Source organism: Coloeus monedula (genome assembly GCF_965178545.1).
Source record: "Coloeus monedula genome assembly, chromosome: 6".
Lineage (NCBI taxonomy): Eukaryota > Metazoa > Chordata > Aves > Passeriformes > Corvidae > Coloeus > Coloeus monedula.
The window spans coordinates 50367404-50511582 of NC_138786.1; the positions used below are offsets into that span (position 1 = coordinate 50367404).

The 144179-nt window shown below is 41.7% G+C and overlaps 2 protein-coding genes and 1 long non-coding RNA gene across 4 annotated transcripts; 1 reads left to right on the forward strand and 2 right to left on the reverse strand.

The window, feature by feature from the left end:
• Positions 1-862: 862 nt before the first annotated feature.
• SYNE3 (spectrin repeat containing nuclear envelope family member 3) lies at positions 863-66308 on the reverse strand. 2 transcript variants are annotated; one of them, XM_082284257.1, is made up of 18 exons: positions 66218-66308; positions 44524-44681; positions 41359-41531; positions 40621-40930; positions 35433-35594; positions 34379-34723; positions 33069-33205; positions 31014-31161; positions 30083-30265; positions 29686-29829; positions 28579-28713; positions 27476-27637; positions 26592-26755; positions 25569-25695; positions 25241-25396; positions 24461-24610; positions 23191-23229; positions 863-11819 (listed from the first exon to the last, which is right to left on the reverse strand). In XM_082284257.1, the coding sequence occupies exons 2-18, from the start codon at positions 44665-44667 to the stop codon at positions 11622-11624; spliced, it is 2877 nt and encodes a 958-aa protein (XP_082140383.1). In that variant the 5' UTR covers positions 44668-44681; positions 66218-66308; the 3' UTR covers positions 863-11621. The 2 variants fall into 2 exon arrangements, with proteins under 2 accessions (XP_082140383.1, XP_082140382.1); XM_082284256.1 differs by lacking the exon at positions 66218-66308 and adding an exon at positions 64732-64841.
• Positions 66309-73784: 7476 nt separating this feature from the next.
• LOC309573733 lies at positions 73785-78748 on the reverse strand. Its single transcript, XR_014226461.1, has 2 exons — positions 77845-78748; positions 73785-76163 (listed from the first exon to the last, which is right to left on the reverse strand). It is a non-coding gene; the product is annotated as an uncharacterized lncRNA (long non-coding RNA).
• Positions 78749-79131: 383 nt separating this feature from the next.
• Positions 79132-85990, forward strand: GLRX5 (glutaredoxin 5). The gene is made up of 2 exons (XM_082283413.1): positions 79132-79476; positions 84592-85990. The coding sequence occupies exons 1-2, from the start codon at positions 79170-79172 to the stop codon at positions 84768-84770; spliced, it is 486 nt and encodes a 161-aa protein (XP_082139539.1). The 5' UTR covers positions 79132-79169; the 3' UTR covers positions 84771-85990.
• The last annotated feature ends 58189 nt before the right edge of the window (positions 85991-144179 follow it).

Consider the following 144179-nt stretch of genomic DNA (forward strand, 5'->3'; position numbering starts at 1 on the left):
GCCCTGGGCTTGTTTTACCCCGTTCCCTCCTGGCAGGGATTCAGGCTGCTGCTCTGACCTTGACACAGCTATGATCAGCTGAACTGTCTGCATTTGTACTTTTGGGGGCTTAGCAGGAGACAGCTCATAGGAAGGCACAAGATCACATGGTCCAAATACCTGGGAGAAGTCGAAGATCTGCATAAAGCCCAGTGTGTTCATAAAGCAACAGGGAACCTAACCCATGCCTTCACCAAAAAGTTGTAGTGGTTTTCTACTTGTCCAGAAATAACTGCCTGTGGAACCCTTTGATATGAGGGATACCGGCAGACTTTGTCTCATAAAGACTCAGGAAAGAAATCAGCAATTACCTGGATGCTAATGAGAGTTGTGCATCCAAACACACGCTGCAGTGATTGCTCTTCAGAGAGATCAGCACTGGTTACACCAACAAACTGCTTGCTCACTACATGTGATTGGTGTTAACTTCCAACCCGAGGTTCTCAAAAAAACTCCCCTTTGTCTTACCAGCTTTGGGATTGAGGAGAACCTCACAAAGAGTGTCAGGGGCCAGTGCCATAAGAAATCATACTGAATCATAATATCATTTAGCAAATTCACATTTTCTTCAGGTCCAGTAGAATTCTATTTAAACAACTTACAGAAAAGCTGACATTTTCTGTTAAATCTCAAAGGACTAGCATGAAGTAGCTACATTTAGCACAGCCATCTTCCAGTGATACCTGAGCAGAGAGGCAGGCAGCAGCAGATTTTATTCTTGCTTCACTTGTTCTGTTTTTTTCTAGGTCAGCCCAAATACTCTGATGGTAAGAAACAAGCACAGCAAAAATGTGCAACCACCACAAAAATAATCTAAAAGTCCTTAAAAAGAAATGCACGTGTTTATTTATTGCATTATAACTGCAACATCAAATACAACTATATTTTCATTTCAAGAAAGGACACATGCAATAAAATATTCTGATTTCGTGATCTGATTCAACACAGTTCATTGGTAACAGTGGAGCATCACAGAACAGTCACAAGGCAAGGGCTTGGGGTGATGAATTTCCAGTTTCTTGATCCTACTTGCAAACAGCAAAGTCACATCATATTTTATTTGTCATCGAGGGATAAACTTTTGGAATAACATGGCTGGATCACAGAAGGTTCCAGCTGCCCCTTAACTTCCGGACAAGTCTTGAAGAATCAGATTTTTTTACTTGAGAAAATATTATGCTTTGACAAGAATGAGGAATAGACAGTATTTTCCAAGCAGAGAGCAGAAATCCTTCCATGTTACACCACAGCTGAGGTACAAAACAGGGGCCTCTGCTTCACAGGTGCAAAGAAGCCAAGGCTGTGAGTTACTTTAACTATTGCTCTGAGGAATGAAATCAGGCCATTTTCTGCAATATTTCACTGCAGCTTTCTATTATGTTCATCTGCTCATTGGGCTTCAATCAATTTAATCTGGCATTTCAGCTATGGAATAAATCCACAACACACAGGAGGAGTCCACAGCTCAGAAAAGAACACAAAAAGTTGTCCTGAAGTACTCAAAACATAGCTTCTTAACTACTTAAAAGGCCCTGTTCTTCATTAGAAAAGGTCCTTATTCTATCATAGCTATTCACACACCACAGGTTCTTATCTTTCATATTTCCCACGAAGTTTCATGGGACTAACTTTGAAATAAGGTTCTAAACAGTGTGGAAAAACTACAGACTCAGGGCCCAAAATGGTACCATTTCTAGCACAAACTCTCCTGACTTTCAGTTGGGACTTTTTAGGAAGTGTGACATAACGCTGTCCAGCCTTTCAAAACAACGACCTGGTTTCTTTCTGTACATCTTGCGTGGCATAACACTAAGGATGACTTACTCTAACAATTTACATAAAAAACAAAGTCAGTCTTCTTATGCAGTTGCATTTTTATAGAATTTCACAGAGTCAGTATACAGAAGCTTACAGCTTTTTGAGCTAATTCTAGCAAATAGGAGGATTTATCTATGAAAACAAAGCATTCCAAAAGTACATGGAAATCTGTAGAGCAAAATATATATTTCTATATAATTTCCCAACACAAGCAATAGGCAGTTTAGAAAAATATGATTGTTACAGTCTTTCTGAACCAGAAAAGAAAGGATTTAAAAAATAAGTTCAGCTTTTCACAAAGCCATATCTTTAATAAGAAAATAGAGAGGTCTGCATTTCCCTGAATAAGCCTGAAAGGTTAAAGAAAGGTCCAAGCAAGACAAGGAGTCTGACTTGGACTTGATATCAGCTATGATAACATGCACATGTACAGAGACAGCTGCTTGGCTCCAGTATTGTTTACCTTACAAACGAGCCTAATTTATCACAATTGTATTTAAAAATCATAAATAACATGACAAAAGTGGAACTGGTCCCCGCAAGGCAAATAATTATATTCATACAAGCAAAAAATGACATCAATCCAGTTATTTTCTTGTGACAGTTAAAAGGCATTTTGTACCCAACTGTTACATTGAACAGCACATGTATAAACACAGATTATTATTGCAGACTTTGCTATCAGCTACTATACATAAACAAGAAGAGATGTTCATGCTGTAATTGCCTCTAAGGTTTTTGTTCTACTTGAATATTAACATTTACAAGAAGCTGAGGTGGAGACCTGAATTCAAGCCAGGATTTCAACATGCAAAATGACAGGGTTCACAGGAAGGTTTCTGATCCTCCCCATTACTGACATTTAGAAGTGGATAAGAGCTCTGAAGAACTTAAAAACCATCCATAACATGAGTTTCTCTTGTGAACAGCCTTTGGTTTTCCCTGTGCCCAGAGGCGGGTGATCTAACATGGGACATGCTGATGAAATTTAGATTTACATCAATAAACCTCCTGTTCAGGAGAATACACAGTTTAGTTTCAGGTCACTTCTAAAAGAAGGTGGCAAAATGTACCTCAGTATTTGCTGATTTTTAAATTAAAAGCATGAACACAGTTTGATTGTAGAAACTTTGCTCCAGGCTGTTCTTAATAACTATTTAATTTATCAGTTAGAACTTCTTATTAATTCTGTTCAATGTGAGAGCAAATCCCTTCATTTTGTTGCAATGTTTGTGAAATATATGGGATATTTATTCACCCTATATGGGAGTCTTAGCACATTTCTTTAAACTTTCTTCTAGCTTGAAACTAAACAAAAGCACAAAAACTAATGGAAGCAAGATTGATGGAGTGTTGGTGAAGGGATCCAAAACTATTTAAAATCCATGCTTGTGAATTAAATTGGGCTCGAGACAGCCCACTGCTCTGAGGAGTGAGGACAGGTCCTCTGTAGGAACACTGGACATGGGTTATATTGCCAGTAAACAACAGTGCAGCTTCTGGGCCTCCTACCACTTTTCAGTGTCAATGGAGAGTTATGTCTTACGAAAGGCAGTGACAGAAAAATGCAACACCCACATTATTGCTTGTGTAATTGCTTCACAGTGGTCCAGTACAGTCGAGTAAACAAATGAGAAGAAGGTATGGTGCTGGAAGGGAAGCTCTGAGGCTGGGCAGATGCAGTGTGCCCTCCTGGAATCACCCAATAAACTCAGTTAACACAAATCAAAACAGAAAAAAAATGGAAAGAGTCACACTGATTAAAAGGAAAACATCTACTGAGGCAAAAATTACCATCAGGGTCTTGGAGCAAGACAAAGGTGTGTCTTTTGCCTTCCAGCCAAGCCCACGTACAAAATGGAGGCTGGTGTTTGAGGACAGACACACACTTAGGATATGCAACATCCACATACCTTCAGGAACAGCCAGTGCTCAAGCAATGCCTCCTAGGTTAAATTCTTACAGGGTTTGATCTCGGAATGTGATGGAAAGATCATCTTGGGTGCTTTTTGCCCTAAAGACTGAAACCCAAACTCAAAGCTTATTAAATCTCATTAAAGCTCATTAAAACATGTACCTCTTAACTCTTCCAGCTTCCCTGTAAGACATGGTTTCTCTTAAAAGCTGCACTTGAAAGTTACATTGAAGTGGAATGCCACCTTTCTTTAAGTAGAACAATAATTATGCTCCCCATTACATATATATACACACACACACACACATATATATACATATACATATATTTCATGGCAACGGAAAGTACCATACAGAGGCATTCATTCATATCTGAAGTGAAACAAAGTCTGTGGTGTTCAATGCTTATTAGACTTGACAATAGAACTAATTTGATTTTGAAGGTGGGAGTCACTTCAGGAGAAATAACAGCTCCTACCCCTGAGTTCCAGCAGAAGGCCTCCCAGCAAAGAGCTGCTCAGGGCAGTGGCACTGCTCTCCAAACTCAACTCTCCCTTTTAACACACAGCTTTTCATGGAGCAAAAAGGAGCTAAAATAAATGGCTTGCTATAGGGCTTGATAAATGAGTTGTGAAATCAGTTTGTTAAAAGCAATCATTTTAGTTTTCTTTCTTTCTTTTTTTTTTATTTTTCCCCAGGTCAGAAAAAAGGTTCTGGCTTATTTAGGGTGTATAACAATGACAGTGGAACACTCCTGGCAGCTCAAGGGCACAGACCCTGGCTGAGCAGCACCTGGGAGCTCTTACCCCAGCGGTGACAATGCGAGGATAACAGAGCTGCAGCTGAACCACCAGCCCTCTGCACTGACTGAGGGGCAATTTTCTGCACACGGTAATTGGATTACACATCAAAATCTGCTTAGAGAGGAGAAAAGAAAAAGGCTCTGGGCAGGCTATGAACAATGCTAATGGCGAGGCTTTCATTATTAATAATTGTTTGTTAAGTGACACCCTCATATTCCTGTCTGCGGATGTGAATATTAAGGGCAGTCTCTGAGCCAAAACTGAAGGCAGATGAGGGCAGGACATGGCCAGGAGATGGAAGAAATGGCTGGCCAGGACTGGAGTCCCCCCAGATAGTGATGAAGGTTGGTTTGACACACAGGACAGCAGAAACAGACAGAGCATCTGCAGGAGGAACTGCAAAAGGGGAAGAAATTACTGAATTTTAAACTTACTGAAACTGGACCAGATTTTTTGCTCTAGGTATTGATGAAGAACTGACACTGGAAACACTTAAGGTGATAGGAATCACCTAGGCTGTGGAAGAACTGCAACAGGAAAATAAGAATAAAAGACTGGGATAATTTACTTTGGAAAGGAAATAAAGCCAAATCTCCTCTGCTCTCGTAAAAGAAGGAAAGACAAAACGTGGCCTGGAAAGAGTAGTGCTGGTCTTTCTGCTTCCTTAGATTTAACACGAAGTGGCCAAAAGAAGGAAAATCAAACCATCCCCACTCCCCAAACAAAAAATTTCTAATCCAAAATCAGTTCAGGGGAATACCTTTTTCACACAACTTGAATATTGTGGAACTTGCTGGTGGCTCTGAAGCCATAAAGCCACTAGCCTTCAGTAAGGCCCTGAATAGGCTCACCCTCAAAATCCAGAAGACTAAAGACAACACCTGACATTTACTTGAAAAGGAACAGAAAAACTCCCACTTCAGTTCTACATTGCATTTCTGCCTCTTGAGGATTGAACAGAGACCATCATAACTGGCTTTCTATCTATAATAGCATTTCCTGTATCTTTTCCTGGAGCATCAGCACCCACCACCTACCATTAACCTGTCACTGAGCAGTTTTAATTTAGCAGTTTCTTCTGTATTTAATTAAAAGAAAAAAAAACCCAAACCACTTCCAGGGTTCAAATCCCAGCTTGAGTGAATCACCCCGAGGGGAGCCTCCTTCCACAGTCAGGGACATGAAACTGAACAGTGCTGATGGCCGCTATCAAAATTTTGTCTGGCAGAGCAGGATGGCAAGCCCTTGTTCCTGTGTCATTAGTCCTGGACTGCTCTCATAATGCCAGACCTACATGTTCCCCTCTTGCACTGAGATATCAGGCTGCCTTTTGAGGCCCTAATGTCTCCTGCTGCTTCCGCTGGGATGCTGCACCTTAAGCTGTGCAGTTTCACCTTACCCACACTTGACTAGGAGAAGGGTTGTTATCTCACAGGTGCAATGAGGTAAAATCTGGCAGTTGCTGAAGCAGGTTAGGGAACAGGAGTGCCAGTTTGAACTGGCATATTCCTGATATATATTCCTTGTTTGCCAGATCTAACGATACCTCTCTAGAAGACACATACTCATATTTTAAGTTGGATAGAAAAGAGAGAATAAAAAATCCAACTGTATGACAGATTATTCCATCCTGCTTTGTTGTTTTGTTTTGGTTTTTTCTTTAATTCAAGAATCTTTGTTTTGTTTGTTTTGCCATTTAACAAGTGCAACATGATCCCATAACTCTTAGAAAGACATGTACAAGTCAAAATGCCTTGTGTCTAAAACATGCTGCAGTTACCCAACACGTACAACTAACCTGTTTATATTCCAGTATAACCAATAGATATCTTTTTTAAATATGGCAAAAGTAATAAGACTGGTTTCTCAATGAATCATGTTGTCTGCACCAGAAATATTATCTTCAGTATTTTAATAAACTGGTTTCTGAGAGTTGTCAACAGCTGACAGATAAATTAATGCAATAAACTTGTAATGGCTCAGAGCAGGTCAATGATCTGGGAACTGCTAAGAATATTCTCAACAGCCCCCAGCAATTCTGGAAGAAGCTGATATAGGTTCTCTGGGCAAACGTGTTTTCAGCAGCAGACTAGCAAATGATACTGTCCAAGGGGTAGTAAAGTCTCCAAAAGCAGCTCTTACAGCCAGCTGGGTACACAACCTATGACTTGAAAGACATCTATGATGCCTGGCAAAGACATGTTTATTGGGGGTTTTATACCAGCCTTTCTTGAAAGGCTAAACTATTTTTCCAGTTTCCTATGGTGGATATTTCATTTCAGTCTGTAATCTTTAGTTATTCCAAAAGGCTTTGTTTGCTCTGGGAATCCCTGTTGCACAGCAGTTTTGGGTTTTTTTTCCTGAAAAAAAGAGGACAATGTACTCTCTTGTCAACACAAGTTAAAAAAATTATTGTACATGAACTCACTCTTCAAATTTCTTTAGTGCTAATGAGATGTGTATGCACACACATCAAAGTAAAACATTCTCTATTTAATATTGAAGACGAGATCAGATGTAGCAAACTCCTGAGGTCTAGAGCAAGTAAAGGGAAAATACTATTTCTTCTGATGTGCAGAGATCACCACCTGTCTTATCTAGCAATGGCCATTTTTTGGAGACATTTCTTCTCTCCGAGGTCTACAACTACTCCAAGAAAAGGGATTAAGGAGAAGCATAAAGCCATTCTAAAAGCTCTCCAAATTATTCAGTGATCACTAGGTGGTTTTATTAGTTAGCCTAGTAGCTTTACTTACAGCCTCAAATATTTCAGTTTTTAGGCATCTCGGTCAGTACAAATAAAGTAGCACTTGGTAGAAATCATGACTGCTCTGGAGATCCAGTGCTAGCAGAGGAATACAACATTTTTAATGTATGTACTTAGAACTGAACATGTTTTTCATAACAGATTTCTGGAGAGGGCACATATAAGTAATATTTAATACCATTTACATTGCTGACTGGAATCAGAGAAGGGCTGTTAATAGACACGGGGCACAACAGCCATTTTCTCCCTCAATGTATTGCTGTCATGGAAAATTCTCTGGAAAGCATCAGGCTTCAAAATCAATTACAGTTTACAAATGAGGCTTGCTTTCATGCCAAAGGTTGGGTTTGAAGTGTGCCTTTGGGCAATGTCTTACTGTAATGTGTGGGCAATGGAGTGCAGGATTTTGCCTTCAGCACTGCAGGGTCATTATTGTGGTCAACCAACTCCTGGTCCAAGAGAGCAGGCAAGAGCTCGGACAGAGAGCTGTGAACAGCCTGGGTGTCTGCATGGAGCACAGGCCAGGTGCACAAACAATTCACAGCCTCAAACATATTCAATATATTTTAGAGGGTTTCAGCACGCTTTGACAGTGGCTGCATCTGGACTGGGGCAAAATGGTGCAAGTCCTCAGCTGCAGACACATCCTAGGTTCTGTGCATCCCAGATTTTGGCAAGGGAAGGCTTAAGGCAGTGGCCCCAGTCTGAACCTGAGCTGTAACACATCTCAGTTACATCTGGATGTCAGAGATGTATGAGCTGGGGACTTTATAGGCACAAAAGTGAGCATATAACCACCAAATCATCTGTGAGCAAAGATGAGGAACCATGCTCAAGATTTTAAGGACTGATTTGGAAACAGTATGATTTAGTTTGTGTTTTGAGGAATCTGAGCTTCGTACAGTTTCCTGGAAAGCTGGACTGGGCAGTTTGTTTTCATTATTCCAATTACTGACTTGATTAATATTTACACACACTTCCAGGAATCAGTATCACAAGCTTTTCAGAAAAAAAACCCACAAGAGAATAAAAAAGAAAGTTAATTTTGCATTTACATCTCAAGTTCTTTTGTGGTTTTTTTTTTTACTTCTTTGCCAGGAAAATGCCACACCTGCCTTGGACAGGTGAGGTAAATGACATTATGGAAGACTTAAATTGTTTTCACTGATAGGAACATTGAAGTCCAGTGCTTTGGATAGTTTTCATTGCAAAGAAGTAGAAATATTCATCACTTCTATGAGATATTCAGATTATTTAAGTTAATGAGAATGGATTGACTGAGATTTAAAGCAAAACTTTCCAATATTACAGACAGGGGACTTACAGAATAAATTGATTGCAAACCCAGCAGCAAAAGTGTGTTTCTAATTTAGTTGTTTGTTTTGGTTTTTTTTAAACCTGCCACAACACTGAAACATCAAGGTGATGATGCAGTTGTTCTCCTAAGAACCTCTGTGCAGAAATTTTTTCTCCCAGAAACTTCTTTTACACACTCCCGTGGTGTCAAATGCATTTGTGAACCCATACAAACCACCCAGATCAGAAAGGCTCAGCAGAAAGAAATCTGATGTGAGATTTTGTGCTTTCATAGAAAAGCTTTTTTATCTCCCTATTGACTTCCATTTGCAGCTTTATTATTCCTCATTATTTTTACTTTCTCACTGGTATTTTGCATTCATCACCTGGAACAGCTCAGCAAAACCCAGAGAACTGCAATGTAGCTATGTCACAGAAAGGTGTGTGCACACCTACACACATCCACAACCACACAGAGCAGGTTTTGTTAGTGCCCCTCTTCTCCCACACTTCTTTTTTAAAGGAAGATTTAATTTGAGATGGAGATGTGTGTGATGATTAACTCCTTGCTGGGCAGCCACAGGGGTTTCTTTCCCCAGGGCTGGCAGCAATTTTTAGGGGAATGTGCATGGCACTTACACAGCTAATCAGGAGAAGAGAAGGTATGTCCTCTGCCCCCAGAAAGAATGTTGCAAAGAAGGAATTAATTTGTCCCATTCTCTGCCAAATTCTAGCCCCTCTCACCCTCTCCATCTAGCTCCCTCATGAAAGAAATCACAGGCCTTCCTTCACTTCCCCCACTGGAATGTCTTACTGCTCAGCACACATGGACTCTGCTCACCTTTCTGCTTCCAGTCCCTTCTGCCTGCTCCGAGAGCTCTTCTACTGCCTCCTGACAGTCAGGTTTTTAACCCACACCAGCTCAGCTCCTGCTCGTGCTCCCCTTGCACTTCGACAGATTCCTTCATCATCCCTGCTGTCTCCCCTTTAACTTCCACTCTTCTTTACACCTTACAGAATTTTGACATTTTAATCCAACGCTAGCAAACCCAGTGTAGTCAGAAGGATTATTAGGAACACAGTGACAGAATCCTGGTGGTGGAAGTGTCTCCTCAGAACACTGGTAGAAGCCCTGTTTCTCAACCCATTTTAAACCTTGAAAACTGAAGAAAAGCTGTTTAATATGCAATAGAACCAATACTGTAGCAGGGAGGGGGAACCAAAAAGATTCTGAGATTTTTTCCTCTGTAGAGCCTGTACTCCTGTCCTCTGTGTTAATTGTGACTCCCTTTGTAAGGTTTTACAAATTGATGGACACCTCTCCTCTCTATGTTGAGCTGCTCCTCTTTCACACTGCCTGTTTTCCTAATCCTGTGCCTAAATTGAGCTCTGTGCTGTTATGCCTCCCAATTCTACACAAGTTTGCTTCTTTAACAGAACTTCAATGATTTTGTTAAATAAGTGACTTCCTCCTTCAGTCTCTCAGCTACTTTATTATTTTAGACCTTATTAGGAAGAAAACACCAAATACCTCATACTGATATGCAGAAGAGAAGTTCCTCCTGCAACATAGCCTGGAGAGGGAAAGTAACTGTTCCTTCTGTTAAATTTTTTTCATGATTACTACTGTAGCCAAAAACATAAGACAATAAGGGATAGCTCTCAGAAATGGCACAAATTTTTTAGAAATTACCTTTTGTCTCAGGAATCAATTATGTAAAACACCACTAAGAATGGCTTCATCACTCTGAAGTGAGAATTGATTTTATATTAAAAGGCAATGTTTAAATGTACATTCAAAAATTTGGTAACTCAGGCATAGGGTTAGGTAAATAAATGACAAGTTGCCATAATTTTAGAGTTTATACTACATGCTTGACTGTCTTTGATACAATCAGTGTACATAATTTCAATAAACCATTAATATAAAAGCATCCTAGATAGGAATCTTGTTTCCAGGGTGGTATTATTAAAGTACTTCCAACTTTTGCTGTACTGACACTGAACCAGGCTGCATCCCAGTGTTCAGGCTTTATGATCTGTTGCCAAATGCCCCTTTATAAAGTAAAAAAACCCAACAAACCAAATCACAAAACCCCACAAACACAAAAAACCTAACAAAAAACCCACTCTTTTTTATAGACAAGATTGATGATACAAGGTTTTGTTCAGTGCTCACAATTTTGTTCAGAAAATTATGAACTGATTTTAAAAGTTCTCCTGCTAGAGAGATGCTAAAAAAATATATTCTTTTTTTTTCTAGCTTTCTTCCTACTGTATTCCACCTCTCCTGATTCAGGTGGGCTGGAGAATACAGTAATTGGAAAAGAAATCTGGTAAAAAATAAGAACAAGAGGAGGTCCACCCCCACTCCTACTGAAGTCAGTAGAAATATTTCTATTAGCTTCTGCAATCCCTGTATCCAGATACTGAAAAAGCAGCTCAAGATTTCAAAGAGAATGGTCCAAATCTTCCTTGAGTGGAATGTCAACCACTCTACTCAAACATGATTCTGCTGTGCCTGCTCTCCAGTTTACACTCTGGTGCATGACCATATGTTGTCATACTTGCTCTGACTTCGGTTCAAACATGAATCTGATAAAAATCACCCAGAAAATCCCACAACAACGCCATCCTTCAGTACTGCTTGCTGAAAGATAGCAGAAACATTGCAGAATTATCCTTAAACAGTGGATGAGTGGATGGTGGTTGTTAGTTTGACCACAGATATGCATATTTATATATATATATATGTACATACATACACAATCTCTATATACATATTACAAATACAATAGTAAAAAAATTGTAAAAATATTAATTTTGCTCAAATACCTGATTAAAGTGGATTAATGTCATGTTGCAATTATGTGATCTATCCAGTTGATAGGATGGCTGTGTTAGAAGCCCTACAATCTACAATAGCTGCAATTAAAAACAAAGAGTCTGCACTTCCGCCAGTCACCTCGTGCCATGCCAAGAAGTTACGTTGGAGGTGGGCCCTCGTATCTCAGCATCAGCTTGAAGGAGCGAGCGAAGTTGTTGGCCAGTGTGCAGCTGTGGGTCTCTTCTGCCAGGGGCAGGAGGAAGGCCAGGAGCAGCAGGAGCAAGAGGAGCAGTTGCAGTGGCAGTGCTGCCCGGCACACGCGGTGCAGGTATGAGCACACGCCCCCAGAGCGCTTCTGAAACACACAAACCAAAGAGCAACTCAGCAAAATAAATTACTGGGGACATCTATTTCAAACACATCCAACTGCAGGGAGAGGGCCAGAACAGCCCCTGTGGTCCTTTGCCTAGGGTCCAGCCTGGGTGCTGGGCACACTGAAACTGACTGAAGTTAAATTATGTCTTTTAGGAGAATTCTCTAGTTTCAAGAATTCACTGCTGCAAACTGTTGTCTTCTAGAAGGAAAACACTGCTGACTTTCTAGAAGGAAATGACTGCCTCCAAGTCCATTTCCAGTTACAAAGTGTGGTTACAAATGCTCACGCCCAACTGGTCCCCTCACAGCCACCTTGTGGCACAGAAGGTCTGTGTTTGCTACTCTCCAGTCAGTAAAATGAGAGTGCTGGTGCCTGGAAGAGAGGAACAGCTTCTGCTCTCCATCAGCAGAAAGGAGCTTTGTTTGCCACTCATCCAGCTTCTAGTCATCTGCCCTGCAGCACCATGCTTTGGCTTTGGGGTCTACAAGACTAGGGGTCAGAAAAAAGGTCCCACAGTACAGCCTGCCTCAGTGTACCTTATACCTTATCAGGCCCAGCTTAGAACTTTATGTGATGCAAAAGAGCGAGAGAAACACAACACTGATAGTTAAGGAGACATTAAAGTATCATCTATTTCTGCGCAGGTGGGGGACACACAAAGGAGTCCCATTACACCTTTCTTTATGCTGGTGCAAACCTAGAGTAGCTCAGTTACCCTCATAAATTTAATCTGGTTTAGCATGACCAGCAGAGAATATATTTAGGGCTACAGAATTCAGAAAAGATTAATTAAGAAGGGAGATTTCCACTGGCAAGAGTCCTGGGTAACTCCTGCCAATGAGCTGAACTGTGTGAGTTTCCAAAAAAAAAAAAAAAATCAACTCTCTTGAAAAGAATTCTGATAAAAAGGGCTCAATTACCCACTTATTTCATCAAACAAGGATTTATACAACGAGCATAAATGCAGTGCTTAATGCACCAGCCTACATCACAAATGTCAGCATAGAACCTCCACTGAAGTGGGATCCACGTTTTCCACAAAAGGAAATTAATTTATTCAAGTCACAGGCAATGTCAGTCCTGCAGCAAAATTAGGGCTTCTGCCCACTACAGGGTGCTTAACAGGCAATGCCTTTGTCCCACTATAGCACCACCATGAATAGTCCATGGGGAACATCAGCAGAGAAGACAAGGAGGAGATTGATGGTAGAAGAAAGTGATTATGCCTTTTGCTATTTTTAATGGTCTCTTCCACTGCTTTCTAAATTACTCAGTCCCTTGTAACTCCATATAAATGCTTACAGAATTAATTACAAAGGTAAATATACAGCTGCAGTTATACACAGCAAGACAGTTGTGCTGCAAAATCCTTCTGTTGTAGTTGGTTTGCTTCCATTATATTGTATGGCTGATGAGATGTAATTATTGTGTCAGGCAGATGTAGAGGCAGCAGAGCAACAGCTGCTTGCTCTATCATTTCTGGCCCACAGTATCTGGGTTGTAATTTGCTTGCTGTGGCCAAGGAAAACTCAGATCTCTGGACCCTGGAACTGTCAGTGGATAAAGTGTACATGCCAGGGTGTGAGTGGGACTGACTCTGGGCAAGTTCCTCAGGTACAGCAATGTCATTTACCCACAAAATCAAAGCTTCACCAACCTGGCTGCCTTGCAGAAGACATCTCCTACTGTGACCTGTTCTCAAAGTACAAGGCATAAGTAGCTGTACTAATGAGACTTTCCCTTCTCCAGTCCAGACCTGAAATCCTTCTTCCCCCCCCCTGAATTTAATCTGCTTATGGGCTGAACAAAACCTGGAGGGTCTTCTATGTTAACAGTCAATGCTAAATCCATCATGCACAAGAGCAGCAGCCACAACTCTTGGTGTGAGCTCTCTGGGCTTGTCTCTGTAATGCCACAAAACAGCCACTTCTTGGTGCGTTCAGCATAAATTAATGCACTGTCATTCACAGCTCTGTTTTCATTGAAAAGGATTTCTCAGTCTTAATTCTTCATTGCATCCAAAATATACAGCAATATGACAAATACATTTATCAGAGTGCCCTATCTATAAGGAAAAAGACCCTTGCCAGGTTCCAGAAGCCATGAGCAAGTTTGTATGTATTAACAGGTGTAGTTCTGTCAGTGGAAGATCCGATTCGAATTAACTCTGCATTGGGACAATTCAAACCACGCTCTTTGTCCTACCACTAAGGCACAGTAAGTCTTAATGCTGATGTTGTTAAGGGGTAGGAACCTTTGAGTGACTGTTCAATAGTGCACTATAACTGGAATCCTCAAAAATACTCTCACAAACTCAAACGGGGACTTAGAAACCCACCTCTCACTGACACAGTTGTGAGGACCACCAGTCTTCCTACCAACACCTAAAACTTTTGGTTTTACTGCTGTCAATCATTTAGAATTGGTTTTGAAAGCTACTTCAATCTGAAACTATTGTTTCGTTGCCAGGCCAGCTGCAACACATCTCTTCCCTATGTGTTTCTGCCTATGAACTGGTGGAAAACGTGGGCTTCTCCAGTTGTGCCTTGTCTCTGTTCCTGCCACAGCCCACGGAGCAGATGTCTGATGGTCACTCAAGCCTGTCGCTGGTTTTCTATGATGACCACACTGCCCATTAACCACTAATGTTTTTCCTACCCTAATTCTTTTACCAATCCAGCATTTGAGTCAGAGCAGTTCACTGACTCTGCCTTGATTTCTGTAGCAAAGACTATTAATGCAACTCAAATAACATTTCAATCTCATCCCATTTCTCAAAGTGCCTTGCTTTTAGATACACTGGAAGAAGCTGTAAAATAGTATTGCTTTTCACAGCTCATCCTCCAGAAAGAATTAATGCAAAATGGATTTATTAACAAGGTCTCATTTGATCTCCTTGGAGCTTTCTGCAGAGAAAGATACTCAGGCTAATCACAGCAGATCCTAGCATTAGAAATATCTGTGAAGGGACATTTACCTTGGGGCAGAACTTCAGAGAATGAGAAATATTTTGTCTTTATCTGCTGCTTCTCCCCTACCTGCTTGCTGGGTTTATAGGTATTTGTGTTTGATGAACTTTTGTCTTTGATGCCCAGCTTCTCTGTCTTGTTTGATCACACAGCAAGGTCAGAATCTTGTATTTCTGACTCCATTTGTTGTCATGGGAATGACTCAGCTATTGCAAACATGGTATTATGGTGTCTCTGCAGGACTGAAAATGAGGCCCACAGGAGCTCTAAAGGTTTGGTGTTTTCAGCAAATTTGCAATGATAAACCCTTAATAAATGAGGGCCTCAACCTGCACACACTGAAATCCATAGGAGATTCATCATTAATTTCAGTGTCTGCAGCGGGATTATGCACAGGCACAACTAAATAAAGTCATGATCAGGAACTACTTGTCTTTGGAAGGCAGCAGGTATCTTACAAATAGATTCATTACTTATATGCCCAAGTTGTTGTGACATGAAACCTACATTAGTTCCATTGCTTTGTGCTTGCTGGAAGAATTGGTGATTTCTTCTTTTATTTATTTATTTTTTTTTTGGTGCTAGTACTTTGAGAGGTGTTAAAGGCTAAAAAAATTTGAAGGAGACACAGTAACTTTTAACAAGAAAGATGATACATCTGCTAAAAGCATGGAAAGTTTGAGGCACTGACTCCCTTTCTGAGTATGAAAAAACAGCACTTTGATTTTACTAAGTCAAGATATTTTTTAGATCTGTGATGTGAAAAAGAGATGCTTTCAGGATGTGGTGACCTGAGATTATGGCACCAACAGGAAATTCAGGAGGCCAAGGTTCAAACCTCTGTTCTACTGGACTCAAAGTGATCAGGGTCCTGGAGTCAGCACCATACTTCCAACCCTTTAGCACATCATTCTGGGCTAGAAAACGACAGTCTAACATAGTTCCACCTTTGCAAGAGACAGTTTGAGTATATCAGTTCATGAGATGGAAGGTTGATGATGAGAAAGATGAGAAGGTCAGAACCACAACCCTTGCTACACAGTGGAATTTCCCTTCCCCAGTCACTCCAGCTACTGGCATCAGTACAGCTACTACCCAGCACCCACAGTGCCTGCAGTGCATGTGTCAGATCTAAGCTCCACTAAATATTCTGAAATCAAATCTTCCTCTGAGAAAAACTGGCAAAGCTCCAGTGAAGTCAACAGAATTTTAATTTCCACCATCTTAGAATAACAGCTGGAATACCTAGGTATTGAGCCAAAGTGTCAGAGACATTTTTGAAACACACATGGAAAAGGAATAGGTTGGCATTTAAAAAGAAAATATACTTTTAAAGTTCACCATCAAGAATAAATGTCCTCCCCCTTCTCCCTCAAAATACCAGGACAAGCAAGGACTGTCAAGGGGTGGACCGCTGTGTTTTGTGTAATGCTAAATGCATGCTTGTTCCAAATGAACTGCACTGGCTGTGAACATTCACATTTGTACTTGATTCATGTTGGGGCGTTTGAATGACAAGCATCGGTTCAGATCTAGGGAGTCCTCAGAACTTAAATCTGTTTGCAGTTAATAACTCCTTACCAAACGCACCATGAAAAATCACTTGGATGGGAAACAGCAGAAAAGCACTTTAGAACTTGCTGCATAATATTCCTGTGTAAGTTGCTGAAGTGTTTTACCAAAAATCAGTGCCCCCCCGGTTTGCTATTGACCGCATTCCAGGATATAAGAAAACACACAGTTAATCTAGCTATTTGAGAGAGCAGAGCAATATAGCATCTTAGACCAGACTCATTAGTGGGGTTTTGCTGCTGCTTGTATGTCACCAGAGTGCCTGACAAAAATCATACCTGCACCACTGAATCAGTGATCCAGCAGAGAAAAAATATTTAGTCTGGATTTATTCCTCTTACCTCAGAGTATTTCCTGAGAAATGCACTGCTGCCTGAAAACTCCTGCTCTCCCCAGAGGTAAAGCAACCAAAGACTTAGTGTCCTACAGACACTACACACAGACACCAGCAGCCATTCCACTTCGTGCCAGGACTGTACCCAGCCCAAGTTTCCTCTATTCTACAGCAGTTGGCACAGATGCACAGGTATTAAGGCAAGTATAAGTAATTTCTCCTTAATATTCTCACCCTTCAGCTACTTTCAGTTCAGGCAGTTTTCTGAGTCTGATAGAGCTTGTTCATCTGTTTAACATTCAGTATCTTTCTTCCAGATACTTGTCCAGTTTCCCCTCGAACCTACACAAGCTATACTGAGTCCTCAATACTCTTCAGCAAGGAGTTCCAGCTGGCATGAAGAACACGTCCCTTGTGTTAGCTTTGAACCTGGCTCCTAGTTCATTCTACAAGAAGAGATGGAGAGTCAACCATTATCTACACTCTCTGCAAAATTCATGATGATGTGAAACCCTAAGTTACAAGCCCAGGCAGGATGAATCCAGGCCTACCTCCACAGTGGGTAAGTCACAACATATTGGGCTTAAACTATAGCAATAGGGACAGAGGAAGAACTTCCTAACAAGAAGAACAGATAAGCCTGGGAAAGGACCACCTACATAGGTATGGATTCTAGCACTTCCTTATTCCTCTGAGAATAAACAGAGCTGCCAGGAAGGCTGAAACAACAGCTTGCCATACATTCCTTTCATCTTGCATAGGAGTATGCCCAGATAGGAGTATTAAGCACCACCACTTGTTTTGGTGAAGCAGCTGCCTTATCAGTGGTATTTTGCCTCTGAGAGGCCCCATGTTTCTGCCACTTCAGATCTCACTGTGTACTTATTCAGCTGTCACTCACAGAGGCAGGTTATTGACAAGAAGAAGAATTCAGTTCCAGGGGGATCATGGGCTGCTCTCTCAAACCAAAGCAAATTGGTTTTTTACCTCAATGTGAGGTAGTTTGGAGCTGGGCTTCTCATCAGTTCTCATCAGGAGCCATGAGTGTCCCTCTCTAAGATAAACAACACATTGCAAATCACAGCTGGTCTTTTCAAGAGGGAAATAATTTAGGGGAGTTGGATACTACTGTCACCACAGAACTGAGTATCCAACAAGCTCTTGGGCAACACACAATCCCATAAACTACAGCAGGAACTAAGATCAGCCTCTGTTGATCAGAGGTTATGTGGCCTCCGCAAAAGGACAGTGAGACACTGGGCTCAGAACTGTATTTTCCTAAAAGCAAACACTGCCCAGGGTAGGCAACCAGCAGTGAGGAACGAGTAAGGAGGGCCTTGGACCCCATTGAGTCCTGTGCTTATCATTCTCCTTTGCATAAAGAACTACCAGAATGAACCACAATGCTGAAGAGAGGTTAACTGCAGTCATACAAGCAATTTTAGCTCTGACATTTTCCATCTTCAGATTGCTTGACTTTGCAACCTTAATGTTCCTTTCAATTCTGAAGTGCATAAACATATGCATGTAAATAGGTAAGTACACAGGCAAATTAAATACTGTTTTCTTCCTTAGGGAAGATTCTGGAGTACCTCAAGATGGCTGGGGGATAATCTAGAATCTTTGATGGAGGTTTCACTTACAAGAAACAGAAAACAAGGAAGAGCCAGCAGTTTGTATCTGAGGTTTCAGCAGCCACATACGATGGATATTTCAGAATTTCTGCTGCAAAGTCACTTAGAACTAAGCACTGTGCCGTATGCTACTGGGACACAAATGGATTTATAAAGGTTAGCTTCTGTGTGCATATACAGCATGACATGTTTCTAGGAGAAGCACATCACAGGACAAGAGCTACAGCCTGACCTGTTAAAGTAGCACTGATTTCTATAATTCTCCAGACCCAAGCAAGCAGAAAAAGACTTCAGCCTTCTATAATTATTCAGGAAGGCAGACAAGTAAAGCAACTTTTCCCAATTTCCATCTTCCACGCATCCTTACAAGTTGAAATAAACTAATTAAAATAAGCATAGTAAGAGTAAAAACTGAAAGAAAGAACGTTCTGGAATTTGTAGAAGTTACTGACATCAAAAGATGGTTTATCATGTCAACAATGTATGTTTCCAGCTCCTCTGCCAGTGACTTCTCTCAAGTCAAGATCAAGCTTTTCTTAAACTTCAGCAGTCACTATACATAATTTGAATATTATTTGCATTTTATTTAGATAATTAAAAATGCGATGGCTTACTTTTAAAGAAATAATAGGTATAAAATTAGACATAATGACTAGAAGAGTTTTTCTTACAGTATCTTTTACAGTTGTGTTAAAAACATTTTTTCAGTCATATACTGAAAACTGGTTGCATTCTGCTATTGCTCAACAAATCTTTTTCTCTCTCTTTACCTTTCAGTTAGGATATAAAATTATATCTACTAAGAAAATCATTCTAAGCTGTCTTCTTGGTGAAAATCTGCAAATACCTCACAACATGGCAGGCAGCTAAAGGATCATCTCTTCACATAAAGCAGGTAGCACCGACCACATGCCTGACTCATACCACAGGAGCATGAAAAGAATGTAAGAACCAGGTGTCCTGGGAAGCAGGATGTCACCTTCTTGCACGAGCACTACTGTAGGCAGAGAGCAGTGGCAGGGCACAGGTGTGGCAGAACCAGATAAACAACAAACAAAGAGCCCCAGATTTCTAACATTTGAGGACACTGTAGATGTCCTCAAATGAAACCTACAGAAAAAAGAGCAGACACGCAGGGAGTCTCACAGGTGCAGTAACACGAAGTGAGCCTGCTGGAAAAGGAAGGGGATGCTGCTGCCTGGCTCAGCATATTTAACAGTGGCTCTGAGTTAGGAATGGGCAGTCAGGATTTTTCTGGAGGTGGGATTTTTTTTGGGTTTTTTTGACTAGGTTTCCTTTCTGAGCAAACATCACTATTGGGAGAAAATAAGTCTATCTACTAATTTTTAATGCCAAGATGCCCTTCATCTTGTGTTTGAGTCATGGTATAATTCCTAAAACAGGTAAGCTCAGGCTTATAGGCAGAACGATGAAAAAATATAATGGAGAGATATTATCTTTATGTATAAAAGGGGTATTGAAAACTGAGGAAAAGGTACCTTTTTAATAAGTCTTTTTCATTTTACTAGGACTGTAATTGTACAGAAGATTTCAAGTGGGTAACACCTAGCAGAACTTGAGGAAAACAAACGGGCCACACACTTTTAATAAAGAGGCACCACTAACACAGGCACTAACACACAATGCTGTGCTTTTCTGCCATGAGGAACTCCCATCATATCTGCACTTGGGCAGAGCAGACCACATTACTGTTTTCTTCCTGGCAAGCTGTGGCAGCTCTTGCTTTGCAGTTTCCTGAATGACTGCATTAATTTGATTGACTCCAGATCAATGGTGTCTCCAAATAAGATTAAATTACGTGTTCCTTCTGCCTGCATGTTACAGGAGATTACTCTTAGCAGAATCTCAAAGGAAGCAATTAGCTGACCACTGATGTAATGAATTCTAATTATTTTGTTTGTACAAACAATAAAGCCTGATTGTTTGTTTAGCAAGGAAGTGTAATTACTCTGAGCACTTGAGAAAATAAATCAAACAGCGCTACCTAGACCTGTAAATAATGAGGCTTCGACTTCGTATTTACGCTAAGAATACTCATGGAATATTTTCAGGTAGCTGGGAGCCAACCTTTGAAAGTAACATTTATCATACTTATTATTGAGCACTTGCTTGATTATGTTCTTGAGTGTGCTAGGTACCCTGCAGAAATATCCCTCTACATTGGCTGTCACTGGCACCTGCTAAAAATTTGCTGCAGCCAGTGCAATTTCCTGCAACTGTTTTTTGTTAATCAACAAGAAGTCGCTCACATCACAATCATTAGGCTGTTCTGCTCCTAAGGGCACCAAGTGGCAGGGGCATGTCCTCAGCAATGGACGAATGACCAGAAAAAAAAGCACATTCCTGTGAATGGAGCAGGCTCTATTCTGCCCAGCATTTGGCCATGTAGGCTAGAAATGGAATAAAATCAGAAGGCAATGGAATGAGAATGGTTGCAGCTGGACCTTCCCCTTCTCCATGCTGATCTGCTGCTGCTGCAAAATATTCACAGCTCAAACAGGACAGACAAGGAGAGTCACTAGGCACCTTGTGCTGCAAAAAGCAGAGATCAGTCCAAAAATACCTCAACTTCTGCAACTTCTGCTGATTTTGTGTGACTCAAGAGCATGAAGGAGCTGACAAATCAGAGATAACCTGATCCTATTTTATGCAAACTCACTGGTTGTTGCAAGCACAGTGATGCAGCCATTTGCATTTCCTGCAGATCCTAACTCCTGAGATCAGCTGATCTCTTCAAGGTAGTTGGCTTCCTTTACCACAGCTTTGAAAAGATATTCATGCATACAAAAATATTTTGCTTAATCTTTCTTTCATTTCTAGCCACATTTTATGTGTTAAATCTGAATTTAAAGTAAACTGCATAGACTAGAATTCTGCAGTTGGCCTGGTTTTCCTCTTTTCTTAGTCCAAACAGTGATACACCCAAAAGGGATAAACATCATTTTCTGGCTCCCTTAAGTGGTGCTCAAAAATCTTGTGGCAACACTGGCTTACATCCTGATAAAACCTGAATGAAAAAAAAAGACACTGCTGCTTACAGCACTTGGATTCTTGTTGTAGAGATACTGTTTAAACAGAGAATGAAAGCCCTGAGGTCAGCGAAATCTCACTGAAGTGAGCAGGGTGTAAATTACAGCAACATCTGTACTGGCTGAAGGGAAACTGCAAATCACTTGTTAGTGCAATGGGAGCCATTTCCCTCATGCTTATGAGGTATTTCAGTTCTTCATTCCTTTCCACCCTGAGCTGTTTCTCTTTGTTTGTGTTCAGTAGCTATTAAAAACTCACAGAGTGAGGTTTTTTTTGTGCTCTTGCTGTAGGCCTAATTGACAAATGTTTGCTGCGTGCCGTTATGTTAAGCCAGTATCTTTGAAAATTAACTGAAGACTTTAGTCTAATTTGGAGAATTTAAGGGTGAATAAATACCATGTACCCCAAGGCAGGTGAGGCAGATGAATTAAAAATGGCATCTAACTGTAGTGGAGACATGCTTATGCCTAAAGCTTTTGGGCTTTTTTTCCCTACAAACAACTTGACCCAACCAAACAACATGAAACCAGAGACTGCCTTGGACAATCTTCTGGAATATCCCTTTGAGCCTCTTCTAGGGAAAAGCAGCACTACTAAATGTTTGGCTGCCTCTACACCAAGTATTAAAATGTCATGCTGTTTTTCCAGCCTTAAAAATTCTGGTGACCTTACTGGATGAAACAATTAATGCTGAGCCAGACAGGCAAGAACAGAAAGTCTTTGGGGGTTTTCAGGAAGGCTGAACTGCAGCCAAAACTATTGAGAAAAGTGTGAAAACTGTCTTAAAATTGGTCAGTGTTTTTCTGGGTATAAATACTGGAGCTGCTACTCCACATATGAGTTTTAGAGGAATATCTCATCAGAATGAGGAAAGCCTTGATTTCTGGCCATGCTTGAAGTACACTGTACTGCCCCCTTTAAATATTGGTCTCTTGTACAGAGGTGTTGCAACAGGAGAAATCAAGGGTTTGATTTATCTTAAAATGACTATGTGATTATGATCCTGCAACACATTATTCATCCAGTCTCTTTTGTGTTGGGCAAATAAAGCCTTATTCTGTTCCTTCTCAAAACAAATGGAAAGTGAGACGACACTACAAAGTAGAAGAGCGTCTATAAACAAAGCAAATTGCGACAGAAAAATTTGCTGGCTTTGTGAAAATAGGATCAGAAGTGCTGCTTGGTTTAATAAGAAACTGTCAGTATTTTGTTTTCTTTTAGCTTCTCCTTATCATCTCCTATACTGCTTCTGTTTCTTATGTCATCACTTCAAAAAGAAAATCCATCACAGGAGGAATTCTGCTGCTTAGAATAAGGATTTAGTCTAATAACATTAGACAAATCTCTTGACTTTCTCTGGCTTTCTGCATCAGAAAGAAGATGGGCTGATTGATCCAAAGCACTTTTTTTCAGAAGTGTCTAAAGAATTAGAAGTCTCATTGTCAAAATTATTGTAGGCACTTAACCACTAAATCCTTTACAGAGATATTCTGGCTCTTCCTTAGTCTCTTTTGAAAAATTAATTAAGTTTATATAGCATGTAGATATATAAAAACTGAGTTCCCCTCCTCTCCCAGGAGATGGATATTTAGCTTCTAGAGATACAGTAAGCCTAGCTCAAGAGTAAAAACTATCTAATATTTTTCCTTTTAAAAATCTGGAGAAAATCAACAACTTCCTTAAGAGTGGCTCTTAATATGCAAATTAATTTCAAGAATCTTTAGAAAAGTTTAAAATAATCTTCTGCAAAATGTCTGGTCAAACATTTTAATAATAAGAAACTGTCATACCTTTCTGAATCTGTCTGGTTCCTCCAAAGATCCAGCACTCTGTTTAAAAGAAAAAAAAAATTAAAAAAAAAAAAAGGCATGAAGTTAATATCCCAGAGGAGCCTATAAATGAGTATTCACCACACAGGGGATGTCTCTTTCAATTCATGGTCACCTGGACAGAATGAACCAGCAGGAGATTTTTTTAATGAGCTTTTTAACAAACATTAGGCAGAAAGATGACATGTTTTTAGGTTCTTGACTGTTTGAATCAGATGAGTAGTTCTCCCAGCCGTAGCTTTGACTTTACTGACACCTATTGACTATATTAATGCCTACAGAAAGTTTTGGTTAACAAAGCATGAGTCATTACAATCAATGGCAAACATAGAAATATGCTCTTTATTAACAGCAGTCATGCTTACCTTCCATGCATTTTAAAAGATTCATGTTCTAAATAAGCTTTGGATTTCAAGTCAACATTTCCCAATACAGAAAATTTTAAAATGCCTCAAATTTTAGGTGTTCAAGTTCAGATACCTTTGAAAGCACTCGCATACAGAAAGTACCAAACGCAAACCTGCAAATTCTAGTCCTTTGATTATGGTATCTTGGAGTTGCTCAGATAACGTGAGTAGTTAAGCTAGAAAAATATTAATTAATAATTATATATGTTTATGCTAAGAACATGGGAAAAGCTTCAGCATGCCCTGGAATACTTTATATATAATGATGCCATCCTTAGCATGCCTTACATATAACAACCCAGTAACTTCTTTAATAATTTGGTTTTTGCATTAAAATGCCTCCCCTTTATTTCATTCCAAATCATTAGCCTATAAAGACAGTTTCAAAAGTGACTAGATCCTTCTGTGCACAGTTACTTTGAATCAGTTCAGTCACTGACTATTCTGTCCCACAGCAGGAGACACAAATAACGAACAGTGAACATATTCTTACTGCAGGAACAGTCAAAAAATAACTCTATGGAGAATGTTGTGCGGAGAAAGGGCAAAAACCATAAATCCATGTGCCCAGAACCAGGCATTTATCCAAACTATTCACACACACAAACACCTCTCAGTCCCCAGCTGCCTGCCTCTTTGCCAGTTGTTATTGGGGTTTGAACCTTCCATTTCAGGAAATATTTTGAGCATAGCTTACCAAGGGAAAAGCCCACAACTCTTCATTAAGCACACACACCTACACAGTTGGATTAAGCCCAGCAATGTGAAGCAACCTGAGAGCAATGGCAGAGCTCAGCAGCTGGGGACTGTGTGTTGTCACCTACCGGAGAACTCATGGACTCTCTCAGTTTAGATTTGTAGAGCATCCATCGGTAGCGCAGGTCCTCCAGCTCCTCAGAGTTACCAATGACAGGATGAAGATGAAGGAGGTCCTCAAAGAGACGCTGACCATCAGGCACATGAGACTGCAGCTCCTACAGGCAAAGACAAGGGTCAGCAGCAACTCAGGATTCAGGAAGGCCCCACTTTTTAAATTAGCATTTGAAATAACAGTGGTTATGGAATAGCACATTTATTTTTGATACTGCTTTTCTGGCTTGAAAGGATATAAAACTCACCTGCAGGACTTCTATAGCCTTAGATATTTCTGCATTTAATTTCTAACAGCATCCAATGCCACAGCATTTGGCTATACGCAACAGGAAGAGTGAGACCAAATACCAGACACTGATTTTAATCAGCTTCTTTTAATGAATACCTTTGCCATACCATACTGGAAATGTCCAGCCCAACAACTAGATGCCAGGTGCTCCCTTCCCTTCTACCACTCTGGCTCTGGGCTTCTTAGTAGAAAGGATGAAGTTTGTCCTAAATTCCTGAGCTTCAGCTACTCTAGAGTCTCCTAAAGCAAAGAGCATAGTGTTTGAATTTTTTGTCTGTTTGTTCTTTGGGGATTTTTTTTTTGTTTTTTTGGGGTGGTGGGATATTGGTTAATTGGTGGAGTGGGTTTGGGTTTTATTGTTGCTGTTTGGGTTTTTTTTAATTCGGAAAGAATTTGCACTTATTGCAGTATTAGTATCTCCATTCACCCCCTGAAAACTAACCTCAAGTTTGCTCTGGTGTGCCTTAATTTCCTCTGTGGAAGATGGAGTCCCAGCAAGAACTTTGGTCAGTTTGGCATTTTCTCCTTGTAGCCACTCTTCAAAGTCATGTAGGAGCTTCAAGTGGCTGCTTGTACTTTGCCCTTCTCTCATCTTCTCCTGGGACAGAGAACAGGGACAAAAAAGCTCTTACTGTTATGTCAGATGTTTCCTCTGAAGGCCTGATTGCAAGATCTTAACCTCCAACTTTGTAACCTGCAATATCAGATGAAGGCAATGAAATTGTTCTTGTGAAGCTGATATGAAGGCAGACACAGAGTTCCCATCTCACCTGCTTATGGTTGGGCTCTACATCAAAAAGGCGGAAAGCAGGTCTAGACATCCATCTGCTGTCCACAAATGTTCTTTTCTTCTTCTTATCAGCCACTGGTCTATTTAACTGCCACTTTTTGAGGAGGCTTGAAAACACAAAACCAGAGACATCAGTGCAGCAGACATCCACATTTTGACTGGGTCTGTGGGGGACAGCACTGGGGAAACAGCACTATTGTTGTTATTATTATATTATTATTATTACTACTAATAACACTATTATTATTAAAGTTATTCCCAACTGGAATGTCTCAAAGCTGCACCAGGACTCTAGTTCTAACATTTCTAAGTATTTTGTTTTCTTTTATTTAGGGGAATAAAAATATTACCTTGGCAATATACCTTCCTTTCTGGTTCCAGGAGGCAGTACAATCAAGCCTTCCTTGATTTTGTAATTTAATTTTTGTGCCTATTCTGACACTATGTATGAATACAATCATATATGCAGCACATCATTAAATATTAATACAGACTGGCAAATATGAGCAGCATTCGACATTACACAGCAGAGGCAAAATAAATTAAGTCTTCATTCCCTAGCTAAAGAGAAGATTTTTAGCTCTGCTTATACTTTTGCAGGTTTGCAAAAGGCAGAAATCCCACTGCAGATATACCCTCCTTGGAGGCATCTCCAAGGAGAACAGGAAGGTGAGACAGAACAGCACAAGTCACCCAGTCTATGCCAAATTTCTTCTGACAAAAACTGGCAGTACAAGAGTGAGCCAGGTCATAAGACACTGCCTGCTCCAACATGAGGTAAAGTAAGATTGACAGGCATTGGTGCAGAGTCTTAAAAAGGTTTTCTTGAAAATAATGATTTTCAGCTTATAAACAATTAAATAAAATCCCATCTTGCTTCTAGCATTGTGGTATGGCTGTTCACTTTCACAGCACAGAGCATAAAGCCTCAAATGTGTCTGTTCTTATTGCAGTAAAAGACTCCCCTTGAAGGGACATGAGGAAGACCTACATGAACACTTACCCAGTTGCCATCTCCTTCAGTGATTTCCATGACTCCTTCAGCTGATCCAGCTCTGCCTGGACATGGGCAGTCTCTTCTGGAGAAGAATTCTCCATGACCAGCTGGCCATGAGCTTCCACAAGGTGCAGTTGGATCTCCTTATCTGGAAACTCAGCTAGCCATCTCTGAAATGCACAGCCCTTACAATTACTCCTAGGTATCCTGGGTAAAGCAGAGGCTATGTCAGACTGAAGGCCATGCTCAGTCCAGGACTATGCTGGTTCTGTTGGCACTAGCTAGAACATACCTAGCAGGAAAAAAATAGGCTGTGGATTCTTCCAAAGAGCCAACATAGGTCAAAGAGCTGATGGCAAAACTTAAAGGGTGCAAGCTGTCAATGTACCTCCTTCTGTAGCCTTCCCATGAAAGATTTTGGTCTCCCATAGGAAGGCAACAGCTGCCAGCTGAAGTAACCTACAGGATGAATTTAGCATGCAAAGTACTGCTACCCAGGGAAAAGCTGGCAGCTTTGGAACAGCTCAGTTCAACAGAGTGTAAGGCTAGCTAACATGGCAGGAATCTTCAATGTATTGATGAGTATAGACAGGCAAAGGCAGGTATTGTCCAGACAGATCACCCTGACAGGAACAGACCACCTATCCCTGGATAACACTTAATCCATCTCAACTTCTTAGTCATTTTTCACCATTCTAGTCTGTTACGTGGCCCCACATCCCACAACACAGGGCAAAGCAGCAAGGCAACAGCAACCAACAGTTATTGAAGGAGAAACACACCATCATTACTCTCCCAAATCAGGAAATTCTCACTAGAAACCCCCACTCTTAAAGCCTGAATGCTGCAAAGTAAATAATTAACATCTTAAACTAAGATGCTTTTCCCACCTCCAGGTCTTCCAGCCTGCCCTCAGTGTTCTGCTCTCCATCAGCATCCTGGTAGGAGTCAATCTTCTCCCTGGTTACTGAGATCCACTGCTGGAGGTCAGACAGTTTGTCATTATATGCCCAATGCTTCTGAACGTGGTCTTCACTCTGCTGTATCATCATCTACAAATGACAAAAATATGTCAGCAACTAAAGACAGACAAAAAGCACTTTCTTTACTGGATGGGTACAGAACCTCATGGGCAGAAAGGAAAAAAGCAGCTGTTAATGAGAGACAAAAAACCTATCCTTTTAGCATCAGCGATGTGGAAAACACCTGCAAGCTTCTGCAGGCCTGTATTCAACCACACGGGGGGGTATTAAGAACTAGAACAGCTCCCTTTCTTAGCTGAAAGGGAATAGAGAATACACATCTTGGGCTTTTGTACCCCAGTCAATATCAAATACATCTTACGCTCCCTGAATCAGAAAAGATTGTACAGACTTGTTTGGCAAAAGTCCAGTTCAGTGATAAACGAGATGATTGAGATTGAAACTAGAATTCCACAGTGCATGTTCAGGTAACACTTTAACACACAGTTTTATAGTGAACTGCATAACTAAAGTAATTTTATGAGCTCTTCTTCTGAGATTGCTTTGGAGGTCATTTTATAGGTATGTTTGCAAGCTACAAAATGCCTCAGGACAAAACAAGTATTTATGCAAATGCAGCACTTTTCTCTCATTAACTTGTAGGACCCAAAGCCATGAAAACCCCAGACACTTTGGTACAAAACCCCTATCCAGTAATCTGTGAAGTGCAAGCACGACCATGATAATATGAGTTCTTTTGGTCAGAAATCTCAGGCCCACTCCAGAAATTGTTTATATAGACATAAAATCTGTGTGGATGGTATTCCATCACCAAGGGAAATCACATCAGAGATAACCAGTGAATCCTGGAAGAGTTATCAAAGTCATAAGAATTCAGTGCATTCTTCCCCTGAAATGAAAATATCTGTCACTCAAAGCATGTAATGTCATATGCCCAAAGATTTTTAAAAATATTTTTAAATAGAGGCAACTGACAACTCCCCAGGCAACTAAAAACTTTGTTATGTTACCTCCAGTGATCTCTTCAGGGCCTGAGAGTCAGATGAAAGTTGGTTCATTTCATGCCTGTGTGTGGTATTTGACTGAACAAGCTTCTCTACCTCCTCCATGTGAATTGCAAGCTCTGCCAAGTCATCTTGGATCATCTGCAGATGAAAAGACAGATTCTGTATGGGTAGTGTGCTAGGTATGGCATGGATTTTCAGAAAACATACACCAAAGGTAGCTTCATTTGACAGTGTGAGGACAAAAAGTCCCAGCAACAATCACTGTCATTAAGAAAGTGAATTGTTTCGATGCCTGGGAGAAAATGTTTCTTAAAAAAATGGTTGGATGTACTTTACCTGCTACTGGGAGATAACAAAGACAAGTTGAGATAAGCTCAGATAAACTGAGAGGTGCCAAAGGAGCCATAGTATAACCAGCTAAATACTGCAAAGAACTGTGGTGAAAATATCCCTGTGGTCACCAGGATGAAGTGGCACAGTTCAGCTGAACCATCATAGCTCACGGCAGCAGTCACATTCCCTCTCCCTTCTCCTCCTGCTCTTCTCTCCCCTCTCCCAGGTATGTAATCCCACTGCATGCCTTGAACAGGCTCTACTGCATGTTGGACTCTTTGCTGAACCAGTTCAAAACATTAACCAAATAAATTATCATCTTTTCTGTTCATTTTTTTTTCTTATCTTGGCCAGCTGAATCACCCTGTGGAGTATATCTAGCATGTGTCAAAGCTAAGTGACAAGGTAAAGAGCAGAAAGAGAAGGATACAAAAGGAAGGGGAACTCTGCTGGAGGCAGTTAGATTGGTTCAGGTTATTTGCGCAGTTTCACTCCCAGTGGGAAGTGTCAAGATACATTTTCTTTGCAATTAAACTAGCCCAAGAAGGAGGTACCACCAAGAGCTTCCAGCTGCTTCTTCCTTCCCTCAAGCTCAGTTTGCCAGTGCTTCATCTGCATTGCTTTAATTTCATTCACTCATCCTATAAACTGGACCAAATGAAATTATCTAACACACAATTGAGAGGAAAGGTACTGAATTCCCAATGCTAATAAAATATGAACAAACAGGATCACAGTTAGCTGAGGATAACAGGGCCAAACAATACTGTAATGTACCTGGAGTCTCTGGAGTTGTGTCTTTTTACCCAAGAGATCAGGCCGTGGCTCCTTCTCTAGATCTAATTTGGCTTTGATGGCAGATAATTTCTTCTGCAGTGGTGCAAAACCAGCATCAAAGTTCTTATGTTGCAATATCAAATTCTAGATGGAGAAATATGAAAACAGGTCCAGCATTCAAGATATATCCTGTGGCATTATCTTTTGTCAATACCGACTTCATATTCAGAGCAAACACTGAGCTACACTATGCAACAGACCACAAATTTATTTGAATGTATGATCAGCCTAGAGAAAGGGATTAGTACTGAATTTATATATATAAAAACTGCCTTAGTAAAGACTTGATCTTTGTCTTTATCACAGGCAAAGTCAGTACAAGGGTTTTGTAGCTCACCTGGAGTTTGCTCTTGCTCTGCAGCAGACTTTTGTGTAGAACTTCTCTCTCCTTTGAAGCTTCAGCTGCTTCTTGAAGGAAAGACTCTGCTTGTTCCTCACCAAGGACATTGTTTAGCAAATCTTTCTTCAGCTGTAACATCATCAACATCTCTTTGAACTGGGAGCTTTCAGCTAGAGCAGCCTAAAGGAAGAAAGTTCTTCCAGTGAAATCATACCAAAGAAAATAATCATATAAACATATTATTCTCACACAAATTACACAAACAAAGCAGTATGACAAATTCAGGTAAAAACAGCATGCTGGGCCAACAAGGGGTAACAGAAGGTACCTGGACAGTGCCCAGTTAAAGGAAAAATCTTCCTAATAATGTTAGAGGCACCAGGGCTGCATCCATTTTGTGAACAGAAATACAGGTAAGCTGTACTATGGAAAGAGCTGTCTGTGCAGAGGAGAGGCCTAAACAACCAACAGAAAGGACAGCTTGAATGCTCATCCTGAGGATAAATTCCATCCCTGTTCACAGACACATTTATTCTGGAGATCACAGGGATGAAAAAGTAACAAACACACTTTGCTGGGCACATGCATAAATCATGCATTTTAATCCCACGTCTACATCACTACAAAATTCTTTAACAGAGTCCACAGATTTCCCATCCAGGGAGATCTGGGTTAATGCTAAACAATATTATCATTATTGTTAAAGATATCTAACATTTTAATGCAGCCTACTCAGCTGACAACTCCAGTTAACCAAATGGGGGGCAGAAAGTAAGACAATGTGCTAAAGCTGGAGCTAAGTAAAGACCTCCATCCCTAGTGTGGGTTTTCCTGCCACACTGGCAGGACCTTCCAGCTGCTGCTGCCTGGCAGCTGTCTGCAGGCTTGGTCAAACCCACATTTCTGAAATTAGTAACAGCTTTGCTACCTCGATGTGAGCCAGTTCTGGCTCCGGAGTCTCCAGGAGCATCTGGACCGATGGCTTCCACTGTTCAAAACTTTGCAGGGGATTTTGGAAGATTCTCTTCAGTTGGGTTTCTGTATCAGTGCTCATTTTAGAAGTCTTGCCTCTCACACTGTAAGGATAAAGTGACAACCAAGAGAAGGATTATGAAGAAATCCAAGTCCAAACATTCTATTCTTCAAGGAACAAATTAACACAATACTCGGTGTAAATCATGTACAACACAAAAGCCTGTTTGCCTGTCTGAGCCTGGTGTTGCATACCATCAGCTGCTCTGTCAGTCAGAGACATCTGAAAAAACTTTATTTAGATGCTGTAGGACACATTTGTCTGTTGTATCAGGAACTACTTTGCTTTTCTAGTAGCCAGAAGTCTCCCTTTGTATACGATCCTTCTTGGCTGCTGTCACCAGTGTGATTTAACAAATCATATTATTGGAGCAGTCTCACTGACTGATGGGAAGAACAAGCCAAGAGTGTCTAGAATGTAACTGCAGTTGCCTGTAAAAAACAAGGCTTTGTTTCTTTAAAAAATTACATTAAAAAGTCTTTGATAACCTTATGTTAGCACAAAAAGTGAAAAAAACATTTTTATTTCAGATATAATTATTTTAAATTTTGCAGAACCACTTGAATTTATATTAGTACATACAGGTGATTCTGATAAAAGCTTTCTATTTATGTATATGTATCCACATACATACACAGCTCTATTACTGGAAAAAAAAATTAAATCAGCAAACTTTCAATGAACATCCAGGCTTCTCTTAAAAAGACTTATCCCAAACACAGCCGAATGACAAGGCCCAGCAGTGACACACCCCATGCAGCTGCCTCCTGTTTTTCTCAGCTTGCCTGACCTTCCCAGTTTGCAGAATCCTGCCTGGTGTGGCAAAATGCAGCCCAAACTTTATGTTCATGGGGAACAGTATCTTGCAAACTCACAAGACAGGCAGATGAGAAGAATGCCAATCAGGATCAAATACTGCCTTTCAAGAGAAACAGAAGCAACAATCTTACCTGTGTCACTGGGCCGTGACGGAGCTAAACAAAGGCAAGTTTGCAGAGGCCAAAAGCTCTGCAAATAGAAAGTTCTGACTTTACATGTCCTCTGCCATTTGCTCTGCTGCCCCTGCCAGGCTCAGTGTGAAGCTGCCAGACTTCCCAAAGCAGCTTTGGAGAGAAGCTTGGCAAAGGAGCAGCTACCATTTCCTACTCAGAGGCAAGTCCCCTGCTTTCTTTGCTCCTCTTTCAACATTGTTTACTTGCTAGTTTTTAAACTGAAATCCTTTCCCAAAATGACCTATAACCCTTCCACCAGGACAGCATACTGAGCACAGAGGGTAATAAGCTGGGATACAGGAAAAGAACTGACCTTCTTTTTTCCCCTTAAAAAAATGATCCTTTCTTCTAGTTTGCAAAATTTGCTGCAGCTTCTTTACTTCCTGATTCCAGGCAGCCTGGAAACGGAAACACTGAAGTCTGGGGAGAGGCTAAACTTTCAGAGTTTCCAAACCAAGGCAAGTTGAAAACAGGAACATGCATAGAAGCTGCCAGGAGAAGGGGAATAGTCTGCCAAGTAATTGCTAAGGCTGGTGAGTCATTGCAACAAACTCAACAAGGGAGGGCCATAATTCTTCTGAACCGTTTACTACTACAGCTCCTGTCCTGATTTTCTAGTTGCTGGCATGAAAGGCAAGCAAAATACATAAATTATTATTATAAAATGCTAATAAGATCAAATTAGCTGCCAACAATCTAATTTTCTTCAAACCATACACAACATTAATGATGTAAGATCATTGCTTGAAAATGACCAGGAGCCTCCAGCTCCTAGCAAATGGCTAAAATTACAGCTTCACTGGAACATGGAGGCGGATGTAATTAGCAAAAGCTTTTTTTTCTACTCATCACTTACAACTGGACAGCATATCACTTTTTTCTTAGGCCCCTGACAATCCCTTCAGTGTCTGACAGAAGATTCCCCCCACCAGCCCACCACAATCAGACTTTCCAGTACCTTTGATACTGGTGTATTGCAGAGACAACACTCTCAGTGTGTGGCTGGACATCTTGGGAAAACCGTAGCAGTTCCTTAAGCTGGGCCTTCAGCCTCTCAATCTTTGACTCTTCTGCAGCCAGAGCTGCTTTGGTTGCCTTAATTATAGAAATAATGAACAGATCACTCCTTATGTAGCATCTGGCACACAAAATGAAGAAGTAAGGCTGTGTCTCAGGGTATGCACAAATCCCCTTTGGGATTTTTTTTTGGCTTTTTTCCTGGTTATAAGGAATATGGTCTTTGCTAAGACAGAAAACATTCTCACGAACAGTTTTGTTCCAGCAGGCTCTCTCTCCTCCCCTCACACTGCCCAGCCTTTGCATCTGATCTGCAGTGTTCACTGTTTGAACAGAGTTTGAATCACAAACAGGCACAGTTTCAGTTCAGTGATTGCAGTACATAACATGAGCTGCACTTTTGGAGCAGTCTTAACGGCATCTGTTTGCATGAACAGATCTTTCTCAGAGACTCACATATAGAGAATGTTAATTCTAGGGTGACTCAGGGAAACAAAACCAACTAAAACCCATGCAAATGTAGCTGGATTGAACTAGTCTAAATTTTTTGGATCCTTTTTGCATATACTTTTCCCAGTTAGTCCTGCACAGTTCTAGACATACAAACAGTAATGACAGGCATTTTGAGAACAGATAATAAATGTAAAACCAGCCCTCGAGAGGAAATGAGTAGCAAAGATTCTTATCTATTTTATGTGTGATGAATTTTTTGCACTCATTTTTGCAGCAGATTGGTTTTGGTGTAAATACTGGATTGTTACAATCTTGGGACTTCTTAGTACTGATGATGTGTCTGTTAGTAAAGGAAGAGAGGTACCTACCTTACAGAGACAAGGGATACAATATAGCAATGGTCTTACCAAATTCCTCAGAAATATGTGTACTTGTGTCTGTGTATGCACTTGTGTCTGTGTATTTATATATACAGTGAGGCATTAGTTTCCTGCGTCTTTTTAAGTGGAGCAAATTGTGTTGTTTGCTCTGTATTGTGCTCTTTTTGCATATGATCCCTTTGAACTCTAGACACAAACTCCAGCACATCCTCCAACCCTGCTCCTTCTGTGGAGCATAAGATGGAGGTTGGGGCAGTTGATTCCATTGCTGGCAGTCACATTTTCCTCAGTCTGTTTCACACACACTCATACTCTTTCCTTATCATCTTTAACCAATGGGACAGGCATCTGTTGATGTGACTATGCATGTTCAGTCTATGGCTGTACTTGATCCTCCACACAAAGGGTAACAACTTACATTGCATTTTCTCCACAGAGTTACAAACTCATCTTCAGTCTTTTCCCCTTCCCCAGGATCCAGGTCATTTTCTAGTCTCTGTAGATCTTTTCTCAGCTTCTGAATGTCTGCTTCTAATTGTCTGGCTTGAGACTCATAGGCACTTTCAGACTGTTGGATCTTGAGCAATCTCTCCTCCTCCTCACTGCTCAGCAGTTTCAACTTCTCCAAGGCTTTTCTTAGCTCTTCAAGTTCATCTTTCAATCTTGCAGCTCCAAGTGGAGAGGTATTCTGAATCACCTCTGCACACTGATTTTCAAGGTGCTTCCATTTCTTTCCACCACTCCTAATGTCTTTGGAAATTTCCTGCAAAAAGAAGTTAAATAAAGATTATCTGCAGGAATGGGAAGCTAGGGAAAAAGCTGAAAGCAGTAGGAAAAAAGACCACCTCTCCTGGTTGTATGTATTTTGGTTTTCACTTCTTATTTCAAAATATGTCTTTTTTCAAGTGACCAGAAGCCAGGGTTAGTCATTTGACTGCCTTCTGAATAATATTAATTGCCATTGATTCTGAAAATACTGGTTTTATTAATGCTAATCACCTGAGATCCCTGACAAAGAAAACAGAAGCTGCAGGCACTAGATAATAGTTGGGATCTCAGAGATTTTAAGCTAAACAGTTAAAGCAGTGGCACCAAAATAAAGGATATTGTTCTCAAAACTGGTATTTTCATCACCAGCTCTTAACTCTCAAAAACTGTGAACCTTCAGGGTCCATTTGGGTCATGTTTACCAAATCTGATTTATTTAAACAAGATTCTCGAAGAATCACATAATCGTTGGAGATCAGGCTTTAAGAAAAACAAACCAGACCAGTTTGTGACTCATACTGGAAGAACCATACATACAAACAGGACTTCATACAGATCTTCTGCCCTAGCCCATGCTAAAATCACCATCTATTTTGTACATGTAATTCTTTTCTCAAGTACACCCTTGTATAGTTTGAGCAACACATACAGGGATGAAATATACACAGTCCTAACTCCTTGTTAGAGTTATATTGTTCAAGGACCTTTAGTGCCTTTAGCTTGTCCTCTGCTGAAGACTTGGTTGCTTCTCCAATGCAGCAGTTTAATCTCTCTGTGACACCATTCAGCCACAATTGAAACTGGTTGACATTAGCGCTGTACTGCTCATGTTCCTTGGTTATCATTTCAAGCAGTTTCACTCTGTTCTGTAACAAGAGACATGAGAAATGGTGAGGACTGTGCTTATCTGACTCTTTTTCCTTTATATTATAACCCAGAATTTATAAACAAGACTCCCTTTTCATGAGCCCTGATAACACTTGGCCTCCACAGGAATTCAAAGTTTACCTTGAGAAACAGAACGCAAAAGTACACAAAGGCTTGTTCCTGTCTGGACTGTGCTGCAGGTTCTCAACGTCTAAGTCTCCAAGAACACAAACTGCAAGGCACTGTCAGGTGAATTTCTGACTTTCCAAACCTTCCTACTCTCTCATTAGGAAAAGAAAAGAAAAGAGATAGAAGTTTGGTTCTGGTTTTCACTTTGAGAGAAAAGCAGTTATGTTCCTCTTGTGGGTTAAAAATGAAGATGAGCACACCTTCCATATATCTCAAAATGAAAATAATGGAGAATGCACTAGAGGCATGAAAATTGTTTTAAATTGTTCATTATTTAAACAGACTGCGTGGAAAATGACCATCACCTGCAATTGTGTAGTCCAGGCACTTCCCTACTTAGCAGATCACTAACTATTCTGTGGTGGTATCACAGACTCTGGAAACAAATTCAAGCCAATGTAAAGCAGACTTCTTTTTCCAAGTTACTGCCTGTACACCCTATAAGTAACAATCCCTGAATTTACAGGGGCCTGCACATCCTGAGTTGCTCCCTGCTGATCCAGTCTGGCAGTCCTCACAAGTCAGAGTCACATTTGCTCAGATTAGCCTTGTTTTGCCAGCCCAAGTTTAGGCCTGTTTGATTTTGACGCAAATCACCTGCTCTGTTGTTTCACTAGTATAATATCCAACCGAAGTATTATTTTCTGCAAAACCAGACTGATTTTTTCTTGCCCTTCTCCAGCTGGCATGGAGAGCAGTTGAGGTACACCATGGTTACATTAGATAAAAAATAAATCATTCCTTGTTCAATCCATGCAGTGCTTGCAGCACGCTTGAAAGCACCCTTTGCTCTCACAGACAATGGGCCAAGTTTCATTCTGTGTAACACAGGACACACCACTGGCCTCTGAGCGGCTGCCCTCCAGGGCGAGTAGAGTGACAGCTGCAATGGTGGGTAGAGCTGAAAAGTGCTCTTTGCATTTCCCTTGTCTCTGTGAGGCTCTGGACAGGTCCCCACACCTGCCAACCTGGCTGAGGTGGCAGTGAGCCCTGTCCATTCTGTCAGCCTGTTCTCCAGCCAGGCCAGCAGGAGGGTGGCATAAGCATCAGTCACTCCAGGATCTCCCGTGTGCTGGGGTGGCAGTCCCTCTGGGACTTTGCCCTTCACCTTTGGGACAGGTTATCCCATGGTGCACTACAAAGCCACCATCCTGCAAGTGGCACACCACCAGTCTGTCTTCTCCACTGCCACTGCAGTTTCTGCTGACTTGTGCAATTCATGAGTGACTCCCCTAAAGTTAGTTAACTTGCTGTGGGACAAAAGAAGGACAGCTAAGGGACAATTGTTTCCCATGGAGGATGAAATGCTGCCCATATTAGAGCACAACCTTTAATAGCACCAGCCACATATGGCTTTGGATGAAACCAAAAGGTAGAATTATGACTGCCGACTTCTGTGGCCAAGATGCATCCAGCAGAACACTTCACTTGCTAAATTCCTATGTGTCAATTCTCAAATCTGCAGACGCTAAACAATTCATGCCTCGACCTCACGTCAGGGACCTGAAGAAAACAACCTTATAGCAGTGTAAAAGGGCCACACCAAAGTGAGCCAAGTCAGGCCAAACTTATTGACTCCACGGAATTAGATTAGTTTGTTTAACTGGCAGAAGCTCCGAAGGGCATAAATCAGAATAACAAAGCAGAGATGTTATTAAGCTCAAAAATCTTAGGCTGATATACAGGGGATTAAAAAGGAAGTCAACAACCTACCCTTGGCCAAGGCTATTCAGCTAAAACAAAGGAATCTGCAGTTTGGGTACACTGCTGGTCTGTGAGGTCAAGGGATAGATGCCATGGATCTGGACAGACTGTGCCAGTTGTCAGACAAAAGGCTTACAAAGAGCTGGCTGAGCCCTCTCCTCCACAAGAGGTTAAGCAGGAAAACTTTCCAATGATGAAAAGTAAGGTATCACTTGCTCCTGCTAGGTTAGCTGTTTGGGGAGCAGGACAGCGCGAAACTCAACATCCACATTCACTGGAGGAGACTGAAGCAAGGACATGGCCCTGGAAAGAGTGAGAGCACTGACAGGAAAAGAATGGGTTTGCCATGGGCTGCAGAGAAAGAGATGTGTCTGGGCAGAATATGCCCAGCCCTGGGTACTCAAGGAAGGTGGACAGAGGCTTAGGAAACCCTCTCCCCTAAGCTCCCTTCACAGTCAGTGAGGGCAAATGAGCCTCCTCTGGAAGGCAACCTAGAGCACGTAAAGGAAGTTCCTGCTTTAAATCCCTCTGCGGTGTCTCAAGGAGAGTACAGAAAGCTCCTGTAGGCCTTTCTGGTGTTTTTAGTTTTAGCCCTAGGGTAACTTAGCAAACTGTTGTAATTATCTAGGTTTCAGTTAACAGAGACATCATGGACTGAAATCAATTTGATGTGCTCAGAAGTATTTAAAATATTTCCTAAATATCAGCATACTGTATATCATAACTTTTCTTACCATCTTCAATCATCATTTATGCTAAAAGACACAACCATCTACCTCTGTGTATTTTTAATTTCCTGGACAAGGAAAGTATGTAGGAAATGGCTGCCACATCTAAAGATATTCCTGTTGATGTAATTAAAAAAAAGTATATGCTTTTAAAATTTGAGAATGTTAAAGACACATGTTAGCACTAAGAAAAAAAAACCCCTCCCACCATTTGCTCATACCAGAGAAGCAATATCACAGGCAAACCATTTAAGAAGCACTGTCCAAGAGCCTGCCTTCTGACAGAGCTGGACAACTGCACAGGATCTAAAAACGCTCTTCAAACACAAGTGTAATCTACAAACACCAGCGAGCCTCCTCTGCTCAGGCATTCAGCTGGCATCTGCAAGTCACATTTAGTCTGGCCTCTCATCATGTGAGGGGCCAGAGCAATCCCCTTACAACTTCTGTGTCTCTTTCATTCATTCCTCCTGCCCATTGGAAGAGGTGGCAGGGTTTCTCTAACTAGTGTTATACTTTCCAACACAATTCCCAAAGTGCCAGTAACATTGGCATTAGATAATAAACTCCTCATTTACTTCAGTTGCAAAATCCAAGGCTTTCCAACTCCCTTCTTTGTTCCATACCTCCAGAAAGAGGGATTTCTTAGCTGGATTCTCTCACTCAGTCTTTCTATTAAATGTGGTATTTATAACCAATGCCAAAGAAAAGCTTTTTCTACTGTCTCAGTTGGCTGGAAACATAAAGACATATTTCGTCTAACTAGTATGAGCCACTTCCTGATCTCATTTACACCAGCACATATCCAAGTCAGAGAAATCACACTATGTAAAATCAGTCTCAGAGAGGTCACATTCTGGCTTTGAGTATTCAAATTACTTGTTTGAAAGAACAGCTTTATTAAAATAACTAATGACTGTCTCTCACTTCAAAACCAAAGACAATTTTGGTGAGGACGGAGCAAATGATAATTTTAAATGCCAGTCTAGATAAACCCCTGAATTCCCAGGAACCTTCTTATTTGTATATCCAGATGCCTTGTAATCAAGATATCTACCTTTAAAAATAAATAATCAGTGTTGAGGCTCAAGTCTGCTGGTGGCTTCTCTGTGGCAGCTGCAGCTATGGAATTTCCAAATATACTCTAGGTTTTGGAGAGAAATTAGCAGTAGTTGTGTATTTATGGCTAGGAAAGTATCTGAACTACATGCTCACAAAAGACGTCAGTTAAGGAGGTTTTTTGTCATTTTTGGGGGTCAGGGTATTTTACTTCAAAAGAAAAAAGGTATCTATGGAGCAAGCAGGACAATGGCACAAGCATCCTAATGTTGTAGTTCTTCCATTGTGATCTGAAGTTAGCTTTGTACAATGGCACCAGAGAGGGAAAGCATCCATCACTGTCAGGCTCCAGTTCTGGACTGGTGTGGGAATTAGTAGAAGGCAGCATTGTAACAGAGGCAGACAGCAGAATCAAAGTAATGAAAATGATGTCTATTTGCACCACATAATTCCAGCCTATAAAATTCCTGGAAGTCACTATGAGCAAAAACTAGGTTTTAATTTCTGTAAGTTTGGTGTAGATGTGTCTATATATATATTTAAAATATCCCTTTGAGTATTTCTATTGATTTGGTCAGTAAGAAATTGAATTCTTCTGCCCACATGCAAATGTCTGCCCCTCAGCCATACCGCATTGTCTAATCCTGTCTTTACATGAGTTTTAGAAGTGAAATGTACGAGCATTTTCTGAAATCTTTACTCAGAAATAGGGTGAAAGGAAATCACTGGTACTGAAAGATGAAGCAGGATGCCTTACACCAGCCTAATCTAGCAACTGTTCAAGCTGGAAGATTAGTATTGGGCAAGAATTAGTATCTGTGTGCATGAAAATCTTTCAGACAGTGGAACTGGTCACTGAGCAAAGTGTTGGGCCAGAGCTGACTCCCCCCTCTGTGTTTCCCAGTTCTGCAGGCAGGGAGGGCAGCTCTGGGTCTCAACTAATGCTACTTCCTCCAGCAAGGCTGTATTCATGTAATATTCCCTGGCTCCTGGAATGGGTACTCTGCATCTGGTTATACATGAACCGCTAATGTGCTGAAAGATGAGGAACAATTCAAACTTTATATAGAGATGACCTAAAGCAATATTCCTTAGGTCACAGCAAGCAGCCTGCAGTTACTTTAAAACAACACACTATAAAGCATTGTGTAAGAGCATCCCAATTAACAGCTCATCTTGGGACTTGACAATTGTTTCAAACAGTCCAGTGACTGAAAGAACAGGTGTCCTCAGCTCTGTTTCCTTTTGCACTTCTACCAGGTAAGCCCCATCACTCAAGGAGCAAGTAGCAAACAATACCATAGATCAGAAGAATTTGAACACCTCCCACTCTTTATGAGTGTACCTGAGCTTCTTGTCTGATTCCTTCATATTCCACACTCATTTTCTTCTGAGCATCCTCATCAACGCTGGGATCACCTATCCTGCTGAACAATGAAGCAGCTTCATCCAGCAGCCTTTCCAGCAGGACTGACTGATTTAGGACATCATTCTGCAAAACCTGAGCATGGCCCAGCTGCCACTGCTTCTCCTTTAAGCCAAGCTGCAACTCAATGTCAGGCTCCAAGGTCACCCTCATATTGTGAATCCATGTGTAAAACTCATCTTGGGCTTTCAGGTACTCACTCCAGTGCAGCCAGACCCACTCAATGCGGCTGTTGGGGAGAGCAAGAGAGAAGAGTTAGATGAAATGATGATTGGAGCAGTGGAGACCAACAATCTCAAAAAGCCTTCAAAACAGTGCACAGGGTTCGCAGCCATTTTAAGCTGCTCTGACTTGACAGAGTCTGGATTCACTTCCCAAGTCCTCTCTGCTTTGGGGAGGAAATACTCTGTATAAGATCCCCGTGCCTGACCAAATTCATCATTCCAGACTATGAGGTGGGTGGGCCAGGTTGTGAAGGCAGAGCACTGAGGTCTCACTGATCCTCTCTCCCCACACAGTCCCCAAAACGCTCATGGGACTGGGATTAGCAGGGAATTGCTATCTACAATCCAGGCAGCAGAGAGAAGCAGGAAGCACTTTATGAAAGCACTGGAGGAAACAGCTGCCTCAACACAACCAAGAGTGTGTTTGTCTTACCTGTGACAATGAGTAATGTATATGGCTGTCTCTTCCCACAAGGCTTTAATGTCTTTTAGTTTAGAGAGTACCTCATGCTTCTTTTCCTCACCGATGCTGCGAAGAGCAGCATCTGCCTTCACAAGAACCAACTCCATTTTCAAGCTGCCTTCTGGTTCCAGTGCACGTATTTTCTATGAGAAAAACAAATGGTACTGAAAGCATAGAAAGAAAACAAGCATAACTGACAAAATGTAAACTTTGTTTTTACCCAGAAATCATGAACTCAGAATCACTTAGGTTGGAAAAGACCCTCACGATCATCGAGTCCAGTCATTAACCTGACACTATCATGGGATGGAAATGTTTCTATACAACACAGACAATTAACCCTTCCCATCTAACTCCCTGCTGCAGAGTTTCTCCTGAAAGGAAAATATGATGTTTTTTCAGACATGTTTACTTTTAAACATCCTAAAGGACTGAATTTAATTGCAAGCCACACAGCAGTTGAAAAACATTAAAGTTAGCTACAAAAAACCAGACCATCCTCTATGAAATGCCTGTGGCTGTGTTTCCATTGCTGTTATAAGGTTACAGCACTGTATTGCCACAGGCCAGCTGTTCTCCCCCACCTGCCAAAGCACAAAGAGGCAGTCTCCACAGGGTACACTGCAACCTCTCAATTTTAAGCTCTACTGTAAGAAATCATGAAGCATATTAAAAAGGCTTCCTAGCGCAAATAAAAGTTGGCTTAGAAAAGAAGCCAAGAGAAATTAACTAGTGGAATTTCCTGTCTGCTACCAAATTTTGCTTCAACCCTAAACTGCAAAGTTATGAATTGGTGAATATATGTATTTTACACAAATAGGAATGCCAGGAACTGATAGTTGAGTCATCTAATTTTAAGTATCCAGAGATGGAAAAAATCAGCAAAAGTTCTGTACAATGTAACAGATTAATTATGCCCCAATTCAGATGTCGGCTTTCAACATTACTTTATCCAAACTTCTGATACTATCAAATTAGCTTTTCTTACTGCTCTTCCATAAACTCCTAGCAAACTGCAGGCTTTCAAGCTTGAAGAAAAAGGCTTCTACAATGAAAACACCAAGATGATCAAAATTAGCAATTACTTTCAGTAAAATTAGGCCTATGGCATTTGTTAAAAAAAAATCATGTCAGTTATTGCAAAGGTGAGACAAATAAAAGGCCTTTGGATTTCCAGTCTCACATTCTGGGGAAACCCTGTTCTTTTGGCATGCAGGCAGCACACCTGCATGTGATGTACAAACAGGTGTTTGGACAAATTATTTCCTAAGAAAGGTGGGACTAATAGAATCCAGGGAAGCATGGCAAAGGCAAGAAAATACATGCCATAGCTATCATCCAACAGGAAACATGTAAGAGTAAAGCTGTATTCTGAGCCTGATATTTTTCCAGCAATTAGAAGCAAACAACAGCTGGAGAGAAAGCAGTGGCTGAACAGTCATTTTTCTTTTTCAAATCTGTTTTTTACATGATTTTTATCATTGGCTGACATTTTCATTAACAAATTAACAGAAAATAAACCACAGGAAGGAAGCATGAAAAAAACCTGGCAAGCCAGGTGCAAAAAAGGAACTGAAACTTGATCACTGGATTTGAAAACAGCCAATAGGTGAAGCAGTGAGCACATCATAAGGACATCCAAGCTGGAGACAGAAGCCAGGCCCAAAAGGAGGCAGGATGAAGCAGCAGGAGGCGGTTAAGATACACACAGGAAGAAAGATACTTGTTAATCTTTAGAATGATGAATTTCCAAAGTCTGAGTTGAAAGAATCTCTTAACATGACTTTTTGCCTGTTACAGACTTCCTCTAAAGCCCACAGAAGTAAATGGGCTTCAGTTCAGGCCATATCACATCACCACAAATCTCCAGACTTTAAAACTTGTTATCTCTGCCGTGAATGTTCCTCCTTTGCCAAACTACCACTCTTCTACTCGAGTTCCTGTGTTTCTTGCGTGTTTTTTGAGACTGCACATATCAAAGTTTCCCAGACAAAACAAAAGAGTGAAAATAATTTAAGGTCAGAAAAATAAAACTATAGACCAAGATACTTCAGGTTTTTATGACTGACATGCATGTCTAGCCACCATCCATCACTCCATGAACAGCCTCTGTATTATGCCAGAGGCAAAATCCATCCTCCAACAAACCCCAGTTAAGGAAAAAGGCTGAAGACATCACTGTAAACTACCTCATCATCCATATAAGCCTGCAACTTTTTTTGTTAAAACTTCAGAAGAGGCAGGCCAAATACAAGTAGACACACAAAAGGAGAGACTTTGGGGTAAATAACAATGGGAAAGATTTTTGCCATTTAAATTAAGGAACAGATTACTTGGAATTAAAGGTAATAAAAGTATAAAAATAGTTTTCAATATTAGTCACAGAAATATCACCACTCCCTCCAATCATGAATGGTACAAATGGGACAAACAGGAGTGTTTCCTTCTTTGAGATTACAAGACCTAGATAACATCTAATGAAACTGAAGTTAATGAATGTGAAATCACTGTAAGAGAGCAGGGACAATCTACAACAGGATCTCTGTGAGAAGAGTTATACAACAGATTAAGTAAAACCAGGAAAAAATGAGAACTTTAACCTTTTCATTAAACAGATCATAAAGGGGATCTGTAAACCCTCCTATCATCAGGGTTTATGGAAAAGGAAAAAGCTATTACTCTAGAACAGCTCATTACCAGGACACTGCAATCTTTCTCTATCAGTGCCAGAGTCCTGGAGGAAATGGAATGCTAACGTGATCTGATTCTCTTATACTGTGTGCTGCTTGTCTGCAAATTGCTATGGTAATTGCAAGCAGCAACCAAATTGTTCCAGGCTTGAAGAGTGTAAACATTTTAACCTGCCAAACCTGCTGCTAGTGTTCCAAATCAATCTGAACAGCTTGGAAGCCTGTGATATCAAATTCCCATCCTCTTTTTCTACATCTGTAAACATTTTACAGATGGAAAAATTAGAAAGAATACTGATGTGAACCCATCCACACAGGCCCAATCCTCCAACAAGCAGGGGCAGCTGACTATTTCCTAATGGAAAACTCTTGAGTTTACAGCAATAACTGCTGTAATAATGGCAGCAGTGAGAGCCACCTCTGAATTCCATCACTGTTCCCTTACCTCAGTCTCTCTCAGTCTGGCTTCTAGGGCAGATCGAGGTCCTTTGGTGTTGTCATTGATTCTCAGTCTCTCTTGGATGGCCTTCATCCAAGCTTCTGCATTCTCCACGCTACTGTCAAATTCATCCTGTAGCTGCTGAGTCATCTCATTGGAAGAAGCTGAAAAGATAGGAAACAGAGGTAAGCAGATTTTGGGTAAGACCTAAACAGAAATGAAAAGCAATATAAAGGAGCAAGGGAGAAAAGCTAAGGATATTGTGGCTTTCCTTTTGAACAATAATACCAAAACCTGCAGCATTGCTGTTCAGTTGTGCGCAGAGAACACATGCACAGCAGCTTTCCCAAATGAAAATATACCAGGAAACAAAAAGAAGGTGGAGAACTGTGGGAGGCTCCATTACAGTAAACATTCAATTCAAAGCTCTTAAATTAGGTTAATTTGGTGTTTGTGGTGTATTCCAGATTAGCTACACCAAACACAAACACTTCCTGTTTCTTCCCAGAGCCATGTCAATATAAAACGCTCCCAATGCCCTTCTGGGTTCATGTGCTGACACCAGATAATGAAGTATTTTGGCACATGCTTAACTTAGAGGTTTATAAACTGCTTTTGTAGAGGTGTTAAAGCTGCTGAGAGCTGGATCAGATGCTTAGGCCCTCAGTTAACCTCTGCATGGTCTCAGCAGAAGTTATCTGAATGCACATGCAGTGAGCCTGGGATACACAGACAACAGGAATTGGCCAGCAACTTCTGAGACAAACCACAAACAAGCCTTCATAGGGGAATATCAACACTGGTGGATGTCTTCTTTTGCCATCTCTTTTATTCCCTAACAGGCTCCAAGTTTTTAATTTTCCTCTCCCTCTCTCTTGTTGCCCATTCCCAATCAGCAAGAAGGTATGATGGTTGGTTGCTCTTTTGAGATCTGTTTAGAGCACAAGCTCTCCACTGCCCAGCCAGCCTCCTTTGTTCCTGTACAATAGAGCAGAGCCATCCTAGGCTCACCACTAGGACTGCTGGACTAAACTTGACTAATAAGGATGAGCCATAACAAAGCGCCCTGTAGGTCAGCTCCACTGAAGTGAACAGAACAAGAGCCACTGACATTCAATGGGTTTGGGTCACATCCTACAACTACTGCCAGCCAAGCAGCCAGTGTCTCGTGGAAAATAAAACATTCTTCCTCTTTGTTATTCACCACTGAAATATTTTTTCAGCACAAAGTTTGAGACTTAATTACTGAACCCAAGTTCATTGTGCAGAATTCAGTTCCACAGCAGCCCCAAAGTCCCACAAAACAATTCATGTGGAAGAAAGTGCTCAGTGCCAGAGGCAGAGCACGGCTCCTGGTGAAGCTGGACCAATGCTGTTTTGCAACCACCAGAGCTCTCAGCAGCTCCATCTTTTCAAGGGAGAGCCATCCTTCTGCTCACAAGCAGAAAGCTCCTCACCATCCTGCCAATGTTCCTTTCCATGAGGTAAAAGGATTCATGCAATATTAGAGGTCCTTCCCTGCAGCTCCCAGTGTATTTTCTTCCACATTAGACCAGATTAGACAAGATGTCCCCATTCACAACAGTCTGAATAGTTGCTTGCCAGCCATCAGCAGGCTTTCTACTCAACAGATCCCAGACCAGAATGAAAGAACTGCACTGCAGAGCAGCTACTGCACTACCCATGGGGACAGGTGACAGGGTCGGACATCCATGCGCAGAGCAGCAGAGCTGCATCTGCATAAAAGAGCAGTGAGACCTCTCCCTAAGTGAGACCTGTCAGACAGAACAGAATCTAAGGTTGTAGCTCTCAGAACTTGAGAGCAGCTTTAAAAAGAGTGACCTCACCTTGAAAAGATTTAAAAAGTAAACCAGGATATACTGGATTTAATAAGGGTGGTGTGGCACAGGGCAGCTACTCCCTCTCTCAAATATAAAAAATATGACAGGCTATATAATTAAAGCTAAAATCACTGGCTTACATCACGAGAGTCCTAAAGATGAAGCCAGCTAATGGAGGAATGTTATTCTCAGTGGATTGCTAAGATAGCTGTGTCCTTCTCCAACTATGACTGGTTCAGAACTGACATTATGAACTACAATAATCCAATTCTCTGAAAAGAGCACATGTTTCATTGCAGCTGAAAAATAACTCAGTTTCGCATTAACATTTCTCATTATATCTCACAGTTGTAGAGGGACTGTCCCCTAAAACTCCCCTTGTTACATACATACATTTCTAGGCAAACAGTTTCTGAATGCTCATGTATGAGCTGTGGTGAACCCAAGTTATGGTATTGTGAAACAAAAACTCAGTGTATTTGCTGGATAGACACTGACGAGAAGTGGCATTCATTTCCTAGGAGAGGTTTCTATTCCTGGCAACATCCATATCATATTTAAAATTGGCTTCACTACTCCAGCCATGGAGTAGCCAATACAGAACATAATGTTATTCTAGTCCTAATTTTTACAAAAAGTTGAGGGCAATCTAACATGGGTAAGACTATTACAAAAAAACCTCACAATTACACAGCTCCCCCCATCCCACATACAGTCAATCCATTTAAGGAGTCAACACAGGAAACCACAAAAAAAGTTATTTCAATATTAAGATCACCAGCTTGCAAAGGAAGAGAAACACTTTTCTACTCCTACTACAGACATAAAACATCACTGACTGATTTTGACGAAGCAATTCCTGTATCTAGGACCACAAAGACTATTAAATTTAGCATGGACTCAATGCCCAGGTGGATTTCATAGTATTTACAACCTGCAATACCTGACATGGATTTGGGCTGCCTTTTGAGACCTCCTGTCCTCTCTCCACACAGGGCAGCCAGATGCTGGCTGAAGCAATCAGCTACAGTGCCAGCTTTTGTTCTGGAACCCTTCCCAGTCACTAACAGCATGACTGATACCTGCAAAGTAAAAGAATGATTTCTGACTTACTGTCTGCTTGGGAGGAAGAACAACTGCTGACTATTTGAGATAGGAAAGGACTTACCGATCTTGTCCTAAGTCTTCTGAAGTTGGGATTAATGATTAGAGGATAAAAGTCAACCAATCAACAGCATTCACCCCATTTCTGTTGCATCATTGGAACTAAATGACTGAGCAATACTGCTGGACACAAAATTGAGCAATACTTCTGGACCCTGATCTGTACAAAAAAGACAAAGGAGACATAGCAGCTCCTGGAACAGACCTAAGCTGTAGAGCTGTGCAAAGCTACCATCCACACACCAACCTGTAATAGCAGCAGGCCTTTAGGGCCACCTGTATGGTGGTGCAACAGCTCCTATGCCAGGCTCAGTCTCTGGGACCCACTGTGCCAGGGAAAGTCTTCCTTTAGTCACTGGTGCAATCCTCTGAGCAATTTGTACAAAATTGTTTTCATCACAGTTATTTTCAAATGCATCCAGCTGTTCAAAACTGCTTTTAATTTAATGCCATTTGAATCAGTGTATTAATTCATACTGTGGAAAGTGCATATACACTCTAGAAATCACTTTGCATCTCTATACATGTCACTAAATGAGGGCAATAACTACGCATAAGAAATTCCGGCACAGATAATGAGATGCTGAGCAAAACCAAGTTTTATTTGTCCAGATGCAGTAACAGTTTCTTGGTAGAGGTAACAAAGAAGCATATTTCAGGGTGCTGAACAGAACTGACCCAGGACAGCTCCTGCAGTATATCCACAGGTTATAAAAAACACATTTTAGGAACAGGAAAATGTAAAACAGATTAGGTGCAGAAACCTGTAGCTGAAACTCTCCCACAACACTAGTCTTCCTACCTTCTCTGAATCACCCTCCATGATCCCCAAAACACAGCTTGGCAGTGTCTGGGTAGGCACATGTGTTTCAGTGCCACAGAGGGATGATGCCTCAGCCCTTTCCCAGCTGCTCTGCCAGACTCACTGTACACCCAGGGCTTGCACTGGTTTGTCTGAGGCTCAGTTACATGCATGGGATATCTGCACCTTTGGAAGAGGAAAAAGTGAACACCTGACCCAGTACACACTTGTCAGCATCACTCCTCTCTGGCTCTCTCATTCAGGCACAAAACCATTAGCAAGGAGGGAAGTCAGAGAATGGCAGCCTATCACCTCTTCCCAAAATCCTGGAGAAGAGGCAGCTGAAAGGACGCTGGGGGACACATATGCTGTACCCCCAGCTTGCCCACAGGCTGAATACCCCAACATGAACTAATGAGATCCAAAGCAACAGCAAGCTGGGTTTTGCTCTTAAAATCTGTTCCATTTGTGTTGGGCTGGGCCGAAGAGATGCAGAGGCAGCTTTGTTTCAGCTGTGGTCTTGGAGCCATCTTGCTGAAAGAGCAGATAAATGAATTAGCAAACTGCTCTGCATCATAGCTCTGGGAGCCACTGTGTGGACATGTCTGGGTTTCCATGGCAGACCCTGACACAGACACAGGCAGAAGTCATCCGTCATGCGACCCACGTGGCACTCGCAGGGCCAAATTTCTCTGAGCAGTTCTTCCCTAAGTACAGCCACTGCAGGAGCCTAATAACTAATCTAACTAACTAACTACATCTAATAACTCTTCTGAGACACTCCAAGATTTATTTATTTAACATTTGTAATACACTACTGAGAGCTTTTAAAGTTATTTTGCAAGTCCAGTGTCTTTTTCTTAGGATTATCCTATTATTTTGCAATGTTTCCTAACATACTGTTTTCTCTCTGCCAGTCATACTGGGGTTCGGTTTTTTGTTTCTCTTCTTTTTTTAATTTAAATCTCTTAAAACGTTTCTTACAACCACTCCCATTTTACACATTCTTTTAAACCCTACATTTATAGGACACAGGCTTTTAAATGGTTTCAATATGTCTTGGATTCTTATATTCACGTACTACTTGACTAGTTTCCAGAACCCAGTTCTTACAAAAATAAAAGTACAAAAATGCTCCAGGAAAATTCAAACCACTCACCATTAGGGAGACTATTTTCCAATTATTGAAATACTTCAAACTTTTCACAACCCTTTTCATTTGGTTCTGGGATTGAATGTGGGGGAAAAAAAAGATTTTAAAAAAGCCCACTGAACTGTATCAAATTTTAGACAAATGTATGAGTGTGGAAGCAATTTTGGTTCTGGAAATTGTATCTGGGATAATTTAGTAACTTTTCAGCTTCCCTAGATACTATAAAGAGAGCTCTGAGGAGGCACAGAGCTGGGAGCTCTGACTGTCTGCTTTAGATCGGAGCAGAGGTCAGGAGCTGGCACAGACCACAGAGGCACAGAGCACTGACCCTCGTCTTTCCAAACTTGAATATTCCAGGAGGAGCTACTGTGAACTTTGAATCCAGCCAGCCTTACCAGCCTTCCTGAAAGCCTCCATGAGAGCAGCTACACCTATGCACAACCCAGTTCAACTGCTCAAGTAGGTGAAGAAGCTCTCAAGGTTTCAAATAAAAGGTGTAGTTATTTCCAGCATAATCTTTTAGAAACTCAAAACATTAATCCTATCACCTTGGCCATCTTCCAACACAGCCCTCTCCTGTGTTACTGGCAGTCAATGTTTATGACAGTCAGCAATTGTTTGTTCTAGTTAATGAGCTAGAGTATGAATAGGGTTTTCTGGAATAAACACATCCATATCCTTGTTACAAGCATCCCCTTCAACTAAGGAATGCAGCATTCTGAGTACATACTGCACTCATCTATATCCTAAGCACTTCCTCTCCCTTACAAAACAATCCACAGGAAACCGATGGCACACACAAGGCATTCTGCCACAACATGATCACACCTGACAATACTGTCTTTGTTACCAAAAAAAAACCTGAAAAGCAGACATGTTCTGTGCAGGCTAACCCTCCAAAAAATGCCTAATTTTTTTCAGCCATTTGTTTAAAAATTAATTTCAGACTTTAGTGAGAGCCAGCACAAGTGGGATATCTTTTTGTTTCTTAAGACTGCTGGGGACAACATATAATTCCCAGGTCTAAAAAGCCATTTCCTTAAAAAAGGGATTGAAATTTAAAAACAGCTTTATATCCAAATGCAATCAATAGCATACAAGTGAGGCAGAATGGGGTCCTGGGGCCATCTTCCCTTCTAGGGAATGATAATCAGTAGATCTGGTCACAGCATTTTTATTTTTTATTTCAATCTTCAAGTCATTTGGAAGTAAAAAGAGTGAGGATTCTTAATTACAAATCTCTCCCCATTCCATATACTCCACACACAAACTTCTGCATTTCCAGGTCACTCTAGGAGACGGGTTGGTCTACCATGATTCCATTAGATAAGTAAAATGCAGGGCTTAGTTCTGGGCTAGAATTTTTTTTACCATCAAGGAGACAGAGTATTTGTATTAGCTGTCTGGTTTAGATTTTGATTCTCTATCCCCACACTGTTGAGGTATAAACAATCTCCAGAGCATTTCAGTCAGCCCTCCTGGGAAGTAAGACTATCCTATCCCTTTTACAGATGACAGCTTGGGTTCAAAGGCACTTTGTTTCTTGCTTCTAAGCAATAAGAAAATACTTGAAAGGACAAGAACAAAGTTGAAGATTCTGTTAGTAAACGCTGCAGAGGGTGATTTTCAGCCTTTTCTAATCTGTACCACTTCAATTGTCTCTGCTGAGATGCAGATATCTTTTTAGTGACTTCAAACTTAATGACAAGAGCCTTCATTTTCCTCATTACCATCCACAGACACTTTAGTCTGGGAAATCACAGGTTAAACACCTCTGCTCCACAGCTTCAGCAGAGATTCCTCAGGTGCAGAGAATCTGGTGGGGAAATTACCCCTGAAAGAGATCAGGTGCGTTTACCACAATCTACATCTTGAGCAGCTGGGCACAAGTTCCCAAGTAAGTTTAGTTTCAGCTTTTGTCAGCTCCCCGAGTTTTACCATCAGTCAGCTAATGAAAAAGCCCTGCAAGCCAACAGCATTAGTTTCATGGTCTCTGGAGACTAGAATTTATGTATTTAATTATCTCCCACTTGTCCTCCACAGACTGTATGATCCCTCAGTACTGGGTGCCAGTCACAGCACTGATATACTGAGAAATAAACCTCTGTGGTATCTGCCCCTTGGCTAGAGATCAGTGAACAATTTAGAGTGAATAACATATCTGATAAATCATTCCTCTTTTGCTGGTCATATTGTTGTGTACAGACAGCCTCATTTTCTCAAGGGTGTGGTTATCCCTAACAATTTGCCAAATACACTTTGCAAATCAGTTTTGCTCTGCAGACTATTCCCGAGAAATTCTTCTTGGCAATCCTTAATACTCTTAAGCTGTGCTGCTTAGCTTTGGTTTGGCATCACAACCCTAATGAGAAATTGCCCATCTTCCATGGCTAGCTGGGAACAGCTCTGCTTGTTTGTATGCAGTTTGTCACATGGTAGCTCCCAAGGGCCAGTGCCATAATCAGGACTCTGGAGCGCTAAGCCACATACAATGAGTGTGCCGTCACAGCACCCTCAGTGAGCAGAAGTGCCCTACAGTTACAAGAAGAACACCTCTGTCCCAAAGAGATTACAGAGGACACATCAGAAGGGGTTTGGCAATGAAAGCAAGGCATCAGTGTGTACTTAGGGACATGGAGTGATGGAGGGAAGAAAGGGCTGTCAGAACCTTCAGCTGCATTGCCACTGCTCTGTGAAAGCGGCAGTGTTTCCACCGCCCATGTCCTCCGCCCACCCCTTGGAATCAGAGATACTTAGAAAGAGATCCTCAAGCCCAGCTGGAACACATGGCCTCAGCACGGGCTGGATCTCACACCAGGAGAGGGGATTCACTGCACTGAACCACACACTGTTTGTGGGACACCCTGAGGTAGGAGCCCTGTGATTCCCCAGGGAGTCAGTGTGAGAGAGGGGCACTTCCAAGCAAGGAACCATACCAGAAGTGGGATAATTCGCCTTCCTCAGGAATCCCATGTTCTCAAGAGGCTTACAGTTGTAATATGAGTGCTCAAGGGTACAGGATGTCAATCTGTCTCCAAGTCTATATTCTTTCCTATTCCACATCACTGTTTCCACATTTGGATCTAAGGCGTTTTCACATGTGCAATTTTTTCCCTTACAAGATCAGTGTTAAAATCTTATTTGACGATCATTTAACTGTTTCACCTCTGAGTGATAGTGTGTAACTTGGAGCGCTAAGCACATGGCTTTTAAAGTAATAAATCTTTAAAATTAAGTATATACTGGGAATATTTCTTAGAAACAAGGTCACTTGCAAGTACTTTATAAGTATGCTCTAAGGGCACAGGTCTTTCGTCCCATTTAGAACAGCTGAAGGACTAACTCTACAAAACAAGATTTCTCAGATATGTCTTTCAAAACATTATCAGTTCAGTTATGCTAATGATATATTTATATGGTGAAAGTGAGACTTATGGAATTGAGAAAAGAGTAGCAAGTAGGACAATACTAATTTTAGATACCAAAGCTGTTGATTAAGAGTTATTTTCTTGGGATCAAAGCATATGGCTATGGAAAAATTAGCAGATTTTAATTTGCATGGAACAGAAAGATCTGTTTATATAAAAAAAGATAAAAATGACCCCTAAAAGAGATGAACACTTGAAATGCTGTCAAGAACATACAGGAGGCTATACCTAAACAGTAAATAGCTATACCTAAACAGTCAGCATTCTGTACATAATTAAAAGTAATATTTGCATTAATCTGATAATGCCAGGCTTTATATTGCAAAACAGCACTGGTTTGTGTTCAGACAAACCCACAGGCAAACAAGGCCTGCCTATGTCCCAAACAAAATACACTATTGGAACAGTCAGCAACCTCATCCCCAAGCTCAGAAACAAAGCAGACCACTGCAAAATGGTGGTTATAAATTAATATTGAGTGGTTGAGAACATTTTTGGAATTGAATAAAACAGGCTGCTTTCTTGTGACTCATTTTTGTCTGAAGTATTGCAGTTTCCACATCTTCGTCACCCTCCCAAGTGTGTGCTGGCCAGGCACTGTGGGTTAAGGAGCACGGCCACATCTGGTTTCAGCTGCACAGACCCCTCCAGCAGGCTGGGAACAGCCCAGCACTGCCAGACTCCAGCACTCTGATCGCTCAGGACTTCACAACAGCGATGAAAAACACCTTTTTAGCAGTCTTTTTAGTCTGATGAGGGGCTGAAGTCCTGTAGTCTATAAACCCAGAGGGGATCTGAACCTCCTCCTACTGAGATTCATCAAACCTAAAGCAAAGAGTAAAACGGCGGCAGAGCCCAGCAGTGAGCCACGTTTGTCAGCAGTCATCCTCCAGTGAGGAGGACCAGAGAGTTATTTAAAGCTGTGATCACAGATAATTACCATGCTGAGCAGCACGAGTGAAGCCAATGCTTTTTCTTCTCACTCTTACGTCCTCCTCTAGCAACTGCCTTTTAGTAATGGAGTCCTACAAGAAACCAAAGCTCTTTTTTTCCCCGGAAACGTCTGAGGAGATCAGGCAGCTCTGTTCTATTCGAACCCCAAGGGGGCCTCAGGGCGTGCTGCTTCTCAGCAAGTATGAAAATGCCACCCTAAATATTATGGGACATATCCCTGGGGCTGCCGGGGAGCTAACACAGAGATACATTTACAGCAACAGGGGTCCATATCAGCCAAGGAATTGTACACACACACTGGCAGACATGTCATAGCACTACCTATTCTCAAACACTTGAAAAAGGAAAAGGTATAAAGCTATAGATTTGTTTAACCCAAGTAACACATAATTCTTCTACAAGGAGTAATAGACATCATGGCACAAACTCAACTTTGGTCTAAAAGAAATAAAAATAATTCCCCACTAGTCTCCAAAACCATCTTCTAAAAATAACACAAACACTTGCTGTATTTTATAGGCATTTCATATTGCTGAAATTTTTCTCCACTATTTCCCTTTCAATTTACAGATCAGGGCTCAGCAGGTACCTTGAAAAAGGTTGATTCATAAAACAGGAGAAGCCAGTTATCCTCCTGAAGAAAAATGTGTTTGACTCTAATTGCTGAACCACCACAGAGCAGAGCATTCGATGACCTTGTCTGGGTTCAATGAGCACAATGCAAGCAACAGTGTTTGTGCAAACTATACTCCCTACTTAAAAAAAATAATTCTGAATTTCTTTAATCCCCTTTTTTACCTTTTGCATACCTCCGGGTCATGTTTCAACAGTTATATATGCAACCTTAAACCCACACTTCAGGGAAGGGATCTCAGCAGTCCCAGTTCAGCAAACATTTTGGGGCTGTAAAAGCTGATAGCATGTCTTGAGTGCCAGCCACACTCCCGGCTCCCAACAGACACTCTCTCTATTAACTTCACCCACTGTCACTTATCTCCAGCCCTTCTGGTGCACACCACAGTCGGGATATTTTGGCTTCCTTTCTCCTGGCTTACATGAAGGAGTTCCCCATCCTGGCCTGCTGCTCACAAAACAATTTATCAGGCCTTATTTCATTGCACTGGGCCCTCAACCTTGGGCCCTCCCATCCTTTCCCCCAGCACCCTGTGGTGCTGGCACCAGGCAGAAGGGGAGGTGTGGGCTTGCTCCAGAGAAAAGCGCGCGAATGGGCTCATCTTGGTGCCCTTCACCGGCTGGGTGCTGCCAGAACCCTCACTCATGGCTCTCCTGCAGCAGGCCACTGACTTCTATTTCCCCTTTCACTAGAATTCAAATACTTGAAATTTCAATACACTTGATATCTTTAACACTTCCATGTCTCTGGAAAATTTCATGCAAAGCAGAAAATTAGTGCAAAAGTTCTTAGGAGCCAAAAGATACAGACAGACTGCCTGTCCAACCATCTCACTACATTATGAAATAAAAGTAATGTTGTAAAAACCTTACCAAAATCCTGGGAAATCTGGTAAAAAGGGTAGGTAAAAGTCTGTGGTGATTCCATCAAAGTTCCCCGAGGGTTTGCCAGCATGGCAACCACAATCCAGCCTGGCATCCACTGGGAGTTAGAACAGCGATTTGGCACAGTTGGCAGCACGAGCAAGTCTGGCACAAAGAGAAACCAGTGGCTTCCTCCTTACTAATGCAGGAGGAAGCACAGAACTTCCTCTCTGCCTCCTCCCATGCAGCGGGAGTGAAAGAGGAGATGACAATCCAAAGATTTATCAGTGCAGAAAAAAAAATAAAGAAAAGAAAGAAAAGAAACGCAGAGCAGGGCATGTTGCCACTGTTTAAAATGTAGGTGAGATTTAAATAGCAATAATCCCCCGAAACTATCTAGTTCAGGTCATCAACTAACAAGCTGGTTAATACCTGTAAGGATTAATGCTTGAAATTATTATGCCTGACAGATGTTTGCTGAATGGGAATTAGTCAAGAACACAGGGGATGAAGACCAGCAAGAACTAGAAGTGCAGACAGGTACGTCAGAGCTGAGATTTTAGAAATCATTAACTCATGCTCTAACATAATAGTAATTTTCCTTTATCTTCCACTTTGTTTTTTACTCCCAAGGTCTCTAGCAGGAGATTCCCTTCACAGACTGACACACTCATCTAGATTCTGCTCTCAGTTACAATCGTGCAAGACAAAAAGGAGGTTAGCTGATATTTTCAGGAAATACCTCTGCTGCACAATTTGGCTGAATGGAATACACTTTGTAGACACTGGCTGTCTCTTATGACGGAGCACATGAGGAATTCTTCCTTCCTAATTCCCCAAACTATTGGAAAATATAAAGCAGCATTCTCTGTTGATTAATTAAGATCCTGCTGGGTACATCTGCTTTTAGACATTCAATAAAACACACTGGTTTGGTCTACCCACCCCACTACCATTTGCATCATCCTAATGGTGTAGATCTAATACACTCCAGGACCAAAACAGGTGCCACTTACTCAAGCTGGTGTAAATCCAAAACAAGTCCATAAGGCCAACAATCTCTCTACTTTTTCAGTTGCCGTGTGTCATAACTTATGCTACACTGAGCAGCATTTCTAGAATTACAACAAAAATATGGAGGAGAGGTGGAGAAATTAGGGAAAACAAAATATGAGGGGGAAAGTTGGTTCAAATTCTACCTCCAAATTAGAAGCTACAGATACAAACAGGGATAAAACTATGAGCCTCTGCACCCATTTCGGAATCAGGCAGCAAAAGGGAAGAGCATGGGGAAAAACTGAAGAGAGGAACAAAGATGGATGAAAATCTAGGTGAAAGAACAACACTGGAATAGAAAATGTTGATCAAGGTAACCCTGTGAAGTTGCTAATACAGAGAATTAACTGAAGACCAGAAGCCTCAGTGGAGCTGTTACCCCCATGTGACCTCAGCATAGCCAACCAAACACAGAATTCAACCAGAATTTTGCCATCAATGGTGAAAAAATCCCCAAGGGACAGAAGAGGAGGAACATCTTAAGAGTTAGCAATGCTGATGGTACCTCTAGAGAGGGAACTGAAATACCAGCTATTTTCCAACTGTCTTGTTGGCCTTTTGCTAACATGAATAATCCTTAGAACTATATGAATATCTCAAAACACATCAGGATAAGAACATCTCAAAACACATCAGCCTGCAGACTAAACTATACCATGGCTGGGGGATGTAAACTGGATATTGCACCACTTATCTGAAAGTCAGATCAGGGTTATTCTAAAACTGTGTTGTTTGAATGGTGGAGTTTTAAATGCCTATAAGTGATCCCCTTCATCACTTTTCCCTTGTTCTCTTTCTCGTGGTGTATCCATAGTCACTGCAAATTTGCCACAGTCCTGCTAAAAAAAATTAAATAAATAATTTTTAAAAAGCACTGAAACTAGTAGTATTGAGGAAGCAGAGCATATGTGGCTAACATCAGCTATGCACAGCAGCTTCTAAAACAAGGTAAGAATCAGTCTCTTTGGATAACTAATCTAGAAGGCAAAGGAGCTCCCCTGGTGAGTACAGACAGCCACAAGCTACAGGCAGCAATGAGGGGATCAAACTAATAGTGAAAAATGCAGCATTCCCCACAAAACTTTCTGTAAGTTAGTATCACAAAATATCTAAAATATATAAATACCACATTACCACTTGGGCATAATTCCTTTTAGAGCAAACTTGATTTTATATTTTTCCATAGTTTTAAAGGAAACCAGGTTCAGCAAAATATTCCAGATGTTCCCACAACATCTGACCTGCCATTCTCTTCTTTCCCATACAAAGAAGTCCATTTCCAGTTTCAGCAAGGGATGAAAGAGTGTTTTTTCTGGCCAACTATTATTTCTGTTATGGCACTGGAAAGCATTTGAATGGCCCCTTCTTTGGGCTGACATGTCTATGCTCAAACATGGATTCAGTTACATCTGGAACTGTGGTAACATCTGTTGTAGCTGTAACTCTTGTAACATCTGCTGGATGATCTTAGATTACCTGGAGGCCATGGGCACTGCAAAGGAAACATTTCTGCAAAGCCAGTGCAGCCCATGGAGTTAAATGACTACACTGCCCCACTGATTAACCTACTGTAAGTGATACTCTGGGCAGACTGGCCTCATTGCCCACTAACTGTCTGCATCTTCAAGCAGCCAGTGATGTATTTGTCCACTAACTGCTCAGGAGACAGATGTCATCACTGCAGCAGGGTTGCAAGGGTTATAAAGTGCTGTCTCAGCTCTGACAAAGAGCTATGAAACCCCTCAGATACGACACAGAGCAGCAGGATAAAAATTTCTCTTCAACCATGGCAACTGTGTTATATATTCTTACTACTCTGCAGAAGCTTGGGTCCTAGGTGTAAACCAGCCCTACACCATGCTGCAGGGAGTAAACAGGCATCCCCAGTTCAGAGGATACTGCTGAAGCAGAAGAAAACAGAATATGGATACAAACAAAATATGGATATAGACAGAGGGGACGCACATAGGAGCACTGAGGCAGTATTAGCATGAAAAGCCACAGGCAGAGCAGCAGCTGCCTAACCATGGCCAAATCTCATAGGCATTGCAGCAAAAACGTTTTAAGGAGGAATCTGAGTGAAGGCCATGACATGGATATGAGAAGGATTACATGTGAGGACAAGACTGGGAGGAAAAGCATGAAAGAGCCCATGAAAGTCTGCTGAGCATTGGTGGAGGTTGGTATCACAGGAAGGCCAGAGCTGGAAGCTGCTCTCTCATTTACACAGGAAAGGCAGCCTGGGGATGTATGGGAATCAACATTTCCATTTTCTGGGGAAGATCATATTTCTAACTATATTTTAGTTGTGAATTAAAATAATATTGGATAAAGGGACTGTCTATGCAATTCCTACTCACCAAGGAATCTGGTTTGGAATTGCTGTGGAAGGACTTTTCAGAAAGGAAACACCCATCAAGAAATCAGGTTGTCCTAAGTACTGGGCTTGGAGGTACTGGCAAGGATAGCACAGACAGGTGTCAAGCTCTTGATCTCTCTTTCTGGTTTTACACAGTTTCACCCTGTGTAAATAAGGAATCATTATGCAGAACCTAATCATTATGCACAGCCTAATGATTCAGGTGTCCCACCTGGCAAGCTGAGCATCTTAAAGGTCTGGCTTAGGTCATCATTATGCTCTGTTCCATTCAGCATGGAAAAACAAAAAAAAAAAAGGATTTTGATTTACCAGTTAGCATGAAAAGAAACAAAAACAACCCACACACCAAACCAAACTCTGAGAAATGTCAGATCTGATCTGAGCAAGACTAAAAGAATCAAGAAGTGGGTTAGCTGCCGATATAGTTGCTTAACTGAGAAAAACACCTATTTGCAAATCCCCAAACTAAGGTGTAACCTGCTAGTAGCAATAACAGGACTTCACAAATACCAGTGATAGCTGACATAGGAAGGGCGCTATAGAAAACAATTACCTGCGGAGCACTGAAGCACATCCAGGTAGATTGCTCAGCACTGACTAACCACAACTATTCAACAACAAAAGGACTTTAAAAAAAAAAAAAAAGGGCTGTGACATTTTAAGTATTGGGATTAAACATGTTGATGTAATTACTTATAAAAATGGTTTTTATAAACACCTTCAGCTCTTTCATCAGACAGCAAATACTATTTCACTCTGCAGACCAGAATGACAGCACCAGCTCTCCTCCATCATGAGGTATTCATGGAATAGCTGAGCTTGGAAGGGACCACTGGAGTTCATCTAATCCAATCTCCCTGCTCAGCTCGGGTCCCCTAGTAAAGAATGTTACTCAGGACTGTGTCCAGATGGCTTTTGAGTATCTCCAGAGGAGACTCCACAGCCTCTCTGGGCAACCTGTATTATCACAATATGCAATAGCTGGACAAGCAAACACCTGAGGGGAGAAATAAAGTAACATTGAAGATGAAAATACCTTTAGGGTTGCTGGTAGCTCCATCCCAGACAGGAACTTGTCTTGTAGAAAAAAACCAAACTAACCAATCAAAAGAACATCCTCCCAAAACAAGCAAGCAAACAAGAAAAACAACCCAAAGAAGCTTGAAATCTTTTCCTGTTTGTTAGGCTGCAGACATTTTCTATGGATTGGCATTTCACACCAACAGCACAACTAATGGAGTCAGCAGGTTTATAATCTGAGAATACAAAGGAAAATCCCAGGCTCTGGTAAAGCCAGGGGCAATACTGTCACAGAGCCAAGATTTCTACCTTGACTCCTGTGGACTTAAAAGACAAGGTAACAAGTAAATTCTTCCTTGGGTGCTCTCTTAATCTTAAGATCTAAATTAACGCGCGTCTGTGGTGTCTACTGAGCCAGTGTTATTAGCCAGTGTTAAAGTCTTATACTTCACACAAAGCCTGTGCTTACCCTGCTGCATCTACAGACCAATTCTGCTGACTTACGTAAGAAACATCACCTACATTTGCCAACTGCTGTCATCTGCCATTCATACAAACACTACCAAAGACTCGAGTGCTCATGCAAAGACTCTTGCATTAAGAGAAATCAGTCATCTAAGCTAAAGGAAATATACAGCCTGGGGAAGAACTGACAGGTTCAATGATTTCTTTTATTTGGTCACAGAAACTTTAAGGCAGGGGTATATTTTCTCACATGCTGACTTGAAAATGCAGTGGGTACATCAGAGCTTGTACACTTTTCACCTTCAGCTCCTCTGAACTTCTTCAGGCTGCACCAACAATGGGGTACAGAGCCTGGATAAAGACCAGCTGTTGCATCTCTCAAACTGCTCCTCAGTCAGAGACAACACATGTTTTTGTGATACAATTGCCTCATTATAATGGCAGGAAAATAACACAAGCATGTAATGCTTTAAATCACATATCACTTCTATGTGAGGTGGAGAGAAAACACAGCCAAAAGTACCCCCTACACTTTTTTCACAGTTTAATTTATTATTGCTGTTGTGTCAGTCCAGATGAGTGAGTAGGCGAGTCAGTGTGTGAGATAATCTTTTAGGGTGAAAACTCCAATCTCGGTTTTTAAATAAAACCAAGTACCCAGATCCACCGTGGGTGGTTTACTCTGTTGCACCTGTGACACCCTCCCACGTGGTACCTGCAACACAGCTGCCACACACATCAAGTGTACCCTATGAGATAAGATGTTAGTGTCCCATTTCACAGATGAAGACACTGGTGCTCTCAGCAGCATCTGTGACAGACCCCACACACAAAGCATCCGACATCACTGGTCCCATTTCAAACCTCTGACTGTACACGCTCCTTCAAGGTCACAGAGCAAACTTGTGGAAGCAAAGGCGCATTAAGGGAGGTTTAGACTGGATGTCAGGAAGCCCTTCCTGCCTGACAGGGTGGTCAAACACTGCAGTAGGCTTCCTAGAGAGGCGGCCAATGCCCCAAGCCTGTGTCAGTGTTTGAGGCATGCAGTGCCCTTAATAATGTGCTTTAACTTTTGCTCAGCCTTGAAGTGGTCAGGCAGTTGGACCAGGTGATTGTTGTAGGTCCCTTCTACTCTTACTGTTATTATAATCATTACCAACCACAACGGGAGCAGCATGTCGCCTTATGTAAAGTGTGTCTAGGATTCCCTGGTGACAGGCACTGTATCTACTACGTATAACAGCACAAGCTATCCCACGTGGGCCTCTCACTCAGCTTGTGCTCCCAAGTATTCCTGTCACGTTTCTCAAAAGGCTTTCTGCATAGCACAACTCTAACAGCAGTTATTTCGCCTTTCAACACCACTAAATAAACACTAATCAAGAACAAAACAAGCAAGCCACAGCTTGATACCCGAGTTCAAATCAAATTACAATCTTCTGGTTCTCCCTGTTTCCTGCTATCTCTTAATTTCTTCCAGTATGTTTTTTTATGCACCTGTTCAGTGATATCCCAAGGCTGAGACTGCCCTGTAATCCTCAGCCTGTTATAGTCAAAGCAGAAATTCCCTTGAAACCCCTTGATATGAAGGGCTTTATATCAAGTCCATGTCTTTTAAGTGTAACATAGAAAAGAAGCTTGTAACACCAGAGACATTGTCAGTTCTGTCTAAGGGAAAGAAATGTTTCCACACCCCCTTGAAATCAATGCACTTTCCTTGAAACATAATTAAGCTGTGTGCACAGAGAGAGATGTCAAAGATTGCTTATTAACCTGATATGGTGTGTCAGTGAGAACCACCGCCCCTGCCAGACCTACCATCCTTTTCTCAGCATTGAGGTGGGGCCACTTCAGATACCTGAAGTTAAATTACCCAGGGCTCTACTCTCTGAGCAGTTTTTTTGTAATTCAGGCAGTATCATCCTGTGATGCAATTTATCAGCAATACAGGAACATATGATAAGCAACAGTTCATGAGACTTTAAGTCTGTGAAGCAGTGAATCCATGGCAATGGATGGCAAAGACAGCATGTTGTAAAGCCATCAGTCCTTGTGGAAGGCAAGGACTGAGTTGAAGCTCCAGCTCTGCAGAAGAGTGTGTAAGGAGTGGTCCTTAGGTAAGGATCTCCACTTTCAGTTTAAAAGACTCCATTTCCCTAATACTCTGACTGTTATGCCCTCAACAAACACTAGAGAACAAGCAGGAAGAGTAAACTTTCAAACAAAAGAACAAGACTGTGTTTAAGTTGATGCTGACAACACTGCAGCTAGTCATAGAAGTATTATAAGAAAAGTCTGCATATGCCAATGTCAGCCTCAGGCAATGAAATTGTATTTCAGACCAAAATTTAAGGATGTGACATTTGGGGCCTATAACTAATCAATATCAGGCTGTTTTGAACTTTAAACACTGCATTTGATGGCAACTGATGACACAACGACACTTTTCAGTTTTCCTTGTGTCATTTTAGACTACTTTAACCAATATTAACTAAAGGCACAATTCCTATCATTCAGTTGCTTGCAAAGCAGACTTGCATGACCAAAAGGGACCCTGACCACCTGTTTTGCATGTTTTAATTTCACAGAATTGCAGCCTGAAGAAGCTGAGACGTTACTGACCATCAGTAAGCACTACCCTAAAAGATATTTTCCTTCAGGGATAAGAGTATTCCACTTACTACGCTACAAAGACAGTGAGAAGATTTTCAGCCAGATTCAAAGAGGTATTGAAGGACCTGGTATTTATTCCTGTTGATCTCAGGTGCCTGGTACCTTTGTCTTCATACAGAGATGTACCAGCTAAAAACTCCCTTGCCAGTTAACACCTGCTGTTAACATTCCGGGAGCTCAAGAATTTTTCCTGTCACAATGTGGCTTTTTCCTTTCACATGCCTGAATTACCAGGATTCACACTTGGCCCAAAATCCTCAAGTGGACATACATGATCCAGTTATATGGGGACCCTTTCTAAGGACACCATTGCACCTGTCTATATGGCAAAACAAGTTTGAGAGGACAGGTCAAAGCTGTGCCACAAAAATCCTGCTGACAGGGACTAACAGTTAAGAAAACCCAAATCAAAACAGAAATCCAGTATCTTGTCATTATTACAAATGATCTGGGATTTGTCCCACCAGAACACATTATTTTGAGCCAGGATGAATGACCACTGCTTTTGCTTGATTTCATGGGCATTATGCATATGATGGGAATCTTGAAACTGTTAGCCAATTTTGTCAAAATAAATCTAAAGACACTAGCTGAGATCATAGCCCTTCTGTACTTGTACAAATGTGTGCCTGGCAGAACAAAGACAGGAGTTGTGCCCTGGAGATGCAGGGATGTAAAAACAAAGCACTCTGTGACCAGGCCAACTCAGGAAAACAGATGTCCTAGAGAGCTGTGTTCCTTGGTTGATTAAAAGTATACACTGAACTGCACCAAGACTTTCTGTTTCCATGTTCAAAATGCAATGTATCATATCAGCGTTATTTGTATTCTTTGAAGTTTTAAGGGAGATGCCAGTTCAGGGGCACTTACCCAGAAGATCCTTCTCCCTTGCTCTTTACAGCTTCATTTGCACCAAATATATTATTGCCAAATGGAGGCTGTCACATACGAATGTATCACCCAGTCACTGAGCTAAAAACTTGGGAAAACTAGCAAGTGTCTGATTTTAGACTTGCTTTTCCCTGTTGGCCCGTTTCTACAAAATTTGCAGGAGCTTAATTACCTTGGAGCTGTTCTCCTCACGTCATACTTAGCTGAAACTGGGAAACAGCAAAAAAATATTACAAAAGAGACACATACCAAGACTCATGCGTATACACATACTAAGGGATAGCAAAAAACCTTGTTTCCAACAGAATTCTGCCAGTTGTCTTTCTGAAGCTGCGATGCAGGTGTGGAGCATCCCCTCAGGCAGTGGAATTGCTCTCCAAAGTCATGTGGAGGCAGGTACAGCCACATTCTGAGGCCAAGCATCCACAAGCGTATACAACAGTTTTTAGGATGATTTGTAAGCCACGGGGAAGTGGAGGAGCACAAAAAATGGCTTACTCCCAAAGAAAAGCTAGACAATCTTTTCAATGAGGTTTGTGCACAAAGGCCACACAGAGGACATATGTGCCAGGAACAGACTTGGAAGTATGGTACAAGTCTTAGCCAAGATGAGAGGGAAAGGAGGAGCAGTGAAATATGGCTGAAGGGAAGAACTGGAACTATCAGAAGGAATACAACAAGAGAGGCAAGCACCACAGTACTGCACCCTGAATGGTAGCTAATTCTGGCTTCCTTGGGAATTTGAGAGGACTCTGGATCTTATGATTCACAAACAACATGAAAACAGCACTGGGTGTAGAGGAAAGCTGCTTTTACGGAGGGACCATCGGCATTGTCAGACTCCACTTCCTGACAGCTAGTTTGTATGGAACAATGTTACTGTGACTCACCCAAACATGTTTGTTTCTTGTGGAACAAAAAGACTCCCCAGGACTGATTGCAATAAGTTACATTTCCTTGAGATCCAACTGGCTCACACATTTGGCAGCCACAGAGACTGTGCCAAGCTTATGTGCATTTCAACAACCGCAGATTTGAGACACTTTCAGGAAAAGAAGGAAAACATTTGAAGGCAACCAATCAGCTTTTAAAGTTTTGTGGCATTTTTAAAATTCTTTCCCCAGAAAACAAGCACTGTGTACAAAGATTTTCAAATGACATGCACCATGCCAAGGGCTGAAAAGTAACATCCAAAACTAGCAGCAGGGAAGTGGTAAGAATAGCATAGTGATTTTATTTTTCATTAATGGTTCAAGACAGCCAGGCTTAGATTTGAGGCAAAGAAGACAGGCATCCTTACTCTGATGAACTTGCAAAATAAAGCAGTGTCTTGCAACCATAATTTTCACAATTAGTCATCATATACATGCATAATTGCTGCAGATTTCAGTCTGTTAGCCTATTTGAGTAGTTCTATTTCTACAAATTAAATTTTCCTGGACAAAGATCTAAACCCACTCAAGGCCAAAACAATAAGGATTTGGAAATATGAGAGATGGCAGAAAAGAGTGTATGAGAAACCAGTCTTACCATACATTGGGGTGTGGGGGAACTTTACATACAGAAGCTGCACAGAATCTAAGTTGCTCTTATAACAGAAAAACATGAAACTTTCTATCAGTTTAGGAAGAAAATGTGAGACAAGGTCAGACCCCCTAAAGGGGAATCAGAGCCAAGCTAGGATACATCTAATAGGTTTGAAGGGGAGAGAAGTGGGAAGGGAGAAGAGGAACAAGGACCTTGCAAACCGCAGTAGAGTCCTGGCAGTAGGGACCTACAGATGAAGAAATGTGACAGTAACGCTGAGCAACCGGCTTTGGCAAGAGCCTGACATCAGAGAAAGAAAAGTTGCAGAATGCAGATGAATGCTGAACCAGGCTGGCACTCGTTCGCAGATGCGATTTTCTGAGAGAAGCTAAATAAAAGGCTTACCCCGTTTAGCGTGTATTACTTCGGGAGATACGCTGCGGTTACTGCAGCTGCGATATTACGCGTATTAGGAATAGACAGGGAGCTCTCGTAGTACCCAGGGAGCTGTCCTGGTAAGGACAAGCCCTGCCGGCGCTCCCGCTCTGCGGCCCCGGCGGTGCCGCTACCCCCGTTACACGGGCGGCCGGCCCGGGGGCCGAGCGGCACCGGGCTGTCCCGGCGGAGTTTTGCCCCGGCGCGCCGAGCAACAGGAGGCGGGTCTGGAGCCGGGCGGGCTGACAGCGAGCCCCGCCGAGCCCGACCGCCCTGAGCGCGCCGCGCTCCCGCCCGCCGGGACGGACGGGACGGTGCAGTCCCAGGCGCCGCCGCCTCGCCGCCGGTCCTTCCCGCAGCCCCCCAGCACCGGCAACAGGCCCCGAGCAGCGCCGCAGGCCCCGTCCCACTCACCGCCGCGGCACCGCCGCCGCTTCCCCCGCGGGCAGCCCCAGGGCCGCGCTGTCTCTCCCCCGCCGCGCTGCGGCCGCTCGGGCGCTCGCTCAGCCTCGCTGGGGCGGCCCGGCAGCGGCACCGGCCCCGCCGCTCCGGGGGCTGCGCGGAGGGCCCGCCCTCACCGCCGCGGCCCGGCCCGGCGGGCGGTGTTATGTAACCCGGGCCGGCCCGCCCTGCGAGCGCCGCCGGCCGCGGAGCCCCCGCCGAGGGCAGCGGGGCTGGGCTGTGCTTGCGCGGCGGCAGCGGCGGGCGGGCGGCCGTGGCCGCGGGCACCAGGTGAGCACCCGCACTCGGCTATTTTTAGCCGAGTAAAATGCAGCGGAAGAGAAGCTGAGTTTCTCACAGTATCGTGTTCTGGGGAACTCGGAGCTCTGGGAGTCACCCAACATCAGGCGACCGGCGACAAGCCCCGGGCGATCCTTGCACGTGCCGGGAGCTCCGGCGATCCGTGCCAACACGTGGGAAAGTCTCTTGATGTTTCTTTTGAATGGCCACCAAAGCCGGCAGGCAGCCTGTATCTCAGCAGTTACACGTGCATGAAAACCCCAGCTCATCACTGGCACTGCCAACAGGCATTCATTTGGACGCATGAAGTAATATTTTGGGGAGAAAAATCAACGAAAATTTAGGAAACAAAACCTGTTTCCACTGTAGTACTGATTCAGGCACAAAGTCTATTGCATGTACTCAATTATGGAAAAAGTCAGAAGCAAAAGGAGCAGCAGTGGAGGTGCGTAGCCAGCCACAGCATCGGTTCTGTAGCCCACGAAGAGAAGCCAGTCATCAACATCTTGTGCTCCATCTGCAGCATCAGAAAGTTGTAACATATGAGAGCCTGGGTGCTGAGCCACAGGGAGGGAAGGAGGAAAGAATGAACAGCTTCTTCATATTTGAACAATTATACAATGTAAACAAACTGAATGAGCATGTGAAAAGCTTGTATTTCATAAAGCACTAAACCATCCTCTTTGGCAGGGGTTATATTGCTGCCCTCTGCTGCTGGGAAGTTGGGCGGTTCATCTGCCTAACGAGCAGAAAAACGGGTTATTTGCGATAAAAATCTCTGATTACACGTAACAGTTCTGTGGCCACGAGCCTCGAGATACATAGTTAAGAAGTGAAGAAAGGGTGAGCTCCCCCATCCTGCGAGAGGCAGGGGACGACAGCTCTCTAATGCTGGATGGGTTGCCTAACTCACACCAACCGTGTTCTCTGGCTGCAGCAGCCGCGGGAGCCTTCACGGACTCAGTTCTGCCCACAGCCAGCAGGGTGATCTGCCATCCATGTGCCAACACACTCTTAACTGGAATAGCTCTGTATTTATATTGCTCCCAAAGCATCAGGAATCCCTATCCCGCACCAGCAGTGGAAAAGGTCACAGGAATTTTGTCAGAACTTCATGGTAAGGAGTGCACTTTTACAGATGTTTCTGACATTGAAGCTTCGACTGCCCACAGTACTGTAGTGGTACAATTTGGGGCGACTATGACCTTAAATTGTCACTGAGAGGGCAACTGACTGCTGTAATCTCTTTGTGTTTCTGGACAAGCCTTTCATCTAACTTGGGAAATAATTTTTTCACTAGCTTGGCTTTGACAGATTATTTACTTGGAGGAAGTTCATAAAGACTGTAAAATTGAATCTGTGCCTATTCAGCTGCTCTTGCTCATGGTAATTCAGAGCTGATTATCTCTCAATGACCTTTGGAACAGTGTGAGGAAATGGATACAACCCAAAAGGGTTGCAATCCAAAGGAATGTGTCTAGAATAGGTAGATGACAGAGAGTATAAAATCTTGCTTGTGAAATTGCCTTGGGAAAACGGGCTCAGTTATCATGGTGGGTAGACGAACTACTGTTACTGACAGCTATTAACTCCTTAGGAAACCACCCCCAGGAAGTTACTGTGCATACCTAGACCTTTTAAACTCCTTGCATTCAGAAAGCTTGCTGGTGGGGTTCAATGCTTCACTGTATCTAAAAATTGCTTGAATTAAGCTCCTTTTCTGCATTTCCCCATGTGGAGGCTTTCATTGCTCTGATTTTACTCCCTCAAACAGCTTGTACATGCTGAGTTAGAAAAATCCCTACAAACAGGCAAACAGCAGGCATTAAGTAAATGAGCATTCATTGCATTACCCAAACAATACAAAGCTGCCCACAAACCACACCTAAACGACAAAGGAGAGGTTAGAATGACTGCAAGCAGTGTGGAAGGGTGGAGGGGCTTCTGAAAAGGAAAGAACAGGAGCCCTAGCTCTCTTTCTTTGGAAGAAAGCAATATATTTTTAGAAGCGGCTGGCCCAACCTCTAAACCAAACCACAAGTATTTAGTCAGTGAATATATAGCATTTTCAGCCATTTCCTGTGATGAGCAGAATGCCCAAGAGACTGGGCGGAAAGCACCAAATACTGCAAAAGTAACAATGGTGTTGGCATGGTTTACTGCACAGGAGGGCCTGCATGACGTCTGTAGGGTATCAGAGAACCACTTAAAATGCTGCAGGGTAGCTGCTCTCTCTTGTTAGTGCAACACACCCATTTATTCATGCTCATAACCAATGACAAACAAGTATTACAAGATACTAAGATGTTTTCCTTTATGTTTGCCTGGGTACAGCAGTACAAAATTGTTATTCAAATAATGAGTCACATGGCAGTCAGGGTGGGAGGGACAGCATTTGTTGGCAGCATAACATTTCTGTGCAGCATACCAGTGACATGTCTTCAGCATGAGAGGTTTCAATATTGGAGCTTCTCAGCTTTTTTTGTGTGTTGTTTTAATAGCTACTAGACATTGCACATTTCATGACAGAAAGCTTTTGTGGGTGGTGGTCGGAGTTGTTACAGAAGAACTCTCTCCTCAGTTAGTGTGGAATCAAGAACTATAAACTCTTAAATGCTGATGCTGAAGCAGCATGTCCTCAGGAGCACTAGGCCAAGGACCACACCAGCAAACCAGGCTAACTTCCAGTCTTTTATTCACCCAGAGACCACATGGATTTAACCCAGCATTTCACATTCTCCCTGCTGCATATGTTGGACTCTACCTTTTGTCTAATTTGGCTCCACACCTGAGCACAGACTGAGTACCTCCACAGGGGAGTGAGACTTTGTGCTACTGGATCAGTTCTGACACCCTGTCACTTTAAGAATACAGCCAATTTTTTTGTTGTATTAAATTTGGCAGAAAAATAACTCCCCTTGTATCCCAACTGGCCTCAGATATCAGAGGGGCTGGGGAAAGCTGGGCTTATTCTGAGTGATAGCCAATTCAACACTAAGGAACAGAAATGCAGGGCAAATGGGATGCTGTACTGAATTACATTCAGTAAGAACTACCACATTTTCAAATTCACAGATAGTGTGATACACTCAAAGTCTGGTCATATCCAATGAACTCTCAAGGCTGGCCTAGAAGTCCCGTCCTGTTCAATTACTCTCACAGCAAGGTGCAACACACTGTAGTTTAATGAGTAACACACAGGAAGGATCATATTGGAAGAGAAGGTTCCAGGGAGAACTTATAGCACCTTCCAGTACCTAAAGGGGGCCTCTTCGATGTACTTTGAAATTCTGAAGGAAGCAGCAGCAAAATGGAAGGCTGTAGGTTTAGGAGTATGCAGTGGTAACTTTTGTAACTAACAGCAATGCCCCCACTGGCACTCAGCAAATGAGCCAGGGGAAGACAAAGCTCCATGAAAATCAGGATTTGAAACCAAATCTCCTGCGTCCAATTCCAATGGATTAAGGTTTTCTTCTTTACTACTCTCCACAAATGTTTTTTGGGTTTTTTGGGTTTTTTTTGGTTTTTTTTTAATTAAGAAAATATTCTCTGAAGTCCTCTGAATACAGAGCAAAGACAAATGTTGATATATGACATTCCATAATTAAAATTATTCCTTGCTTCCCTTCCACCAGTTTTGCTATAGTGATTTCCCTGAGACTCAGTAGTCTGGAGTTACTCTTTCACCTTTATTAGTCTCCCTTTTCCTAGACATGACAGGTTTGTAGAACAATTTGTTTACATCTAGTCTTTTAAGGGATGGGAAACACATGCTGCACCAAACAACTGTTGTATGCCAGTGTAAAAGACTGTCGATCTAGGAAGTCTTTAGTTTTACTTTCCTCCTTCCATGGCACACAAACCTTAAATCATTCACCACAGTAGTCAAGCGTGAAACTACAACAGAGCACAGATCTACTTACTCTGATTGTCTCAAACTACAGTGACAGAAAGCAGCTGTGAGGCTGTGCTTTTGTCTCCTCCTGTCTCCCAGGGTTAGCAAGGATGGAAAATTAGTATGTGAACAAAGAGCAAAAGGGCTACTGATAGGAAAGGGAGTCCAAGGATGATTCAGAGTGATCTGAGTGCCACTGTGACAAGGAAAGTGATTGTTCTGAAACTCAGAGCTTTTCCCAGGATGAAAATGCATTTGTTTGTCTGTTTAAAATGAAGTCAAGCTGATTATAAAGCAGGCCTTTATACAAGCCCACGAACTGCTACAATTAAATGACACACAACTTTCAGGTCCAAGTTCTTTATCCTGCAAGCTGCTGGCTATGTCAAGGAGGCTGGGGAGCAATCTCAGCTGCCACGGATATTAGCAAGGGGAAGGCTACTATGAACTTAAGAGGAAAAGCTGAGAGTACTGCAGGATTGAAATTTCAATCACTGAATTGCAAGAAATTAACTTGAAGGGAAGCATTAGAAAGTATGCAATTATTTTAAAGGAAATTTAAGAAAGATGCATACGCTTGCATTTGTGGAGAAGCCGCCTGTTCCACGAAAGAACTGCTTGCCCTCTAAAGTGCATAGTTAATAACCATCTCCAAAAAAACCTGTTTGTGTGATGCAGTTATGAGCAATAAAACCACTGCATGTGCACAGTGAGACTAATGAAAATCACTGTATCTATATGGAGCATTTGGAAGTACTCTTTGAAAACTCAGATTTTCAAAACATACACATTTTCATACTTCAAAAATAGAGTAAAAACATTTTAGAATATCAAAAAAACCCCAAACCTCCCTCATCTGTATATTATTATTTCCAGTTTTACAAGTTTTTCTTTTTAATTAACTGCAGCAATCCAAAAATTCAAGTTTCTGGGCTCCCCTTTAAGAATTTGCATTTTTACCTCCCACAAGAGATACTTTGACTCTGTTCTTGATCTTTGAGTCCACACATCAGGAATACAAGTATGCCCAACACACCCACTCCTCCTCTCCCATTTTAAGTTTCTGCTACGTGTTTGGGTCTAATTTTCTTCACATCCCATAAAAACTTCTCTGCAGACCAAGTGATCAAATTGATCCTACTGTACTCATGGACACTTTTAACATACACAGTTTACCTGTGACATCAGTGTCTGTGGTCAGCAGGCAGGGATTTAAACCACAGCAAGTTCAAAGCACCTGCTGATTTCACAAACTCAGTTTAAGACACCTAACTTTCCAGAATCATTTTTGCAGTACTTTGTATTTTCCAATTTCACATACTCCTTGCTTCATTGGTTCTAATTACAACTGCAAGGGCCAGCCAAGAGCTTTTCCTAGTCTGCCTTCTAACTACATTAAGATGAACACTCAGAGAGAAACGCCAGCAGTGAGCATTGTTGAGGACTGTACTTTAATTTTCCAGGTTTCCTTCCAAAGTAGAGACTAAAAATGCATCTAAGGAAGGCATATAAAAGGCTTGCTGCTCTCCTCCTGCAAGCAGTTTCCTTTTGAACCTCAGGGCTCACCAAAATTAATGTCTGTGCATTGAACATGTAGGGCATCTGGGAAAAAAAAAAAATCTCATGTCATAATGAAAACTTTGATTTGACCTGCAATGCACACAATTTTGAAAGCTGTTCAGCCTAAAACTAACATTTCTTGAGTGTCCTGTGTTGCAACTCTAAGAACATTCATTAAACAACTTAGATCCACACTTGTTCCTTAGAAGTCAATCAACACAAAACTTCACAACTCAAGTTCACATTGATCCTTGCACAAACCACCTCAGATCAGAATGTGACTCCAGTAACTTGTGCAGGGCGTGAATGTAAGATCACAAGCTTGTTGCCCTTCACCACACTGTGATCACCAAGGTGACATACGAGGCTGAGACATGCTCCCACTAAACTCTCCCCTAAAAGCTTTAAGGACTTGTTTCTATGCTCTTAGGAAAGCCTGTTTTGCATGTGCCACTAAACCTTAGCCCTTTCATTCCTATTCCCTCCATTTTCTTCATGGTACATTATTTTTTTTTACCCCAAACACTTGTACTCCCAGTTTTTTCTCTAGTGGTTTCTGCTATCTGAGCAATCAGACCTACTTGCTACCGCCTTATCCACACTCCTGGCCAGCCTGACTCCTGCTCCTGTCTCCATACTCTGTCTCAAGTGTCCCATCTAAGATTACACATCTGGTCTGAAAAGCCCCTGCTCTGAAGGGACAGAAACAATGACTGGAGTAGGCTGGGAAAGAAGACACTGCCCCATCCACCTGTAGGAGTAACCACTGCAGCTGTCTACGAAATACAGTTCCCTTCTACCTGAGTCCCAGCCTCCCACACCTTTGCACATTCTCCCCCGACTTTTGCTACTGGAAACAGGATTTAGCCCAGCCCACACAAAATCAGAAAAACAGGGACAATATCACATACACTTGGGGGAAAAAAAAAAACAAACCAACCAAAAAAAACCTTAACGAAACAAATATACTCCCAAAAAATAAAAACAAGCAAAACCCCCCCCCCCCCAAAACCCCTAGACACTTTCAGCTCAATTTTGTTTGTATATATACAAATAATTTTGCAGAAGCTCATACTGCAGCCAAACATGGGCAGATTTCCATACACAATTCCTGTCAAAGATCAGTTCTCAGGAAAGTTTCAAGCCCTCAAATTCCACACCACAGCTGTCTTCTGAGAGGCAATACACTTTACATCTGCCTCATCCAAATTCCAGTTCTCTTTAGAGCATAAACCATTGCCTGCCTCCTGTAGGAAATTTTAGTCAAAACAACTCCAGTGGGCATAAAAACTGGAAAGTTTCAGTATACACAAAAAGATTTAAGCAAGGAAGATGAGGATCATTTTATTTTGCACAACACTTTGTACACCAGAGGAACATTTTTTTACAAGTATCATGGGTTGCAAAGACTACTTTTAGTTTAGCTACTCATTTTTCTTCATCCCTGCTTTCAAATATCCGCTCTGCACTTCCACAAGCATGCAGTACATAGCTAAGAATTACCCTCAACATTTTTACAGTAATGAAAGCTTATTTATATCAAATCTAATATGAAACCACATTGAGAACACTTGCACCAAAGACCTGGGTTTTGATGAAAAGTTTCTAGGCTCCCTGAATGACTTTTAGATTTGTCAAGTAAAGCGTAAGCAACAGCAATTCATGTGATTTAGGGTCACAACATTGGCTAGAGTATAGTGCCTTTCCAAAGGAACATTGCAGGAACTTAAAAATATGCTAAAATGTATATACACATTCCTAGAAAAAAAGAAAGACTAAAGGGTGTGTAGAGAAAAAAATCTTTATTGAAATATTGTAGTACCAAGCTTAAAAACTCTTTACAAAACACCTTATCATTAAGATTCTTCATAGCAATTCCATCTGTTTTACAAATACAGTGATGTGTGCAAAAGTCTTGAATTTTTACTTGTGGAAATAATAGCTCATACAGATGAAACTCACATGTGATGACACACTTGGTACTATCTGTCTTCTGCCACAAGAAGAGATCAAACGGCCAGTGCTATTTATTAAAGCTGAGGTGAGTTTTGGTAAAGTGGTGCATGTCTCAAAATTACACAGCAAAACACTGTAATTAGAAAAAAAAAATATAGAAGAGGTAAGGTAATTCAGAAGTGCTGAACAAGAAGGGACGTAACCACTCTCAGAGGCAGCAAGGTATCAGCCCTGCCCTTCCAGCGCTGTGTGTAACTCCGGGCTCGCCCAGACCGGAGCTGCCAGGGCCCCCTCGTGGTCACGACATACACGATAATCGCAGATGCTCGGCTGCCTCACGGCACCTGCACGTTTTGAAAACAAACTAAGCCAATGAAAGCTACTGTGACAGTGTGCCGGCAGACCTTAACTGGGGCACAAGAATCTTTCCTACAGGCAGTGAGTGCCCGGGTGTTCTCCCAGCCTTACTAAAGGCCGAGACACTTCCAGCACTTTAAATAAATTACAGTTGTCCAAATTACCATACTCAGAGCTTAAGACTCTGTTTCTGGTGACACTGGACAAGTGAGTGCACAGGAAGCAAAGAACAGGACATGTGTTTAGTTACAACCCCACTTCCTAGCCTTCTGTGGCTCAGGAATTGATACCATAATGGTCTTTTTATTTAGCAGATCAATTTTTTTCTTGAGTTTGGCCAGTCTTTTTCTAAGGCCCATGAAAGATTTAGCATTCCTAACTCCTGGGTAAAAAGAGGCAAGAGGTGTTCTCATTAGAGGTCGTATTTCTCAGTTCTGCATGGAAATAGATGCCTATAAAATTATGCTTCCTCCGTTATACTGAAAGACTCAAGAACCACTACCACCTGCAAATCAGAAACAAGGATCTAAAAGATTTTCATCATTCAGAACAGTTGCAAGCAACTTGCTTATCCCAAAGAATAATTCTGCTCCTCTATTACAGAGGTTGTACTACTTGTCCTTGCTTCACGACAGTGTCACAACTAACAAAGCAGAGTGAAAAGAGGTACACAGTGATATCAGTGTCATTAAGAAGTGAGCTTCAAGTCTAAAGAGTGCCTCATTTAAAGGTCTACAATCAAGCTTGAATGTGATCTTACATTCTTTTTGTTAAATGTGGGGCTCGGACATTTTCCCTTTGACGATTAGTATGACCCCCCTCTGACAAAGGCATCCTTAGATAATTTAAGTCCAAAAAGTGCCTTAGGTCATGTTTATCCCCATCAGTTAAACTGACACAGGTAATTGTGTAAATATTCTTCACCTCTCTCATTTATGAAATGGACTGTTGTACTTTAAGGCTAACACAAACACCATCTTGGTAATATGCCATAAATCCATAGATATTATTTAATTACCTATCCAGTTCAGAAACAAACTCACTTACAGATCTCCAGGTTAGATCCAGGACAGGAAGTTAGATACTGTTCAGATTCCAAAATGTCAATTTCCCAGTAAAACTCCCACAGCATTTTTACATTTCTGCTGTTTGTTGCACAACTTTTTCAAACTAGCACATTTCCAAAATAACCAGGAACTTTTCACAGATGTGTTTTCAGTGTTCACAATTTAGGCAGCCCAGAACTGTAGGTACATGTTAAGCATTTGTAATGCTCTCAGAACTGAGGATATGGTGGTGCCTCCAGATGTTACCCTAATGGTGCACTGAGATGATTTACCTGGCATGCAGAACAGCCGGACCTCAAGCCATCCCACTTCAATAAACAAAAAATCCCCACCTAAACAGAGCTCAATTGTTAGGGCACAATAAAGGACTTCATTTCCAGTCACTATCACAACCCAGAATGACACAGAGATATCGGACTTGAACATAAAGAAGTGTTCTGTTCCGATAAGCTGAAACGAGGCTTTCTTTCTCACTAACTACCTTAACCCTCCCCCTTTTAAAAACAAATAAAAACCTTTCTGCTGACAGTATCATTCTTGTACACCATATGAGAATAAACCACAAATTTATAAATAATAATTCTGTTCTGCAGCAGAATGCCTGAAGGTAACCCAATTTATGACTAACTGTGAGCATTTAAGCCCTGCAGCTTGAACACTGGCGCTTTTATTAATGTTTTCAAAACGAGGTGATAGGTCTTCTAACAGGAACATCAGCAAAATGTCAGGAGTCTTATGGGAATCCCATTAATATTTCTTCTGAACAGATGATTTAAATAATTATCTGGAAAACACAAGAAGTTTCACTTAGACTAACGGAAGACAAGACCTGGTGACAGAATTATCTGTTTCTAGAGCGTACATGGACAAGTTGTTCTAAGTCTAATCAGTAGGTAAAAGTGTTTATCCACTAATTTAGTGCTGTATATTGCATAATCCAAAAGCATTTGACCATACTAAATATTTTATAAAAGAGCATTCTGTTAAGCTTTAAATCTCATAGGCCAATCTCATAAAACTACAGTAACTACAAATTCAGTACTTCTACTTAACCTAGTACACAGACTTCTGAGAAATTTTTCAGCATTTTATAGCAGTTTTTTCAGTGTTCAGCAGACATTACTCTATTTGCTAAACAATATCAGACTGCAGAATTGCTCTTACTGTTGATAGATCAATAATGACACAGGAAAAGTCATTATCTCCGTGGCAACAGAATGGCAGCTGTTGGAGGAATATTGCGCATGCTGCTGCTGCACCTCTGACAGTCATGCCTCGGCTTCCTCACACTGGTGCTCTCTCTGCAAGCCTGGTATGCCCAGAGTACCAACAACCAAGGGCACCTCTTGGACTACAGAGGATTAAACTACAAATGTGGTTACACAATTTCTTAAAGAACATTATCCTCACAAGGGTTTATTACACTTGAGTCTGATGTCTTTATGTTACTTATTTCTAGTGAACCATCCCTTTGCAGAAATAGCTAGAACAAAATTCAGGAAGGCAAATACCACTGTGTTCTGTTCATAGCCCAATATTTTGTTGAAAAAAAATGCACTTAGTTGTCTTTAAGACTAAAAAGGTATCTTTCTTGCCAATCAATTTTTATTAAATTCCACTTTGACCACCCAGGACCTAAAAGTGGCAGGAGTCTTTATGCTTGATTAAAATGACAAAAGAGACCACTTGGGCTATTACATTTAACACTTGTTTTGTCTTTGTATATTGAAACAGTTCAACAAATAGGAAAACATACTTTTGCTCTGCATAAGTTACTGCAGTTCCATCTAGCATGAACAGGACATTTTTTTTTTTTCATACTGCACAACCTTCACCATGTTAATCACAACGTATCAACCACAGAAAGCAAACACTTCTCTGTGTCTTGATCACCATGGCTGAGCCTGACTTGTGATGTTCTGTTGAAAGCAAAACATACCAACTCACAAAATACAGGGTGTTCATCAGCAACACAACTATGAACTTTGCCTTCAGATTAAACATGGAAAGTATTTCCTCATAAATACATCTACTTTTAAAAACTGCAGCAACATTGTACTTATTCATAACCTATGCACACGGGATGGCAAGGGGTAAGTTTGCAACAATTGTTAATAAATTTAAATAAAAGGCAACAGAAATGATCCTGAGGGTGGCTTCAAAAAAATTAAAACAAAGCTCTCTCAAGCATCAGATGGATTCCACATTAAATAAGAATTAGGCAAGCACTCTTCTGAATGCTGAAAACAAGGTGGTCTTGTTTGCAAAGTTCTCACAAGAACGGAACTGGATGGCAAAAGCCCTTTTCATTACAAATATAAGTAAGACAAATGGTCATTAATATACCAGAAGTCCAGATGCTACAGCCGCAATATAAATTAGCACTCAAAATACACTGTGACTTGTTATTTGTGAGACTGCATTTTAGCACAGAGGAAAACTCTTCAACATTTTCTTCTACTTACAGGACAGGCCCTGCTCCTTTAGGAGACCGCCACGCTCTGCGCCAGGTTCTTGGAAAGCATACGGCATCTGCCCAGGAGATCAAGCAAAGCTGGCTGCACGCACGGCCGTCTGCAGGACACGTTCCAAATCCAGCGCTTCTCTGGCTAACATCAGGCACTTCTGCCCTTGTTCCAGCACCGACTAAACCACCCTTTTGCGCAGGCAGCCAGCCCAATCTTGCTCTCATCTTTGCATCCCGCTGCCACCCTTACCCAGCTCAAGCTGGCAGGTCAAGCTGTGCAAAGCTACTCGGGTCTCCCCTCCCAGCACTAAACCCGAGCATGCAAAGCACCGCTACTTTCTCAGTGAGATAAACCGCCTGCTTTATCCCATCAAAAACCAACCAAACCCGGACAATTGAACGCAGACAAATCGGTCTCTGAACACAGCCAAAGCCACGAAGGAAGACAGACCCATGCAGCCCTTTACCAGCTGCCCACATACAGCTCCGCTGCCTACGGAGACAAAAAGTGCCGACTGAACGGCGCTGCTCTTCTGAGAACAGCTTCCCCGCTGCCACCTGAAAACGCTTTAGCACCGCGGCTTCACCCCGCACAGCCGCCCGACACTCCAGCGCAGCCCGGCTCCCTCAGTCCCTTCTCCACGGATTTCCCTTGGCTCTTAAACACCCCCGGCCCGAGGGAGCTCCACCACCGCCTGCACCACCAAAGGGCCAGCGAGATAAAACCCAGACCCCGCCCAAGGGCCGGCAGCGCCGGCAGGGCCCGGGGGTGTTCGGGTCCCCCCCGGGCCCGAAGGGAGAGCCTGAGCACAGCAGCGGCCCCCCCCCCCGCCATGCTGTGCAGCCCTCCCCGCGGAGCCGGCGGTGGGGGTGCGGGAGGGGAAGCGCGGCCCGTCCATCCCGGGATGGCGCAGGGCCCAGGCGGGAGGAGCAGCAGCAGCCCCACGAGCGCTGCCGCTACCCGGAAGCGAAAGGAAGCCCGGGCCAATCGCCGCCCCCCCCGCCCGGACATCCAGTGGCGAGCCCCGCCCCGCGGCAGCCTGGCCAATCGCATCCGTGGGGGGCGGGATTAACAGGTCCGCGTTAGATTGACAGGTCCCTCTTCCAGTGCGACCGCAGCAGCTCTGTTCCCTCCACTAGGAAGGCGAAGCACCTCAGGGTTGCTGGGCGGGACAAGTCTCGCTGTATCTCAGCGCTATTGGCTGTCGGTTCTGACTGGCGGGTGCCTGCACCTATGCGGGGGAAGCTCCCCGGCGGTCCGTCCCGCCGTGCGCCAATCGGCGGGCGGTGCGGGCGCGGTGCGGCGGTGCTGGCGGCGGGGCGATGAGCGCGGCGGTGCGGGCGGGGTGGCGGATCGGGGCCGCCGCCGCCGCCGCTCTGCGGGGCCGGGCCGGACGCCCGCTCAGCCAGGCGACCGGGGAGGGCGGCGGGGCTGAGGGCGGCGGCGGCTCGGGATCGCGGGAGGCGGTGGAGCGGTTGGTGCGGGAGCACCCGGTGGTGGTGTTCATGAAGGGCAGCCCGGCGCAGCCGCTCTGCGGCTTCAGCAACGCCGTGGTGCAGATCCTGCGGCTGCACGGCGTGGAGGATTATCGCGCCCACGATGTGCTACAGGACCCCGACCTCCGCCAAGGTCAGCGCCGGGCCGGGCCGGGGTCACCTCTGGGTGCCGCCTCCCCGGGGCCTGTGCAGCCCTGGGCTGCCCCTGGTGGGGGACGGAGCCGGGGCCGGTTCCCCGGTGGGAAGGGCCCTCGGGAGCTGCCGGGAGGTCGGGCTCGCCTTAACGCCGCTGACCTCGAGCACTGTGGGAGCGGCCCCTGCCTGCTTGTCCCACCTGTAACTTGCTTCTTGCTTTATCGGGTGGGCTGGGTTGGGCTTTGGGTTTTTTTAAGGAGGCCAACATCGTGGGGAGAAAAGCAGCGGAGCTGGGGAAGGGTCTGCGGCTCATATTCTGTGAGGAGCGGCTGAGGGAGTTTGGCGGTGTTTAACCTGGAGAAGAGGAGGCTCACGGGTGACCTTATCACTTTTTACAATTACATGAAAGGAGGTTGTAGCCAGGTGGGGATGGGCGTCTTCTCCAAGGTAACAAGTGACAGGATGAGAGGACAGTCTTAAGTTGTGCCAGGGGAGCTTTAGGTTGGATGCTAGGAGGAGTTTCTTCACAGAAAGGGTGATTAGACTTTGGGATGGGCTGCCCACGGAGGTGTTGGAGTCACCACCCTTGGAGATGTTTAAGGAAGGACTGGACATGGCATGTAGTGCCAGGGTCCAGTTGACAAGGTAGTGTTCAGTCATAGGTTAGACTCGATGATCTCAGAGGTCTTTCCTAACCTAATTAATTCTATGATTCTGTTTGGGTATTAGTCGAACTGGAAGTTTATTGCAGAGATGTGCCATTGAGGTTGCTATCAGTTTGTTGCTGCCTGAACACCCTGGTTTGGTTTTTGTGACCCTCCCTGTGTCCAAGAGGTCTGTTATCAGCAGAGCACAGCTGTGTGTGCAGGGTGATGCTTGGAGATCAGGCTCTTTGTGCCATGCTGCCTTGCCTGGTACAGAGATAGAGAGCTACAATAAAGACCCCTGAAATTCTTTGTTATCAGGTTTTGTCTTTCCTGTGAACAGTATGGTGGAATTTCATGTGTGGCTTGGACTTGTACTACTTCATTCCCAGCTGGTACTGCCTGCTGGGATTCTCTTGATAAAGTACAAAATTATGCTAATCATTTGCATAAGAAATATTTAGTAATAGTTTCACCATTGCAGCTCAAGTGGTAGTAGCTATTCTATATTAGATTTTTTTGCCAGCTGTGGAAAGCTAGTAATCTGTTCTGGTAATGCTTTTCATCTTTCCCTCTTCAACGTGCACATCTGACTGTTGAGGTTCTATGTAGTTATTTGAGAAAGTTTTAAAACCAAAAAAAATATATATGCAAGTACATAATATTTAGTCTTGCAGGTGCATGGCATTAACAGTTCTTGCCCAGAATGTACTAAAATGTGCTGTAAAGGCACATGCTGGCATGTATCAGGTGACTTTGTTCTCCTTTGTTTTTGGTGTCATCTGACTGATTCTGTTTTTCATTAGCTCTTAGCTAAAAGCCTGATTTTTCCAGTCCTTGTTTGCTTTTCAATTCACAGCTATAATAGTTGTATGGTATAAAAGCTTAGCTACTTGAATTTCTATGTAATGACATCTTTTGTTAATGGAGGTTGGTTTTGTTCAAATAAATCTTCCTCTGCCTTTGGCAAGTGAACAAATCATGGTAATTTTCTAAAGTCTGTTTACATATCTGAATGTATTAATTGTACAGTTTACTAGAACAAACTCATAAACTAAAAAGGAGGAAACAAAACCCTGAAATCAAACCATCAGCATTACACTTTCGGTTGAGGGGCTTTTGTGAGCCTGTGAATGGGCAGTTCATTTATAAGTTAGAGTCTCTGAGGACTTGACCATGTGAATAGGTAGTGTTTTCTTCCTGTGTAACTTAAATTTTTCCTCCATATGAACTTGGGCTTGTGGTAGGTGATCAGAGGTTATTGCCCTCCTCGCTACCAGAGCTTTAAATTGAAATTAGTGTTTTGATCCAGCCCTCCAGTGTCTAAGCTACATAGCATGAAGTTACAGAGTGTACCCTTGCACAATATTCTGCTGGTTCTCAGGTGTTTAAAGAAGTTGTTCTGTTCCTTTCCATGCACCAGCTTTGGCACCTGTCCAACTGTGCAGAGGGCTAGCTCAATTTATTAACTGGGTCACTGGGCCTGCAAGTTGAAGTAGCAGTTTGTACTGTGAGCTGAATGCCAGAGCCAGCATGAAGAACAGAGCCTTGAAGGCTTGGGGAGTGACACAGGTGTTCTCAAGGGCAGCAGAATTCTTGTATTCTTGTACTGCTTCAGCTGTATTACCTACTGCACACTAAAAAGCCAGGAGGTGCATGCTTCTGTGGGTGGCAATCTCTGACAGAGGAGAGGACAGGGCTGCTTGAAATTGTAGTTCTCTAAGTTGCCAACTGTATTTCAGCAGTGACTGACTGAAGGCCAGATCTGGCCTCAGGTGCCAAAAAGTTAGATATGCAGCATGTGAGCCTTTCTTAGGCCCTCTCTGTGAACATAATCTGCACTGCATGTATGGGGGGGGAGGGGTTGGAACCTTTAGCTGTGAAAATACCAAGTGCATGAACAAAAGACTGACCTGCAAGGAGATTGCTGTATGTGAGCTGGCCACCAGCTTTGTGTTCACCTGAACCTGACTTAAATGTTTGAATATATATGTGCTTATACATTTGTAGTAAGGGCAGGCTGTTGGAGAGAGGCATGTGCCCATCCTTCATTAGTGCTAATGCTGGCAAGAGAGGCTGAGAATTGGTAACTGGAGCTGGGGAGAGGGGTGGGAGTGTGCTGGGCACCCTTTTCAGTAGCTCTTGGCACTGATCCTGGTTTCATAGTTACCTTAAAGTGAGCTAGCACAGCTGTCAGACTGATCCCCTGACCTGTGGAGTGTGGTTTTCCAAAGCAAACAGTAGTTCAGAGCACAGCCTGCAGCTTCCGAAGCACAGCAAGGAACCAATCTGCAGAGAGGGAGATGGAGATCCCTTTGGATGTTGTGTACCAAAAGAATCATCACAAATGTGCATCCCAAGTGCAGCAGGTGTAGCCAGGCTAACTTGCTTTAACACCACTGCAGCAGTGTCAGTAACTGCTGCCCCGAGTAAGGCTTGGGTGGCCAGTGGAGGGAGTGTTCAGTTTGAGCCCCAGCACGGAGGCATTTAAAGCAGCTTGTCCAGCACATGAAATGCAGCACACAGTGCAACTGAGCTTGATTGTATTCTTATTTTTATCTGAAGGTGGATAGGTCATTAAAAGTACTATCAGTGTTTGTATGTGTGTGCAGTTGGGTCCTTGAAGAAAATATTTCTGTGGAAGAATTACTGGTGTAAATGTTACCTTGGAATGCTTGTTAGCGATAGGTTTATTATGCGGAGCCCTTAGTTCTCAATTCATGTTTAGCATTGCAGTATCTTAAGAAAAACAGGCACTATTTCATATCTGCAGTGGCTCTTTGACCAGGGTCATCCTTAGGCATGTCTTAATCATGGAACATAGGTTTTCATTGAAACTTTGATGGCTTAAAAGATACATAGGACAGCTTAAGCAGTTTTGGGTACTCAAAGGCCAAAAAGCATTTAAGAAAAATTATTGTTAAATCAAGTTGACATCAAAGCTTAAAAGTTCTGCAAACTAAGGAAGAAGTTACAGGTGGTGATGATGGAGGATGGGTGGTTATGGGTTTCCTTTGGCCTTGATTTATGTGCTAAACTTGCTGGTTTGGGCTTACGAAACATTGGTTGCCTATGCACAAAATCTGACATCAAAATAAAATCTCTTAGCTAATGTACTTTGTGGTTAGGAACACTTTGTCACAACAATCTTTTTTTCTAGTTTACTATTACTTTAGTGGATTTTTAAAGCATGTTATATTTTGCTAAGGGGAGTTATTAGCTATATTGCATCTTTTATACATTAAAGTAATAATCCCATTGTATATTTTTGCACTTAGACATATTTATTAAAAAAGAAAGTGGTTTAAGTTCTAATAAAACAAGCATAATTTCCTTACATGGTTATTTTTTTAGCTTGAGTATTCTGGGTTTTTGCCTTTATAGTCTCTAGAGACTAAAATGTTTTCTAAGAGGAAAACAAGTTTTCTTGTGCTGTCAGCTATTCAGGTCTAATATTTGTTGATGGAGGGTTGGCTTCCAAGGTGAGTGGGCTCTGATGTTCTGAAAAGGTACCTCTGTAGGCTTAAGTTTGCTATATGGGCTTTCGTGCCTTTGGCAGAAAAATTCCAGGCACTGCATTTTGAAAATACATAAAAATGTTGAATTCAAAACTTGTCATCCAATCAAATGCTCGTGGTTGTGTTATAAAAATAGGTAGCAGTAGGTTTTAGCTATTTCCTCTGCTACAGAAATAATGGCTTTGTGTGAAGGGTCATTTAAAAAGTGGCAAGTTAGATAAAATTATTCTTCTGTGTAATTTTTTGTGTGATATCTAAGTGCAAGCTGGTTGCAGTGTGTATCAGCTGATCAGTTTATATTTTTGGGTGGTCTTACATTTGCCTTCTGTGAAATACAGTTTTAAACTTGAATTCTGTACTTAGTAATTGACTTGAGCTGTGTTTTGTTAAGTGAGTACTTTTAAAGAGACTTCAGTCTTTGTGCCACTCCCATGTGCTGTAAGGTCTGGCAGTGAAAGATAAAGCAATTTAAAATTCATAAGGGCACTGCAGGGACAAATGTATCTTGCAATTGAAATTGCAGGAATAAGTGTAACTGTATGAGTTCAGTAAGAACATAAAATATTTTAAAGTCCCTCTGGGAAATATAACAGAAAGTAAACAGTTCTCAATATTTTTCAGTACTTCTCATTTCTGTAATTGATTGAAAGAGTTATTTATTGTTGGGAGTGAAAAAAGATGCTGTGTTTTTCCAGTTCCTGCTTGAAGTCAGTATAGGAGCTGACTCCATATCTTTCAACCCACATCTTTGAGTTGGAGTGAGAACCAAACCTAACTCTAACATAATTTTTTCCTGATAGTGCTCATGTAACATAGATAACTTTTTGCCTTAATGGGAAAGAAATTCAAATATCAATGGTAGAGTCAGGTGGAAGCAGTGCATTCCTTTTAAAATACTATTCTGTTAGGAGAGGGGGGGAAACCTTTAATAATTTTTTTTTTCTTATTCAGGAATAAAAAACTACTCCAACTGGCCTACCATCCCACAAGTGTACCTCAATGGTGAATTTGTTGGCGGCTGTGATATACTCCTCCAGATGCATCAGAATGGAGATCTTGTAGAAGAGCTGAAGAAACTAGGAATCCGTTCAGCGCTTCTGGATGCAGAAAAAGACCAAGAGAAAAAGTAAAATGAGCAAAAAAAAAAAAATGCTGTGACAGGAATAAAGCAAATCTTTGATAAGAACTTGTTACCCATAAAGCCTTACGTACTCTAGGTTGAAGAAGGCATCTGTTTGAACTGACACTAAGTGAATGTCTCTTAGCTCATGGTAAATGTAAAATGTAGTGATCTTGGTATTTCGATTTATGGGTATTGTGAAAATTTGAGTATAACCACTGCACTGTAAAGCAAACGTTTGTGAAAATTTGTGTTTTAAAAAAGAAAAAGTTCACTTCTAAAAGCACTCTTCTTCATTGAGGTGGGAGTAAACCAAAAGAACTAATAATATTTTTATGGATTTTACGTATGTGATTCTCTGTTCTTTGATACATGAACCTATACAAACAGCATTTGCATTCCCTTGCTTCTCCTGAAAAAGCGTTAGGTAGTAGTGCATCTGTTTTTCTGGTTAACTCCTGGTGATAAGACTTCTGAGAGCCTGTAAAACCTGTGTAATCACATACAGTGTAGGAGAAAAACAGTTTTCCAACAATATAGGAGAAAAAAGATTATGTGAGAGTGCATGAAATATACTTTTATTCCAAAGGATAAAAATAAACAGAACTTGTACAAATACATGTATAATGGTCATTATTACTTTGTAACTTTCTGATGGCTTTTAAAACTGCTAAGAATTGTGCCTAAATATTTTATAAAACCTTTTCTACCTCTTGCAAAACAGCTTTTCCCCCTGCTTCTATACTTTGTGTATGGCAGTTCTGTGTCAGTGCTAAAATGTGGGAATTGTTTAAGGCCTCAGTATTCTAGCTTGAAATAGTACAGGAGAACACTTCAGTTATTACTGTAATCTTGTATTATTTGCTTGTTATCTTTTTGTATTTGTTGTGTTTCCAAGTGTTTTCTCCTGGCTGATGTGCTCAGGAGAATATAGTCTTTAAACGTGGGATTTACAGATGAAATGTTCGTGTGGGTAAGATGAGTGCAGCACAGAGGTTACTGAATAAATATTTCTTTGTGGAAAGTCTCTGAAGTGTTCAGTACCTACCTAAGCACATTTCTCTAAATGAAAACAAATTCTATTAACCAGTGTAGCTTCAGCTCTATAGCAATACTGCTAAGGTTAAAAGCTAACTAAGCTATTTCTAAATGCAGTTGAATTAGTATAAACCAGTTTGCATGTGAATTAGGCAAATGGTTGGAAATAAACTGTGTTTTATGTTGATTGTCTACAGTAGTTGCTCGTTATTTTAAATGACTAATGCAACTGATACTGCTTTTGATTTGAAGCCTAACATGTTTTCCACTGCATAGGATGGAAAATGTGTTCTGGAGAAAGAAGAAATTATGAATGGTCAGTGAAAGAGAACAGGACTGGAACCTGTAGACAACATAGATTTGATGCAAGTTCTGGTTCTAAATGTCTCCTGCTCACTTGAGCAAGCAGTGGAGAAACTTTACTAGAACATTCTGCACAGGATTTGCCAAACTGTTAACAGTAAACTTGCTGTATAGTTGTAACACAGTCAGCGTCAGCAGGATTAGATACAGTGTGTGTGTGTTGTGTGTATTCACTTGGTCACCACAGTGGGTCCCTGGAGGTCCCTGAGTGACCATGGTGTAGGAGGAAGTTCCACTCGGGGCAGTCACTTGTGCCTGTAAGGCATGGAGGTGTGAGTGCAAGATTTTCTTCTGTTCATGTGCCACATCACATTCATGCAAAGCTTAAGGTATTGATGAAGGTTTGTTCTGAGCATTTGAATTCAAATTAAATGAACTTTCTTATGGCTAATCACAGGTAGTTTTTGCCATTCTGAATGTAAAACAATGTTCAGAAAAAGAAGTAAATTTCAAAAGTCTTTGGTTATTTATGTTGACCTATTGAAATGAATGTACAGAGTAAACAAAAAGGTAATGAAGAAAATTATTTTCTGCTTCAATGGCTAACTCTTAGTCTGGCTACCAAATAAATCTATTAAAAAAACAATCCCCCAAACTTGGTGTGTCATAGATCTTTAGTCTTCTGCACAAGCTGAATATTTTAAGTAGTACCTGCTAGTAATTTTAGATAAAGGGAACTTTAGCATTGTCAGGTAGTCTTTATCCTCTATGCAGCAAAATTTTTCTCCCAGTGTGGGTTCCTGCTTTTAACAAAACGTGGAAGTTTTTCTACTTTCTCTGCTTTCTACCCCTCTTTAGATTTTAATTACTTGATTAAACCTTTGCATAACATATATAGTAGTGTTTATATCAATCTCTGCATGACTGAAACATGTTATTGAGCAGGTAAAAGCAACAGTGATTCTGTAAAGTGTGTGTGACAAAGCCACAGAGTGGGGAATGAAATTGGGGCTTTTGCCTGCATTCCCCTGCAAGCCATACATTTCCTCTGTGCATGAGCAGTTGTTCTACATTTATAAAAACGATCATTTTAATCCAGCTGCAATAAAAAAATGACCATCTACTTAAATTATAAAGCTTCAGATGCTCACAAAGAGCTTTATTTTGTTGAGTGGGAGCATTTTCCCCCAGAAACTAGTTGTAGGGGATCATTTTAGAAGGTGGGCAGTATTGTGTGCTCTGCTCAACATCCTCTGCTGTCCCTCAAACTAGAGGCAAGAGGGAGCATGTGCTTCCAGTCCCAAAGGGATGGCACAGGTAAACTGATTTTTTTGAGGAAGAAACCCATGCCTCTCTTGAGAGATTTACGCCTGCTTTTCTCATGCTCTTAGGCAGTGAGAGAAAGCAACTGATAGTACTGGAGTGTGGGGTGGCAATCAATGAGCGAGCTGAGCTAACAGTGGGGGGCTGGTGCCAGCTGGAAGGATCCATGAGGAGTCCTTGGTCAGGAGGATGTGACAGATTCTGTGGAGGAAAGGGTGACTTTTTTTCTCCCCAGGAGGAGCAGCTTGTCATGGGAGGTGAGGGAGAGGATGGGGGTAGCTGGTACTGCTGCTAGTTCTTCCCTGATTCCTCTGCCATAAAATGAAGACCAAAGAGGTAGTAGTGGTCAAGAGCACACCAGGGGAAGGCCGGCTGAAGCTGCTGGGGACAGCCAAGAGCAAAGATGGGGACGTGCCCTTGCCATCTTTGGTGAAGAGAGAGGCAAAACTGCCTGGTTTGGAGTTGGGTCTGCTGTGGTAAGGACGGGGCAGGCGGCAGGGCTGTGCAGGAGCGTCGCCACCGGCAGGGCGTCTATGGATCAAGGTTGGGTGTGTGGAGCTGCCAGTCCCTTTCCTGCTCTTTGTGTTCTTGTGTGTGGTGCCGAGCAGGAATTCCGGCTGGCTGCTCCTCTGGTGAGATGCTGCTGGATCCATCTTAGTTGGATTGCCCTGCTGAGAGCTTACAATAAGATACTTGTGAATACATGTAAATTTATGTAGGATTATTACTCTATTATCAGGTTGTAGTATGAGTATTTGCCAAACTGGAAACCAGTACCCTAATTATTTACATTCTGAGGATGCCATTGGTGTTGCTGCTGTGCTAAAAGGCTGAACTAAGTGAACCAACCTATTCACCAGGTCATAAATTAAGCTAATCTTTTGCATTTGCTAGCACTTCACACCTCTTAGATATAAAACAAAGTGCTTTGGTTTAAGCAAATGAGATAGTTTGTATTCCAAAGCTGATCTACTGTCTTAAACCTTCACCAAAGTGGGGGGGGGAGGGGGGTGGAGTGGGATAAGGTTTCTTTGCTCCTCTTGAACTGGTTCTGGTGAGGAGCAGAAGGAGGCAGGTTACAAACACTTGCTATTGTTCTGTTTATTTTGATTTGGGAGCATTGAAATCAATTAACACAAAGGTTGTTTCCCTGAGAAAACAGCAGTTAACAACTCAGGGCATATTAATGGTTACACATTAATTGTGTTTCTCAGCCCTAATGACTTCCTTGCCTTAATATTGCTAGTGAATGTTTGAACACGGTCAATATTCTCCATTGCTTGTCTGCTCAAAAAAAAAAAAAAAATAAAAAAATTATACCATCTAAATGCCCTGAAATACTTTAGTGCCTTTATTTTTAGGTCTGAAAACATGTAGGTTTATTTTCATGCTCTCGCTGAGTTCTCTAGTTCTCTTTAAAAAGTGGGCTAGAAATCTTTGACAGGACTTTTCTGGGAGCCTGTCAATATGCATAGAAAACAATCAAGCTTGGGAACATGAAATCAAAGAATTGTACCAAGGAAAATCTCTGAGCTGTCACCAAGAATCCCAGTAAGACCCTGGCAGTGCCTGCATCTAAGAAGGGCAATATTAAAAAGCAGAGCTGGCAGCCTGATCAATAAATCCTGTCTAATCTGATTTGCATGTCCCTTCTGCAGAAACGGGATCTTCTTACACAGGGGTGTTCAATATCCATATTACAGGACTGTGTAGGAGAAAACCACTCATTAGTTACAAGATACGTGTTACCTGTAAGGAGTCTGTGAGCAAAGGTGGAAAGACAATAAGCAAAGGTTAAGAGAGTGGGAAGGGTTTATGGTGTTAGGTGTTAAGGTGTTATAGTGTTAAGGTGTTAATGGTGCTGGGTGGCAGGGTGAGCTTGCTTTTTGGCTGAAGGGTTGAGAGGAACACACTGGTCTGTAAAGGGCTGTGGTTCATTTTCTGGTTCTGGCTTTTTCTTTGGAATGCTGTTTGTTTCGTTTCATAGCTTGGTCAAAGCAGTGCTGTCTCTGATGTGACCTGATCGTGGCTATACTAAGTCCTCACTGATTTAACTACTTGAAGTTTTTCCTGGAATCTCCTAGGGAAAGCAGGCTTTAATTACACAGAAAATAGGACTAAAATAGCTAAGTGGATTCAAGTTTTATTTCCAAATTTATTTATTTTTTATCATCTGGCTTCTTGTTATGCCTTGTTTCTCTGGAAGTAAGGGAGCAGGCCAGGAGCAAAGGGTTTTAGTTAGAAAGACCTTGGTACTCCATAAAATCCATGGTTGTCATAGGGTGTAACTGAGATGAATTCGCAGTGCTGCATGCAATCAACAAGCATTTGTATCTTCCCAGTTTTGAGGATCACGTCTCAATTGGACAACAGAAATGCTGACAGAACAGCAGGCTGCTGGCTTATACTCCATTTTCAAGAAGAAACAAAACCCTTTAAGGGTGACTTTTCTTCTCAAATGACATTAATTTTTTAAGACCTTTAGAATCAAAGTAAATAAACAAACTAAACATCCTTGAGGATGGAGGGAGTCTCTAGAAACTTTTTCCTAGCTGTAGAAATACATGTTGTAATTTCCAAAGGAGCTTGTTTACCTTAAGTATGTGCAGGTGGTGACGGTTTATAATTACCAAAGAAGAATCTAAAGGCCAAGTTCAATATGAATTTTGAAACAACTTTACCACTGAAAGATGTTAATTTAGCAAACAACAGGGACAATTCTATTTTTCTTTTCACTGTTGCAGTAGTTTTACATAAAAAGCCATGAGACTACTCCTGCACAGGTGCAGGTGCGTGTGTCTGTATTTATAGTTACGTGTCGTCCCTCCTAACTTAAAGGATGCACAAGGGACCTACTCGGCATTTTTTAAAGATGAGCTTCCGTAAAATTTTGCCAGGCATTTAACGGTAAACTAAGTTAAAAGGGGCTTTGGAGGAGTGTTGAATTCGAAAAAAATATCATTGACTTAGACTTTTTTTACTTGTTATATAAGTACAGCTTTCAAAGCCTGAAGGACTTTATGTACAATTTAGCCTCAAAGCAGTGGAACAAATCTTCACTTTGCAAACTAATGGAAACTGAAATACAGAAGTGATTTGTTACTTGTATGGTAATAGCTATAGAGAGAATAAAGTTTTGGAGCCTTTAGTCTTAAGCCTATAATCTAGTGAGTGAAAACCACGTGCTTTTATGGGGGGTATCTCAACAAGCATTTTACAGCTTTCAAATACACACTACAAGGAGTATCTTTGAAATACTACTTGTCAGACGGTATTTCTCCTTTGAATGGTAATACTATGAAATCTACCGTTTCTGCTCTTTCCCATCATTTCTCGTCTAAACCCTAAAAAGCTCTTCAAGTAGATTTTTATTTTTTTTTTTTTTGTGAAGGAGATATAGGTAGTCTCTGAGAAGAAGTACTTTTTAAATACTTCAAAGAGGATGTGCTCCATGAAGACTGGGTACATATTTAAACCTTCACAGCTCAGGAAGAGAGCAGATTTAGGGCTGGTATTCACGAGTGTCTTGTACTGCTGATTTAAAAAATATACAGATTCTAGAATTATTCGGTATATCATTTATTTACTCATCCATCTGTAATACTTCATGAGAGGCAAGCAATAGGATGTGAAAGGAAAAAATTGCAAAAATATTGATAGTGCCTGAAAGGAAAGCAAATAAACTGAACACTTTCGTTGATGGCAGAAGAAAGCAGTGGGGGCTCTTCTCCGGGAGATGCTCGGGGATGGGCCGCCGGCAGCCGAGCGAGCGGCCGAGGTTACCCAGGAGATGGTGCTGTTGGACCGGGAAGCGGCACAGCCCTGACCCAGAAGCATCTTTCAATGCGGTCCTCCCTGTTTTCCATCTGTGTTGCATGTTACTCTTTGGGGTCCTCGTTTTCTTTTGGGCGAAGAAGGTGTCGGTGCTAACCAGGCGCGCATCGCGGTCCGGTGTGCGATGCCATTCCCAGCCAGCCAGCCCTGCGCCCTCGGTGGAGATGACGGCAGTGCTTGAAGGCGATGTTTTTCGCCGGGACTGCGTGGCTGGCGAGATGGTAACGCCGAGGCGGGGAGCAGCTTCACAGCTCACTGCCCTCACCGGAGCCACCGCCTGAGCAGCGCTGTGCCCCAGCCAGGCGCTCGCCGGGCGCCCGCTGCCTCGCGTGGGGAGCAGCACGCCCGCTCCGGGGGCTCCTCGGGGACCCGCCAGCTTCCCTGCCAGCTTCCCTGCCAGCTTCCCTGCCAGCTTCCCTGCCAGCTTCCCTGCGCCATCCTCGGGGCGGCCCGTCCCGCGCACACGTGCCTGGCAAAGGTAAGCGCAGGGGCGGCTCTGCGGTCGCACGGCGAGGGCGCGCCCGGGGCGAGTGCGGGGCGAGTGCGGGGCGAGGGGCGCGCAGCTCCCGGGCACCCTCTCCGTGTCTCGGCACACGGGGCACTCGCCTCCCGCCGGCACCTAGGCACCTGTGGGCCCTGCGAGTGCGAAGATCTGCGGGTAGTTCAGGGTGGGAAGATCTGAGGTGGCAAAGGGGAATTTGGGTTTCTTTCGGTCCAGAGTGTCTCAGCAGAGCAAGAGGTCAAATGGTTGTGGTGACGTTTTCTGTCGATTTGCTGTTTTAGTAGCATCCTCTCATCTCATTTGGTTCAGAGGCTTCAAATTTGGCCAGAAAAGATCAGCAAGAACTGGAACAGGTTAGTGGATGCCCTGGGAGCGACTGTAGCAACATCAAGTCACCAGACTGGGTACTTGAAGAATATTTAATGGAAGGAAACATCAAAGGCCTTTCCCGAGTTGCAGGAGGGCTTCTGTCTCTGAGTATTTCTGCATGTGTAACCAGGCAGTGACCAGGCTTTTATATGTGATATAAATCTAATTCCCCAATTCTTCAGCCTGAGGTCTTTTCTATCTGAATGGGTATAACCAAAATAAGATCTTTCTACATGCAGGCAGAGATGCCAAAAGCAAACTTCCTGCAGGTATCTGGGTGGGTTACAAGGCCTCCCTAATTGCAGCCACCACCATGCTATGAGCCATTTTGAGTTTATTGAACCCATCTCTCTGTGACTGAAGTGAGCATGGCCAGTGGTGGAGGTGAAGTGGCTGGTGAGGAAAGAGCCATCACAGAGAGGATGGCCAAGCCTCCCTTGGAGTAGATCCCCTGGGGAGGCCAGTGGCATAAGGATTTGAGAATTATGTCTGTTGTGCTGCATTTATTCTCCTGTCTTTTAAAATCATGAACAGCAATTCAATGGCCAGTGGTAGGATTCTAATTTTTTTTTCTTAACAATAAATGTTTTAAAGATCAGTTGACACTTTGTGGGGGCTTTTGCTACATGAGCAATGATTTGGCATAAGTTGGGTAGGGAAGCAATGGAGAAACTCTGCTGTCCAGCCATGCTTAGGTATGTCAGCAGAAGGAAACCAGAAGAAAATACTGAAGAACAGCAATTCAGGAAGAAGTATAACCAGCCCAAAGCAAGCCTGTTCAAATTCCTTTGCTTTTCATGTGAACTTGAGGTACAGTTCAGCTCACTCTGCTGAACGAGTGTCAAATTTTCAGGCAGGAGCTGGATGTTCCTTGGGCCTGAGGAGTGTACTGTGAGCAGGAAATGGCTCAGGGCTCAGGCCACAACTTTAATGTGGTCCTGCACATTTCTGTCTCAGAAAGATAAGCTGTTCCTACATACTGAAGAGGAGTCTCAGCAGGCACCAGACAGGAAGTTACATGCTTTGTTTTAGGGACCATTTTGCACTGAGCTTATGGATAAAATAAAGCCCTTAGGATCAGCACACTGACTCAAACCTAGGAGACCTCTCTGCTCTGAGGCCCCAAACCAAGCAATAGTGTCTGGCCTCCTTTCACCCCAGAAGCTTTGCAGTTCTTTCTGAGACAGGAACTCCATCCCAACAAGTGGAAGAGTGTGCCCTCTTCCCTCCTAGTTCCCTTCCAGGTGGCCGAGTGCTTCGTTTAGAGATGGGCAATGATGGCTTGACCTCCCTCCCATGCAGCCTTTCCATGTCTGGAGGAAAGTGCTCTAGTCACTGCACTATTGCAGACAAACAGTTTCCAGCACCACTGGTATGGATTACACACCCCAGGTTTGCCAGCTACTGTCTGATTACTGCCTCTAGAAAGTATTAAAACAGGGGGTAGGTGCCTTTTTTACCAGCTTGGGCCAGAGACAAAAGTCAGTATGAAATTTCAGATCAAAATGCTGTCTTTTCTAGATGCCTACATCCTGATAACCTGATTTTTGGTTCTTAATCGATATTCAGGAAGGAATTCAAGACAAGACTGCATCTGAGACTTCTAGCAGACATGTTAATGTAATATAATCCTGTAGCTTAGTGGGAAATAAAGTACAAAAAAGTGACTGAAATTTCAGAGCATCTGGGTTTTGGCTGTGTTGAGAGGATTTGTCAAGAAAGCTCCTGAGGGAAGAGTAGAAGAAGATGCCATGAATTCCACTTAAGAACAATAATAGAGTCTGGAGGGCATGTATGTTGCCAACAACAGTAATACTGGGCAAGCAAAGAGGAAGTCAGTACAACTGAGTGTCAGGAAACCCTTCCAAATCTGAAAATCTAACCTTAATTTTCCAATACAGTTGTTTATTAATTAGTGTAAAGATGAGATGAAAGGGAAATAAAAAGTAAGTATGGTGGACTGCAAAACACTAAAATTGTAAAATAAAAACGCTTCAGGTTTGTCAGTCAGAAGAGCAAGAATAATTAACTAGTAGTTCAGAAACAAGATCACCAAAGATTAAAGGCAGAAATTAAAGAAGATAAAGACATTGCTGAGAATCTGAATGATTTGTTTGCAGCACTCTTCAGCACAGAGAATATCAGAGTGATACCTACTGGGACTTGCTCTTTTCTGGTAATCAAGATGTGTCAGAAGGAAGAGCTGGAACAAATCGATAATTTAAAAAGCAGCAAATCATCAGCTCCAGATGGTACATTGAAAGGTTTGAAGGAGCTTAGTATGAAATAGCTGATCTGCAGCAAAAATATGCCTTCTTTAATTAAAAACAGCTATTTCTCTGGAGAAGTGGAAGGTAACAGTTGTACCCAGAGTTAAAAGCAGGACTGAGATAATTTGAGGAAGCACGCACTCTCTATACCCAGATATACACTTCTGTTTTATGAGCTGGTTGAAGACAGAATATAAAGTAGGAAAAGAAAAAAAGAAAAATTATAGTAGCTAAAGAGCAAGTTTCTGCAGGAAAGAGTCATGCCTCATCATTGATCTGTTTTAACTCCAACCAGGGCAGGCTTGTCATGGGCAAACAAGAAGGAACCACTGTAATTTAGATAAACCTCAGAGGACCTTTGGCCATACAGGATACTGTGAAACAAAGAGAGGGGAGCTTGCTGGGAATGTCTTGGCTGATGAGACTGTGCCGGGGCTGCATGTCCAAAGAGCTCTGGCCATCCTTAACATGTCCATGCTGCATCAGGCCTGTGACTTGTTCCTGCTCTGTAATGGTGTTATCCCACCCACGTGATGCCAAGCCCTGCTCTCAGCTGCCCTGGGAGGTGAGGAACCAATGAGGGGATGGGTGACCTGTTTCCAGCCTCTGAGAAAGCTTAGCAGAGGTAGTTTCAGTGCGTCTGTAAGGCTCATGAGTCTGAAAAGATGAACAACTGTTGAGAAAGCTTACACACTGCTTTTAAATTTTAAGTCCCAGAGAGCATGGAGAGATTGCTCTGGGGAACTGCAGGAAGGCAGAAACTAGGAGCTGAGGAGCATCAGTGGCAGCTGTGGTAGGAAGCTTTTCCTTGGGTAGCACCAAGGTAGCAGCTTTGTGGTGAAGTCATTCATGGGGAAAGAAAAATATGAACAAAAAAGTTAAGACCCTCCAACTTGTTAGGTAAAGGCAGGAGCTGACTGGCAGAATGCTTTTTACCACTGTCACTCACTAAAAGCATGTCTAGTACTACTTAAAGAAAAAAATGAATTCGGTTATAGCGAAATAGAAAATGAATATGACAAAGCATCTAATTTCAGAAGAAGAAACAAGAGGGAACGTATTAATTTTCCCTCCCAGTGCTATGCATGAATTAATTAGATACAATGTCAATGTCAACATTGTTTAACAACCCTGTATGTTTATAATGAATACTCTGGATGAGCAGAGAGGAAAATCCATACCTTTTCCCTTAGAGGGGATCCCTAAGTATCCATAATTTTACCCTTAACAATGTAGTTTTTTCCTATCTTAATTTTATGCAGATTGGGACTATTTGTGGACTCCTTATTGTGTTCTTTGTTCCCCCATCCTGCTTCAGAGGTACCTCCCTGCTTCTGTGCTGTCAGTGAAGGTTGACAAACTGACAACATCACTGGAAAAAAAATTTCAGTAGGATTCTGTGGAATAGCTTAAAAAAAACCAAACAACCAACCACCAAATCTTTAACAAGTATTTCATGTTCAGAACCCTTACTAATACAAATGTATGGTTTTCATCAACTTCAACCAGAGGTTTTTGCTCACTTAGGCAGACAACAGAACTACCACCTTCTTCTTTCTCATTTGTTTTTGCCTGTCTCCATTTCTTCTCATCTCTTTTTCTATGTATTCTTCCTTCCGTCCTAGGCTCTTCCCTTCCCTGCCTCCCTCTCACAGGTGTATAATGCTGCTGTTGCTCGTCTTCTTCTATACCTGCTCCTGCCTCCTCACAGCCTTGTCAGCTCACAGCTGTACCAACTCTGGTGCCCAGCCAGAGTCAATTATGCCAGCAGAGCTAATTAGAAGGCACAAGATGCTGCGCCTCATTCTTGAGACTTGTGCAGCTCACCATCTCAGTATGCTCTGCTGATTAGGAAATACTGATTTATAGTAACAAAAATTATAATAAAAAAATAGTTTAAAGACTACTGGAATAACCCTGCTGGTTTTCTCTTTTCTCTGTTCTGTGCAATTATTTTCATAGTAATAAGCTCTAGTATACAGCACTTCTAGGGTTTCACTGGGTATTTTGTGGGGAACAGCATCAGACAGGAAATGCCTGGAGAAGTGCTGTATTTATGGATGATAAACTAGGCTGTAGATTTTAGAAAGACTGTATTTTGCCTTTTCCTTTAAGTTTTCTTATGCAGTCACATAAGGGAGGAAAGGATGGTGCAGAGGTGCCCAGGACACTTTTAAATTATCTAATTTAGATGCAAAGTCAGTTTTGCCGTGGCAGCATGGAGCAGAGCAGCATGGCTGATTCACTCAGCTCCCCAACAGTCCTGAGGGTCCCACTGCTCAGCTTTTCCAATGCTCTTTTCTGCAAGAAAAGTCTCCCCTCTCTGATGCCATGGGATGCTGTGGTTCATGTCATCACACAGTAATTCAGCTGCTTGATGTGACAGTTTGCTGATATACAGGCTTGTGGGCTTTTCCAGATGCAAGATCCTCAGCAGAGTTGAATCGCTAACGCTTCAGGGTCAGTAGGTTTGGGTCCTTTCTTTCCATTTATGAAAACACCCATAACTGTCAAAGCTCAAGAGAACCAGGACCCTACAAAAAAACCTGAACCACTTGCACATCAATGCCATCAGCAAATGTTTCTTTGAGCTGGTTTTCATGTCTGAGACTCAGACCAATATGCAGTGATCTTGTTATTTCTACATCAGCAGAATAGCAGACAGCTCTGACATCTCTTCCCTTACCGAAAAGTACTTTGGGCTAGAAAAAACAATAAGATCTTGGTGATGGTTGCCCAGAGCAGTTCTCAAAACCACTTTGTTCATCATTAAGACAAAGAAAATTGTTCTCAGTTGCAGGACTATGGAGTATGAAATAGAGATTATAGATACAGTCTGGGGGAAAAGCTTTGTGTTAATTATCATTAATGTCCTGTGAGCTCCTCTAAGATGTCTAAGTTGTAACTGTTCAGCTGGGCTCCACCTAGCAGAAAAATACATCTGTTTTCTGCTCATCCTACCAGAGTAAGGCAAATTGTAACTGTGCAGTTTGTGATTACTTTTTTCCTTCCTGTCCCCTTCCCCCATGGCTAAAGGGTCCTTAGGTTGGTGGGCAAGTTGTTTTTCCTCACAAAAAAGCTGTAAAGGGAGAGTGAGACTTCAAATCTCATGTTGAGGAGAATATATTATATATTTTTTTGTTTGGAGAAGCCAAAGTTAAAAGAAAATTAAATCAAATTTTTCTCAGAAGAGGCACATCATTTTGTCTGGTCAGCTATTGTGAGTTTGTTTTTCCTGAACTGCTGAGTTCAGCTGGAACTTTAGGTGCCTGGTCTCTTTGAAAATCATGCCCAGGGCTTTCAAATCCAGGCAAAGGGCCATGGTGGTTTATATAGTAACTCTGGCACAGAGGATGAAATACATCCTCTCTCTTTCAGAGGGACCTTCTTACTTCAAGGACTTCAGGGACTATAAGTACTGAAATCTTGCTGTTAAAAGTCCCTTCTGCTTTGAGGTGTTCCACCAGGGAGTGCAGTCTCCAAGTTCAGCACAAAAAGATGCAGTCACAAATAGGACACCGCATCTGAGCCCACTCTAGATTATTATCTGACACTATTATTTTTTCTTGTGGAGATCATAAAGAGTGCATGATGGAGCCCAACAACATCTTTTCTAAAGAGTACTGGTATCCTGAGAATATGACAGGAATCTCTCAGTTTGAGGTTTAGTAGGTAGCCAAATCCATGTTTCACTGTAGTGTAGTGGGGTTAATACTGCATTCTGTTCACTATCCTGCTTTGATTGGAATTTCAAATGCTAAATCTAATTGACCAGTGTAATTTTACCTCCTGGTTTTTATATGTCTGCTTCTAGTTGACCATTCTATGTTGCCATCTTGCTTTTTTGTTTGGATGTCACTTAGATCTTCTGAAAACAAGTTTACTCTATTCTGGCATGCAGAACTTTCCCAGCAAGTCCCAGAGATTGATTTCTGGAGACTTACTTGACTTTGAGATCACATCCAGGAGGATGGTGGTATTGAACTATAATTGGTTTCTCAGAGTTGATTTTCTCCTCCTATTAGTTCACAGAGCAGATGAGCGATTCACTCACTTAACTCTAGATTGGCTCATGAGATTGAAGAGCCCGTCCTTGCACTCATATTTTAAATATCTCCTATCATTTCTTTATAAACAGGCAGTTGAATGATACTAAGTTTGAACCCAAAGTACTTATTTTCTTTACCACAGTGATACACAGCTGAGAGCATCCAGTCTGGTGTAGCTGTTAAGAAAATATGCTGTTCCAAACGTGCTGCTTTTGCTTATGTGCCCCACTGGAGCTCAGCAAATATGTATTATTTTTTATTACCATGATAATACAAGTCCATATGGTTTCTGATGAAATTTGAAGAGGCACTTACATTTCTCTTCTGCTTGTAATTAGGGCAGAGCAGACAGTTCGGGAGGAGACCCTGACCTTTTACAGTAGTTTGTAGGGGGCTGTGCTCATGGTGCCAGAGCAGGAATCATGAGCCTCTTTAAGCTTTGTTAATGACTCTGGTGGAGTCCAGGGCTCGGGTTCTGTTTCTTTTATATCAATGACTTAACCTAATTTTTTTAATCAATGGAGTATCACTGATGAACCCACAGAGTAGGGTTTGTCCTTGAGCCTGTTTCTGCAGAGCCAGTGAAAAGTGACCAGAGACACTAGGTTTGTTTGTGCTGTCTGCGTGTCCTCCTTGGGAAAATGGGGAGTAAGCAGTGGGACACACATGCTGAAAAGCACTTTGCTATGGTGCTGCTGTGTGCTAACCAGTGTGTAAAACCTGTGTAGGTTTAAATGTGAGTAAGGCAAACTGGCATCTGCACGGAGTTGTCTACATGTGAAACAGCTGTCTGTGCTTGGTTTGTAGTCAATGGTGGTCGGTCAGTCCTGCCAGAGTTGTCCAAAGAGGTGTCCAAGCATCAGGGGCTCAGTTACTTAAACTGACTTGTCTGGTGTCATTTGAGATGGCCTGGAGTAAGTGGGACATCCCCAGAGAGCTGAAGATTTACCACAGGACTTTTGCTGTCCTGGAAGCTATAGGCCACACCAGACACCTCCAGCAGTCAGTTTATACAGTCAAACCTAGTTGTCTGCTTGAGGGCAGCCTGAAATGTTCTCTAGGGTCTGCTCACTGTATCAGCAAACTCTCTCAGTGATTGCAGCCTGGACACAGCACTCACATGTAGACACCTGGATGGAAGCACCTTCACCTCCATCTGCATCCAGTCCCTTATGGCTGAAGATACAGGTCTGGCTTCCAGAGACATTTAGAGTTAACTATGTAGGTAAGCAACTCCAGAGAGCAAGGTATCCAGCCTATTTTTAATGGCTACTGTAGGAGCAAAAGAAGTGCCCTCTGAAAATGCCTTTCTTCAAACTGGCTTCAGAGAGACACTGGGCATGTAGCTATTTAACTTTCAGGTTAAGAAAGTGAAAAGCATCCCACCTTTAGTTCAGATGCAATCCTCTTAACACCACTGACCCAGAAACTGTTTTCTCCAGTTACCTGCAGGAAAGGCCTTATGGGAGACACAGTAATGATATTCTGAACCTCAGGAGCATCTTGAATGTTTCTCAACTTTGCAAAATGATGTTGACTTAAAGATAGTTGGAACTAAGCTGTGCTCAAGCTAAAAGCTTACTGTTTTTTCCCTTCACCAGATAATACTTTGCACCTTTCAGCCCAAAAGATCTGTGGAAATGAGCATAGTTTCTCACTCTATTTCCCTGGACAATTTCAGTCTTCACCACCTGGGTGGCATTTTCTTACCCCTTCCTCCTATTTTCATTCTTTCTGAAAGATGAAAAGACCACACTTTCACTTGGGTTGTTCTGGGAGGCATACAAACCATGATGGCTGCTGTGGGATTGATGGGAGAAGTTTAGTGTGGGAGTAATGACATTCTCAAATTAAGGCTGGCTGACCCAGATGCTCTTTATAGAGGTATCTCATTTAGAAGCTTAAGTGAATTATATGGTCAAAGTTTTAAAAGGAGATGTGAGAGGAAAAACTGGGACAACTGAAAAAGTGCAGCAACAGTGAATGTCTGAGAAGTGCAGTAGAGACTGTATAAATCCACAATTCATCACCCTGGGGACATTTGAAAGTGGAAGTAATTGTAGAAAAGTAAAAGGTAAGTCTTCAAAGGGTGTAGACTAAGTTAATTCCAGTGGGATTAATTTTACTTGCATCAATGAGAATCCAACTCTCACCAGTGTGGGCTGATGGCTCTGGTGAGAAGGTAATAGTGTCAACTTGATATATCATTAAACAATATTACTTTGCCTCTGTAATTGTCCAAAATCTAATATTTTGCAGCTGTTTTGATTAGATTTAGCTTTTTATCTGTATCTAGGTGGTGTGAATGAAACTTTGAAAAGAGCCCACTTCTTTATTCTTGATTTCCATATATATATATATATATATATATATATATATATATATATATATGGAAAAGTGCACATTTATATATCAAGTAGAGTCCATAGAGGTATTGGGATGACAGAGCTAAGCAGATCTTGGCAGTGAGCAGTTTCCTCATGGTCACTACTCTATGCTTAGATCCCTGCAGAGGGGCATGTGTATTTGTTTGGACTTCTAAGATCAAGCAAAAAAAGGACACTGACAATTTGATGTCTGTTTCATGTGATGCCTTGTTCCTAAAGATCCTTAATGACCTTAAAATGCATAATGAAGAGAGGGTCAAAACACATGTGATGCCAGCAACAGTACCAGGCTGCTGCAGTCCAGCATGGGCAGGGGATTTGCACAGGAGCCTGGTGGCGAAATAGGAACAGAGTTGAGATTCCTGGGTCTCGTCTCTCCACAAAGACAAGGCTCTCTGTAGCAGTCACCTACACACTCCAGTTTTCCCTTCACCCATGCTGGCTGCTGCAGTTAGGAGTGCTGCCCAAAGCCATTACCAAGGTTTGCTTTGTGCAAACAAACTGCAACGCCATCAGTGCTTGATCTGCTAGGTTGATAGGGTATGACTGCAGCATGAGCCCAGAAGTGAGCGCCACTCCAATGGGGCCAGCAAGTTGCTGAGCTCGTGTCCATTTGAGGAATCGTCTCCTGTTGGATGCCATGTGCTCTTGGGAGAGGCCCTGGCACTCCGTGGTCAGCCACACCTAGTGATGGACCCAGCTGTGTTCCCTGTCTCTAATTGTCATGACCTGGAGCTTGGAACAGAGCAGAGATTATTTTGCTGGATGAATAGTATCCAGTGTTCTTTGGGGGAACACCTGGGAGGGTATTGCATCCCAGAGAAGCTGCTGATGGCAAATGCCCAGAGGAAGGCAACAGGGATAGTTTTGGCAAACTGAAGTGGGAGATAACTTCAGCAGGTTTTGCAATGTAATTGAAAGTGTGATACTTCAAGTGAATTCCTCCATGAGTGTGCCTCCCTCAGCTCAGCCCTTTATACTTCTTTCTTTCTTTGAACCAGCACCAATATCTCTTACTTGCAAATTTTCGTAGGCAGAGTTTTATTGAAATAACCAGAAATCGAGGACCTCTATCTTCACATCCTCTTTTAATGCTTCTTGTAATCATTTGAGTTGATTTTTGCCCTCTCTTTGCTCCTCCAGATGCTGTCACAGTTTTACTACGTCAATACAAAGCTTAGGCAACCTCACCAATCAGTCATCCTGCCTCGGGGCAGCAGGTGCCTCAGCAGGTGTTATTTGCTGGAAGGAGAGATTTCACTTGTGTTAGGATGATGGGAAGAACAGCTGATGTTGGCAGTGGGATTGGAGGAAAATGATGGTCCCGTGCACATTGGGGTTGGCTAATGCTGTCATAGAAAATGTCCCTCTTTTGGAATTCATCTGACTAGCAAAACCACCTTCACTATTAGTTCGGATCATGACAGGAAAAGAAACTCTCCTATATAGAAGACACTTCTTGTCCGTTGCTTATGTAAGTCAGAGCTATGGCTTCTGGGCTCTCACTGAATGCCTCCTTTTCTCTGTACTTTTCCAGCTCATTTGATACAGTTTTGAATTGTGGGTTGTTGGGGTTTTTTAAGGTTTTTTAAAAAAAGATATATTAATTACACAAATGCTTGGTGGAGAACAATGCTCATGTCAAAAGGTTTAAGCTTTGGGTTTAATTTGGATGAATGCCTGAAATTTAGCTCTGAACCAGTGGCAGTCTTCGAATTTATAAATACTGATATCCACCTGAGATTCTGGTCCAAAGCAAGAGCAAGACTTTTATTCTGTTCATGTTCCTCATCTCTGCTTATCACCATAGTAAATTAGGCCTTTTCAGGCAAGCAACAAGTGGTATGACTAACAACCTTGTAGTGCTTATTCTTTCTTCCCAGCAGTTTCAATGAGAACAGCCAAGGTCTGGCCATTCTGGCCAAGGACTTAAAAAAGTGTGTGATATTTTTGAGGACACTTACAAATGTTAATACAAATTATTTTTGTTTGGGAGTTTGTCTGCTCTTGGCTGGCCCAGGTTAACCAAGTATAGGGAACAGGTTCAGGATCCTTCCCATTCCCCAAAACCGTGGGGTGAGTGAGTGTCCATAACAGGTATTTAGCCACAGAAGTCAGTGCCTGGGAACAGAGTGATCAAATAAGATAAATTGGAGTGATAAATCAGCTGAAGGGCTGACAACGGGATAGGAATAACACTTTAGTTATGGTGAAATTGTAGAAGTTAAAATGTTCATGCATTTAAAAAATAGGAATTTATGTTTTCTTGCCATCTTGAATGGGATTCAGAAATGACATTGAACAGTTAAATGAAACCCGGATTTAGGATTTTGTATATGATAAAGTCAGGTAACTCAGCAGGGATTTTTTCTGACTAATTGGTAGGACTGTGGGTGGAAATATCGGTGGTACTGTGTGCTGTGTAAGCAAGCACATCTGCTTGCAGCACTCTGCTCTTCCCTGAATTCATATTCTTATATGTGTGTGCTGATTCCTGTTCCAACACAGATAAAGCCATGCTGCAATCTCTTGGTAACAGGCTGTCTGGGTGGACCTGGGAATTTTTACCCTATGGTAAAGTCGGAAATGTCACCAAGGCAGGGCTTTCTGTGCTAGTTGGAGGATTGTGTTTCCAGTGTAAAGAAAGACAAGATGTCACCTGTGTGACACCCACACACACTTGGTCTGAGCACAGGGCTGAAGGTATCCAGCTGTACTGTAGTCTGCAGGAACTCTACTTTCACCTGCAAAAGGTGAATAGAATAGGGAGCTTCTTTTCTTAACCACCCATAATTGAATACTGTTAGTATTTAATACTTGTATTGAATCTCAGATATTTGCTAAAGTGCTGAACTGCTGTCTCAACTTACCCACATGCAATTAATAATATTGATCACCCTACACTGACCTTGAGAGTTAATAACTGGTTTTTCCCTTAGTTTCCCTTGATGAATGGTGCTTTGTACATGCCAACTTGTAATTTTGTCAAGGTGTCAGATCACAGGGTCTGATCCTGCAGACACTGAAATGCAAACAGTGCTTTCTGCAATGGTTGTTTCTTTGGGACCAATAAGAATATTTATGTCTAGGCTGAGAAAAAGAAGTACTTTTTTATTTTTACAGGATTTTGCCTGGGCGGAAGCCTATACAAATATTTGTGTATGAACCGAACTACTTGAAAGCTGTAGTAGGATACCTGCACAAAGGTTTGGGTTTCCAAAAGTCTAGCTTTATTGTCTCTATCAAGTAATTAAGTGGTTCTTTTCTCCATCTAATGATAAAGCGTTTCTGTTTTTCCCAAAAAATCTTCTCCCAAAGTAAACACCCTGGTTAAGACATAGAGAGATAATTGAAGCAATTTATTTGTCTCATCTCATTTGGAGAGACATTTAGAAGTGTTTTTGCTCTAGGTAATATGAACAGCATCTTTTCCCTGATTACCTTGAACAAACTGAAGAATTTATTTATGGTTATCTTTTACTAATAGGCTTCCCTGCTTACCTAATCCTCATTTTACTAGTATTATGTGATAATGGATCAACAGTACTGCTCTCGTTTTGTACGACATTTTTTTCTTAGACTCCTGCTGTACTATGTGTCTTTTTGCTTGCACATATCCCTCTGCTGAGATCCCTAACAGAAGGATCAGAACTACTGCCGGCCTAGAAACAGAGAATCTAGCAAAAAAGGTTCTGCTAAAGTCTCTGAAATATTTTTATTCTCTGCTGCAGAGAAAATCAAACAGATTTGGAATGTGTGAAGTGGCACTCCCAACCCAGAGCTTGGCATCTCCGAGGAAAGCTTTGCAGTGCTGCATTATCCAAGAGACACATAGCGAGGGAGTTTGGGGGAAGAAATCCGCCCCCACATCAGTTTTCTCACATCGGCACTAACACTCATTGGTGGAGCAGTATGTGGGAACGGTGTGTGATAATCTCGCTGCTCCCTCCGCAGAGCAAATGGAGCACATTGTCCCATAACAGCCACCACTCAGCGCTTTAGCACTGGTTTGCCTTCCCCATGGACACATATAACTGCCCCCTTCCTTTGGACAACTGTCATCATCTGAAAACACCTTATCTTTGTAAAAAACATCTTGATAAACTCTTCAAACACTGCCTCTTCCCTGCATTTGTACTCATTCACCCCCTCCCCACTGCATCCTCAGCTAAAGCAGATTATTGCAAAATCCATTTAAAAAACACAGCAGTTTTATACTGAAAGATATCTAGAGGGCAGCAAATCCAGAGGGAAATCTCACCCTTCAGTGCAAACGAAACCTCCTCTTTTATTTAATTTCTGAAAAATCAAACACAGAGTTACATAAAGCTTTTTTTTCTCTCTCTCTCTCTCCACAAAGCAGCAAGAATAGCAACATATCTCTATGAGGTTGAGATATAATCATACCTGGGAGCAAATTTTTAATTTGATTAAAGCTTACAGTACTGGGTGAAGCCTCTAAGTTCAGGTGTGAGTTATGAAGAAACTGCTCGGCCATCCATAATCCCATCTGAAAGCAAATGTATTTTTAGAGTATTGCTGTGTGACACAGAATGCTCCTGAGTTATTTGTGTATAACTGTGCTTGATGTGAAGGATATATTTAATTTAGTATTAAGATTGTGTTATTGATTGCAATTCCATTTTCCTTCACATTTGGTTCAAACTGTAGTTGGCCAAACAGCAGCTGGGTTCCATTTAACTGTTGGCAATGGAAATCAAGACTTCTGTGACATCTTGCTTTATTGCATACTGCCTTCTTCAGCACGTTTTGACACCCTTTGAGAAAGGTTTCTGCAAATACCCTTCCTGATTTTCATCACCAACAGTTAATGTGTACATGATGTTTGAAATCTCTGTTTGGGGTCCCTAGTATCTTATGTTTGGCACTTGGGGTTTGGAACTTGGCCATCAAGGAGTGATCAGAAAGCTTAAAAAAAAAGGAGGAAGTTTAAAAATAGCCATGCTAATGGTTTGAGTTTCTACTCAATTTTTGAAGATTTTCACTTTAATTGTGTGTGAAAAACTGGCATCTGCATGTTGAAAGATGCAACTAGATGCAAACCAATGCAACTTTTTGTGGACACTGTCAGTAACTACAGGGAAAAGCAGACAAGCTCCTTTGAGCACACTTGGGAGTACTAGTGCCTATATGTCAGAAGGTACATCTCCCATTCCCCACTTTCTGAAGATGCAAAATGGAGTTAATGAAGTGACCTCCTTTGGCCTGACATTTACTTTTACATTTACTGATGAAAAATGTGACATGAGAGTGGATGACAACAAGGGCAACATATTTGCATTGAAATAGGATAGGATGCATGCAGGGGAGAGGAGGATTGGGACTGTGTGATGGCTGTTTTTGCTGGAGACTATGCCTGAAATGAGAAGGATTTGTGTGGTACCTGATAGCATTTATGACAAAGGCCGTACAAGAGCACAGCCAATTTCCTGCTAATTGCTTTTCTTCTGATGTACAACCCCCTTTTCCTGTCTCATACATGTGGTGATTTTGCACAGCTAGAATTACATTAGCACTGAAATATCAGGGAATTTTTGTCACTAGGATAGTCAGTCATTACTGAATATGCAAAAAGCATCACCTTCCTTACTGTCTCTGCCATCTCTGAACACCTCTGCAGGAAGGGAAGATTCCCTTTCTCCGTTCATTTCCACTAGAGCGTTCCTTTTGCCTCGGGTAATTGTTTATAACGTGACCACCGGGCGGTTTTCTAAAGCAGGTTGTGAGGTGCAGGTTCAGAATGATGCACTGCCAAAGCCTGCTGACCTGCTGCTGTTAAGGGTCATAGAATGGGTAGGGTTGGAAGGGACCTTAAAGGTCATTCAACTCCATCCCCCCTGGCAGGGGGGGTGTGGTTGGCCTTCAGAGCTGCATTTAATAGCAATATATGACTGCTTTTGTTTGTTTGTTTGTTCGGTATTGTGTGTACCTTGCTCTTTGAGCAGTGGATATATCTGAGCCATGAGAGGTTAAAACCTTTTGGACTCCTTTGGTTGCTCAGAAAATTCTTGCTGCCTTGGACTTCGTAGATGAAATATAAACACCATTTGCATCTACTTAAAATCTGAATTGAACTTGGAATTTCTGTTCAGTCCAGTGGTGAATGTAGCTACTGTTAAATTGCTCCATTAACTACAAAGCAAAGTTTAATCTGATGTGTTTTACTTTCATAAAAGGTTTCTAAGCACTGCTAATGTTCCTTTTTATTGTGTTCCTTTAACTTTATAGGAAACTGAAAGCTTTGTCCTAAAAAAAAAAAAAATAGGATCAAAATACCTATGAAAGAAATGCAAAGGTTCAAAAAAGAAAGAAGAAGGGAGCAGCATTACCAGGAAGAATAAAAAAGAACAATGATGGAGCAACTTGCTGTTTTGCCTTTTCCTTTCCAAAGGAAAAAGTTGGTCAAAGAGCTTGGTCAAAGAGCTTGGTCAAGGAGCCCCATTAAGCAGATTACTTCAACTACTTGTGGAAAAGATTACAAGTGCAATCCAGAATGGCAATTACTTTTTTTTTCATTCAGATAGAATTTTTCCGCTTCTAACATGGAGTTAATTGCCCCCGTTTTTTTTTCCTCTTTTTTTCTTGTAATGGTCCTTTGCATAGGTTTATTCATCCTTGAGGGCAGCTGCTCCAAGTATACAGCAATTGCCAGATGATTACCTCTTTAATGTTTTCACTGAGTACTTTGCTGGTTAACCTCCTTAACTGGAGAGCTGCTTATTGTTATTTATGTCTTGTCAGCACAGAGGTTCATTAAGCATTGGTAAATGACATGTTTTCATATCTGCTGACACTAGAAATGCAATATGATCAATTGCAAATTGACTTCAGTGCAGCAATGGAGTGCATTTAACACACATCAGTGGATCATTTGTACAAGCAGAGCTCGAATTTTTATGGCTGTTTATGTCTCTCTAATATCCAAGTATAAATTCTCCCAAGCCAAGCGATTCTTAGTAAAACCAAATGCAAAACTCTGTCCAACAAGTGATCGCGTATCCCAGGCCGGGTCTCAGCACAGGAGGTTTTTGGATGGCAGGAAGCTGAACGTGGTGAAACAGCCCTGCTTGCCTCAGCTGTGCCAGGAGGCACAGGTGGGCTGGGGCATCTCTTGTGAGCCTTGCCCTGCGTCAGGCTGCACCAGGGGCAGCTCCCCAGCACTTTCACTCGCTTGCTGGCTTGCCACTGCCTCAGGAGGGTGACACTGGGTCCTGCCCCCACCCCAGGGCAGGTCTGGAGATGGCTTTGTGTATGTGCGATTCCCAGAAGCTGAGCCGATGACACCTCTGTGTCCAGGTCCTGCGGGGCGGGGGTGTCAATGATGGGGAGTCAGGAGCTTCCAGTCCCCCAGGTGTCAGTGGTCTTTTAGTGCTCTGCCACTCCCACTCCTGGCAAGGGAGCCGAGCTCCCACTAGGTTGGGTCCAAAGTGCTGCTTTCTGGTGCTACTGCAGCAGCAGCTCCTGAGGAAGCTGCAGTTGCCTTCAGCGGCTGAAGCCCATTGTTAAACTGACAGCCTTGGGGATGGGGGTGCTGGGGCAGGGCCTGAAATCTGTCCTGCTGCACATGGTGGCAGAGCATCCACTGCAATAGCACTGTCAGAGGCACTGGGGATCTCCTCTGCTTCCGAGGCCTGGAGTGGTGATCATCCTTATCAGTGCTTGAGTCTCCTCTCTAGGATGAGCTATGACCCCATGCCAAGGGCAACTAAGCAGTGACTGTATCCCTCCAGGTTGTCTCCTGCCCAAAACTGTACATGCACCTACATTTAGCTGCTTGTCCCACACTGGAGTACAGGCTCTCCATCTTGTTTTCTTCTGACCAGACCAAAATTTCTAGGAACTACTGATATTTCTATAGTTCTGAGACTGCTCTTGCCTGAACCAGTGTACTTGGACTAGAGTAGGTCACCTTCACAGACACCTCTGAATTTCTAAACCTCTATCTTCAGAAATTTGTCTCAATGGCAGAGGTAAAATTTTCAACTCTGCAGATCCAGGCAGATTATATAGTTAAAGATTTGCCATCAGAGCTAGGAAAAGCATATAGTTACCTTTATTAGAAAAAAAAAATCCATAACACCAGAAGGAGAAAAAAAAAAGCTTTTTGAGGAAAGGTTTTCATTAAAAAACATCATCAGGTTTCAGTTTAACAAAACACCATAAATAAAAGAAAACCATGAATGCAGGCAGCAGCCCTGGGAGCATTCAGTGCTGATTTACTAGGACATATCTCCTGTAGACTTAGATTATTGTTTTTCCCTACTCTTCTGTCACACATTGTTTCATGTCTGAGATTCCTCACTAGTAACTGAGAAAAGGCAGAAAGGATTTACTCGCATTAAATCCATTATTTTATGTACTGGAGAAAAAAAAGGCTTGTGTTGAAATCTCTTTGGGAAGAAAGTAAGATCTTACATTGTTTTAATTGGAGTAGCTTTGGCAATTTGCAATCTATACGTAAGTAAAAAGATTTTGACATTCATCTGGAGTATCTGACTCTTAGCTTATGCTTTTCTTCTGTTGGAATATTTGCAATATGCTCATGGCTTTATATGCTATGATAATTTTCTTGTTTTGTCTTACAAAAATGAAATTAAACTTCAGATTGTCTTTTGTGTATAGAAAAGACAGGAGCTTCTGATCTAATCTGTTTGATTGGAGACCTTTCTGAAGAAAAGTGCTGCCTTCCTTGTTATACTTATTCTCACTAAATATCCAGAACCATATTTGCTCATGGGTAGCTGAAGTACTGGTTGTGTTTGCTCCCTGTGGATTGGACCATGTGAAACAGCCTTGTTTCAGCACTATGAATAACAGAATGCTGAATTAATATTATGGCCCCCTAACAAAATTGTTTTGATGTAAGATTCCAATATCCTTATCTTGTTACAGGGCCATAATACTTGTTTAGCATTCTGTTATTCATGTGCTAAGATGATGTTAATGGACTTACTAGGAGTCCAGCTATGGAGTTCCTGCTGGGGTAGAGTCCAACAAACGAAGGCAAATTTCAGTGCAATTTAAGACTGTAAGGTGGAGCAGATGGCAGGGCTAGTGATTTTAATCTTTGTTATCAACATGCTGATTGTCCCTGCACCTTTTTCACAATTCTGTTGTTTTTTATCACAGTGCAAGGCCAGATCCTGCCCTGAGGGAAGCTGCAGTGCACTGGCAGCACAGGCTGTAAACTGTGTCTGAATAAGGTGTATTTTTAAAAAAAGATAACTCATTGGTCACAAAATATGAATTTTTGTTTAAAGAAAGCAATGATAAATTTGATGAATGATAGAAAGATGAAGAAAAATGGGCTAAGAGAGGTTTGAGTGTCTAAGAAAAAGTGTGGTGATACCACTAAAATCTTGATAATTTAACCAAACTCTGCTTGTGCACAAAAGTAATATGAACAATTGAAAGGAAGGAAGAAAGAAAGAACAACTGCCCTGTGTGTCTTCAGATAGCACATACATTCCATATAAAATTCACCAGGAGGTATAGTATATAAAATTTTGGTATGCACTAAGCCAGTAATAACCAAACAATTTGAGATCATGGGGAGTTTCACCATTTTTCTTTCCTTTCTTAAAATCAATTAAAATTCAATTTTATTCCAAGAACACTGAAAGATAATTTATAGGGAATTCTACCTCTAGATGATGATGCCCACTAACAAAATGCAAGAAAAAAAGATGCCAGAGCTCTTCAGAATGATCTCTTAAAATCTGCTGGAGACATGCTGGGGTCAGGCTTTCTCACAGCACTGCAGACTCCATTTCTGCCCTCTCTGGCTGTCCAAATAGCAGTGCCAGGCTGTAAGACATGGAAGAGCTTTTCCTCCAGGCTGCCTCAAGATCCCAGGCAGAGCTGGATCCTCTGCAGACAGAGGAAACTGCTTCTGACATCCTCTGCAGAAACCATCGTGGTCCAGTGAAGGGGTGGGGACAGAGATGTATCCCTCCCTGACTTGCCGTGTGTGTTCAGAGGCTGCTGCCCATCCCAGAGCTGCAGCCAGGCTGGGGGCAGAACCACTGGCCCAGCCAGGGGTGCAGCAGGACGTGGAGCTGGATCCATGTAGAAGGCTGTGGTCCTGTTCTGCATGGCTCCTCTGGTTTTGATAGACAGGGATCCGAGTGTTAATGTTACTCATAGTTGCAAGGATGAAAATTGACCAGAAATACCAAAAGGACCAGTATTTCATTAAGGAAGATAGATTTATCGACTGTCTAGACTGAAGTTAGTTTTGTATTCACACTTCAAAACTTTTAATTAAGGTTTACACTCGTACTGTCTAGCCATTCCCAGGTTAGTTTTATGAAAACATTAACCTTGACATTTTGACAACTTTTTTCTTTTCATTTAGTCTCTCATTTAAAATTGTTTTCATTGTCTGTGGTTTAGTGATTCCCTTGGTCCGCTTACACAACCAAGCCCTTTGAAGAGTGACAGCTCAGCAAGCCCAGTGGCAGCTCCCAGCACAGCGTTTAATTCTCAGTTCAAGCTGAGAAGTGGAGCTCTACCTCTATGGCACTGCACCAGCATCACACTGGGTTTTGCAGGCAGAGAGGTGAAATTTGCCTCCACACCTGCACAGTGCACCTGTGAGAACAACACCCTGGTGCCTTCACAGCTTGTGGGACCCAGGGGCCAGCAGGGGCTGTGGGGCTCTCCCTCACCTCTGTGCCTTGGCAAGAGGCTCCTGCTGTCCCTCCTGCCATCACATGCACACAAGTACTGTACCTCCCAGTGCAGTCTGTTTCTCTAGAAGATGCTCCAGCTGCTGCATGGGAGGCCCTAAGCAGTTCCCAGTGGCTTCTGTCACGTGCTGGGACACACAGAGTGCAAAGATGCTCTGACAGTGCCACGTGTTGATTTGGAAAGTTCAAGTTCAGCATTGTTGTGTCAGGAAATGCCCCAAATCACCTAAGAACTTACTGCAAGACATACTTAAACCTTTCTGCCCCAGCTCTCCAAAGATATTTAGGCAGAAATGTACATAAATTATGTACATTTACAGTGATGCAGGGAGGTGCTGTGAAAGTCATACAGGAATGTTTCCATGGCCACCACCAATTAAATGAGCCTTTAAATTCTGATGTATTTCTTCTCAGCTGCTTTTCTCTGCTAAGCTGCTGTGGTTATTAACTCTTTGGAGTTCACAGGTGATGAGGCAAAATATTTGGGTGTTAATGGCAGCACTTTAATAGACAAGTAGAGAGAGAGAGAAGTTGTAACATGTCTCTCCCTAGGGAGACAGGAGAACACATCAACTCTCAAGAAAGGAATAACTCTTACCTCTGCATCCCTGCATATCTTTCCTTAAGACTGCATTGTGTTGGGGAATTTCCATTCCAATCCCACTGACAGAATGTGAGCAACTGGTCTTTCAATTTTGCTGGAAAAGGGGAAAATGAAGTGTTTTGTTGTTTGAAACAACAGAGAAATGGTGGTAAGATGGCATAATTCAGGCCAAGCTACTGTGAAAAGAAGGAAATGTTGCTGAAAGAAATTGCCAGAGAAGAGGAATGCCTGCAGAGAAGCAGGAATGTAAGTAGTGTGGGTGTGTTCAGCCTTTCCTGTAGAAGATTCCCGCATGTCCTCCTGCTTCTCTTCCAAGTATTGTGCACCATGTTGTTGAGTGGACAAATTGAGTGCACCCCCTGGTGCCATTTGTAGGAGTTCAAGATGAGAGCACTGAGTCACTTGCTCTTACCAAAAGTGACTTTCTAACTCGAGTGTGGCTCAGAAACTAAGAAGAACGGTAACATTTTACAAAGTAGGGCTATGCAAAACTGTGGGAGATTCTGCCTCATGTAAGGCCAAGGGGAAAAGAAGATTGGGACTGCATTTTTAATACTGTTTGGGAATCCAGGGTCCCAAGACAGGCGATGCACATCCTTGTGAGCACGAGGGAACAGTGAGGAGGGTGTGTGACCCTGTGTCACCGTTTCCCTGCTGGAGATGGTGACAACATGTTCATAGCAGGAACACAGTCCCTGTTCCCAGGGTGGGGAGAGGCAACGGGGACCTGAGGAACCAAACAAACACCACTTTTACTTCTGAATAGCAAATGCATCTCTCTATTTGCATACACTGAACATCTGAGGATTAACTGGAAAAGGATAAATGTGGGATTTTGGTATTGGAATTAGGGTTTACAGAAATCTGACTAAACAAGTAGTGTATAGGGCTTGACATAAAATAGGCATGGCAATGAAACTGATAAGGGAAACACCCTTGGGAATCCTAGAATAGAAATCCTCATTGATCTCTTCTGGCACTGAGAAAGAAAAATGCAGGACTACATATGGACAAGCACTCTGTGAGGGAAAAAATTACACTCAGGTGATAATCCCAAATCAAAAGGAGTTCAGAAGAAAGAGAAGTGTCTAAGTCTTTTTGTTTATAACTGAACTTTACAATCATGGATGTTTTTCCCTGAGGACGTGACTGTATTGATAATTCCAAAAATTAATAGGAAAAAAAACCAATCCAGAAGAACATACACACTAAGTTATCAATAAACTGTTTTTCTTGCCATGCAAAAGAAGGAAAAGACTGGCCAAAAAATCTTGATTAATTCTGTAGCATCCTAAAGTAATGCTCTGTGTCAGAAATGTAAATATTTTCCTCAAAGGAAAGTATTTTTTTAATCACTCCAAAGGTTAGTGGTACTGATTTACCACTAACAATTTATTTATTATTTATTAACTGTTTATTAATATTATAAAAATCTAATCTGTTTTCTCACATTAGTTTTCTCACTTCACCTACATTGGATTGCAAAATTTGGCCCAGCAAACCATCTTTTCAACACATTTGACCCTCAAAAATAAGAATATTGATTTTGTTTTAGGGAACCTGGCCTGGAATTTAAGTCTACAGTATCTGATTCCCTTCTCTGACACAAAACTTATGTATGAAAATGAGGGCTTAATTTTTTGGGGCTCATTTTCCTTTTTGTAAAATATGATTTTTGGGAAGAGAGTTCCCCAGCTTGATCCTCCTAATAACTGGAATTCTTCTTCTAGTTTACACGATGGATGTGATTGTGGCAAGTTTTCATACAGTATCCTTATCTAAATATCTCTACAAAATTAAATAGTTATTTTCCTCTCATGGTAGTTAGTTCTTGGATGCCTTACAGACTGCAATTGTCTCCTCTTTCAGTCTGTTTTACTGTGCAAGACAAGAATTCCAGCCTTCTGTCATGAGAAAATGCTCCTCTGATCACCTCCATAAGCCCCTCCATGCCTCTCTTTTGATGTGAGCTCTTGTGTGCAGTATCCAGATGGGATTTCTCTCTGTTTTGTATAAGAAGTTCCAGTAAGAAATTCTGAAGAAATGTTTGTCCCCTCAAAAATAAGGGAATCTTTCTGAGCCTGTTCACTTATAAAAATACATAGGACAGGGACATGTGCTTGTGGTATCCCAGTACCACGTTTGTCACTCTGTCCTTTACCCCCAGCACACAAGGAAGGTCCAGCTGAACAGTCAGCATTTCTTGGGGCACACCCTGTCTAAGTAAAATACAAAGTCAAACAATATGGAAAAAACCAAAACAAAACAAAAAACCCAAAACCAAGCCAAAAAAGTGTGTGAGTTGCTGTATAGCTATTGTTTAATAAGAGTGTTAAGCAAGAAAATGCTTGAAACCACTTTGTGGGTTGAGCATAGGACACCTTCTTTGTACTGCTCTCCCCTCTGCCCTTGTTCACCTGTCCATATTCTGCAGCTGCTGGCTGCAGGAACATGCTCAGTAGAGGTAAAACTAGACCACCCTAGGTTCCTAGGGCTGGAAGGAGCAGCCCTTCATGGGATCCTGGCAGTCACAAGGGCCAGCACAAAAGGAGTGGGGCAGCATTTGATAGTTCTGGTCTGGAGCAAACTCTAGTCCCCAAGAGACAGGCATTACCCCCCTTGCTGCTGGCGTGATATGGGGCTGGGATAAAGGGGAAATGTTAAGGACAGAAGCTGTCAGATGGGGGGTTTACATGTGGCTGATACTCCTGGGATTTAACTGAGGATGGCCTCTATTTACAAAATGCAACAGCTATAACTGCTTCATTGGAAGACTGTCTAGTGATAGCTGCTTTGATCTACTTATTTTCTAAAGTTTATTTTCCACATACAGTTTGTGAACTGATCTGGTTTAGACTTTAAGATGCTAGCATTATGTCTCCAGATTGAAGCATTTTGTTGTGTCACTCCTTGTTTCTAGTGCCAAGATCACAGTCAGAAGGGAGTCACCCATGAAGATTTGTTCATGCAGCTAAGCAAACTTTCATGGATAAAGTCCTAAACAAAAAAGGTCAGTTGTACATATGTAGTTTTGTATATGTGTAGTTTTCTGACTTATGAGGAAAATTCTTTGTGAATTAATGCAAAAAGAAATGTTTTGTTTGCTTTTTTTTAAGAGTTATTTGTGGAGAATACTGTATAGGAATAAGGTTTTTCCTAAAGTTGTCTAGAAACAAGATGGATCCAAACACACTTAAACTTGAAAAAAATGTGAGACGAATGAGGTGAGGCTCTGAGATATCTAGTCTTTTGGTTTCCTCTCAACTTTAGGGGTTCACAAAACTTCCTTTTTTTGCAAGATTTAAAGCAGAGCTCCAACCTGGCTGCTAAAAGTTACCAGTCTTTTAACATGCCTCTGTACATCTCATTTCTGTTGGAACTCTCCTCTTTTTGACTGTGTTTGTATCTAAGCAGTGGGTTAGTACTTTGTGGCTTTAGTACTTTGCAGGATCTTGTGCTAATAGTCTGCAAATGCCTGTGAATACCTCAAATTTTCAAAGAAGCTCGTTGGGTTGCAATTTTGCTGCTTGGAAAGGAAGGCTTAGGTGAATATCAAGAGGTTTCTGCCTTGTGACTGTTTCAGACTCGCTGGTGTCTTTCCTTAATCTATATAACCATCTCACAAAAGCAATATTGAGAATACGTGTGGCTCAAATAACTGCATTTTCTTACTATCAAGAATGAATACATTTTTCTTGTCCCTTATGTTCCTTATTATGATCTGACCCAAAAGGTTCCCATGGGGTTTGGATCAGCCCTGGTGGTGTTTTAGGACTAACCGTGTTCTGACCCATAGGGCTAATGGAATTAACCTGGGAAAGGTTTTAGTCTGCTTTAAAGTCCCTGGTTTAAGAATACTTACTTCTAGCAGGGAGGAAACTGGAGTTGCCTGATTTTTTAGGAGAGCTTTATTACGATTAGCCTCAATCCTAATCAGATTGCTCTTCAGTACTTAGCTGCATCTTTGTGCTAGCATTGAATAAACATAAACCCCCACTTGGAAACACAGAACAGTATTTTGCTTTCTGGATTCTACTCTAGGTGAAGTTTCTGGGTGTCTTGCACTCGCAAATATCTAATACCAGCAACACTGTATCACAAGATGAATGTCCCTGACCACAGGTAGAGCAAAACTGCACTTTGTCCTTGAATATGAAAATTACTCTCCTGTGGCAGGAGCTTACATAAATTATGTTTCTTGATTCTCTTTTCATGCTATCAACACTTTCTTCTTCCACTAACAGAATAAAGGTCAGAAAAAAGGGATACTAAACTGCAGTTGTGAATACAAACAACTCTAACTTTATTTCTGTGACTTCCTCTTTTGCAGAAACCTCTACCCACAAAGTCAAAATTGAGACCAAAATCTCTTAGAAAAGAGCAACTCAACAAAAGAGCAAAAGACTTAAGTCTTGGCCCATTGTTCATCTCTTTTCCAGGCCAAGCAATTCTTTGCCACTGAATTATTTACTGAGGAGGAGAATCAGCTTTATTCATCAGAGGAGCATTAGAATCCAACAGGACTGTGAATACATATTTAAAATGTTTACTAGTGTGTTTGAGGATATTCATTTAAAGCCTTTAGAGACTAGGTTGTTCATTACAACTTCAAATGAGGTTTGCCCTAACTTTTTTAACTTTCCAGATGCTTGTCTTGGCTTTTTGTTCTGCCCTGAGTGCGTAGCTTTTTGTTTTGTGCTGAAGGTACCAGAAGCAAGATATTTTCTGTGACATGAGATTACTTTATGTGGACATGGTGTGTGATATTTTAGGCTTGAATTTGTCCATGTTGGATGATGGTGGGTGGGGGTGGGGGGGAGTTCCACTGCATTCCACTGATGGGGGAGGAAATTCCAATGCTCTCTCTGCTTAAGGCTGCAGTGTCGTGATTGCAGTGGCTTTGGAATATTACCCTACTGTGATTGAGAAGCATTTAATAGCAGTACACTGGATGTTTTGCTCATTAAATCCCTCTCATAGATATTCCACTCCAGATGCAATCAGAGATAAACAGTGCTAATTCTTCCTCAAAGCTATTAGTATTTAAAAATCTTACACTTCGAACAGTTCTTTCACATTTCCTCAAGACTTTCGGAGTCTTCTATTGGATTACTTCTCAGAATAGAACACAAGGAAATATTTTTAAGCTTTCTGGAGAAGCTCTGGAGGCAGGATTTATTAATAGTGAAAATTCATTACTGATGCTGTTGTTCTCAACTGATAAGAGGTTTTATGCTTCTGTATGTTTTATTTTTACTTTTTAAGAGGTGGCATAGCTCGCAACTGCTCACTATCAAAAATCTTTCTCTGGCTCCTGAGCTGGCAGAAGACTGAATCCTCTGTGTTTATGGTTAACAGCTGAATCTCCTGACCTGTGCCTATTAACTAAGATCTGTTTGTATCAGCTAAGGCAAAACAATTTATGTAGCCTGCTATTCACACACTTCTCTCAAGGCTGCTTCTGATTGTCCAGAACTGGCTTCTCTTTTGATGGCTTGCATCTTGATACCAATGCTTCAGAGAAGTACCTCCATTCCCTCTGACTATGCCTTTGCCATTTACTTCCTTATGCCCCAGTACAGCACTCCATGATCCAGCACTTCCAGTAGCTTGAGATATGACTGGGATTAGGGGTATTATGATTTTGCTGGGGTAGAAATAGATGGGTTTTGTTATTGCTGTGATGGTGGGCAGATCTTCCTTTCCAGGAAAACTTCCAGATTCCTTTCAGAGCCTTTCTGAACTGCTGACCTTAATTTTACATTCTTAACATGCATTTGGAGCACCTGTGGCTAAAGGGATGCTTTTAGAGATTAGGTGGCGCAGACCTAACCCTTCCTGAGTCAGAAACTCTTAGTGGCATCTTAAAGACTTCAGCCTATGGGGCTCAGGGCTCACCCTGAAGTGGTAGGGATTAAGGCATTTGTGTGAAACATTCTCTGTGTAAAAGGATAACACAGCCCTCAAACACATTGTTTTTAAAATCCTTTGTTTTACATTGGCAATCCTAGGTATATAATGGCATTTCCGTACAAATTGCTTGTTGCATTTAAATACAGTAAGTAAACCCCCCATAAAACTCAATGTTCTGAATACAAAGCATTTTAAATCAGTGTTTCTAAAACAGCAAATCCCAGTGCTCCAACAGCAGTGTGATCTGAACAGGCTTCACCTTCCTATATCCTGAAAAGAGTGAGAGCGTGCACAGAGACCTGATCCTTCTCAAATCCACCTCTGTCTCATCTGGAACAGAAAAAACCAGCATAATGTGTAATAATATTACAGGGGCAAAAGCCAAAGCCTGGTCTTCCCTTCTGATTTCTTTTTCCACAAATAACATTAGTTGTCCTCTTGTTCCTAAATTGCCTTCAAAATACACTTTCCTCTAGTGAGACGCACAGAACCCTTTTAGAAAGCAATGCCAGCAAACAATGTGCTGCCTGATTTTCATTAAAGATACACTTTGATGAAACTCCTCACCTTAAACCAAACCTTTTCTGTCCTGGGTCGCCTGGAAGTATGTACTCGATGATTGCAGTCGCTAAAACACAACCTGCTGTGACATGATCACCACACCTCACTGTCTAGTTTGTGATGGGAAATTACTTGTTAAAAGGAAATGTTCTGTTGTGCTCCAAAATGGATAATGGGTTATGGGCCAACCCATAGAAAATTTCTTTGAGAAAGACCTTGTTAGAGTAGCTGAAATGTCAATAAGGAGAGTGATGGTGGGGTTTGTTATCTATATGGACTACTTTTATTCCAGCTCCTTGTTCTGTCTTGATGTTTGCTAGTTTGCTACCTGTCTAACATTAAAGTATTTTATCTGAGAACCATTGGGTTAGTTGGAATCCAGAGGTTTCTGTGCTCCTCCTCTGCTGTGGTGAGGGGATAAGACATCCCTTAGTAATTACCTTTGAAATTGCAAAAGACCAAAGCCTTTACCTCTCATTAGTGTCCAGATCTGTTTTGACTTATTTTTCTCACCTTGTCTAGATTTAATTAGAATTTTAAAGAAAATGCAGCTTTATGGCTGTAATAATCATTCAGGAATAATTTCTGAACCTTGCCATGAGTTTTGCTGCTCCTTACTGATGCGCAGCTCATTCCAAACTGCTGCAGTAAGTCTCCTCTTCCTTGGGCTAACAATTATCTCTCAGAACGTTTTCACGCCGGGTGTGTGTAGCAGCCAGAAGAGCTGCGTTAAGCGCATCGCAACGAGGAGTTCCCCGCCTTTGTAGGCTCCTCAGAGCCCGGAGGCCGCGCTCATTGGCAATTCTGATGGGCACTGCGAGCCCAGCGGCGACCGGCAGCCCACGCCGGGAGCCGCAGCCCGAGCGTTCAAGGAGCCGGCGCTGCGGAGCTGCTCTCTGTGCTTGTTGAGCTGACACGACACAAGTTATTACCATATAAATGAGATAAGGTCTTAGATAATTGCAGACTGAAAGTAAAACTGAACTGCTTGTGGCTGGAAATTTTAAGTGTACCCTTCTATCTCCAATTTTTAAAACAGTTTTTAAAGACTTTTACTTTTTTTCCTTCCACCCATTAGCAGAATCTATAAAATGATATAAAGAGCCCTTATGTTGTCCAGTTGTGGCTATTTTGGACCTGGAACTTTTCTGGTCCCTTTCCTTTCTCCTTTGCTGGTTATTATGAAACCTGTATGCAGAGGTAATAAAATTGCTTTGAGAGGAATATGAATGCGAATCCCTTTGACCAAAATAATCCAGTGCAGTCACTTTACTCCTTTTTCTCTAAGAAAAAGTAAAAGGAAATATCTTTGGCTGAGTCCTTCTCTGTCCTTACTTGGTCTGGCCATGCCAGAGGTTTGGTGGCTCAGTTTAGAAGATACTTTTGTCTCTGGGCTAGTATCTTTGTTTTCTGTTCCCAGGCATCTGACTGCGTTGTAGAGTAACTGAGTAAAAAGTGATATTCTACTACAATAATCTCTGTGTTAATCTTCTCCCTCCAGAGTAGGGCATAAAACCCCAAGGAAAGGAAGGAAATGTTTTCATGTGTCTCACCAAGGCATGGTATAATCTTAAGGATCCCTAGCCAAAAGTGTTTCTTCAATTGGCGATCATCAAACAGCCTGTTCTTACAAGGGAGAAACAGCTGGAGAGACAGCCAAAGAAATAGCACCAAATGTCTTATTTGTTGTGGGGATCAAAATCACAGGTCAAGGTCAGGCCTTGCATGCTTAGTTTGGATAAAATCCAGTCTTTCAAAGAAGTCTAGGATGCACTAGTAAGCACTGTGTGCTTACACCCAGGAAACATGCCTGGAGCAGGGCATAGGGCCTGTGCTGGATGAGTTGGTGGAGGCTCAGCTGCTGATCCAAAGGGCACGTGCCCTCAGCACTCAGGAGTGGAGTCTTTGTCTCTGCTAATAACAATGCTAAAAACCTGTGTGCCTGATAGTACATACTACATCCAAAGGGATGCAGTCTTGCATCTTCTGTCTCTGCTGGACTGAGTACATTCTGGATAAAAGCAGGCACAGGAGGGCTTTTCTGCCCACCAGACCTGTGGTCCTGCTGCTGGAGGCAACTGCCATTCTTCTTGCAAAAGTGTCTTTGCCCAGAAGTTAGTTATTGAAATTTTTTCTTCCCATTTCTGCAACTGTGTCTTTGTTCCCAAACCTGTGTCCTTGGGTGATTTGAAGGCTTCCAATTTCTAGCCTTAAGACATTCATGGGCAATTTATAACCATTTGACTAAATCAGGTAGATGACACAAAATCATAGTTACAGAAATGCTTTTATGCTATTAACATTTGAAAATTCTATGCACTGAAAAATTGCATATTGAAAGTAAATAACCAGTTTAAGCTCAGTCTGAATGCCAGTCCATCTTGGGGTACAAAATAAAACTTTTCCAGAAGATTGCCTGAACAGAGTCTTTCTTTAAATAGCATCTTTCTTGATTTCTAATGCTACTGGTTCAAAATTGCTGCTTGTTCTTGCTACCCAATTTCACAACATCACTTCAGTCTGATGCCTTTCCTGCACCAAGGGGATTGCTAGGGGACTCATTTACTTTTTTTGTGACTTTGCAGAACAGCTAGGGGAATAACAAGCCCAAAGAAAAAGATAATTCTACAGTTTGGTCACCTGAGGTATCTACAGTATTACAAACTTTAATACAAATAGATTCTTAAACTTGAAGAAGCCATTTTTGAAAGACAGGTGGGATGTTTCAAAGAGAACTGGCTCCATGTGAAGAATAAGGAATATGTTCCACAGTGCAGCTTGAAACACACAGCTCTGCCAACATCTGAATCATCCTGTGGGTGTGATGATGTCCAGAGGATATTGAAACATAGACAGAAAGAAGAAAAGTCAAACAATAGAGAAGGAAAGAAAAATGAACACTAAGATTAATATTTCAGCAGTCTATTTAAAACCATGTTATTACAGCGCTTGAGGCATTAAATTTGCTGGTCTGACTAGTGTGGGAAATAATTTTATTTTAAACATTGTGCAGTCTTGGAGAACTTGCAGAAGTTTTCAACCAAAGTAATGCATTATGCATCTGAATTGGACAGAAAAAAGTGTAAATCCTACATATAATAAAAATTGATGGAAGCATAAAAATGCCTAGAATTTAAAAATAAATTATGAAGAGCATCCAAGGAGATTAAATCATGTAAAGAAAGAACAATAGAAACAAAGCAAACTTTACAAAAAAGAACAACTGGGAATTTCATCACATGATTGCACGAAGGTATTTAGCATAAACTTTTCCCACTGACTGAAGTTAATCCACAAGGTAAAAGCTAAATCATCAACTTGTGGGAAACCAGAAACAGAGCCAGTGTCTTGGTAATTCCAGCCCTCACTGTTACAGATGAACAGCAAGGTATATATTGTGGCTTCCAAAGTGGGCTGTGAATGCTGATGTCCTCTGCACCAGATTGCCTGCTGTGGGAGAGAAGAGGCTGCTGGAGGGGTGAGCTACTCCCAGTAGAAACAGATTTCCCATCTTTCTTATTCCCAGTGCGAGAGGACATAGGAGTGGCAATTATTAAAATGCATACTGATCCACCTTTTCAAAAAGCTTATTTATACTGCAGTGAGGGTGGGGGCAGAGATCCGATGTATTCGTTAAACATGGGGAATAAATGGTGTTAGAAACATCCTCTTGCAGGTGCTACAAACTGGTTCTTAGTGCTGAACAAAAAGGAGTTTATCTCCATCTTCTTTAAGATTTAATATTTGAGAACAGTACAATTTCACTTCTCTAGGCTCCTTTAGATGTTGTGAGATTAAGTATAGTCCTTTATGGTTTATTATGTGACTCCACAACAGAAAAGCTTCATTCCTTCCCTTTTCCCTCCCTCCTCCTCTTTCCTTAAACTGCCAAGAGAAGCTGTTGCCTGGGTTCTGTGTGTCTGGGCAAGCTTTCTCAAGGAGAGCTGGAAACAGAGTCATAGTCTCAGTTGTGATGTGATATAATGAGGTGTCTTCAGGTTTTCCAATTGCCACTTCTGTTCCTTTGCTGGCCAGATGGCCCATTTGAAACCATCTCATCTGAGTTATAGCTCCTTGCTGTCAGCACTTGCTTTCTGCCTGAACTTCCAAATACAGCCCTAGAGTGATATCCAACCTTTAATTTCGGAACACAGTATAGTTATTATTCACCTTGCAGTTTATTCTCTGACACAGGTTTTTTTTTTTTTTTTTCAGTGTCTGAATCTTTTTTGAGTCTTCCTTAAGGAATTATTCAAAGCTTTTTTCTAATCTTAATTTTTTTTTTTAGTTTCTTTCTTTATCAGGGAACTTTGTTTCACAAATTTGTTAAGATCTGATTGTGGAACAAAACATTAGCAGTCATAACCACTCTGGTAGTGAAGTCTTTGTAGCCTACTTAAAAGCAAGCTGTAAATGGAGACTGTTTGGGTTGAAAATCCCTGTGTTCACTTCATTAATGAGTTCCTGAAGTGTCACTCTGAACAAGACTTCCTTCAGTGCCATGGTGGATCAGGTTGTCCTGTGTTTGATCAGCCCACGTAAAGCCAAAGGAGGTTTGCAATCGTGATGGGTTGGTTTGTGGCTGGGACATCTCTCCTCCATGATCCCCACGATCCCTGCTGCCTCAGCCATGGGGGAGCTCCTTCCCTCCCCACGTACCTGAGTCTCCTCTTGGGAGGAGCCACAATGATTCCAAGGACAGGTGACAGTATCTCCTCACTTAACAGTAGGGCATGAAGAAGGCATGAACCCGAAAACCAGGACAGGAGGATAAACCTATCTCATGCTGAAGCTATGGCTTAAGGTCAATAATCAGTATTTTCCATGTGCTGAATGTCTTTTGTTAGAACAGAACATGCAAATACACTGGTATTCAGATTATACCAGTGCCTAATTGTGGAAACTCCAGTCAGTTCGTTTCACTTTGTTCTCTGACTTTGAGATTTTATTTGCTTTCATGAAATGAAATGTAATCTTGTGATTTCAATGAGTATCAATTTGGCAAAATTTGGTCCATTTCACAGCACTTCATGTCATCCCATGCCATTTTACTGTTTTCACTTCATTGCAGAATTTTTTCTTTTTAGCATTTCATTTCAACAATTTCTTCCCCTGTCTCTTCATTTCACTTCGTTCTCTGATTTTGGGATTTCAATGAGTATCATTTTGGCAGGGTTAGGTCCATTTCACTGCAAAGAAACACCACCTCACTGCCCCAACATTGCTCCCTCCACACCTTTCTTCTTGGCACCACCCATGTGCTGGGCAGCTCAGCAAAAGGCTGCTTTTACTGCTCTGCTTTGAGTTAGGCTTGAAAAAACCACGAATCCCAGAGCGCCAGGGACATTGCAACTACAAAAGGCATGCCAAGGGGAGCCCGGTGCTCCCCCAGCATTGCTCCCTCCACACCTTTCTGCTGGGCACCACCCTTGTGTTTGGCACCTCAGCAAAAGGCTGCAGTATACATAGATCTCCCTTTCATGTCCTTAGCCATCTTTTTGCCTAACTGGTGCTATTTGCTTTAATGATCCAAAGATTTGGGACAGTGTGTATGTCTGGAAAACACCAGCATGTGGCCTTTGACCATTCCTCTGATGTTACCTGCAGAAACTGCAGCTAGGATTATGATATCAGAGACTGTAGAGTGTGAGAGGTTAGAGGTAATCTTGGCACTTGCAAAAAAATCTACATTGCACTTTAAACTCAGGCAGGAATCCCCTTTTGCCAGCCCTTATGCAACCCCTGTTTTCACCTGAAAAGCTCCAGATCTAAAAATAACAGAGAGGACAATGTCAGTGTGGGATTACGTAGTGATTTTAATATTAAAAATGCATCCAGGGTGATTTTGAGCATTTCTGAAAATGCCTGATATGTACCATCCAAAATGCCTGTTTGCCCTTTTGCAAGTTGGAATTCCTCCTGTGCTAGATCATTGGGCTGAATACCCAGGGGCCTGGGTTAAAGCTCAAGTGGGAAAGTTGTCAGACAATGAAAATGCCAAAGTAGGTTTGCTGAGTGGAAAGTTATCTCTACACATAGGGATTGTAAGGTTTTACACAGCCAGTAATAGATGGACCATCACAAATGCTTATCAATATGCCTTCTTGGTCCACATACACAAATCCTCATGGGTTTAGTGTGTGGAATCTGGGTCTCTAACCCTGCTCTGGGAGGTTAATTTTACCACAGAGAGTATTTTCTGTGCTATGTTCACTTCAATGTTTCAGGGCAGAAAATCATCCAGGATACTTTTCCTTGGTTTATGAACTTTTTGCCTTCAAGTGTCGATAATTTATAAAAGGAGGTTTGAGTGGAACTTGTGAAAAAAAGGCAAATGTTTTGCCAGAGGTTGCAGGGCTAGACTGTTCCAGGTCCCAAACATAATTTGTCACAAGGAACAAGCACATATCATGTATGTTTACAGTAGGATTAAATCTAAAACAAATGCACGGAAATTAGATAACATAAAAATAATGAAAATGTCTTCTTTCCCAAAATTCTACAAATATATCTGATGTTTATATTGTGGTTCCGTATTTTAGCAAATAAGAAAAATCTTGTAAAATATTTGGATCATGAAAGACTGCTTAAAAATACTAGGTTACTATAAATTTATGTATCAATAAATACTTATGCTTTTAAAAGACCTTGAAAGCTATTGTTGGCTATGAAAACATTAGTTGCTGTCCAGAAGAACAACATTGGAAGCACTGATTCAGTAAAATGTGCAACATAAACCCCTCAGAGTAATAAACCATGTAATAAAACCTGCCCATGCTGTAATTGTTTAAAAGGTGCCTTCAAACCTGAGGCTGAGACCATATAGTTAGAATAATGACTGAAGGTGTGAGAAATTTATGCTGGGTCCTTTCCTTGCCTGTGGATTTTCCATGTGACCAATGGTCTGTCTTCATGTAGCTCATCTCCCTGAATGCTGGCTCGGAGTTCCAGCTGAACTGCTGCTTCCTGAGGTTACCATCTGTCAACCAAGTGTGTGCAGGTTTTTTACTTCACACTTGCATGAGGTTAATAGTATCAGCTTCAATTAAAAAGATCAGACTTCATGTATTTTTTATTTTGCCTGTGTGACAAGTGCTGACAGTGCACACAGCTTCGCTGGCAAACAGGACTCTGTCAAGTAGTGATAGATTGATTGGGTCCCAAAATGGGGATAATACTCCTTTCTCTCTTTGTACTGAAGAGAAGAGCCACGTTGTACTGGAGATAAGTGTTTTTGGGTGGTTCTGGATAAAGGTTTATTTTCCTATTAAAGTAGTACTTAGTCATGTGAAATGTTTTCTGCTTGAGTTCAGCTTGCTATTAGTCACTGCTCCGTGCAGTTGACAGGATTTCTGCCTGTGGCCACATCTCCCTGACCAGAGGCAAAACATGCCGTGATGGTGGCAGGCAAAGCTCTCCCTCAGCTCTGTCTTTGCAGGGATGTTCCCACTGAACGTCCAGCCCTCACTCTCTGCTGGTTGGACTGCACCTGAGACAGCAAGTTACTGAAGAAGAATTACTGTGAAAGGGAGACTCAGGACTAAATTGCATCTGTACCTGCAGGAGCTGCTGGGGAAAAATATTGCCATTGACAGAGATGTAGCTGGGTTTGATCAGAGGGAAAAACCTTCCAACAACTCAAACGCTCTTACCTTGTCACAGCTTATTCATTGACTGGCAAAGATGTGTTAAAACATTTGGTATATTCTTTCTCCAGCTGTGGATGATATCTAAAAAAATTTAAAATCCTATTTGTCTCAACATCTTCCCCAAACAGTTATTGCCGTTAAAATTTCCAGGGCATTTGCAATAATTAAAAATAGGATAGGAGTTCACTTACATATATTATAAATTAATTTGTGGCCAGTGAGAATCAGCTAAGCAGATTCTGTCGTGCAACATGAACAAAAGTTTTTAATCTCCACTGCAGGACCTTGTAGATGTAAATTAAGGCTGTGTTGATTCTTTGACTTTTTTTTGTGTATTTCTGACTCATTGTCACTTAAAGCTGTCTGATAGAAAAGCAAATCTTGGCACCTGTTAAACATAAGCATTAGCAAACTGGATTGCCATCACAAGAAATAGTCCAATTTCTCCTGATAATCTCTGCTGAGACAGACATGGCAATGGTAAGAAGGCTTCTACCAGTTGTGCAAGCATCCCGTGAGAGGGATAGAGCTCAGGCAAAATTACTGACTTCAACAACAACAGATTTATCAGTCTCGTGTCACATCTGTGTGTGAGAGTGAAGTAGGAGGTTGCTTTAGGCTTGCCTAGTAGAAGAGCTTTTCGGGAGCCTGTACATGAGACACCTTCCAGGTCCTTACTCTGATGTGAGAGTTGTGCTGGTGAGTTTCAGTGAAGAGTCTGGGTTTGTTAATTCCTCCCTCCATTTGGACAGCATGCTGTATGCTGTCCTCCTTTCACATGTGTGGAGGAAGGCTATGAAAGCAAGAAGTACAAGGTCTCAGAGCCCTGTTCAAACCTGAGGATTCAGGCTAAAAGCAAGAGAAATATTCCCTCTGTCAGGTCCCCCTGTGGCAGAGGAGCCTGTGTGGGAGATGGTCTAAGGGATGTGATGGAGAAGGGACAAGGGAAGACAGGGAGTGTGTGGCAGGCTGGAAACGTGCATTTTAGGTATGCTGTTTTATTGTGCTTGAGAAGCAACTCTGCAGTGAGCTATGGAGTGAGGAGCTGGTGAACATGTGAAGTCTAGACTAGGTGAGCTCACATGGTGTGAGGTCAGCTGTTATTTAAACATACAGCAGTAGTGGCCTTTATCAGGAAAAATAGTTAGAACCTTAAAAGAGTTGGAGACAGGAGGCTTTCTGCAGAGATCTTGTGTTGTGCAGGCCCTTCAGGAATTTCTTCCATACCTTAGGGCTGTACTGCTTTTAGTGCCAGAGCAGAGGCTGCTGGTGAACCAGGAATGGCTCCTAGGGCTGAAGAGGCTCCTCTCACCAGGCTGGTGGCCATCCACTTTGGGCATCACCACCCTGCAAGACTCAGCAATCTAAAACTATGAGTTCAGTGTTATTTTAAGAGGGGTTATGAAAATGAAAAATTGAATTAAGTTGGTGGATCTATTAACTATTGAGGTGAAAAGGTTGTGAAATTAACATAGTTTGAGAAGGAAATATTGTATTTAATTTTGTTTATGTACACTGCTAGTGGTACTTTTTTTTTAATAGTGATTGGCAAGCTAAATTACTTACTTTTTAAAGTGGGATTTCTGGATAGAGGTTTCAGCCAGTGTTTTAGAAGCAAACAAACTTCTGATTTATCCCCAGACAAGTGTCAGTGGAAGGACTACATGTGGCTGAATAAGGGGAATGTAAACAGAGAAACACATATGAATTTGTAGGGCATTTTGCTGCAAGTAAGTTTTCGTTGATGGCAATGAGATTAAAGAGAAGCAATCCTCCTTAATTTTTTTTTTAAACTAAGTAAAAATGTAGCCAGTAGGGAACTGTGTTGTGTTTTGCTGGATACTTCCCTTTCCCTTGAATACTGAAACCAAGAACACCCCGACTGTTTACAGGTGAATTTCACTGTCCTTCAGGAAACCCAGCTTTGTGAGCCAAGAAATAGCACTCTAGTGTTGCTGGTGGTCTCGTTAGCTGGTTACAAATTTCAGCAGAGAGTTAGTGTGACAGTGGGTCAGCCAGCAGGAAGCAGGTCAGGGATGCTCAGCACTCTGTCTGCAGAACCCTGTTTCAGAGAGAAGAGCACAGAAAGCAAGAGGGATGAGAAGTCTTGCTGAGAATCTCTGCACTGGTTCGTGCTCACATTGTGAACTGTGTGCTATGGGTGAAACTGGGAGAGGCAGGAGGCATCTGCATTCATCCACCTGTCAGTGAAATAAGAGTGGAGCTCTGAAAATGCAGCAGGCACCTATGCAATCTCCTTCATCCCTGCTTGGAGATTATAGATTTATTTTTTTGAAAGAGTCTTTGTCAGGTTTAAGAACTACGTGAATGCAAACACAGGCAGCAATTTAGGATCCTGAATATCCTCTTTATGGCAAAATTGCTGCAACATTTGTTGCACAAAAACCAGGGGACATACAGCAAGATTCAAGCACCAACCTTTTGTCTGGATCACACCCTGTCTTCTTCCAAAACACTTTTAAGGTGTAGAGAACTGGAGAAAGGGAAAGCATCAGTCTTGACCCAATACCCTTTTCTGAATTTCCACTATTGTCTAGTGCTTTACCCAGAAATGAATCATAGCTTCCTTGAGGCTCTTCCACTCGAGTGAACTGGTAGTATTAGGACTGATATGATGTAAAGGTCCAGGCAACTGGCACTGAGTCAGGGCATTTCCTCACAAAAGCTGCCATGATCCCATCTGTTGTCATGGAATACCACTTATTTTCTTTGGATACACTTTTGGGCAAGATGAAATATAAGCAGGTATAGCTTTAGATGGTTTAAATTTTAAAAAAACTGATTAAAGACCTACTTTCACTTGCTCTGCTGGTAGCCTAAGACATTATTTTTCCATAAGACAAGCTCTGGGCAAAAACTGTCTGTGATTGTGACTCAAAATCTGAAGACTAAACAATTACTTCAGTAAAGATTTCAATGTGTCATTTGACACACCACAAATTGCCTGGCATATATAATCCTATTAACTGGAGTGGAGAGATGAGATCCTTTTATGCTTAGAATCAACAAACACTGCTCACTAAACACTGCTTATCTCAGACACTAAATAGGCACCGAGAACTGAGGCTGCTGGTTGGCTACCTGACTCACCAGAGCAAACACAGATAATACCACATGTTCTGAAAATACCAGAAAGAAATCATGCTGGCTGCTTTTTCCAAAATATCTCTAAAACCTCTTTGTTTATTTTTCCTTGCATAACTTTTGGCTTGTTTGCTTTTACTTAATTCTCATTAAAATTTCCTTCATGTTGCAGTATTAGCAACCTTATGCCACTTGCTAACTTCATGTCAAAACTACTACTTCCATGTTTTCCATCTCTTGAGTGAAATGGAAACCCTGCTTAGGGATGAGCTCTGACACTACAGAAAATATTATTTCTGTAAAAAAGTGCTGTAGTAAACAAACAGCAACACATTTACAACATCAAGCTTACAGAATGTGGGGAATAACAACTGAGAGTGTGCCTTGCAATCTTTCTTCAGTGCCACTGTGCACATTTGCTGTGATGCAGTCTTCAATTAATTGTGTGTTCACATAGTCCTTTCCTCAAAACATGGTAATATGCATTTAATAAGGATTTTCATGCATAATCTCCTAGGGATTTCAAAGTGATAGGGTTTTTTTAACTGCATGTTTACCTTCCATTTTTTCTAAGGAAATTTAACTGGCACCAGTGCAAAGCTGTTTGTATCTGGATAGGCCCTAGAAGGAGATGGCAGCTCTCCCCTTCAGTTGTTGATTCTGATTGTATCTCACTTCTATAGCAATGGGATGCTTTTTTTTTTTCAATTTTTCCCTGCCTTCATAAAATTTCTCATCTTGTTGTTTTACAATTGCTATTTTCAGGTTTCAGAAGTTGAAATGAACCATTGGACTCATTTTTATCAATGTGTTCCTGTGAAGAGCAAGCACTTGTCCAAGTCAATCAGCTAGTGTTGCCTGTTCTACTTTTAGAGAATGCTGAACCCAATAAATCAAAGCAAAGCAAATATTGTAAATAATTTAAGTGATACACGTGGCTTTTATATTAGTGGCAGACAGTACCTACATCACTAGGAAATATATTGAGAATCATAAACCCACAATTCAGTCTGGAAGGAACCTCCAGACGTCATCCACTTCAATACAACCCTCACTTCAAAAGAGGTCTGACTAGGTAAGGCTGTCCAGAGTTATGCCCAGTCACCATCCTGAGTGCAGTGAAGCCTGTGGTTTGCCCCAGAACATCTGGGACATCCCAGATTTGCTGCAGTGTTACCAGTGACTGTTTGCTTTAATGGCGTAAACAGGATTCCTGGACGAGCTTCTGAATAGACAGAGGAATTAAACTCAGTTAAATGTAAGAAAAACGACACTGCAGTTTGTTCTTGGAGAAAAAGGCAGGAATAAACCCTGAACAAACTAAAATGGTGAGGAGGTAAAACAGGGGGGCGTTGATAGATGCTCTGAGTTCTCAAGCGCTGAGCTGGCAGAATGTGAAAGTTAACTCCGTAGGTTACAAATTTTTGCCAAGGAATTTCAAATCCTTCCTGGAAAACTTGCCTTTAAGCTGCTACAGCGAGCTGTGGGCATTTATTCTGGCGAGAACCCACAGTGTTTCTAATGCATTTTGTTGCATGTGGTGTGCATCTGCCGTGGTGTGATGTAATGTAACATGGCATGTGGTGTTATAAATAGAATGATGAGATCTTGCAAAAACCTGCCTGGCAGGCAAACTTGCTGTCTTTCCTTTTGAAAGGCTTCCTGAGCTCTCCACTACGCCTCTCTCTTTTGTTAAAAGGTACCTTCCACCCACAGCACCCTCCTGCTCAGGTTCCTGGGGAGAAGTTGGGATGGAATGGCTTTTTCTCCCAAATTCCTTTTGCTTGTCAGCAACACAGCAAAGACTACATGGGGGCAGTGTCTTGCTGCTCTCAGTTCCTGTCTCTCCTTTCATCTGTGTCTATGCATTTCTAATTTGCTCGGTGCTGTGGGCAAGATGCTAATTTTAGCAACCTTGTGTAATTACTCTGAAGTCACTGGGGTTAATGCATGTGCTCAGTATAGCTCCAATCAGAATCTGGCCTTATGTTGTCTTAATATTTTTAGCTTTCTTTTTTTTTTTTTTTCTCCCCAATGCCAGTAAATTAAATCTTTGTGGCTTTAGTAGTAACACTAATGTTAGAATAATATTCAGACATGATTTAAAATAGGCCAGGGAGTGAGAGTTACCAACAGGACAACATTCTCTGATCTTTCTGGCAGGGATGCTGGTCTGCAATTTTATGGTCCCCAGCTTGCTCTGTGCTCTTTGGAAGAGTGATGGGTTACTATATTTATACCAATCTGCTAAGAATATTGCTTTACCAGCATTTATTTCTAGAACTCTTTGGGTTTCCAGGCAGGCTTCTCCTCTGACTGTCTAAGCAAGAATATTTTGTTTTAGCAGCATCTTGTATAAGAGTTGAAGGTCATATCAGTTGCCTGATAATAGCCATTAGTCCAAAGCCTCAGCTGTAAAACTGAACTTATCAGGACTCCCTCTTCTTATACGTTTCATGTTCCAGTGTGTGATAAAATACACAGAAAGAGATTTAAAATGTATTTTTCACTAGCAAATTTTAGGGTTTTTGTCTTTTCTTATAGACTGAAATGATATTTCTGAAACTCTATTGATAGAAACATTAGATATTAGGAAATTTTTTTTTCACAGAATGGGTTGTCAAGCATTGGAACAGGCAGCCCATGGAAGTGGTGGAATCACCATTCCTGGAAGTGTTCAAAAGAAGTGTGGATCTGGCACCTGAGCCATGGTTTAATGGTGAACATGGTGATGGTATTGGGTTGGCGGTTGGACTTGGTGATCTTAAAGGCCTTTTCCAACTTTAATGATTTATATTCAAGCATATAAATACTTTGACATGGTGTGATTTCCTGTTGCAAAGCTTGTTGCTTCTGTTGAGTAAAATCCAAGCACCCTGTGATACCACTTCCCAAAATTTTAAATGATTTTAAGACACCAGTTGTCAAGTCCATACATGAAGACAGCATTTTGGTGGCATTCACTCTCCTTTGGCTGAGCCACATTGGAGAAGCGTGCATGCAGAAATGACCGAGATGTTTCACAAGGGAGATGTGGCATCAGACTTGGTGTAGTTCCTGAAGGGTGAGGAGAAGCAGTCAAGTGTAGCAGATAAATAATTGTTTTGTTTAATCACTTCCCATTGATTGTCCGTCCATACATAAGAAAACATTAACCAGGGAAAATGTTAGCGCATGAATGCTGCATTGAGTTGAAACTCATTGTGTCTGGCTCAGTAATCTAGGCAAAAACAAAACATATTCAGCCTAAAGCATGATAGCTCTTGTTAAATTTCACAACTCATGAAACATTTGAAATGCTATAGTGTTGCAAATTAAAAGCATGTTTATATGCATGATTGGAGGCATTATCAGGGGATAGTTTTTAGTAAAGTCTTTCTTTTTTCTTTCCGTTTAATCTTTCCAGCTATGCTGAAACATCCTTTACTAAACTTTGTCTTGTGTGGTATCACCCTGCCTCTAGTTCTGTGCATCTCGCATCCCCATTTGCATCTGGAGTGTTATTTGCTTTCTAATTACTTTGAGGGCTGTTCTTTGCATCCAAATTTATTCTCCTCCAGATCCAAAGATTTATTTCTATCTGCAGTACAGAAAAGAATTCAGACTAAGCAATGCAAGAAAATGCTGCTCCTCTTTTCATCACAGAATATTTTTCTTCTAGATCTAAATACGTGCTGGTCATCAGAAACAAATGGATCTTGTGTCGGCTGCAATCCAAAGCACGTACAACAAATTCTGGACTTTTGCAGTTATTTAATTGATGGCCAGGAAATGTGATAACTGCAGGGTTTTTGATACTACTTAAGGAGCAGGACAAAATGCTCCGGTACAGTAGAATGGACTTGAAACCCTTTTGGTCTCAAATTTCCCTCATTTGAAATGAAAATACCTGATAAACCACAGAAGTACTGAAAGAAGATGCAGTTGCTTATAAAACCTGTGAAACCTCTTTCAGTCACCATGGTATCTTGTCTTTAATTGCTGATGGATAAGTATGAAGGGTGGGCTGAATGAGCTAAGTGGATGCTGTGGGATTTTTGAATCCTCAATGTTTATTTAAATTGCATTTCAAATGTGTAACTGTATTGAAGCCAGGATTCAGCAATGCGACAGAATCTGAAATCAAGCATTGCTTTAATAGCCTCCTGGTGTTAAGGGATACTTTCTAGAGTAATTTGAATAAGTTTTGTGAAATTACTCAAGGCTTATTTTTGTTAAATGCCTTGTAATGGGGCATACAGATCAGCAGAAATTCTTAATAGAAAGGTGAGGAAAAACTAGTTGCCCTCTTCTCTCCTTGGACTGAATCCACTGACAGAAGGTGTCTGAAATGTCTCAATGTGTCTCCAAGTTCTCGCATGTTCTTCACTCCACCATCACTTGCTCTTAACCACACAAGAAATTGGTACTGGAAAGACAAGAAGAAGCGTTCACAGCTGGTGCAATGCTTTTTATCAGCCAACTATCTAGTGAAATACTGCTTAAAACAAATCATAATGGAACAGCATTTGCACCTTTTTAAACAGAACAAATAACAACAACTAAAAACCAAAACCCACCACACAAACTTTTCTGGTGCATTCAGAGATTTTTTCTTCCACGACACTCATGAGGGATTCTCTTTTACTGAAAACCTAAGATTAGGAACTTAACAACACTGGTTTTTTTGTGGTAAAGAGCAAGCTGTTCCTTATGCTACGTTTTCCCACATCTAACAGTGTCTGGCTGCAGCATGAGCCCTCCTTTCCTGCAGTGAAGTGGCTCAATAGCCCTTTCATAAGTGCTGAAGAACTGTGGATAAATACAGGAAAGGCATTAAAACCAAATGGTATGGCTGTGCTTTCAGACTCTTCAATGCATTTTTCCTACAGGAAAAACAACTACATAGTCAAGAAAAGTCAACAAGGAAACTCAAGGACACTGATATGTAGCAGCTCTCTCACAGTTTTGCCTCTGAGCTGCTATGATAGTCAAAAGTCCTGATCCGCAAATAAATGCATTATGGAATGTGGGGTAGTGGACCACAAGGCAAGAAATACATTGTGCTTTGGTCAACACAGTGACAGCAACAGTGGTGAATGCTGCAGGGACTCAGTATAACCATGTTTCAGTGATGCTTTTTGAGCTGTAAAACCTGACTGGCTGCCTGTGTTTGTTTGACTCTCTAGTCTTTGGGTGTGCCTTTTCTTCTTTCTCTATTAGTAAAGCTTAAAAAAAGAAAGCAAGGGGGAAAAAAATTCCTTACGTGACCATGCAGTGAAAGTCAAGGACACATAGCACACCTCACTGCATCAAAGGTGGCCAGCATCCTTAAAGTAAGTGGTGAAACAAAGGGGTTTCCATTTGTTAAAACACACTGCACTAGTGCAATGAAATTTATTCTTCATGAAGCTTGTTTGAGAGCTGCATTCTGGAGTTTGTGTGCAACTCCTTCACAGTTGTCTTTGAGCTTAACAGTCTTCCAGAGCAGCTGAATTAAGTGCCCGGTAGACTTTCCTTTGCCCAAATACCTTGAATATTGGAACAGCTGAGATATGAACTTATGCATTTTTCTGTCTGTAACTAGCAAGATGAACTGAAGGGGAGCCTGCCTCTGCTCCCACCTACTCTGTACTTGCCAAGCTTTTCCCTGGTAGAAGTCAGTCTCCAAGTATCTTTGCACAACTTTTATAACCAGAGAAGCTATGTTCAAAATAACCTTAAAGTCGGGAAAATCTCAAGATTATTGTGTGCAATTGAATAAAACATTAATTGCTTTCTATTTTTAATACTCAAATGAATTTCTAATGCTCGTTGAGGATGTTAGTTATGATGTAGTTAGTAGATGAGGAGTTAGTTTATTATCCTACAGATTCTTGATGGAAATAATTAGCTTCTCTCACCACCAAGACTCAATGCAATAAACTATTCTTGAGAGAGATCCTGCCAAAGATACATGTTTAAAAGCATTCTCTCTGTGAGTAATTGTTTTCCGTGTTATCTGGAGAGAGAAACAGATTTACATACCAGAAACAATTGCTGTCTGCTAAAATTGGCCACTTTCACAAAAGCCAATTACTTTTTTCCCTGTTTTCTACCTAAGAGTTCAATTTTGATATGGAAAATATCTTGCATTACAATGATATGGGGTCAAACTTATCAGAATGTATTTTCTGGTCATTCATCATTCTACTGCGTGGGTCTTGACTTCCTGCACTCTTTCTCAGTCAGAACATGTGTTGCTTATTTATTTTTTAAGGCTTTGTGTTGGTTTTATTTTGGTTTGGTTGGGCATTGGGGTTATCTGTTTGTTTGTTACAGTCATAATACCAAATTTGGATGAAAGACCTTTAATTTTCTGTGCTTTCCATTTTTGAATAAGTTCTCCTGTGTCTGGAAATTCCCCTTAGGGCTGGTTGTTCTGGGATGTTGTTGTGCTAGAGGAACGAGGCTGATCCTCTGGATGATAATGCCTGCTCCTATTTTTTTTAATGGACCAATTCTTGTGCTCATGAGCAGTACTGCTGGTACTGTGGTCCCTGTGGTCTCCTCAACCCCTTTGCTGTTTTTAGGTATGGGAGAATGAACAGAGATCTTGGCTGTTCAGTGAATATCATACATGTTTTGTTCAAAAAGAGATCATATTCACACTGGGCTAAATGAAAAGTTTATTTTGTATGCCTAAACCCCTAAGAAGTATAGGGCCTTTGTTTTGGTCTGCACATATGTTAGCTTTGAATAGAACGGTTAATGACCTACTACTGTTTGGAATTACAAATTCAAGTAAAACAGAAGCTCAAAGGACTTATTTAAAAAAAAATCATAAAATATCTGGATTTTGAAGGGACCCACAAGAATCACACCATGTGTCTGAGCATTGTTCAAACTCTTCTTGAACTCTGTCAGGCTTGGTGCTGTGACCATTTCCTTGGGAAGCCTGTTCCAGTGCCCAACCACCCTCTGGGTGAAGATCCTTTTCCTGATACCCAACCTAAACCTCCCCTGACGCAGCTTCAGGCCATTCTCTCAGTCCTGTCACTGGTCACCAGAGAGAAGAGATCAGTGCCTGCCCCTCCTCTTCCCCTCACAGGAAGTTGTAACTGCACTGAGGTCTCCCCTCAGTCTCCTCTTCTCCAGGCTGAACTGACCAAGTGACCTCAGCTGCTCCTCATATGGGTTCCCCTCATGGCCCTTCAATGTCCTCATTGCCCCCCTTTGGACACTCTCTAATAGTTTAATGTCTTTTTTATATTGTGGCACCCAAAGCTGCCTCCAGCTCTCAAGGTGAGGCCGCCCATTGCAGAGCAGAGTGGGACAATCCCTTCCCTTGCCCAGCTGGTAATGCTGTGCCTGATGCCCCAGGACACGGCTCTTCATCTATTATGTATGAGTACAATTCCAAACACAAACAAGTTTCCAGGCTTCATTCACAAGAGACCAAGGAGTGGTTAAAACCAGTAGAAAAGGAGTACACAGTTCATTTATGTTCTTAAACTCTAGACGAACCCATCTTGACAATCCCAGCAGAGGAAAAATGAAAATTTAACTTCAAGGATGGGGATAGGTGAATGAAGCACGATATAAAGTTGTTAAAATAGCTTTATCAAGAACAAGCTAGTCTGTTAAGGAAGACCTCCTGTTGACAGATGCAATCCTTAAAAAAATTAAAAAAGACACACAAGCCCATAAATGTAAGTGCCAGATAATGATTTGCAGTTTTTGTGGTCATCTTTTTCTGTTCTCAGTAAATATTTTTCTCCTGAAATGATTGTCATGGCAGTTAATAATTTAAAGTTATTATATAGCTAAGGGCTTTGCTCAAGGCTGATGTTACACTAGGCAATGCAGAAGTACAGAACAGACAATGATCTCTACTGAGTTTACTCTCTGAAAACCAAGGCAGACTAATAAAAACAGGCACCACATAGAAAAATGGTTAAAATGAATTTCTGTTTGAAACATACCCTGTGCCAGGAAAAGAATAAAGTGTTCTAAAGTATTTATTTCCTTGTTCAGTAATCGCTAAGGGAATAACCTTCATGCATGCAACAGCCTGGGGTTTTCTTCTAGCTATAACTCAAAAATTGCAGGGATCTTTTCCATGCCTAAACCACTTTATTTAAATATATGTTAAATGTAGTCACATGCTGCCTTACATTCCCACTTAGAAATAGTAGCTAGAGACTGAACTTCTTTTAGAAACATTATCCTAGAATATCTGTGCTTAGCAAGTGGTGTTCAGAGGTCCTAAGTTTGCTCTGCTCTTTGAAAGCAGATGCAGCACTGACTTCAGTAGAAAGGCGAATGACCCAAAAGGTCGGATAAATTGGGACAAATGGATTACAAAACCAATTATTGACTTCATGTACCACAATAGGACTGCAGCACATGTGGACACTAGTGGAATTAATCTGGCAAGACAGAATCCAGCTGGTCTATTAGGTTTTTTCTACTTTAATACACATGCTGCATCTGCAAAGACAATGATGAGTCTGACTGAATTTCGGTGGCTGAAGAGATATGTTTCCAATCTCAATGAAAAGATGAAGTTTATATAAATATAAAACAACCTTCTGAAGGACCAAGTAGTAGAAAAGGTGTATATTAACACTGGTGTGGCTTGTTTTGAATGTAACTGGGGAAGAATTCCAGTTTCAGCTGTACAAAGTAGGCAGATTCCAACCCACCAATGTGTAGTATGGGGTGGGTGGAAATTGAGGTCACTTTTAAATAAATACAAGTACAGTCAGTATAGAAGAGAGTTTGATGGATCCATTGTGATGGGATGTGTGTTAATAATCACTGAGCTATATTGGTAAGCTGTGTGCTTCTTACTCAGGTGTGAGCAGAATATTTTTGGTGCCCATTAGAGCCCACTGAGTTAACTTGTGATATGCAGTCCAATGAATCATGTGGCATTTGAAGCCTAGGAAATTCCACTAAAATTTTGTCTAAGAAAGGATCTTCTAGTGTTCAGTGGAATTATTAAATGATATTCTGGCCAGAGTGTGAGGCATGATGCAACATAATTGGGAAAAAAATTGCTGGTGTGTCCACGGAATCTCCCACTCCCCAAACCCTTGAATGCTATGCTTGCACTCTCCTGACTGCAATATACTTTCTTCCACTCATCACATGTTCCTGCAGAAACTTTCCAGGTAAAACCAAACAGCCAGTATCCAGCTGACCCAAGTAAGGAAGGATAGCAGCTGCCAGTTATTAGCTGGGAAACAATCACCTACAAAGTGGAAAAATGGACTTAGAAATTGGGCTTGACAGCATTTTTGTCTTCTCCCTGTTCTTCCTAAACTATTAAGCTGTGCTTAGGTGTGTGTTGGCCCTGTTCTTCCTCATGGGTTATGTCCTGTAATAAGATCTACACCTTCTTTTTTAAGATGTGCCAGCTAAATATGTAGGCAAATTCATAGAAAAACCTTTTATTTTTATTTAGTGACTTAACCTTGAATTGCAAAGATAATTTTTTGTCATAACTTGTTTCTTTCAGACTAATAAAGGGCCATATTCATTGGTTTGTGATGTATCAGTGAGTGTAGATTGGCCAGGATGCTTTACCTGTGTTTTAGGTAACTTCCCTATTACATGGAGTATTCATATCCATGGTGAACAAGCAAGACCCTGACAGATACCAAATCCTCACTGATTTTTTTCTGTTATGATAGCTATCTGGCTGCCAATCAGCACACTGAGCTTGGTCTGGGACCTGGGATCTGACAAGGACAAGGTGACTCTTTATCCTTGTAACAGTTTTCTCATCTCCAGCAGATCTCTGCTTCTAACTTTTGTCTCCATATCCCTCTGAGATTAGTGTAGCAATCAAGCCTCATGTCCAAATTATTTCACAATTCTTTATATTTGTTGATATTCTCTGAGGGCTTTTGTAGAGGAAATGTGGAAATATTCCAGATAATTTTCTAGATAATATTCTAGGTATTTGTTTTATACTCCACTTTAATAAGGGTCTATTGTTACTCAGAAGCCTACTGCTAGTAAACATGTTGTTATAGCTTGTCTTACACTCCTGAATTTTTCAGGAAGTGCAAAGTTAACATCCAAGTCCTTGTTGTAAGAAGAGACCCAGTGAGTCAAATAAATCAAGTCACCTGTTGAATACACCCAGCTCTTGATATGACTATTTTGCTGGTGCTGAGCTTGTCAGAGTACAAATATAAGTGGGTGAATTGATACGGTATGTCTGAAATTGCTTTTCTTCTAAAGAATATTGCTCTGGGGCTTTTATGCATGTCTGATCTCATCAGGTCCAGTGGATATGTAAGTATCTCAGCTATTATGCCACTTATGACACTATATGTTGATTTCTAGTAGAAGTAAGTGGAGTTTCAAGAATATATCCACTGTGGGGGGAGGGTTCTAACTTTAAATCTGTGGTTCAGTGCCCTTCAAAGAATAAAATTCTTAGGAAAAAATGCCATAATTTTTCACTTACCTGGAAATATTGTAGATAAATAGTTTGTTTTCAAGCATTTTTGTGAATACTAATACATGAATCCTGAGAGATATAGATATCAGATAGTTATTTATGTTTCTTCCTATCAAGTAATGCATAAAACTAAGACTTAAACTAACTAAAACTTAGACATAAAATCCAGTGATTTAAGAAAAAATGGAGATCAGTATATAGACCAAGACAAGGTTCTAAAATCCTTTATTGAAAATTTAAAATATTCATGCTATCCCTGTCCAGGAAGGAATTTCCTTCATTACTGTCGTCTTTTATAAAGGGAAAGCACAGATATTGTAACTCTTTCTCAGGGTCATAGATGAAACAACCCCAATAACTTTAAGTTCTTATCTTTCATTTCTGTGTTTACAGTATGAAGGGGTCAACATCAAACAGGCATTTCATTCAGTCACTTTTTCTTTCAGAACCTTATCCCAACCCCTCTTTCTTATCTCCTGGTAACTTTTTTTTCCTCATAGATAAGGGGAATCTGTTCTCCATGTATCTTTCTTTCCTGCTAATAGGGTATTGATAAGATACTGTCTCTGATATTGCCCCTGCTTTCATGTCCTACACTTTCTTCAACACTGACAACTCAGAGCACATATCAGTTAAATAGGACTTCCAGCTCTTGCCTGTTTATCACTCTGATCAGATTTTGATGGAGAGGTCATTAGAAAATAGGTTCACAGTCTTCAGATCTGTCTGTAGTCTTCCTGACCTATGAATCTAAGGCATCTCTGAAACACTTATCTGGCTTCAGTGAGAAATCTTGTACAGATATCGTTCTTTTAGTTTATCCTTATTGAAACTCTAAAAAAGTCTAGAAAATATGTGTGATAAGCTATGTAATGTTCTCCTACAATAAGAACATTTGTGTGTAAAGGAAAGACTATTAAAGAAAAAAAAATTCAGTGACAAATTCACACATTTTGAGATGCATTGAACATGCTGCATTGACTATATACTCCAGTAGGTTTGCTCTTATAAACATATATAAGGATAAGTTAGAGAGGCAGAATGGTTGGTACTTACACTGACACATTTTTTTAAAAGAAATCTTTATGCTACTCTTAGCTGGATTGCTAAAAGTGTTTTTCTAAGGTGAGAATGTCAGCTGATGAAATCAGAATAGGCCAGTTTGCAAAATGTGATGCCTGCTCTGAATTTTCCCAGAGTACTAACAGGAATTTAATTTACATCTATGGTGTGCTAGCAGACTCAACCCTTACGTGAGAGAGCGGTGATATTGGCTTCAGGGAACTTGGAAAATGCTGAGGTGGGAACAGAAATTTCAGAAATACTTTTTTTAGGGTTTGGTACTTTCCCTAGATTCCATCACAACCATTTGCCAAACCTGAATGCTGGAGTGCTCCCTGCCAGGCAGCACAATGATGTGTCTGTTAATCAATCAGTTGAAACCTGGTGATAGCCAGGCATGGAGTAGTGAATCATGGTGAAAGCCAGACATGTACACAAATGTGAAAAAAAAAAAAGTAACTGAAAAGTTTTTAAATAATCATTTGATTGATTACAGTTTAAGTTGTAAAGCTGCAAATGCTTTTGAAGGGAATTAAAGAAATTGTGAAGGGGAAAAATATCGAATTACCAGTATGAAGAAAGATTATGTTAATACCTTGCTGAACTTCCAAGCATACCCTGAGGGAACTAGACGTGTACAGGATCCTCAGCAAGCTCTTTCAGCTAGGTGTTTATGTACAAGCACACACAAAACCCCCCAAAATAAAAAATCAACACAAGTATCTTCCCTGAGCCAAAACTTCTCAGCACTTGCTGAGCAGCACAGATGGAGAAGTTTCCAGGAGGACTTGAACTAAGAAGCCTAAAGGTTAGAGGACAGAAGTGGAAAAGTCTTGATTGTTTGAGAAATTCAATGCAGTATTTTTCTTTTGACTGAAGGTGAGTAAATATTCCTGCATCAGTTGTCTTAAAAATTTCTGCTAATTTTACCACCTTTCTTTTGTCTGCTTTGGTCAATCTTTTCCTATATTCCGATGTGTGTATCACAAGCTATTTCTTAGCTGATCACCCAAAGCTTTCTAAAGAGTCCATGGAAACAGACACTGACATGTTCTGCTTCACATGCCTGCCCTCAGGTGGGGTGTACTGCGTCTAGCACTCCCTGTTTCCCATCCTTGACTGTTGAGGGAGTCCACCTGTCTACCATCCCTGTCCCATTCGGAAGATTGTCAGCCTTTATTTGGATAGCCTTTTATTTGGACTCAGTTTAGTAATCGGCTCGATTAAAGTAATCCTTTTAAGCAGGTGTTTATCTATATTAAAACAATGTCATAGGCTAAAGTTGTGCCACATTTCCTTTAACTCCTCTTCATTTCCATGCCTAATCTAGGTATAGATTCCTATTTTTGCTATCCAAGTATCATGAAGGCCTTGTGAGGTGTTAATAAATAGTTCTAATAGCTTGGCACAAATTAGCTTTTTCCACAGAGCTTTAAAGTCACTGCTGGAGGCATGACAAAGCATGGTGTGTCATATTGCCAATTTTTTAGATCAAATACCATCCCTTTTTAGGCAAAAGGCTGCATATTGAATGCATACAGGATCCTTGCCAGTGTTAGAAGTGACCCCAAGCAGCTGGTGAGAGAGATTTTGGGAGAAGCTTTGCTCAACCTTTGCAGCTCTAGGCTGGGGATGCTCAGTCCAGATGGAATCTACAAACCATTCAGCTGCCAAACTCAAATAAGCCTCTGGTGGTCATGTGTAAAACAGGAATTTTCTCTGTTCAGAGATCGTGTAAACTTTGGCATATTTTCCTGGAAACAGGAAAATTCAATACCCTTCCAAAACCAAACCAAACTCCTTCTTAAAAATGGGCAGCTTTATTTTTAAATTTTTTTTAGAGAGCAAAACTTATGACTGTGTCATCATGAAAGAGTTTTAGGTTTTGGTTGGTTGGTTGATTTTTGTTTGGTTTTTGTTTTCTTGTTTCTTTTTGTTTGTTTGTTTGAGGGTTTTTGTTTATTTTTGTTTTGTTGATTTTTGGTGTGTGGGGTTTTTTTTGTTGTTGTTTTTGTTTGGTTTGGTTTTTTTATGGACAACAAAAAAGTTGTATGATTTTGTTGGGAATTTTCCAAAATTCACCCTGAGGCAGATATCCATCAGGAAATTTCCATGTTCCAAATAGACCCACAAAGCAGGTTCAACAAAAGGACATTTGAGATATAGACATCACAACAAGCACTGCTTACTATGGTGATATTGTGTCTGGACACGCATGGATCATCTATGACAAAGTTTTCCTAAAGAACCATGAGAACCATGCTTGAGTTTCCTTCTGTAAGATGCAGGTTCACACCCAGGAAATAGGGCTTGGAAGACTTTCTGATATACACAGCCATTGCTGCGTGCCACTATGCCCTGTGCAAGTACTGCTCTCCTGCTGGGATCTTCCAAACCAACCCTGATCTTTTAAAAATGTACAAGTTGTAAACGCAGACACACAGGAGCACCCCTAAAAGAACGATCTTTAGCAGATCTTGAGGCTGCTGGTGTTTATAAATGTTTTATGTAACTCAGTGCCCTGACACAGACTAGACCTTTGTGTGCCACCTGGAGCTGAATGGGAAAGCTACTTGTGTGATGCAGTTTTATTGCCATCCTGGGTGCGACAGATGGGCATCCCTGTGCCATGCTGACAGTCTGGATTGCACCCACGGGTGTGCAGGGCTTAACAAGGAGCTGCCCTGGGCTTGCAATGGGAGCTGGGCAGCTAGAGGATAAACCTGTTTGTGCTGCTGAGCTGCTTTCTCTTTGTGCATGTATGGTAACGTGGCTTGTGGATCTGGGGTTACCCTGCAGACAGCTGGGCGAGTGTGTGATGATCTGAGTGCCAGTGGTCCTAACAGAGTTCTGGAAATGAGAGGAAACCTTTTTGTTAGGCTGGAGCAGGAGTCTTCCCATTGGGATATTGCTTCAAGGACAAGATAAACACTTGGTCTGATCATGCAGTGCAGAATTCCATGTAGTCAAACCCTGAGATTTATCAGGGTCTATTTAAGGGCATGTGCTTACAAAGAAGGAATAGGGAGATAATGTCTCTAGGGCCTGTCTCTTACCCCTTCTTTTCCATAATACACATTTCTTGAAGCAAAATATATGCATTATAAATGTCTTCTGGCTGTGTTGCTGTGCTTTTTTAATCTTTTTCTTCTTTGTGTACAGTTGTACCAGTTTCCTGCACTCAGGGGACAATGATCTGCCTGAAAATTATTTGACTGCTCAGAAGAGAGAGTCAGACTGTCTGGTGGGGAAATGATGACAGTGTCTAGAAGGAAGAGATATGTTTTCTATCTATACAAT

What these genes read in the sequence shown, in the direction of transcription:
- SYNE3 (XM_082284256.1), bottom strand. Translation starts at nt 64,822, where the DNA reads ATGTGTGAGCCAGTTGGATCTCAAGGAAATGTAACTTATTGCAATCAG. An exon ending in GAATCAGACAAGAAGCTCAG is followed by an intron (nt 35,595 to 40,620) that starts GTACACTCATAA and finishes CTCTTGTTACAG; the next exon opens with AACAGAGTGAAACTGCTTGA. An exon ending in CTCTGTGGAGAAAATGCAAT is followed by an intron (nt 33,206 to 34,378) that starts GTAAGTTGTTAC and finishes TCTATAATTAAG; the next exon opens with GCAACCAAAGCAGCTCTGGC.
- GLRX5 (XM_082283413.1), top strand. Translation starts at nt 79,170, where the DNA reads ATGAGCGCGGCGGTGCGGGCGGGGTGGCGGATCGGGGCCGCCGCCGCC. An exon ending in GGACCCCGACCTCCGCCAAG is followed by an intron (nt 79,477 to 84,591) that starts GTCAGCGCCGGG and finishes TTTCTTATTCAG; the next exon opens with GAATAAAAAACTACTCCAAC.